General features: G+C 37.9%; 6 protein-coding genes and 1 long non-coding RNA gene across 12 annotated transcripts in view; 3 read left to right on the top strand and 4 right to left on the bottom strand.

Moving 5' to 3' along the window:
- Nucleotides 1-2,817: 2,817 nt before the first annotated feature.
- nherf1b (NHERF family PDZ scaffold protein 1b) lies at nt 2,818-36,667 on the bottom strand. 2 transcript variants are annotated; one of them, XM_051886187.1, is made up of 7 exons: nt 35,948-36,667; nt 21,074-21,214; nt 19,016-19,186; nt 12,268-12,421; nt 6,526-6,569; nt 4,948-5,073; nt 2,818-4,543 (listed from the first exon to the last, which is right to left on the bottom strand). In XM_051886187.1, the coding sequence occupies exons 1-7, from the start codon at nt 36,434-36,436 to the stop codon at nt 4,397-4,399; spliced, it is 1,272 nt and encodes a 423-aa protein (XP_051742147.1). In that variant the 5' UTR covers nt 36,437-36,667; the 3' UTR covers nt 2,818-4,396. The 2 variants fall into 2 exon arrangements, with proteins under 2 accessions (XP_051742147.1, XP_051742148.1); XM_051886188.1 differs by lacking the exon at nt 21,074-21,214 and having other exon boundaries at nt 35,948-36,657.
- Nucleotides 36,668-39,498: 2,831 nt separating this feature from the next.
- Nucleotides 39,499-70,912, bottom strand: LOC127508353 (ras-related protein Rab-37). Of its 3 annotated transcripts, XM_051886190.1 has the most exons (10): nt 70,657-70,911; nt 62,724-62,834; nt 58,235-58,345; nt 49,936-49,977; nt 49,273-49,339; nt 47,051-47,103; nt 46,829-46,894; nt 43,035-43,091; nt 42,851-42,927; nt 39,499-40,627 (listed from the first exon to the last, which is right to left on the bottom strand). In XM_051886190.1, exons 1-10 carry the CDS (start codon nt 70,861-70,863, stop codon nt 40,519-40,521), a joined length of 900 nt encoding a protein of 299 aa, XP_051742150.1. In that variant the 5' UTR covers nt 70,864-70,911; the 3' UTR covers nt 39,499-40,518. The 3 variants fall into 3 exon arrangements, with proteins under 3 accessions (XP_051742150.1, XP_051742152.1, XP_051742153.1); XM_051886192.1 differs by lacking the exon at nt 58,235-58,345 and having other exon boundaries at nt 70,657-70,912; XM_051886193.1 differs by lacking the exons at nt 62,724-62,834; nt 70,657-70,911 and adding an exon at nt 59,838-60,372.
- LOC127508362 (uncharacterized) lies at nt 67,551-68,498 on the bottom strand. Its single transcript, XR_007928776.1, has 3 exons — nt 68,259-68,498; nt 67,829-68,136; nt 67,551-67,615 (listed from the first exon to the last, which is right to left on the bottom strand). It is a non-coding gene; the product is annotated as an uncharacterized LOC127508362 (long non-coding RNA).
- A 360-nt stretch (nt 70,913-71,272) lies between the features above and the next one.
- xylt2 (xylosyltransferase II) lies at nt 71,273-97,641 on the bottom strand. Of its 2 annotated transcripts, none has more exons than XM_051886177.1 (11): nt 97,334-97,641; nt 85,813-86,335; nt 85,541-85,716; nt 83,585-83,787; nt 80,609-80,689; nt 78,753-78,969; nt 78,126-78,302; nt 77,552-77,808; nt 76,909-77,104; nt 76,174-76,507; nt 71,273-75,806 (listed from the first exon to the last, which is right to left on the bottom strand). In XM_051886177.1, the coding sequence occupies exons 1-11, from the start codon at nt 97,463-97,465 to the stop codon at nt 75,487-75,489; spliced, it is 2,616 nt and encodes an 871-aa protein (XP_051742137.1). In that variant the 5' UTR covers nt 97,466-97,641; the 3' UTR covers nt 71,273-75,486. The 2 variants fall into 2 exon arrangements, with proteins under 2 accessions (XP_051742137.1, XP_051742136.1); XM_051886176.1 differs by having other exon boundaries at nt 71,273-75,809.
- A 215-nt stretch (nt 97,642-97,856) lies between these two features.
- On the top strand, nt 97,857-114,190 carry si:ch73-364h19.1 (uncharacterized). 2 transcript variants are annotated; one of them, XM_051886199.1, is made up of 5 exons: nt 97,857-98,636; nt 99,901-100,010; nt 107,496-107,594; nt 107,882-108,052; nt 113,023-114,190. In XM_051886199.1, the coding sequence occupies exons 1-5, from the start codon at nt 98,561-98,563 to the stop codon at nt 113,200-113,202; spliced, it is 636 nt and encodes a 211-aa protein (XP_051742159.1). In that variant the 5' UTR covers nt 97,857-98,560; the 3' UTR covers nt 113,203-114,190. The 2 variants fall into 2 exon arrangements, with proteins under 2 accessions (XP_051742159.1, XP_051742160.1); XM_051886200.1 differs by lacking the exon at nt 107,882-108,052 and having other exon boundaries at nt 98,397-98,636.
- A 15,309-nt stretch (nt 114,191-129,499) lies between these two features.
- Nucleotides 129,500-141,995, top strand: si:ch211-120g10.1 (E3 ubiquitin-protein ligase TRIM21). The gene is made up of 10 exons (XM_051886189.1): nt 129,500-129,688; nt 131,746-131,828; nt 132,421-132,519; nt 133,172-133,273; nt 133,383-133,517; nt 136,801-136,938; nt 137,028-137,079; nt 137,432-137,458; nt 137,589-137,615; nt 139,956-141,995. The coding sequence occupies exons 2-10, from the start codon at nt 131,766-131,768 to the stop codon at nt 140,513-140,515; spliced, it is 1,203 nt and encodes a 400-aa protein (XP_051742149.1). The 5' UTR covers nt 129,500-129,688; nt 131,746-131,765; the 3' UTR covers nt 140,516-141,995.
- A 1,068-nt stretch (nt 141,996-143,063) lies between these two features.
- The window catches only part of recql5 (RecQ helicase-like 5), a 28,523-nt gene continuing 27,407 nt past the window's right edge, over nt 143,064-144,179 (top strand). Inside the window, exons 1-2 of the mRNA XM_051886175.1 lie at nt 143,064-143,239; nt 143,355-143,476. Of these exons, the coding sequence (XP_051742135.1) occupies nt 143,146-143,239; nt 143,355-143,476 (216 nt within the window). The 5' untranslated portion in view covers nt 143,064-143,145. The remainder of the gene's footprint in view (nt 143,240-143,354; nt 143,477-144,179) is intronic.

The raw sequence follows: 144,179 nt of genomic DNA on the forward strand, positions 1-144,179 counted from the left end.
ACATAAATACTCTTGTATTTATGTCTGTTGAATGAAGATTCAACGTCAAATAAATTTTTTAACACTCACTTGTTGCCACCTGGTGGTGAAACAATGTAATCGATAAATGCATCATTTTCAGTGCGTTCAAGTTTCTTTCAAAAGCTGATTTGCTCCATTTTGATCGATAACATAGACATTAGTGTTTTATCTGAACTATACATTTTTATATCGGTACTTCTGTGGTAATATGAACATTTGTAGCACAGAAATAAAGATACTGTGCGGTTGAAAACACTGTTTGTGCAGCTGTTAATTACCGACATGACAACTGCTTTCTCAAGACGAACTTTGAAGTAGATCAACTGTAAGACGTAAGGAAACCATGAAACTGCCACACTGACGAGCTGATATGTCCATTTTTATTCACAATCTCCTCATCGCTGGCAGGTACAGCACTCATTTTCATGTGTTTGTGTGTTCTGATTTCACGTAGCGATTGCGCACCTGAACTCCACAGCAACTTGTTTGCGTGTCACTCGTAGCGTGTCTGTTCGTGACTCAGGGACGGAGCGAGCTTGAGAGTTGTTCATGCAACCGAACTTCATGTCTGTTTACATTTTAATGCATTTAAGTGAAACTATATCGAGAGTTATATCGAACATTTTTTCTATCATTATCGATTAAGACATACCGTTGATAAATATCGATACAGTTTTATCGCCCAGGCCTAGTCTCTTTCTTTACAAATGCACAGATGTTCTCTGAAAACACAATTGCACTTGCTGAAAGAGAATTAAACTAATGAAAGTCAAGGGCTCAACTATATCAAACACTGATTATCATAATAGTGACTTCAAAACTATTATTTTCAATAAAACATCAACATCTAAACCTCTCTGTTAATTCACAGTAAGAACTTCTGTAGACGTATGACAGAAATAAAGTCAAACTGGTTAGTAATAGTTGAAGCTGGGAATGCTGTTTGTGGAGTTGTTTAATCCTCCTCTGCTGAGATCTTGAGAGATTTGTCTTCTTCAGTTGATTTCATTTAAGGCTGTGTAGTTGTAGTTCTTGTGTTTCTGCTCGTCTCTTCTCTTTTTTTCTTTTTTGTTGTTTTTCTTCAGTGATTCTGGTTGTTAACAGCATTTGTTCGAATGTTTCAGGAACATCATACTAACCTTTAAATGATGTTCCATTAACATTAAGGAAACTGGACATTTTTATGTTTTTGCAATGTTACAAATCAACGTTCCTAGAATGTTGAGTTGTAAACAAAAATTAAATTTGAAAGAATGTTTCAGGAACATCATAATAACCTTAAAAAAAAAAAAAAACGTTCCACTAACATCAATAAAACTGAACATTTGGAAAATGTTCTGAGAACAAAAATTTATTAGCTGGGATAACGCACTTATCCCAGCACTTACTTTCAGCTAATAAAAGAAAAATACTGTAATTTTCTGGTGTAATGTTTTTGATTGGTTGGGTCATTTTACAGCCCTTCATCCAACTTCTCAACACACAGCCTGCCTCAGATTGTTATAAGACAATGACCAAATCATAAAAAACAATTAACACAATCTTCTGTGCCTAAATTCTGATTGGGTGGGCAAGACAGATGTTTGGGTGGGCTCAGCCTACCCCAGCCCACCCCTACCCATGCAGAGATCTGGCACCGTTTCTACTCCAATTTGTTGGTAAAATATGAACATTTAAACAATGGCTGTGATCATTTGTTTTTAAGACAGATTTCTCTATGTAATACCCCCTATATGCTGATTTTATACATCCATAATAATGATTGACAGGACTGAATGATTTGGCTCCTCTCAAACCTACGTTTGGAACATTTAAAATTAAGCCTATATAAAAATAGACATGGAGTATACTATTGTCAAAACCCAAAGTGTTGTTACACATTTGGGTCGTCAAATGTTTGTGGATCATATTCATGGTGTAGCGGTTGGACCATTCACACTCAATTATTTATTATATTTAATAAATGATCCATTTGGGAATCGTAAAACTCCCCCTCAAGACAGCAACAAGCAAAGGTCCAAGCAGACCATTCCGTTGATCATTATCAACTTTTATTCCCTCTGCTGACACTAGCCAGGTAATTAGTGACCCTCAGAGACATTCCAGGTGGGGGAAGGTGGCCAAATGTACAGCACAGGCCATTGGAGAAACAGACACACAAGGCCCATAAAACGGCCTTCTTTCCATTAATTCATAGACAAACCTTTCTATCACTGAACATGCATATCCCCAGGACAGTGTGTTATTACAGTCTTGTATATTGTCTTTTGTATTGTATTGTAAACAGTATTGTACATACATATTGTACAGTATTGGCATGATACCAATAAGGTTACATTATCTAATAGTTCTATCATAAGGCATGCATATGATAGAACTATTAGATAATGTAACCTTATTGGTATCATGCTTCATATAAAAAATAATCCTCATTTAGTTCCCTACCCATTAGCGGTTCTTAACCTTTTTGCAAGTGCGACCCCCCTTCATGAACATTTAATCTGATGAATAGTCAGATTAAATGTCAATAAAATGTATCATGAAATTATGAAAAAATGATAAAATGTAAAGATTTCTGATCCCTTTAGGTCAGACATAGCTACCAACTCAAAATTTCTTAAAATTGATGCCCTGTTCTACTTCTGACGTACTCCAATCACTCGCTCTACTTCTGACACGAAGGACAAATTTGTGTCATGCCACATCCAGTTTAGACCATATCACGAATTATAATGGGTGCTATTGTCTTTTGTAGCATTGTGCCGCACATGCATAAAACACTGCAGAAATAATTGGTCCACTATAAAAATTTTATGAACAAAGTGAGCGTGCTCTATAAATGTATTGTTACATAATAAAGATATAACATTTACAAATATGAAATAACATGACAATGCAGTGATCAGAAGTGCAGTATTATGTAAGGGCATGTCAACCCAACATAGGAAAAAAAATCAAATAGCAGGAGTCTCAAAATACCTCACTGATTGGAACAAGGCCATTATACACTAATTTTCATTTGGAGGGCTCCAAATGTCTCAGGCCACTAGTGAAATCATTTTCTGTTTAATGTTGTATTTAATACAAAATTCTTCATTGCTTATCATAGATATCTCAGACTTTTGGACACCACTGTATCTGTTTACAATAGTAATGATGAGATTCCTGTGGTTACAGTGATCGTCAGCACTTCTATCTAGTCTTCATTTGTTCCTTATAAAACAATGAAATAATTCTCAACAGAATTGGTAGAGAAATGAGACATAGGGTGGCTCAAGAAATCATTCATAAATCAAACTACATTGTTTGATTAGAACTCAGACGCTTTTACATCGAAGAAACAACGGTTTTATATAGAACCTTTCAGGGTTCTGTCAGGCACTTCATATATAGAACCTTTTGGCATAAAGGGTTCTATAAATTGATTCAAGAACCCTAGGGTTCTATATAGAACCCTATTGAACAAGGACACACACACACACGTTTGTTTTTGTGAATTGTGGGGACATTCCATAGGCGTAATGGTTTTTATACTGTACAAACCGTATTTTCTATCGCCCTACACCAACTATACCCCTAAACCCATCACAGGAAACTGTGCACATTTTTACTTTCTCAAAAAAACTCATTCTGTATGATTTATAAGCCTTTTGAAAAATGGGGACATGGGGTAATGTCCTCATAAGTGTAATACCTTGTAATACCTATGTCATACCCATGTACGCACACACACACACACACACATACACACCTGCTCAATGTCAAACATACTGAATTAGGCTCTGTTCAGAATAGCATACTAACATAATATCGCATACTAACATAACACAAAATTGAATTAATAAAAAAGTAACTTTATTTTCAAAATGATAACTAGATGCTGCTCATTAAATTAAACATGCAATGTAGTGGTCCTGTGACAACAGTATAGAATACCACTGTATGCATAACATCATAACACTACTACTACTGTTTTACTATATCACTTAAACAGTGAGCAGTATACAATGTGTAATGCACAGTATTCAGTAAGCAGTAATATTACAATAAGTACTCCATTCTGAACACAGCCAGTGATTGTAATACATCACAGTTGTAGAATGTTACATTCCATTTGCCCATAGCTGACGTACTAATATAATCTGTTAGTAATTCAAATACATAATTCTGAATACATATAAATCTCTGTGTGTATTTATAAATATACACACACATACTGTACACACATCATATTGAGCCTACTTTAATGATAACCTCATTATAAGATCTGCTCTGTTTCATCAAGTCTTAAACAGAGCTGATGGATGGATGGATGGATGGATGGATGGATGGATGGATGGACGGACGGATGGACATAGAGACGGCTGGAGGAGGTCTATAGGTTACTGAAGAGTTCATTTTTCTTGTTCCAGTCCATGGCCGGAGCTCTCTTATTGGAGCGTTTCTGGTGAGCGCGCTCTTTCACCTGCTGTAAGGACAGATTGAGCTCTGGGATGGCATCTATGATGGACGGCTCCATAGCCTGCAGAGAGGAAGAGAAACAAACATAAAGTTATGAAATTGCCTAAAATGGTCACCTTCAGGATCTATTACAAGCATGTGAAATTACTTTCTAATGGAAAATGTTTTTGTAAAATTTCATTAGTGTAGTTTTAGACAGTTTGTTATGCTCTTTGAAATGGTACACCAGCTACTTACCACACTGTACACAGTTTATACTGTATACTGCTGACTATTTTTTAAAACATAGTATGCGAAACAGTATGCATAAATGTCACACAGTCCCTTGTGAAAAAAATGTAATTAATTGTATTGAATGTGCATTTCAAAAAATAAAAGTATATATTTTTAAAAAACTGTACGTTCAGATAATATAATATTACCAAAATAAAAGCACTTAAAGAGTATGTTAGTATGCTGTCTTACCTCAGGGGGCGGAGTCCCAGTGGGCGGAGTCATGAGGGAGGCGTTGGAGGATGCGTTAGAAGGGGACGGACTGACTGATAACTTTGAGTCCTTCAGCCCCATCTCTTTGGCCACGTTTCCATTTACCTAAACAGAAGGCAGATTTGAGTCAAATGTCCTGTGATAGATCATCACTGAGGCTCAGTGCTGTGGTTTGTGCACTAGGGGTCAGACTTGAGCCTGTGTTGAACTGTGCAACAGCTGCAGTGTGTGGGCCTCAGGCTGCTGCTGGAGTCTGAGCTTCATTAACTGTACGAGTGGGCAGCATTAGCCAGGCATCAATACTCCTTCTCTGACAGGTGACAGCGCCCCCTTATTTCTTCCTGCCAGCTACATCTAACACATCAGCCATTAGCCAGAAGCTGAAGGATCGCTGTATCCTTCTTACTTTCCCACCACGTCCCCAGTGTCTCTCTCTTCTGGAAACACAGCCTCTAAACTTACAAAATCAAGCAATGACCCGAGAAGACCTGATCCGTTCATGTCAACTCCAGCAGGATGAGCACAAAAATGTTAGGTGAATTCAGAAGGTAGCCATAAATAAGTGTTGTATTGAAAATACAATTTGTATTTTTGCTTCATAATGCTGCCTTATTTTTATTGAAATAAATAAATATATTTTTAGCCTGTATGACAGTGTGTCTTGCATATTAGTGTCAAACAGCACAGGTCTTTGTGTCACTAGCGGCGACATATAAAAGTCTCTGTCTCATAGTCAAAGTGCTCCTGTCACAAAAATGTACAGATATATCACGGTTATGTTCCTTATGCTTCATTGTGGTGGCATAATGTGGGAAATATTAGACATATATGTCACCACATGGAGTCCTGGTGGAAAAGAAACGACTTTAGGCAAGGTGCGACTTGTTAAAAAAACAGAGACAGTGATATTTGAATGACAATGTCATCACTGAACTTTTATTGCGAAAATTTGGACAATGTTGAAATTCATTAAATATATAGGTAACACTTTAGTTTAGGGTCCAGTTCTCACTATTAACTAGTTGCTTATTAGCATGCATATTACTAGGATATTGGCTGTTTATTAGTATTTATAAAGCACATATTAATGCATGACCATATTGTACATCCCTTAACCCTACCCAATAGCTACTTACTATTAATAAGCAGTAATTAGAAGTTTATTAAGGGAAAAGTCATAGTTAATAGTTAGTTAATAGTGAGAATTGATCCCTATAAACTGAAGTGTGACCAATATGTATTTTTTATGTTTTTTTTTTTTGGCCATACAATGGAAGTCAATGATAACCAAAATGGTTTGGTTACAATACCAACATTCTTCAAAATATCTTATTTGAGTATACAACTAGATTACAACAATATGATTTTCTTCTGTATAGCAACTATACTGCGAACTATAATAAAAGTAAACTTCAGGTATACTGTTAGTTTACGAGCTATATACTTCAAGCTCACATTTTAGTTTCTGAAAGTACACTTTGAAGAATACTCTTTTTTGGGTGAATTATGGTCTTAATATGGCCTGCTAGTATTCTGTCATTTGTGCAGTTGTCTTACCTTGTCCTCCATGTCTCCGTTGACCACAGGTTCAGGCAACGGCCCTGTGGGCAGAGAGAAGCAGCACAGGTCAGCCACAGATCAAACAACTGCACCTAGTACATCTGCATCCGTCAGATGGGACACTTTCTCCAACAGTGACACTAATGCTCTTCATCAGCGACAACGATGAAGCAAAGATTAAACAAGACACTTCCAAACACCATGAGAATAGCTAGTATGACATTCACTCCTTCTCAGGTTGCAGTGAGCAGATGTCGACTCTGTTACATACTGTAGCACAGATATGTGCTCCATTTATTATTCAGATGCCGATAATCACCGTGGTGAGATCCGTGATACCTGAATACCTGTCGACCCCCACAAATCCACAGGGAACAAAATCTAGAAGCCTTAGTGGATTACACTTTAATAAATGAACTTGACATGAGAGATGAAGGATGTATGTGAAGATCAGCAGAGACTTTGCTTGTGAAAAAGAAGTACACTGTAGCATACTTTTAAAAGAGTACTTATTACAAAAAAAAAACATACCCTAGTATAATATACTTAAGTGTGAACTGAATGTAATGTTTTTGGGCACTTAACTGCATTTTAATTGCAATTAAATGAAAATGTATTATAGTTTAAATTTATATTAAAAGCAGCTGAACTTCAGAATTAAATTTAAGGCCCGGTTTCACAGACAGGGCTTAGCCTAAGCCAGGATTAGGCCTTAGTTCAATTAGGGCATTTAAGTATCTTTTATAAACATTCTCTAGAAAAAAACAAAAAAAAAAAAAAACATTACTGGTGTGCATATTGAGACAAAACAATGGCACTGACATACAGTCAAACCAAAAATTATTCAGACATTTTTGATATTTTTGCTATATTTTTACTAGTGGGTGCAGGACACTATAGTTCATTTATGTAAGTGAGGATAGCAAAATAAACTAAACTGTGAAATATTAAACCCAAAAATTCTTCATACAGTGGACTACCAGTAAAATTGATAAAACTTTGGAACCAAAAATTATTCAGACACTTTGACCTGACCATGTTTTGCTTAAGTGTTATCTGACATAATTAAGATTCATTTTATCTGACACTGTTTAACTTCTTAGATCTTGTAATATTTTCTTACCATTTTTTTAAACTGTAGTGAATAAACTATATTTAAAGATATGACAGTGCAAGTTACTTTCAGTTAAAACAGCTCAAACATGTATTTTAGTCTAGGACTAGCTTAAGCTCTGTCTATGAAACAGGGGGTAAATGTAATATCAGACAAACAGACAAAAAAAACCAAAAGCAACACAGAGCTTAAATACAAGACCAAACCAATCAACAGAATTAACGACAGGTGCAACTGATAACCAAACTCTAATAACAACAGATGGTAACTGAAATACGGGAAACAGAACTAAACGTGCAAAACCCACCCAAACAGACATGAAACACAGATGACTCTGGATGAGGCCAGTGAATCAGCCAACATAATCTGATCACATTTTCTCTTGCTGAAAACTATTGTTAAAAAGTGAAGAGTCCAACTAAAGCAAACACTGATCACCATAATGGCGACTCCAAAACTATTATTTTCAATAAAATGTCAACAACTAAACCTCTGTTAATTCTCAATAAGAACTTATGTAGATGTATGACAGAAATAAAGTCAAACTAGTTAGTAATAAGTGAAGCTGTTACTGCTGTTTGTGGAGTAGTTTAATCATTCTCTGCTGAGATCTTGAGAGATTTAATGTCTTCTTTTATCTTCAGTTGATTTCATCTAAGGCTGTGCCTGGAAGTCAGTTTTTGTTCTTGTTTGGTCTTGTTGTTCCTCTTTCCTTTAGTGATTCTGCTTGTTATCATCAGGTATCTTCACTAATGTTCAATCATCACTTCTATTTATGTATATTTATACACATCTCAGGTACATTTACCTTTATTTAAGGAAGAAGGCCTGTTTCAGTAGTCTGAATATCTGAATTCTTAGGGGAACTTAGCAGTTTTATATAAAAAAAGTGAAATTGTTATTAAATTTTACTGCATTTTCTCTGTAAAAAATGCATTTATTTACACAACTCTGAAAAAAAAATTACAGATTTTTTTAATGGACGTCTCAGGTTACATTTTTGCACATGAAAATCATTACTAGAAATTAGTTAACTGGAAAAAAATGTAAATTTGGTGTGAATGTATACATTTTTATGGAATTTCACACTTCTGATAAAAATGAGAAATTATTGTTAAATAATACTGCATTTTCTCTGTAAAAATACATTTATTACAGTGTACTTTCCAAACAGTGTGACAGTTGCGAGTTTGAAACATTTATTTGTGGTGCTGCACACTTGCCTGACTTACAGGCCACAACTGTAAGTCTTTTACTGTATACATGTTAGCCGTTTGTTTATACGCTGAAGGAAAAGTCAAAATTATAGTCAGCGAGTATTTAGTTTTGAACGGTCACAACACTCTACTTGTGACTGGAGGACACACAGTGTAACTGTAAATTGTTTGTGGTTACAAAGAAACATCACAATTTGCTAGATTAACAGAATTTAATTGATGTGCAGTCAAAAATGCATTGTGATTATAATGAGTAACTTCCATTTGTAAAGTAATCAAGTGACTGGATTATGAAAAAAAATATACATTACTTCGTACTTAGGTAATATTAAATATGTTTTGGTTTCAGCAAAAAGATGTTCCTACCACCAGCCGGTCTTTCCGAAGAGTTCATAGGAAGAAGTGTAAAGTAGTAAGGCAGATAACAGAATTGGAAAATAATCCCACCACCCTTACCGTCTTCTTGTCTCTGAATTTCTATCTTTCTACAGTCATCTGAAGACTATTTGAGTGGCAGAAAACTTCAGGGAAGAAACGATAACACAGATCCATCTGGCCCCTGATCGGCACAAAACACACACATCACTGGCTGTTTGGACACTTCAAATGCTCTTCAGTCCCAATACGGCAAACTGAGAGCCACTCCAGACCAGCACCTTGGAAACCACACAAATGCTGCTTCCAAATTTGGGTGACAGGCAGCAGAGAAAGACAGAGTGTGTGTGTTTAGACAGAGCAGTGTGACTGTGTGTGAAAGAGAAGAGAAAACAGCTGAATGTACAACTGAGTAGAAAATAGAATCCTACAATCTTAAAAATGATGCAATAGAAGAACCATTTTGAGCTCCACAAAGAATTTTTCAGTGAACAATTCTTAAAAAACACATAGTATTTTAATAATCCGATTAACCTTTTTCCACTTTAAAGAATCTTTGTTGGAATAGAAAGATTACATGGATGTTAAAGGTTCTTCATGGAACTATAAATGCCAATAAACTTTATTTTTAAAAGTGTAGTTTACTACTTACTAAATACTGCAGAGTATAAACTATATACTGCTTACGGTTTTGTAAAAGTAGTAATAGAAACAATAGGGATTATTCTACAAAAAACAGTTGTATGCTAAATTGTTGTCATGTTACTTGACATCCAGTTTGTATCCATGATTCAGTTTTGTATAAGTATATTTATACGCTAGGGCCTGGTTTCACAGACGTTCACTACACTACTATAAACGTTCACTACAAACGTTCATGGGCCAAAATTACTCTTCCAAATCCTCATAAACTTTGCAGTCTTTTTTTCAAGTATGGGGCTGTGTGACATCATATAGGTCAGAAGTCCTTGTACGGGCACTTCTGCCGGAAGAGTGCGCGCACACGTCGACCAGAGCGAAAGAGCAAGAGCACAGCCATCAATGCGCGTTTGGCTTTACGGAAGTCGTCGGCAGCGCTGCACAGGTCACAGGACTTCACTAAATTGAATTCCTCAATACGCTATATTCATTATAGTGATTCAAAAGTTATCCATGGATAATGCGATGGTGTATTGTGTGTGTTTAAATACATTTGTTTAGCTGATCATTGATAGCTTGCAAGACGATCGCTACACAAACGCTGCGCATGCTCGTCACTTTTTAGCTCCGCTCACACGGCACGCCTCCAGGAGCTCGGCTGTTTTCGGAAAGACTTGGTACAGCGTATGTATCTTTTATAAATATGATAAAACTAAAGACTTTTCTGAGATATGAAGGATGCACTACTACTCTATAGGTACTCAAGATTAACATGAGATTGGCAGAAACTGTGATACCCCCCCTTTAAAAAAACATTTAAAAATCGTACTGACTCTATACATTTGAACGGTACATCAAAAATCAACTTTTCATTTTAAGCAATATAACAGAAAGGTAACAAGGTATAGTCAACGTAATATTTACAAACTAAAAATATATGTCAGTATATAATCAGCACTGAAGTTCTGTTATTAATGGCTGTATTGGGCTGGTTAGCTATAACAGGGTTTCAATCAGCATCACCAGCAGCTTCTCCTAGGGGTCGTATTTATCCGACACAGGTTCCTGCCAGAGGCTCACAGCAGCACTGCTCAATAACCTGGACAACGACTGTAAGGAATCCAGCACCTGTTGAGTGTTTGAACCCTGTGGCATTGTGATACGAGACTGATCCCAATTCCCAACAGCCTCTCCCTAAATTCACCTCTGAATACTTTGTTATTGTACCTAATTACAGTTTTTAGGCATGTCTACTTTACTCAACTATAACGTCACTAATACTTAGCTTCAATAAGATGATTCTCAGGGTGACGTCACTGGGCTTGGCTGTGAGAATCTCTTGATGAGCTGGTTACATGGGTACCTGGTTTCACGTGGTTGTAGGGGGACCGAATACTGTAGGGGGCGCTCTAGATCATAACCACCAGTTTTTATTACTGTGTTGTCAAAGATAAACTCACATACACTCTTCAGACTTCACATTATGCATGTCACATAAAACAAAGTACCAGAAAGTACCATGGTGTTTTGGACATGAACCAGAGTACCATGTAAATATCATGGTACATACCATCACTGACTGTACTATGGTACTGCCACAGTATTGCTGAATTAGGAGTTTATGACTGTATGAACAAAGACACAGGCATCATTGTCAGGTATTAATGAATTGGTAAATAGTTCTTTAGTTCTAAGCTCAACATTAGTTTTTAATCATATTTCCATTTTACAAAAGTAGTGTTACATTAAGTTGTGTGTTACCATGAGACCCAATGAAATGGTTTGCTGAAATTAAAGTTTGTTCATAAAAAGCTCATTGTGAGAAATTCAATCTCCACAAGCTCTGATCCCGCTTGGCTCTCTTCGATGGGATGAATCAAATGAGCCTTACTGAGTACAGCAACACCTGAGACGTCTAAAAGCATTCATCTGATCAAGCCTGTCATTTTCACTCAAACAGATGGAGTCTGAGGAACTGATAAAACATGATAGCAGAGATAGCAGCTAAGGAAAGTTTCCACTAGTGCTGACGCCAAAAGCTTGCTCGGTAAATAAAATGAGTAAACATTGTATCTCCACTCACTCATGACTAATCTAGTTGTGTCAAACACAAACACACACACACACACGGTTTCCATGGCTGCAGTTGGCACTGTTGAAGATTGTTGGCACGGGTAACAAAATGATACGGACAAACTAAATTGCTTAATAGGAAACCCAAAACCAGTGCAGCGAGAGAGACACGCTTGCCTGAGCAACCCCTGCCAGACAATGACTCTGTGTGTCAGACGCCACCTAGAGGTAGCAAGGAGAGGGACAGCTGCTGGAAACCTGTTGAAAACTTCTTCCACAAAACAAACAGACAGTTATATACTTTATGTTTTGTGCTTGTACCTGTGAGGTGTTCTGCATTGGGCATCACTCGACACTTCTTGAAGAAAGCATCTGTTTCTGGATCTACGACCAAGAGTGTTGTGTCATCACCCCCGGCTTTAATAGCAGCCACCACCTCTGCATGCTGCTTCCCTTCCACTGAAAGCCCGTTCACCTGAGAACAAACAGTGACACATCAGAAGACATTCACAGAAGCATGCACGAGTCACTGACTCGCACTTAAAGGGATAGTTCACCCAAAAATGTAAATCCTGCCATCATAATTCACCCTCATGTCGTTCCAAACCCATAACACCGTGTCCTAACCAGACACATGATAAAATGCATGGTGTATGGTGATCCATACTCAGAATTTGTGCTCTGCATTTAACCCATCCAAGTGCACACACACAGCAGTGAACACACACCCGGAGCAGTGGGCACTCCCCTCACCGACAATCCATACCGGACCTGAGACTCGAACCCATGACCTTTTGGGTTACAAGTCCGACTCTCTATCCATTAGGCCACGACTGCCCTGTTATGTAATGTTAAAAGATCATTTTGCATGACCTTTACAGCATTACTGAAAGCGACGATGGATAATTCATAGCAGATCTTGAAATTAAGAATGTTAAAACTGTGAACAAATAAGTGTATTCTATGACAAAGATTGTTTCAGTCACTCAGTGTGTATTTTTAATAATGCTAAAATGGTGTAATATTTATGTATTCATCCATTTCGTTGAGAGTACAGTGCGCTTGCAGAGAGACTCCGCCCACATGTTCTTCTGATTGGCTGTGATTTTTGATTTTGTTGTGTTTCGTAGTCACGCCCTTGGCCCACGCCGTTGGCTGAAAGTCTGATGCATATGGCACACTTAACAGGAAACACTTCAGAAGTTTAGAAGTCGTCATCTGGTTGGTTGAATTCTACAGGATGTTCGGGAGACGTGGGTGTCACGTTCTTTAACGGTCTGTCTGGAAACAAATGCCGTGACGCCAAACCCCCTCATGGAAGAAGAATGCCATCATGTTTTGAACTGAGACAACGAACGCTTACCAGGATCAACTTAACGCTGGATTTTCAAACGTATGTGAAGTTCGCGGCTCCATTGTTGCAGTAAACTTGCACAACGTTCTTGAATGAATCATTTATTAGATGCACACCGGTCTGTTATTGTGGAGACATCGACTTTACATTTTTACACCTCTAAACATGACACAGAACAAAGCGAACTGTGATTGGTTGCATTACATGTCAATCAAATGTCCTCTTGGGTGGTCCTTGGCCAATGAATGCTGTGATAGAGTCCAGACCTTCTGCCGTCAGTCTGAAGGTCTCACTATGTGAGACTAGGTTTAACCCAAGCCTCGAACCTGGGTCTCTGGCATGGGAGTCGGACGCTCTAACAAGGAGGCTAAAGGCTGCAACCTCTACCACTAGCTGGCCTCTGTTACATGTGCTTTTGTCTTACTACAGAAATAGGAGTAGTATGGTAGTATGCAACTCTGAAAATAGTCTACTCTACAATAGAGTTTTCATTATTTTAATGAACTGATGATCAGCCGGGATAACTGCTGCTCAAAATAAGACAACACTTACTTCTTGGCGTCACCCTGAAATCTATTTTTAGATGCATTATTCACATCTTCATTGTTCCAACAAAGAAAGTGTTTATCAAAGCAGGATTCATTTTTCAATATTATCAGTCTCCTTTCCTGCTGTCCCAGGGAAGGATATCCTGTGTCTTTAATTCACAAACATTCAGGCATTACACGTTTGCCAAAAAAACCACAAGAGGCGTTTGTGTGAACTGAATGTGGAGGAATGTCAAGGGCAAATCTGACAGGATTCCACTGAGGCATGATTTTGGAAGAAAATCGTGACTTGAAATATTTATTGTTTAATATTTAACAATATAAAATATTCATAAACATTGATTTATTATTCATAAATAAATGAATAAGAGTGAGAAATCAACTTTAGGTGGCATTTAAAGGAAAAGTGCACACAAAAATAGAAATTCTGTCATTCTTTACTCATCGTTCGGTTTTTCTGACCTCACTTTTTTTCCTCTTTGAAACACAAGGAAAGTAGAAGGTGAGTCATACTGCCAAACTTCAAGAAGGACAAGACAGACTTGAAATATACAGGAGCTCACTTTAATAGGACATTTCACTCTTAGAAAAGTTAAACTGGGTTTTATATAGAACCCTAGGGTTCTTCGCTCAAATTTAAAGAACCCTTTATGCCAAAAAGCTTCTACACTCTTAAAAATAAAGGTTCTTTCTTGGCATTGAATGTTTCATAAAGAACCTTTTCATTGCACAAAATGTTTTATTATTCTTCAGATTATTAAAATGTTCTTCACACTATGAAATCAAAGTTCTTGTTTTGGGGACCCAAAAATGGTTTCTCTATGGCATCACTGTCAAAACTCCCTTTATTATTTATAAGCTGTTTAATTAATAAAATTTGCTTAAAATTGAAATGAAATTAAAGGTGCTGTGTGTAATTTTTTTTTTTTTTTTTTGACTGTTCTAAAGCACAAAAAATTCCTTATGTTTGCAGAGATTTAGGAAACATTCTAAGTTCACATACTTGTTTCTCTGAAAACATTCTACAACAGTTATTCTACTTTGAAATCTGCATTCCGTGTCGGAATGTCTGTTTTTGTTTTAGTCTGTTTAATCCCGCCCACTGCCAGTTTACCCAAAAGTATTTCAACACCCTGGGTTGCCAGTTGGTGGAAAACACAACGTATTGCAGCCCTGGAAGCCAGCAAACAAACTAGGTCATAGATCACAGATTCTATCCAACCTAAAATGCCTCAACATCCATCTAAAGAGCTCTATGTCCAGAGTTGTATTAAAATGCGGATAAATCAACTCATAAACTTACAGTGTAAGGCTCGTCACTTTCCATTGTCAATAGAGTACCTCAGAGATGACGTGTTTTTGTAGGTCAACCCGGAAGTTAGCGGCGCACGGGTTCCCTCGATCGAAAGCCTATGCATTTTTCCCATAGACTTTTGGAAAATCGCAAAAAATAAGCTCTGTGTTTAACAAACAGTTATTACACTTACACGTTTTGTCTATCAAGATAATCTTTACAAGTTAACACAACATTTATACATTTTGAAGCCTAAATAAAGTCGTCAGATATAAAAAGCTAACAGTAGGCTATAAACGGACTACAGCACACCATGGTCGCGGATCAACGTCAAGCCTCCTCAAACTTTATTTAAAAACCAACTCTGATTTTGATCTGCGCTGTGTATGAATACTTATCCACTTTTTCATGAGAAATGCTGTCCAGATGTCCTGTTTGTCATGATGATGTCTAAAGTCTCCGCCAAAGGAAGTAGTCCCTTTTAGTAACTTGTTAGCAACCGCCGTTTTTAAGACACAATAAAGGTTTAAAAAATCACAAGCCAGTTATAACTGGTGTGTTTTATGTCATAGATCAAAACGTGAAAATATTTAGAGGCTTTGTTAACCACAGACCTTATTTCAGTCGATTTAGCAAAAACCCATTCAAAAAACCCATAGACTTTAGGGCGATGGAACCGGAAGTCCTAAAATTCTAACTCGCTTCCAGGTTTTGCAATCAAAAACACGTCATCTCTGAGGTACCCTATTGTGCTTGTTACTGTTGCATGTCCTCAATCTGGCAACCGGTGTGAGTCTGAGAAGGAGGGGGCGGAAACAATTCTCTTCAATATTTTGAATTTGGACTGCAGTACCCATATCAACCGCTAGCTGTCAATATTATAATTTATACTAAATCCATAAAATGATCCCATACATAGAAAATGTTCTATATATGAAATGCCTGACAAAACCCTTAAAGGTTCCATATAGAACCTTTTTTCCTAAGAGTGTGGTTTATGGACAGAATTTCTCATTTTGTGTTTGTGTGCAACAACGAAAACAATATCAAAATGATCAATTTTGATAAATAAAGGCCAGCGCTGGCATGTTTTAATGGGTTTAGGTGTGATGCGAGGCGCTCAGGGAACAGATCTGTACACCCGTTCGTCTATATGTGGAATGAGGGTGTGTCTGTTAGTGGAGCTCAGTCCCTGAGAGGAAACAGACAATGTGCGCTCAGCAGGAACAATAGCTGCCTGTCCAACACAAAGAGCCCAGCTCGCAGGAGGAGGCCTGGAGGCATGGAGGCCCCTCTGGGACAACAAAGACCCCTCCATCCCTCTCCTCCCTCTGCTTCCTTCCCTCCCTTCGCTCATTCACCGGTGGCCTTTCTGTGGCACTCGCTCCGGATGGAGCGGCCAAACTCAAGAATTACAGAACCGGACAGAGAAAAACCTACAGAAACATACACCTACTCATTCTTTATTTTTAGTATTATGCACATTGTCTACAGGATTATTATGTATAAGCATTTGAATACAGTCAGGATCGAAACACCATTGTGTATTGCTCGAAGGCATACAACAGTTGGGTTTGTTTGGAGCCATTTTCATTGGCGAAACTGAGCAAGAACAGACAAAAGTGACAATATTGTGACTAAAATGTAACTTTCTTAATATTAATTTCTGTTATATAAAAAATAAATAAAATCAATATTACATTTCCAATCATGCGATACTGCTTAACTATATCATGTGTTATAAATATAAAAACTCAGGGATATTTTATGCCCTCATGCTCTGAATGTTTGGGTGACATTTTTATTAATTTAAGGTAAGACACTATAGTGTTTTTTCTTTCACACACTCTTTAGTTTTGAAATTTGGGCAATTTTTGATTTCATTTTCTCCTTTCAGACATCCAAAATACACATTTGCGTGTTTATATTATTACATGTTGTCTATATGCATCAGTAGGTTTCAATTACAGTATATATCTTTAAAGGCAGTTCAATCATGACAACTCTGTTAATGCATTTGGTCTTGGTGGACTAGATCTGCTGCTGCTGCTGCTTCTGCAGAGCATGTATGGACTTGTTACTGCCAATAAATATACAGACACGCTGCTGTGAGCATGAAAAATATACTGCTGCTTCATAAACAGACATACATAAATCCCGTAGCAGATCTAGGCAGGTGGAGCTGGGGAGGTGGAGGGGTTCAGAGGAACTCTGATAGCACTGCAGGACTAGCCTACAGCAAACAGTAAACTATTTGAATGTTGAGCTAGCAATCTCATTGGCTGCTGAATCAGCAGAGGCCAATCAGCTTGTGCCATGTGTTAATGATGTGATTTCTTGCAGACTGCATGTAAAGAACCAATCAGCCTGTGCCATCTAGAGTTTCATGACCAAACTAGATATTTTTCTGACAGACTGAGCCAGAAATCTGTGTCAGCGCTGTTCATTACGCTGTGACAAGTGTTTTTATGGCAGTGCGTAATCAAAAAGAGTTGGCCAATCCTGAAGTAGCATCAGTGCAGAAATACTTCACATTTTTTTGTATTTAGACACAGTCTGGAGTTCTGACATAAATTCACATGAATTCAGCCAAGTGTGTCCAGACTTTTGACTGGTATGTTGTATCCTACACAGTACACGTACAAGAACATAAGCAGAGTCTCAATTTTCAATAGTAGAGTATGTTATTGCTTCTTGTTTGACTCTCTAATGTTCATGAGGGTGATGTGCTTGATTCTAGGGCTCTTGCCCATGTTCCACTTCTGTCCCATGAGTCTCTGTTTCTCTGTTCTCAAACAGGATAAATGGGGGGAAAAAAGTGGCACAATGTACAAATTTCCCTTCCAGGAACAGTGTTTCCAAGTCATAATAACACTATGCATGGAAAAGTATAAATCTATCATGTTTTATTCTAACACCAAAGACTTTCTCACCAAATACATTTAGTAAAACTGCTCTGGGGTGTGTTAGCCAACTATAGTTGCAAGTTCCGTTGTTACCAAAATAGTTCAAAGATCTGGTGTTTCTTAAAACCATACCCTTGTGAAAAAGAAGTGAGCTTAATTGTATTGAATGTGTACTTTTAGTGCACTTCAAATCTTAAAAGTACACTTTAAAATTATATTTATTATATTTAATTACATATATTATATGTATTTGCAGATAAAATAATATTACTAAAATTAAAGGCCACTTAAGTGGACTTAAACAGAGCACACTTTCATGACTATGTTTCTTAACGCACTTAAGAAATGCACTTTGTAATAATGTCTACTTACATGTAAATTTTAAATCATTATTTTATTGTAGTGCTTTTATTTTGATGTATGGACTAATATGCTAAAGCACATGTAAAATAACTGATTTTAATTCACACTGAAGTGTGTTGTCCAAAATTTGTTAATGTATTTTAAATGTGTTTAGTGTATAATATATACTGTGTAACCTTTTGTAAAAGAAGTGCACTTAATTATATTGAATGTGCACTTGATGTGGACTTTAATCTTAAAAGTATATTTTTAAAAAGCTGTACTTGTAGATAATAAAATATTAATGAAATAAAAGGTCACTTAAGTGCACTTAAAGAGAGACACTTTTATGACTTCTGTTTCTGAACACACTTAAGTACACTTTTAGCAAGTGCAATATTTTTAAATTAGAAGTACAATTAAAAAAACATGCAATTAAGCGCACAGAAATATTATATTCAGTTCACACTCAATTATAATGTACCCTAGGTTTGTCCATATTTGACCGAAACAACCCAGCATTTTTTAGAGTGTATGCTAAAGTGTACTTCTTTTTCACAAGGGTGTCTATATATAAAGTGAGACAGTTCATAGTGTTTGCAACATGTCTTAGTGTGTCTTGTACCTGTATTATCCGGTCTTTGGGCTTCAGGCCGGACCTCTGTGCCGGTGAGTCGTCATCTACAGCTCTGATGTACTGGCCGGGTCTGGACTTCTCGCTGTGCAGGTTAAAGCCAAAGCCATTGGGGCCTTTCTTGATGACACAGAGTCGTGGTCTGAGCTCAGGCTTCAAGTCCTGCAGGACATACACAACACAACAAACACAACATCAGCACAATGAAACACAAGCGGGTGCCACTGGAATGCAGGAACTTCGGCGTCAGAATGTCTGTGCCCTTCATCTTATAGAATATAGTTTTATATAGTATCTTAAAAAGCAGACATACTTAAGAAACCAAGAAGGCCTCATTAAAGCCTGCAGCAAAATCTGCTCAGACTAGTCTTACAAGTTAAGTGATCTCATTTTTTTTTTAAGATTGGTCATAAATAATAATAAAAAAAAAAAACACTGATCTAATTTAAATCCAAAAAGTATGACTGATTATCCCTTGACTAACTGCTAGTTGGTCAGACTAGTTCTTCCACACAGAGTTGGAACATAGAGGCTGTGTTTATGCAACTGCCTTGAACAAATCTAAATGACCGCAATTATATTGCATAAGGCACAAATATAAGCACTTAATACCTAATATTTATGCGACGGTTGAGAACCTTCCCCTTGTGAGATAGAAATACACTTAAGTGTACTTTTAAAAGAGGTGTACTTATTACGGAAATATATCTTTTGAAAGAATACACCTTAATAATAAGTAGAATAAGTAGAAACCGAATGATAATGTTTTCCGACACTTAACTGCATGTTACTTACAATAAAAATAAAATGTATTATAGTTTTAAAACATTTAATACTAATTAATATTAAAGGAAATTAGTTTATTTGAACTAATTACTGTAAGTAGAACTTAAGTACATCTTTATATAAAATTTCATAGTCACTTCTATTGTCTTGTGCAATTCAGTACAATTAAAATATATTAACTTTGAATGTAATATTGAATAACACTACGGTTAAAATTATAATTAAGTACATTACAGGTGTCTTTAGTATGTTAGTCAACGCATCAAAATAAGTGCACTTTAAAGCACGACAAAAGATCATTAAAACATGATTTAAAATGTACTTTACAGTAAAACTGTAATTTGTCATTATTGTGGACACTGAAGTGTATGCTTAAGTGTGTTAAGAATGTGGACTGTTTTTAAATGCACTTAAGTGGCCTTTTATTTCATTAATATTATATTATCTAAAACTACAGTTTAAAAATAAAAAAAAAACTTTTAAAATTGCAATTACACTAAAAGCACACTTCAATTTCACAAGGGTTGTTGTACAGTCCTGTCTTCTGGACAGAAGAATAGCCTGAAAGATGTTTTCCCTTTGTCCTGAATGCGATGGAAGTGGACGGTGCACAGGGTGAGGTCACCTGATTATGAGCCGCCCTTCACTGTTCTCAGACGGCACATGGTTCACTGCATTGTCATCCAGGAAAATAACACCCTTCCGCTACGTTCAGTTAGTTGGGTCTTTTTATAGTTCTTTGGACAGTGATTCAAACTACTATTTGTGTTTAATGCGCTGTTGATTGTATTTAGCCAAGAGAACTGTACACACAGATTTCAACACAATTTTGTCATCACACCCTCAATCATAAGTGAAAACAACTAGGGTTCATCACACCTTAATCAGAGTCGGCGCCATATTTAGTTTGACGCAAATGAAAACGCAAATTACTCTTCATATCTCTAGCACAAACAGTGCTGTTTACGTGTAAAAGTGTAATACTTCAGAGGATTGTTCATATGGCTAACTGCAAATATAAGCAACAGTAACAGTGAAAACATGATTAACAATTATAATTAAGCACATAAAGCACCAGCGCAGAGCCTTCTGCTCCTCCCAGCATTGTCACTCTTACACACAGTGCTACGGCAGCATTTCCTCTCTGTACGTCCTAAGCACAGGAAGAGCTGGACTTCCTGTGGACCACACCTGCTTTCCACTGTCAGAAACAATGCGGAACACCACCCGCCTCCACCCGCCCTGAACCACGGCACAACTCACACGCTCCATCACAGCGCCGTCAGTCAGGCTGCACTCTGAGGATGGGTGGACATCATGTAGACGAATCATTCTGTGAGGGGTGTAACCTGCCCTGATGAATAGTTCTGCTGTTTTTTCGTCATTTCGTCTCAATTCTGCAATCTATAAATAAATTACAACACAACAGGATCTGATCATTCTGCCCACTTGATTAAACCAATCAGACATTTCACAGTGGGTTATGTCATTTTGGATGAAATGCATTGAAACACCAGTGAAATGTTGCTAAATTTGGTTACATAATGTATATCCTGTATGATACTGGAAAAAAAAAACTGGACCTTGACCAATTGGACATGTGTTTTTCTGCAAATTATGTAATATCACATATAGTCTGTCAGCTTTATATAGGCCATCCTGCTCTCTAAGGTATTGTTAGTAATAATAATAATAATAATATTGATTTTATTTTATGGAACAACAGAGAAATTACAGTACCAATAGTTATGGCTGTCTTAATTTCTTCTTTTTTAAACATTAAATCATCAAGCTTTTATTTTGGGGGAAAACCATAAGCTTCTTCTTTGTCGGCAATAGTATTATAAATGCCTCTCAATACAAATCTGGTGAAATGGTTGGTGCACATTGCTTTCCCAAATGCACTTTAAAAGAGACCCAAACTCACAGCACATGCAGCGATGGAGATTGTGTGGAGCAGCATTTACTGTGAAGGAGTGTAACTGGTCCTACTCAACCTGCTCAGAGTGGGATTTGAACTGGCGTCTCCGGCATGGGAGGTGGGCCCTCTAACAAGGACGCTAAAGACCACAGCCTCTAACGTCAGTCACTAGTGCACTTCTTGAGACCAGGGGAGTGAGGTTTACCTACACAGCTCTTTACTAGTTGTAGCTCTTTACTACACTCATCCCCCTAAACCTCACTCCCATCCGGGTCATGGCACCAAAAGTAACAGGTCCTACTCAACCCGCTCAGAGCAGGACTTGAACCAGCGTCTCCGGCACGGGAGGCGGGGGCACTAAAAAGGATGCTAAAGACTCCAGTCTCTAGCGCACCTCTTAAGGCCAGGGGAGTGAGGTTTACATGCACAGCTCTTACGAGCTTGCCTCCATTACACTCACCCCCCTAAACCTCACTCCCATCCGGGTCACGGCACCAAATGTAACTGGTCCTACTCAACCTGCTCAGAGCGGGATTTGAACCGCCGTCTCTGGCACGGGAGGTGGGCCCTCAAACAAGGACTCTAAAGACCACAGCCTCTAACGTCAGTCACTAGCGCATTTCTTGAGACCAGGGGAGTGAGGTTTACCTGCACAGCTCTTTACTAGTTGTAGCTCTTTACTACACTCATCCCCCTACACCTCACTCCCATCGGGGTCATGGCACCAAATGTAACAGGTCCTACTTGACCCAATCCAAGCGGGACTCAAACAGGCATCTCCGGCATGGGAGACAGGCACACTAAAAAGGACACTAAAGACCCCAGTCTTTAGCGTGTCTCTTAAGGCCAGGGTAGTGAGGTTTACAAGCACAGCTCTTACTAGCCTGCCTCCATTACACTCACCCCCCTAAACCTCACTCCTATCCGGGTCATGGCACCAAATGTAACCAGTCCTACTCGACCCGCTCCGAGCGGGATTCGAACAGGCATCTCTGGCGTGGAAGGCATGCGCACTAACAAGGACACTAAAAAGCACAGGCTGCAGTGTCGCACATATATTTAATTGCTTAAGTCACAGCTATTTGACAGTGTCACTAAGCCATATTGCAATTTCTAAATTGTAATGTTGACATGCATTTCCTGTAAAGCTGCTTTGAAACGATATGTATCGTGAAAAGTGCTATGCAAATAAATGTGAACTGAATTGAATTGAATTTCAATTCATTGTTCAGTTCCCTAATCAAAATTAAATGACTGATCCCACTGCTTTTTTTTTTACATTCTCCACTGCTCTATGCCCGATTCACGCCGGCCTACACCGGGCCCGTCAGCAGTGCAACAGAGGATGTGTTGTGCATCTGGTGTGGAGGAATCTCAGAGAGGGCATGGAATCTGAGGAATCTGCTGCAATCACAAAAGCCTGTCCATCTCATGAGGAGGAACCATTGAAATGAAAATGGGAGGAACTAAGGTTTGGCTCCAACAGAACATCCTGTGTACACAACCTCGGCCTTGACCTAAGATCAGCCCTGCCAACCCGACACAATCGCTGCTGCTGCCAACGCCAGAAGATCTTACAAACTCTGAAACATGGACGGAGTAAATATGTATTTTGGGCTGCTTTATACTTGCAGTTACTGGGGGACTAATGAATTGTGTCACAAGCCTAAATGTTTGAAAACACAGCTGAGGTACGGTCAGTCAAAATCCAAAAAAAGATCCAAAACATGGTAGTAAATCTCTGTTCATGCCCAAACAGAAAATTACATATACTGTATATCACAGTGTCCAAATCAGAGTCCTGACCTCAATTCAACAGACATGCTGTGCTGTGATCTGAAACAGGCTGTTCAAGCAAGATATAATGAAAATATACAATGGAAAAATATAATTATGGAGAAATGGATCAGAATATCTTATATATATATATATATATATATATGCAATCATAATACCTACGTAGCAAATAGCTGTCCTGAGGGCATTGATAATCTGACTGCCAAGTTAACCTACTGTATAGTATCTAAATGAAACAACATTTATATATTACAATAAATTAGACAAAGAGCAGATCAGGTTTTGTGCAGCCAAACAAGCCATTTCTGCAGATTCATGAATATGTTCTCATGGTTGTAAAATCCATTACACAGCAAGATAATATTTTGTAAAACTGAGTCAGCTGATTTGATGTTACAGGAAAAGCAGAAGTGTGTTTCTTGTTGCACTGAAAAAATAAATTGGTGTAGAAACAATTTTAAGTCTGAAATTACTAGTAAATTTCACCAATAATTACAAAGAAGTAACACATTGAATTAAACATGACATTTTGACATAGAAAGACTGAAATTGTGTCCTCCAATAATCTTACTTTTATTTAAAACTTCAAAAAAATCATTTATTACAGTGTAGTTGTGTATTAACTCAAAAATACAAAAATGCAGATGAGTGGAAATAAACAAGAAATAAAATGTATAGCTCTTGCTCTGCTATTTTAAATGTGTTAAAAATGTAGCATGTATTACAAATATAATAAATAAACAGCTGAACTGGATTTTTTGATGACTGGTGATTCCCTGATAAAGGTTTGCACGGAACATTACACAACACAGTAAACACGGTGAACCATAAAGCTTGAAACCGGCCTTTATTATAGCTTTACATATTCAAATGACTGTACCCGATACTATGCAGCTTTGACTAGGCAAACATTTAGCAAAGGAGTGCTAGTGTGAAGCTGGCTGTTTACATGGTGATAAGTTTTTTATTCATCCAATTACACTATCATGTCATCAATGAGTGTGAAATACATTGCTTACATACTTAAATAAATTGCTTACATACTTACAGTTCGCATTTTTGTAGTTTACACTAAGTTTACACAGTATCGTTTTCAAAAACTTGAAGTTTGAAACCAGTTTTTAAAAGTTTGCATTTTTAGGCCCCCAAAATGTCATTGTCATGTAAATGAACGGCCAAAACACATAAAACTTTTTAGTCGAAAACGGTGCCATGTAAACGGTCCCTCAGACCACATTTCTAGGACACTAGTTCTTTGTGACAGCGCCATCTAGCCAATTCTACTCCAACAGAGAAGGTCTAAAACAAATAAATGCAAAGACTACACCCACAGAAATTATTACTTTTTTTATTATTTTCCCACCTTATTTTTAATGTAAGAGCGGGCACGGCCATTTTAAATTTGAATGTTCAAGACTCTTCGGTGTCAGGCATCTAAAACTGGTATTTGTTTTCACATTATTTTAATTTATTAACATACTAATAAACATGCTAGTAAACAGTTTTACTATTTACCGCACTTTAAGTCAGTCACACATTAGACGAGAAGTGTCATTGCGTGGAACGAAAAGGAAGTCTCTTGTCGTACATACACAGAAAATATCTTGCTTCCGTGTTGGAAAAAAAAATGGGGTGTTCCTTCCCAGAAAAACTGAATTTAACCCAGAATATAGGGCCTCATATATTGAATCAAATTAGGCAAAATATTTCAAGAGGGTTACCAATGGTTGTGTTTAGGGTTAGACATTGGTTAGGACAATATATCAATTAAATTTAAATAATTTAACATCTAAATCATTCTTGAAAATTCTCTTTTCAAACTCTTCCTAAACAAACACCTGATTCAGCTCATCAGCTGGTTAGGAGAGACTTTAAAACCTGAAATGGATAGGACAGATAAGGGAGACATCCAAAATGTATACTGTTGGTGTGCCTCAGGAACAGGGTTTGAAAACACTGGTGTATAAACTAGACACATATGGTAGATGGGTTGTGATGACTATATTCTCTGTGGGTTCTTTTATACAGCAATCTTGACCAACAGTTTACTAGAATGCACTTCAAAGTAAACCCACTGACGATAAATATTTATACATAGCCCTAATATATAAACAAGTCCCTGGTGAACTTCCTGTCCAGGAATTGCAGATATTGACTGAACATCATATGGAGACTCTATGACACAAGTCAGATATCTGTTCAGAGATATCAAGGCTTGATAGGTCAAATTACAGCTTTCACAGAAATTAAAGATCTCTCTCAACAAGGTGGAACACATTTTCGTTCACAGCTTCATTTCACCCTGTCGGGTCCAAAGTTCACCCATATTAGAATAAATGGCCTGCAAATTATCAACCTCACTGTCAAGCATGCCCAGAGCTAGACTACATGACCACAGATGACGTAAAACAAAAACAAACAGCATGTGTTCTTAAGTCAATAATGATCTTGTACTCTTGTTCTGGTAGCAGGTGGTGTATTTCTGAACTCTCCCAGAATGGTATCAGAACTATTGAATAGACAAACATGGCAGTATTCAAGTTGATGAAGCAAACATACCATGGTTCTGAACCAAATGCACAAAGAGTGAGAAAACAGCCATCAGAAACCCTCTAGGGGTACCTCAGGGTTCGATACACGGCCCTCTTCTCTTCTTTATTTACACTCTCTGGGACCAGTTATTTACTTAAATATCTCTTATATCATAACACTTTGTATTGCAGTGCTTCTTATGTGGCTGCCTTCCCTTGTGAAAAAGAAGTGTGCTTAATTGTAGTGAATGTGTACTTGTAGTGTACTTCTAACTTACTAACAGAAAGGTACCGAAGGTATTTGGTAGTCCAATGGTATTCTTCTAATACCTTTGTGCGCTTAATTGTATTGAATGTGCACTTGTAGTGTACCAATTTTTTTTTTTAAAATCAACTGTACTTGCAGATAATATACTAGTCATGAAATAAAAGGCAGCTTAAATGTACTCAAAGAGAGTACACATTCATGACTGTCTCTTAAGTACACTTTTTTAAGTACTACATTTAATAACCTTTTGTCGTGCTTTGAGGAAGTACAAGTACTTTGGTGTGTTGACTAACAAAGCAAATGTAAAGTACTTCAAATGTAAAGTACTTCATAATCAGTAATAACTGTAATGTGTTATTCAATATTACATTTAAAGTTAAAACATTTTAAATGTTCTAAATTGTAACCATCTAAACAAATGTGTAATTACATATTTAAATACATTACATACATATTTCAACAGAAATAACATTAAAATATATTTTAGTTTACAATAAATGCTTGTCAGTACATTCAACAGTGCACTTTAACCAGATTTTCAATAGACAATAGAAGTAATTATGAAATTACATGTACTTAAGTCCTACTAAAGTGGGTCAAAAAAGCACTCTTAAGTTCAACTAATTGCAATGACGTAATGATATTACATGTAAATGTAATAAAGGGCGATGTCAATAGGAAATGTGTCAGTTTTCCCAAAAGTCAATTGCTCAGGTTAATCAACCTACTAAGATGGGACAGTATGGTGCACAGTATGTCATTACACTGGGTGTTGCAAAATGTGGTAATCTGCATATACATAAATGTGTTAATAATCCTGATCTGAGCTGATCTATACAAGCTCTTTTCATGTTGCTGTGCTTCTAGCAGTGTCACTGGCCAGGGTGTAGATGCTAATCTATTTTAGGTTGATAGACTTCCACTTTCCAGTCAAGCTTTTATAAAAGGAAAAGGTAGTGGCTATTGTCAGAAGAAGTTTGTGAACCCTGCACAGAAGAGGAAATGGAACATAACAGTGTAGTAGCTGCTATCCACAAACCCCAAGAGGCAAAACACCCCTTCATCTGCCCTTCCTCTGACCAGCCACCCAAAACCACTGACCTGCCTATTAGTGTGGGGTGGGTTTGACCCAGTGGCACAATAGAAAGGCCAGAGCTCCACCCCAAGCACTAAAAAGAGAACACACACACACACACACACACACACACACAAGCAATCCTGACTACCTTTAGAGGAACCTGCACCCACCCACCTCTATCTATACACTTTGTGTTTACATGCTAACAATCATCCGTTTCAGGCCATACCACACAGAGACTGGTGTTTGTTTATTAAAGGTACAGTGTAACATGAATCCTTGGCTTTCACAATGACAACAATGTAGCCGGTCAAAAAATAAATCTTCAAATCTTGGACAGAATTTTACTAGATGCTAAATGAAACCAAGATGTACCACTGAGAATAAAATTAATTTTGTTTGAACATTCTGTGTACAGACAAATAAATAAGTCTGAGTTTGATTTCACATTATACTTTTAGGTCCGAACAGCGTCAATCAATGTGAGTACCAGCGTGAGGGTTAGTGTGGTTTGCTGGTGCACACCAGAGTTTGGAAAACTGGTTTCATACAAACCAAACAAAACAATCTCTGATGTCAAACAGATCAAAAGCTTAACTAAGTGGCCAACTAAACCAACCATCAGAAGATGGAACTCACTCAGAGTTCAGTACCTCAGGGTTCGATACATGGCCCCCTCTTGTTCTTTATATACACTCTTTGGGGACCGATTATTTTATTAATTATTTCTTCTATCATAACACTTTGTATTGCAGTGCTTACCCAAAAATGAAAATTATGTCAGTTATTACTCACCCTCATGTCGTTCGTTCACCTTCGGAACACAAATTAAGAACCTCTATTGCCAGAAAGATAATTAACACTTTCAGATGCCCAGAAAGCTACTAAAAACATGTTTATGTGACTACAGTGGTTCAACCTTAATATTATAAAACGACAAGAATACTTTTTGTGCGCCAAAAAAATCCCAAAATAACGAGTTTTCAACAATATCTAGCAATGGGCGATTTCAAAACACTGCTTCATGAAGCTTTACGAATCTTTTGTTTTGAATCAGTGATTTGGATCGCGTATCAAACTGCCAAAGTCACGTGAACTATTGAAATTTCGAAACACTTATGACATAACGAAGCCTCGTTTACTGAAATCACGTGATTCGGCACTCCGAACCACTGATTCAAAACAAAAGATTCGTAAAGCTTCGAAGCTTTGTTTTGAAATCGTTTTGATATTGTTGAAACGTCATTATTTTGGGGGGGGTTTGCCGCACAAAAAGTATTCTCGTCGCTTCATAACATTAAAGTTGAACCACTGTAGTCACATGAAATGTTTTAAACATGTCTTTAGTAGTTTTCTGGGCATCTGAAAGTGCTGATTATCTTGCTGTCAATGCAGGCCTCACCAAGCCATCGGATTTCATCAAAAATATCTTAATTTGTGTTCTGAAGATGAACGAAGGTCTTACGGGTGTGGAACGACATGAGGGTGAGTAATAAATTACAGAATTTTCATTTTCGGGTGAACTAACCCTTTAATTGTAGTCAATGTGCACTTGTAGTGCACTTATAAATGTACCAAAAAGTACTATGGTACTACTAGTATGTTTTTTTTGTTTTGTTTTTTTGTACTTGGCAACTTCATGATATTCTTCTATGGGTTACCATACTTGGCCTTCACATGTCACTTTCACTTCACTTTAATAATCTTTTGTCATGTTTTAAAGAAGTGCACTTATTTTGATGTGTTGAATAACATAATGAAGCACATGTAAATATATTAATATATTATATTAAATATATAGTAATATATTTAAATGTACTAAATTGCAACTTCATGATTATAAATGTGTAATTACATATATATTAAAGAACATGACATACAAAGTGTACAATAGAAATGACATTACAGTATAGCCTATTTTATTTTACCATTCTTCTTGCCGCTACATTTGAAAGTATTCAATCAAACAAAACAATCTCTGATGTCAAACAGATCAAAAGCTCTTTTGTGAAAGTGCCCAACTAAACCAAATATCATGAGATAGAAGAGTTTGTTGCATGAAGTTCTCAAAAACTTTCAAGCTTTGCTGACCACACTATAGCTAACAAATACTTCTGCAGAATTACTGAGACACGGATGCTGCCACAAGACCGAAAGTATTTCCTTTGTCTGGATCCTGAGCTTGTTTTTAATTAATAAGAACAGCTTCAGGATCAGATGTTCTTGTCGTTGTTGATGGCCCAAGGGTGGGAGCACTGCTCCTAGATCAGTGCTTACAGACAGGGGAAGTGTGATATCTGAACATCCATGAAAAACAATCAGAGGAAACCACTCTCAGCTTTCTGGAGTGCCTATTCTGCCAGAGGCTCCAAGAACAGATTCCCACAGACTGACTACAGCCTCTTTGAAGATCTGCTTTCAAAACACACCCCGATCACATGATTGTGCTTACGCTATAAATGTGATTATATTTAAAAGTTCAAAATCAAAATGTATTGAATTTCATGTAATAAAATATTACATTTTAAACAGAATGAAACCTTTAAATCCTACAGGGTTCCCACAACTTTTGAACTTATTACATTCACGTTCCTGTGAACAAACACAACATGTAGTTCAGCCCAGCCTCCAGCATGGTTTTTGACAGGAAACAGCCAAGATCATTTTAAAGCTCAAAGACTCCAAGTCCTTTTTGTGTCAACCTGCTCTTACAGAAAGTTAATATGAGGTGAATCATGGAGCTTCACTGAGATTCCAGAGTAAATGTGCCAGCCACAGGGTGACGTACCCGTGTTTCTTCCTGACAGAGGAGTTACGCAAGAAACAGCAGCTGACCCGGAGAGTCATGGTCGATTTCACCCAACACAAAAGCACTTCCACACAAGTAATTGCCTGAGAGAAAAGGCTTATGTAAGACCAGTCATCTGTGCACGATTGAAAAACAGCCCTGCTATCTTCGCAGATTTCATTCTGACTTCCTCTCGGAGCAGTACAGGAAAGCAACAGGCTTTTAAAAGGAAAACCGTGGGAAGAGTCATGTGGTGGTCATGAAAACATCAGAACACAGACTAGGTTTTCTCAATTATTTTCATTCAAACACTTCTGTTGTAGCACAATAGAGATTTACAACTCTCGTATAATAACAAAAGCCAAAAGATGGAACTTGCAACATCAGCAGGTTTTAAAGGGTTGTTCTTTAACTGAGGATAAACTCCTGTGGAGTCCAGTGTACATTATATGATGTACTTTTGGCCTTTTGCCACTTTAAAGTTAAATGATTTGGAGAATAGGAAGGAACAGTATTATGACTCAATGTGTCAGACAATGTGATTGTATTGTTTTATCTACAGAGACAATGTGTATTGTTAGAGTATTTTCCAGGCCCTGTTTACACCTGGTATTAAGATGCGTTTTGGTCGATCGGCTCACAAGTGGATGACGCTAAATACAGGTGTAAACGGGGTGTAAAATGTTTCATCCACTTCAACCACTTCCAGAGGTAGTCGAAAACACAACCTGGTCTGATGGAAAGACGTACCTGTGGGAACATTTTCGCAAGTCACAAAAATACGTACCAATACGTACATATCACTGCAGTTTCCAACAGAAATGAACACTAGAGGCAGTAAAACAGCAAGAGCTTTTAATCGTTTTCATACACAGTTACGATTACAGGATCAGATTAACCAGCTCTATATGTTTTGCTTTTCTGACATAACAAGCTTGCTTGGTAGCTCAGCTTATATGGAGTTGGACTTAGGATGAGGAAGCCTTGGGTACAAATCCAGGGAAAAATGAGTCTCGGTAAAAGATCTCAAAGATGAGAGATTAAAACAGCATGATTATGGATGCTTTTTACGTCACATTTGCTTTTGTTAACACTATTGGGTAGGTTTAGGTGTAGCATTACACTTTTAGCGCCACTCGCCGGACAAAATTTTAAATCAGAACTGCGGTGATTCGTATAAAAACGTCATAAAAACTTACCATATTCACATTTATCTGTTCCGGCAAAAAATGAACATCCTTTTAGCGCCACTCACTGGACATTTCACATTGAAACTGCAGTGATATGTACGTATTGGTACATATTTTGCGACTCACAAAAACGTTCCCGCAGGTACGTTTTTCTAATGAGACCAGGCTCCGAAAACACATTAGAGCGGATTGCTTTCGTAGTGGAAACGCTCATGTGGTCGAATGTGTTACAAAAGACAGTCCACTCTCCGCCTACTGGCCTAACGCGTAAACATTATGGGAAGCGCGCTAGCCAGATGGGATTTAAACTTTGTCGACTGAAGACCTATGTTTGATTTGAAGAGGAAAAACGTACCAAGTACAATGTTCTCTCACCATTCCTGATTTCTAATTTGCTGGACTGCTTCACAAACAAGGGTCAATTCTGGATTTGCACAAAAGATTAGCATAACGGCACATTCTAGTTGATGAGTTGAATCAACTCCACAGCAACTACATAAATTTATCCACTAACCATTCAGAAACGTCCAGTTGCATTCTAAAAGTTGTAATTTCTTCCTGAGTCTCTCCATCAGACTCCGGTTTGAACAATGTAAGGCTGAACACCGTTACTGACAATCGTCATTTTGGCTGCGTGAGATTGTCCAGCTTTGTTGTTGTTGAGCAACCGTAGCGTGAGCTGTTAGAGCTCCGCCCTCTTCTGGAAATGGGGCTCGGGAGCAGCAGCTCATTTGCATTTAAAGGGACACACACAAAAATTACATGTTTTTCAAATCTGACAAGCAATAATAAAAGATCTGTGCTGTATTTTGAACTGAAACTTCACAGACACATTCTGTGATTCTTATATTACATCTTGTGAAAAGGGGCATAATAGGTCCCCTTTAAAATGCTGTATGTTGCTAAAGTATTGTGAGCAGTTGCTTTGCCGTTTCTGGGTAGTTAGTTACTATTGTTTTTTAAACTGGTTGATTCCTATAGGTGGTTGTTAGGGCATTGATAAACGGTTGCAGATGTCTTCTGAAAGGTTGATAGACAGATAGATTGGATTTGATGGACAAATGCTGTGGTGGGAGGAATAACAGTCCCAAGATTTCAATGGAAATCTATGGGATATTTTGATTATCAGCTACAAAGTACGAAGTTTGATGTAAGCCAAGTTTGCAAACATAACTAGATTGGAGGTTTGTACTGTTTAAAGCAGCAGTATGAACAACATGATCACTCTGTAGTCTCTCTGATGTATCACAAACCTACTTTCTTTTCAGGCTGACCCCAAAATTGTCATTGTGAGAATGTGTCCCTCAGCCCTTGTGCTGCCCTCATAAAAAACCTGCCCTCATCCGAGCAGACAGTTTAGACTAGTGTATGTGCCACACAGTAGATCACTGAGGGCACTTTGCTTACAGGTGGGGAGCAGAACACATCCGCACACTCAGACCACAATACCAAAAGGGCATTCTGGGTGATTTGGTTATGCAGATGACATGAGAATGAATAGGGGGTCTAAGCGGTAAACAGGACAGTCACCATGGGGAGCCCAGCTGTTTTGGAGTCTGGCCTTTTTCCTCCTTGAGTAATGTGCAAATCATTATCATGGCAGCAGTACACACACACAAAAGACATCGTGGTTAGAACCTGTCTGAACAGAAAATAGAGCGACGCGTGAGAAAAACACAGCAAGATCTTTCTCAGACAGCTGCACTTCATCTGAACAACCTTGTGAACACACAGATGATCTGTTCATCAGGTGAACAGCTTTAAATGATGGTAATAATCTGCCTGGAACTGAGTAATTGGTTGTGGTGTGAAACTGTGTGTTAAAGCTGTTTACTCAGCATCAAGGCTGAATGGAGTTGTTTGTCTTCTGTGAGAACTAACTCTTCCTGTGGTGGACGTCGTCCTCAACATGCTAGCCACCCACAGTCAATGACTGAAGCACTAGGTATGCGATCTGCCAAGTGCACTACACTGTGTAGGTGTGTGTTTCACAGTTGTCATAACACTGCCTTATAATTTCTTGAGGAATACAAAGCCATTTTCAATCGCACATATGGACAAAAAACATCAAAGCAATACAAAATTAATTGTACGGTGTATGTAATTAGACTTTACAGAAAATAAAGTATGGCAAATTTAGATTTAAGGGTTAGGTTTAGGGTTCAACTGTGGCAGTACCATGGTAAAGTGATTACTTTAATAGACAATTACCATATTCCATGTATTTGCATGGTGCAAGGTACTTCAAAGACTTTCATGGAACTACCATGGATCAAGATCAAAAGACCATAATATAGTACTTTGATGGTGTATTATACAAAATATTGCATGAATACCAGTACACTTACAAAAGTACTGTGGTAATACCATAATATCACTGTACTTTTACAATGCCACAGATGTGATCAAATGGTTAGATTAGTGTTCAACAAATACATTTTTTCAATGTTTGTTTCTAATTATTACATAACTTCCCTTGTGAAAAAGAAGTACATTTTAGCATACTTTTAAAAAGAGTCCTTTTTATGAATATAATAAGGATATACTTAAGTGTGAACTGGGAACTGAAAGTAATGTTTTCAGACACTTAACTGCATGTTAACTGCAATTAAATGAAAATGTATTACAGTTTAAATTTTTATAAAATACAATTAGTTCAAATGAACAGGTTTGACTCTTTATATAACTTCCTAATTTCTTCTATTGTCTTTGAAATATGGTTACTGTTGAATAAACTAAAATATACTTTTATGTCATTTCCATTGTACGCTTTGCATTTAAATATACTTGTAATTACACATTTGTAACAATGAAGTAAAATATAATAACTTTAAATGTAATATCGAATATTAATTAAGTATAATTAAGTACTTTACATGTGCTTTAGTATGTTAGTCATCACATCAAAATAAGTGCACTTCTTTAAAGCAAGACCAAAGATTATTAAAACAATTATTTAAAACTTTTCATTTGGCATTAAATGTGTTAAAAAATAGTCATGAAAGTGTCTCTCTTTAAGTGGCCTTTTATTTTAGTAATATTATCTGCAAGTAGTTTTTTGAAAAATATAGGCCTACTTTTATGATTTTAAGTACACTACAAGTGAGCTTCAAATCTTCAAATTAAACAATTAAGCCCAATACAAGCATTAAGCACTTCTTTTTCATGAGCGTTTAGATCCTTTTTGTCCATTGTTTACTATGGTAAATGATTACCATAATAATCATACAACATGTATTTGCATGATGCTTTAAAGTACCATGGAACTAGCAAGTACAAAAAAAAACAAAAAAAAAAACATACTAGCCACAGTACTTCCTGGTGCCTTTCTGTTAGTAGGTTAGACAGCTAGTTATTTCAATAAAACTTATAATATAAGTGTGCACTTTATCCTCACAAAAAGCAGGGCTGCCAACTCTCACGCACATTCAGCATGAGACTCACGCAACCGTTCTCACGCGCTCACGCCACACCTTCATTGTGAAAAACATCGCTGAGCAGAAAGGACACTGACAAAGCGCCGACGGACAAGACAGAGCAGGTTACTTCTAATATGACACAAAGTGTCAGCTTTCAAATTCTTTCAATTTTATTACGACATATAAACAATACCGTTTGGCACTCTAATGTGGTGTGACAGATTGCTGTAGCGCCTCAGTTCAAGCGGCAGCTGAACTGATCATCTCTTCTCCTTTACTACTAGTTATAGCACCAAATATACATGAATGAACATCAAACAGGGTATATAAGATACAGTACAACTTACTGAAATGTCTAATGTAATCACTCAATCAGTGTTTCAACCGCGGAAAAGACAATAAAATAGCTTGTAAACAACGTAACATTATTTACCTCAGGCCATTCAATGACCAAACTCGATAATCAGCTAGAAAAATTAACTATAAAGAGGAGTGTTTTGATGAACATATGCACTATAAGCATATTACATATTCATTAGGCTTTACTCGTATATCATTAAAAATATTATAACGTTATTATTATAATAAAAAAAACACCTTATTAACTGTAGCCTATATAATTGTATATAAATCGTGGTTCATTTCAACCTTTAATATTATAGTAATGTACCAGCTGACATGGTTCCCTGTATAGTTTACAGCATTAGTTGAGATTGTATCCAAATGAATCAATATTGAAACGAATTGAATCGAGATCGGAATCGATTCGCAAGCTTATGAATCGAATCGTGAAATTTGTGTCAATCCCCAGCCCTAATAAAAACACCAGTCATTGTAGCCTACCTAAACATTGTAACATGTTGTCAGTAAACTTGATGAAATTCTGTTCAGTTAGGCTACCAAATGTTTTGACAAACACAGAATAGACTACTTTCATGTGATGTAATTAAAAAAATAAAAAATAAAAAAAATCCATAATTCTCACTCCAAGCTGAACTCAAAAGTTGGCATCCCTGCAAAAAGTCTTATGGCAAGTATGGTAATATCATTGTACTTTAAGAGTAGCCTATAATGATTACTGTAGCCTATATTTACTTCTAGTTTGTAATCAAAGCGCGTGAATCGATACTCTTGTGGTCTCTCACCGTCTCTGAGCTCACGGATGTTCTGAGCTTCTCCACCGCGGGAATGTAAACGGGAATGATCTCTCCGTTCCTCTCCGGCACCGGGGGCGGCGGTGGCGTGTCGTCCCGCATCATCTCGTCGCTGATCTCGGGCTCATCATCGCATTCGGGCACAGGAATGCCCTCCGTGACAAACTCCCTCACACACTTCAGCTCGTGTTTCTTCAGCAGCTGGTCGGTGTCCACGTCCACCACTATGAGCTCCAGGCTCCCGGCGCTCGCGCGTATCCTCGCCACGACCTGCTGATGGCTGTCGCTCTCCACGCGCTCTCCGTTCACGAACACCAGCCTGTCGCCCGCGCGCAGACCGGACAGCTCGGCGGGGGAGTCGGGCTCCACCAGGCGGATAAACTGGCCGGTTTTGCCCTTCTCTCCGTGCAGATGGAAACCGTATCCGTTCTCGCCCTTCTCCAGGACGCACAGTCGCGGGCGCAGAGTCTGGCTGGGCATCACGCGAGTCACCTGTTGACTTAATCTGATAAATAAATAGATGAAGAATAACTGAGAGTCCTGCGCTCAGGTGCTCACGGATGAAGCATGTTAACCCGCTCGGTCTCAGGAAATGCAAGGATTTGTTGTTGATAAAGTATGAAGAGAAAGTTCTAGTGTTCGAGTGTTTGATCGGCAGCACATCAACATCCAAATCCAGCCCATGGAGGAGTGACTCCTCTAGAACCTCCTCCTCCCCTCCACACTTCAGCTAAAAGAAGGGTGAACTGGGGTCATCTCATTCTCTGGCACTTTTTCTTTTTTTTTTTTCGCACTTTCGACTTCTGTTATTTACTGTGATGTCATCCGCACACTTCACAAATGACACATATCTCTCTGGAATGACCGATTTTGCTTTAAAAAAAGAAATGATGTAGGCCTGTAATTAACATATAGCCTACATAATGTATAATTAACATACATAAAAATATGATTTAAAATTTTGATTAAAATTATACTGGGTTAAAAAGAAGTTGGGTTAAATATGGAAAAACCCAGCGATTGGGTTAAATGTTTATTCCAACATGCTAGGTAGTTTTATCTAACGTGGTTAAAAAACATCCAAAACAATTTTTGAGCAAGTACATAACCAGCCAGTGTTCAAAACTATCTCCTTACCTTAGCCCGATTCACAACGGTAAGCTTGTAATAATGTTTTATAATTTGAGTGGTACTGGTAGGTTTCTGCGGGAAATTCGAGCATGTCGCCGTTCATCTTTGTGTCATTTCGTCACGTCTGTTTACATAAAGAAGGAGTCCCAGCTAGTAGGCTAAATCACATGTGAGGATGGCAGATCATTTATAGCGTTTCTCACAGCAGCTGCAATAATTAAACATTAATTTATCATTTTGATGGTGGATTGTAATCCAGAAAGATCCAAATGACAATCATCAGTGACAACTGGAGATTCACCCGTAGACAAAAGCAAAAGACTTTGGACAGATACAGTGGATACAGAAATTGAAATCTACAGGTAACTAATACAGACTCAATACACAGTCACACAATGCTGATGTTGTTAACATTAACAATTCGAGAACAAAGTATAACAATAATAATAATTTGCACAGTTTGACGTGATCCAAGCTAAGCGATAGATTAAATCATTGGCAGCGCGATTTATTGTAATGCTTTTTTTCCTCAGTTGGTCAGAAAGTGGCAGATTTGTTACTAGATTTGTTTGTTTTCACCGGAAAATGTCATCTGAACAAGTAATTACTTGTTCAGATGACATTTTCTGGTGAAAATTCTTATTTTGGTCATACTTCCAAGATTATAATCTGTGATTCCGAAGTACCACACCGATGTGGTGACTGACAGCAAACATTAGATTCATCCGTGCTGAGGAGCCGTGCCGATGCACAACCCACATAAAGATGATAATTCCGCAAATTACTGCAATTGACCCTTCGCCGGGAGTTTGATTGACAAGCGATCTAACCAATCATAACGCCGAATCTGCCATTTTGTCCGACAAAGCAGTCAGGAGTTAGAAGATTATCCTCGGTGGACTTGAACTTGAAAAATGGTTTGTACTGACGTCTTTCCACGTTTGAAACAACATTCCTTCTGATGTTCATTCATGTTTATTTGATGTTATAAATTGACTAGTTACGACACATTAAAGAGCCACAAAACGGTTTTTATTGTTCGAATTTCTTTAAAAAATTACATAATTTGAAAGCTGGGACTTTGTTTAATATCATAAGTAATCTGTTCTGTCTTGTCTGTCGAGGTGTTGTCAGTGTCCTCTTTGCTCCGCAATGTATTTTTCACTCTGTGTGGCGTGACAGCGCCATGGCTTGTCGGACAAAGCAACAGTAACTAAGGGGGGCAGGTCTTTGCGAAGGGTCAATTGCAGGTTTCAAACAGAGATGGCGACAAAAAGACAAAACTTACAGACTGTAGCTTTAACTCAAATATTGTTTAAAAATTACTATATGGCCGGCTTAAGATGAACCCAAAATAGTTTGGAAATAAAAAAAATAAATAAAAAAAATCAGACACCTAATTAGGCAACAGTAACAATCAAAAGGTAAATATTTATTAGTAAGCAATTTAATGTTTATTATTTAATTATTATTTATTAAACAGTGATAAATGTTAATTTATTAAACACATTAATACATGTTTATTTCCAGCCTATTTTGGGTACATTTTAAGCATGCAAAATAGTAATTTTTAAACAATATTTGAGTTAAAACTACCCAGCAGGTTGGGTAAAACATTTAACCCAACTGCTGAGTCAAAACCACCCAATTGCTGGGTTTATCCATATTTAACCCAACTTGGGTTTATTTTTAAACCAGCATTTTTTAGAGTGCAAACCAATTTAAATAAAATTAAAATGTAATTATATTAGCTATAAGAAAATGATTTGTCATGTTAAATGGTATAAATAAATGATTTCCTCTGCCAAATCCCAAAATGCAAAAGTTAGTGCACTTCAGAAGAGACAAGTGAGATATATATTAAGGAAGAAAAATCAAGGTAAGCAGAATGTTTTCCTATCAATTTTTTCCAGTTGAATTGAAAAAGTGTAGTTTCACAATTTTAATCCATATTTTGTTGCATAAAAACATCAGATAAAAGTTTTATTTTTCTGGTCTTTTCTTTTACAGGCATGAAATCAGAGGATTTCAATCACATGGCACCCAGCTAGAGTATGGTAATGTGCAAACAGACTTGCAAATTTTGGCTACACATCCCACATTTCCCAGTGATCCATATCATCTGAATTCATCCTATATTACTGTATGGGAAACTGGGGCTAGCTGTCACACAGATTGTTATATCTCAGTAACTAGGGTTGTTACGGTTCTGTTTTCTCTAGCAATGGTTTATTAAAACATGATTTTAATAATTCTGTTTAAAACAGAAAATGGAGTCACAGAGGAAGTCAACAGATATTATCTTTCTTGCTCATTACTCCTTGCCATGAACCAAATATTTAGCAAACAGGTGCAGTGTCACTGTGTGAGTGATAACCAATAGCAGTCCACAGACCAGTGTCTAGCCAAGATCAAATAACATTTACATTTATTCATTTGGCAGATGATTTTATGCAAAACAACTTACATAGTACAGCACAAGCATTTACTCATTTAAATAAGACTTGTTCATCTTCTCTTGACCCAAACCGAGACCCATAGGTCAACCTGACGTTCACGTAATTCACTTTATTTAAAAGTACAGGACACATATAAACTTGAAAGGTAAGGCAACAATTAAATCGATAAGCTCATTATTTATTCGTAATTCTCAGTGTGTAACACCGCCCCCCTGTGGCTTTAAATATTAATGAATGAAACGATGGAAAACACCCAAACAAAGCACTGAAAACAAAAAGTCCTCTCTTACAACACACGTGTACGTGGTTACAATGGACATTCTCATGGCACTTTGTGATCACTGTGAAAATAAAATAATAGTAAAATATTTTACAATACAGCCCATTTTCACATTTCACATTAATCTCTATGTAGGGTATGTCTGACAATCATACTAGTGAGTGTGACATGCGAAACGAAACCCCTATTACATCATGATCAGGCCTGACTCTGTCAAGCTGTGCTATGATTGTTTTCAAGTCAACACACTGATTGTAAACATAATACTTAACAGAAGCTGATATTTTGACTAAAACACTACAGACACAAGCCCACTGCCCAATTAGAGCACATTTGCATGGCGTATAATGTAATTTAATAGCAATATATTTTATACTGTGTGTAGACAGAGGCTATAACCATCAGAGAAACCCGGAAAAACCATGTTACACAGACAAACGTACCTGGAAACTGTACACACCTGGATTAATGCAGTTTATAATGCAGACCTCCAGAAGCTTATTACTCTGATGTACCTCAGCAGTATTTGGCTGTATATTCCTGACTAGAAAGCGAAGAGGGGTCTGGGGGATCATTGGACACATCAAAACAACACACGTTTCATTCTCTCTCTCTCACACACACACACACACACACGTCTTTGTGTAGAAATATCTCAGGTGTTGACCAGATGAAGACGTGGAGGAGGGCCGTCACACGAGGCTGCCGCAACAGCTGGACTTCTGCTTCTGTGACTCAATGTAATCGTGGATCTTGAACTTGGGCTCGTGGGGCTGCTGGAGATTTCTGTGCTTCAGTTCTCTATGTGGAGATTAAAAGAGAAACATTTTAAAAGAACGAAATTTCCAGCGATTTCAGTGTAATAACTAGAAGTAGATAATCAAGGCAAACTTTGAATGTTTGTTTGACAAAGCATTAAAAACACCTTGAAGTTCTTATGTAGTTTGAAGGCCCTTGTGAAAAAGAAGTGCACTATATTGTATTGAATGTGCACTTGTAGTGTACTTCAAATCTTAAAAGTATATACATATGTTTTATAACATTCTACTTGCAAAAATTAAAATATTACTGAAATAAAAGGCCACTTAAGTGCACTTAAAGTAAAGAAAGACACAATTTTTATGACTGTTTCTTAACACACTTAAGTAGACTTTTAAAAAGTATACTTAGTAAAAATGTCAAAAAAAAAAGTTTCATTTTAAAGTAAATTTCAAATCATTTTAAAATAATAAATCATGTTATAATTAATATGAGAATACACTTATTTTGATGTGTAGTATTATTTGATATTACAGTTAATATATTTTAAATTAACTAAAGTGAAACTTCACAAACATGTAGTTAAAAATATATTTAAATACATCACATACAAGTTTCAGTAGAAATTACATTTAAGTATATTTTAGTTTATCATAAATGCTTGTCAGTTCATTCAGCAGCAACTTTAACCATATTTCAAAGACAATAGAAGTAATTAAATTACATATGAAGATGTACTTAAGCTTATTGGCTTCTATATCCATTTAAATCGTTATTTAATTGCATTTAACATGCAGTTAAAGTGTCCAAAAATGACATTCAGTTCACACTTCAAGGGTTAGTTCACCCAAAAATCACCCTCATGTCGTTTCACACCCGTAAGACCCGTTCATCTTCAGAACACAAATTAAGATATTTTTGATAAAATCGTATGGCTCTGTGAGGCCTCCATTGCCAGCAAGTTAATTTAACACTTTCAATGTCCAGAAAGCTACTAAAGACATATTTAAAACAGTTTGTGTGACTGCAGTGGTTCAACCTTAATATTATGAAGTGACGAGAATACTTTTTGTGTGCCAAAAAAACCCCCCAAAATAACGACTTTATTCAACAATATCTAGTGATGGGCGATTTCAAAACACTGCTTCGTGAAGCTTCGAAGCTTTACGAATCTTTTGTTTCAAATCAGTGGTTCAGAGCGTGTATCAAACGATCTCAAGCTGCCAAAGTCACGTAATTTCAGTAAACGAGGCCTTGTTACGTCATAAGTGTTTCAAAACATTTCGAAATTTCAATGGTTCACGTGACATTGGCAGTTACGCTACGGACCACTGATTCGAAACAAAAGATTAGTAAAGCTTCATGAAGCAGTATGTCTTTAGTAGCTTTCTGGGCATTTGAAAGCGTTAATTATCTTGCTGTCAATGCAGGCCTCAATGAGCCATCGGATTTTATCAAAGATATCTTAATTTGTGCTCTGAAGATGAACGAAGGTCTTAAGGGTATGGAACGACATGAGGGTGAGTAATTAATGACAATTTTTATTTCTGGGTGAACTAACCCTTTAAGTGTATATTTTAAAGTATATTATTCCCAAAATCAGTTCTTTTTTAAAAGTATGGTAATATGTTCTTTTTCACAAGAGGAGAGACTTACAGTTTTACACTTATATAAGTGATCTGCATTTGCATTACAAAGCTGTTGCTAATGGGTTTAAAGTGGTTGCTATGGAAAACTAGGGTAGTACTTAGCCTATTACTATGTGGTTGCCAGTTTGTTTAGGTGGTTGCCAGGGCATTTCTAGGCAGTTACTCCAGAAGAGTCTCAAACACATTATCCGAGGTATCATTCATGTCCAAACTGTGAAGGACTTTTCCCCTCCCTCTTGCAGCTCATCTCTTCTCTTCTCTGATGATGTGTTTACTGCCGTGAGGGCGGGGCAACCTGTCACTCACATGAGATCCACTAATAGCAAACCACAACCATCCTATCAATTCCCCATGGACAAAATCAAGCCCCGCCCTACATTTCTTTTTTTCCTTTCACATGAATATATGTCTTAGGGTACATTTACACGACAACGATGTACTAAAATCTGAAAAGTTTTTCCTTAGCATTATTCACAGACAATGTTGTCAGAACAATCAACTTTAGTTTCATGCCGACTTTAATATTTATTTCAATCCCTAACAGAATATATTATCAATGGTGACACTAGTTTGTCTCACATTAATGTATATAATATATAAAAATAAAGTCTCAGACCTTGCTATGGCATGGAAAGCGAGTTCCACATTGACACCAGTCTTGGCACTTGTCTCCATGAAAGGGACTCCATATTGCTTTAGTAAAGAAAAATAAAAAGTACTGAAGTTAAATAACTGTTCACTGGTCATTTGTAAGAGCAGGTATATGGAAGCATGCGTGTTAAATACAGGTCCACTCATACCTTAGCCAGCTTCTCCCCTTCTTCATGTGTGATGACCCTCTCAGCAGTCATGTCTGACTGGAGGAACACAAATACACATGAAAAACATTAATGCATTTGCATTTGTGCTTCTGAAAGACACCTGTCTTACCGAAGTGAAGCTACCCCAAAATACATGTCCTTGTTAACCTACAAAGCCAAATTAACCAACAAGAGTGTGAATAAAAGGTCCAGATTTCAATAAGCTGTTATGATTTTATTAAAGAAACATTCTGGGATGAATACAAGTTTACCCTATAAAGTCTGACATATGAAATAATAGTGAGGGAAAAAAAAAAAAAAATAGCATTTTTTAAATGGAACAGTTTATTGAACCAATTTAAATAAAATTTAGACAATTTAAAAAAAAAAGAAAAAAGAAAAAAAAAAAGTTTACTTCGCATATATTTAATACATCAGGCTTTTATGACTCATATAGTATGATACAGTAATATGAAACTCACACTCGAGGAGGGAAAAAACTCATTTTTATTCAGAGGCCCAAATATGATATTTTGTGCAGATGATAATATTTATATGGTTAGAAAGATGAAATTCTGATGCTTGTAATGTAAATCAATGAGATAAAACAGTATAACAGACTACTTACATCTCCCAATAATGTCTTGTAAGCTTAGTTTTATTATCAAAGCTCTGTAGTTTTAAAACATATAATGCAATACAATGATGATTGAGAGATGAACAGATAAACCTTCCTCAAAAGCCTGATTGATCCTATTTTGTACGATAAAAAAAAAAAAAAAAAAAAAAAAAAAAAAATTATATATATATATATATCTAACAATAGAAAAGCTATTCTTATGTTTACTTCATAAAAATCAGTAAAGATTTCACAGCAGAAATACTGAAAGGCCTTTTACTTGCTAAAACAGCATGAACTATCAATCAGATGACAGAAGGCATGTAGGTTTTTCAGCAAATATTTAATTTTATTGATAATTTGCATATCAAATACAATATAGTAGGCTTTATAGGGTTAAGCCCTATGAGTATTTTTGGCATGCAGTTACCTCAAAACTTCCCTCAGTGTTTATAGTAATGCATTTACAGTGAAAGTAAACTAGGCCAGTATTCCTGAGCAAGGTTCCAAAAGTCCAACACTGGGACATTTCCCTATTTGTATTACTTTGCTTGTCTGTGTTTTTGCATCCCAGACAGACTGTCAGGCTGTGCTTTTAGTGGTGGGGATATTTCACTTACTCTTTTTACTGGTTAAATCATTACACCAATAGATGGCGACAATTAACAAGTCTTTAAGTAAGTCACTGAATAGATCGCTTGACCAGTTCCAGTGATGAATTCAGGAATGGAGTCACTCAATAGTTGATTCTGATTTGGCTTTGTTTGGAACGATTTTGAACTGCTGTATAAAAGCAATGTGCATTGGTCTGAATATCAGCACTCATGTGATGATATTGCTTAAAGGCTGACTTACACTACACAACTTTCACACAAAGCTTTGCCCTAATTTGCAGTCTGGATGAGTCAACGCTAGTAGCAAAAAGTCAGAGACAGCCTGCAGATTTTGGTCAGTCGGAGTTGACATTTCAGAGAAAATGGCATAGTGTGTAATGAGCACATCTCTGATGTTTTAGCTTCAGACTTTGATTCCATCCAGTCAGAGGATAATAAATTGAGCCAATTTTGGAACACATATTGTCGTCATTTGTCATGCGTGTCATAAAAACGAGGTGTATGCTTCTGTGTGAGTTTGTTGTGTTTGGAATGACTTGAAAGTCTGTGTGATTCTCAGTCATTTAGTGTATGATGCTCAGTTTTTCTCTGTAAACATTTATAAAGTTGGCATATGTAGAAACAATTTTCTCTCAGAAATTGCTAGTAAATTTCACAAAAAAATGACTATGAATGGGCAAGTAAAACACTGAATTAAACATACAAGTCTGAAATAGTATTTTGTTGTCAAACACACTCCAGTAATTTTTGTTAATGCATTAAATTAGTTCACCCAAAAATGAAAATTATCCCATGATTTACTCACCCTCAAGCCATCCTAGGTGTAAATGACTTTCTTCTCTCAGTCAAACACAATCAGAGTTATATTAAAAAATATCCTGGCTCTTCCAAGCTTTATACTGGGAGTGAATAGTAACCGAGATTTTGAAGCCCAAAAAAGCACATCCGTCCATTATATAAGTAATCCATACGACACCAGGGGGTTAATAAAGGCCTTCTGAAGCGAAGCGATGGGGTTTCGTAAGAAAAATATCCATAATTGTAACTTTATAAACTGTACTCACTAGCTTCCGGTAAAGTCCGTCCGTCCGTGCGTTCATGAGAGAGTCGAGTTCCGGTGTATGGTGTAGGATGTAGGAGTAGCGTAAGCTTAGGTGAGAGTAGACGCCTCTCGCTGTTCAAACAAACAGGGCTGGGCAACAAACTCAAGGTCCTCTTCTCTTATATCGAAATACTCCAACATTTCTCTTTAAAAATTCTCGCTTTAGACTTCTAATTCATGACGTGTTTTGTTTTTCTCCATCCTCTGCGCTTCCGCATTCATCAATACGTCAGGTCAGAGGTCACTCTTCCGCCGGAATCGACTCGCGTACAACAGAAGCCAGTTATTATTAGTATACAAGCATATAGTAAAGTCATATATATGGATATTTTTCTTACAAAAACACATTGATTCACTTCAGAAGGCCTTTATTAACCCACCAGGAGCCGTATGGATTCCTTTTATGATGGATGCACTTTTTTGGGCTTCAAAATCTCAGTTACTATTCACTCCCATTATAAACCTGGGAAGAGACAGAATATTTATTAAAATAACTCTGATTGTGTTTGTCTGAAAGAAGAAAGTCATATACACCTAGCTTGAGGGTGAGTAAATTATGGGATAATTTTAATTTTAATTCACGTTAACACTTTAACATGAAGAAAGAATGATAAATACATTTTTACAGCATTTTTTAACCTTCGTTAATGCTAGTAAGTTATAAAAAGTCAATGTATAATCTTGGCAATCTAGCCATCATTATTTTAACAACTTTTGTAATGTTATTAATTTAAAAAAAACAGTGTTTCCAATTAGTCAAAAAAGCATAAAATATGCCATTTATATGCTCAGATGTCATCATTTTTGGATTGCCATCTGTTTACAGGTGTCGTGAACCATACTCATACACACAGACACACAGAGCTGAAGCACAACCAAAACAGTGTTTTATTTTATAACCGCTAGAGGGCCAAAAGTTACATAGTGTACCTTTAATTAAACTATCAAACTAGTCTCATGTGGACACATATAATGCCTAAATCTTGTGGACGATCTATTTTGGCTGTGTGCATTTATATATCTCCCTTCCTTTTAGTCCTTTTTTATCCTTTTCTTCTGATTTTTTGCTCGAGGGACAAATTTATTTATTTATTTATTTTTTGTGAAACAGCTCATGTTGAACCCAGGAAGATTCCTCAGCTTTCTGGCTCAATCAGTCCATTAGGGGGCGCTATCTAACCCAGCACAAAACCGGTTAGTGCAGTTACACCAGAACACACCCTAACCGCACATCAAAAGATGTGGTAAAAATGTTTGTGCCTGAAATGAATTACTTGCTAAAATGACACATTAATGCATTAAAGGCAGAAAGGAGATCAAAATATATATATATAAAAGTGTGTGTGTGTGTGTGTGTGTGTGTGTGTGTCTGTCTGTCTGTCTGCATATGCATTAAAACATTATTTGTACCTTTCAAGAGGGTCTGCTTATCTCAGTTCACTCAGGAAGTCCCACTTACCTTGTTGCCAAGCAACATGATGACCACATCCTTCTGTGCGTACTCATAGATTTCAGTCAGCCAGGCCTGCGTAGAAATAGACATGCAACAACAAAAACACTTTGAAGGACAAGAAAGCAGCATCTGCAGCAGAAATGAAGGTCATTTCACAACCCACGCTAACAGCAAGGAAATAAGAACATCAAATAAACATTTTTAAATGTCTTAAAGTGTTTGTCTTACTCTGATGTTGTCGAAGGAGGACTTTCTCGTGATGTCATACAGCAGCAGTAGAGCTGTAATGGAAAGGACAGTATGTTCAAGTCATACAATATGATTCAGAGCTGAGCTTTATTAGCAATTAAACTCTGACTCAAGTCTGCAGTGTTCGTCAGGAACTGTACTGTACACATTTCACTGCAGCGCTGTACGCTTCACCCAGAGACTGAGATTAAAATGAAATGCTCTACTGAGAAACTGACTGTTAGGTAAAGATTTTTTTCAGACCAGTGGTTAACTAATATGGGTTTTTCAATGATCGAAGAAATATCAATAACTAGAGAGCAGACCTAATGGCTAATGATGACTGAATTAATGCCAATATACACTCACCGCCACTTTATTAGGTACAGCTGTTCAACTACTTAACGCAAATATCTAATCAGCCAATCACATGGCAGCAACTCAATTTCATTTAAAGCATGTAGACATGGTCAAGATGATCTGCTGAAGCTCAAACTGAGCATCAGAAGAATGGGGAAGAAAGGTGATTTAAGTGGCTTTTAACATGGCATGGTTGTTGCTGTCAGATGGGCTGGTCTGAGTATTTCAGAAACTGCTGAGCTACTGGGATATTCACGCACAACCATCTCTAGGGTTTACAGAGAATGGTCTGAAAAAGAGAAAATATCCAGTGAGCAGCAGTGCTGTGGGTGAAAATTACTTGTTGATGCCAGAGGTCAGAGGAGAATGGCCAGACTGGTTAAAGCTGATACAAAGGCAACAGTAACTCAAATAACCACTCATTACAACAGAGGTCTGCAGAAGAGCATCTCTGAACGCGCAACATGTTGAACCTTGAAGCAGATGAGCTACAGCAGCAGAAGACCACAGTGGGTGCCAGTCCTGTCAGATAAGAACAGGAAACTGAGGCTGCAATTCACACGGACTCACCAAAATCAGATAACAGAAGATTGGAAAAACATTGCCTGGTCTGTTGAGTGATTTCTGCTGCGACATTCAGATGGTAAGGTCAGAATTTGGCATGAAAGCATGGATCCATCCAGCCTTGTATCAACAGTTCAGGCTTCTGCTGGTGGTGTGATGGTGTGGAGGATATTTACTTGGCACACTTTGGGCCCCTTGGTACCAACTGAGCATCGTTTTAACGCCACAGCCTAACACCGCCAGCAGGATAACACACTATGCCACAAAGCTTAGATAATCTCAAACTGGTTTCTTGTTTCTTGAACATAATGAGTTCACTTTACTCAAATGGCCTTCACAGTCACTAGATCTCAATCCAATAGAGCACTTTTGTGATGTGGTGGAATGGGAGATTCACATCATAGATGTGCAGCCGACAAATCTGCAGCAAGTACGTGATGCTACCACGTCAATATGGACCAAAAATCTCTGAGGAATGTTTCCAGCACCTTGTTGAATATATACCACGAAGAATTAAGGCAGTTCTGAAGGCAAAATGGAGTCCAACCCAGGACTATCAAGGTGTACCTAATAAAGTGGCCAGTGAGTGTATATATGCATATACAGTACAGTAGTTTAATGACACAATTGCATAAATGCAATGAACATGCATTTTTGGCAATATTTACTGAATAAAATAAGAATAAAAAAAAAATTATTTATATATAAATTTATTATATTGTTATAAATTTATTATATTGTTGTTACCACTATTTTATAATAAGCATTAAGGTCACTCGAGGCTCAATATTAGATTTTATCAGTTTACGGTCACACCTAAGAACAGTAATTTTTCTGCGACTGAAAAAATACGAATATGCTGAAATGCAATGAACATTTAAGCAATATTCAATTTACTTAAAGCAAACAAACAAAAACAAAACAAACAAAAAAACCTGCAAAAAAGCAAAGCAAAGCAAAACAAAAAAACAAAACAAAACACAGCAAAACAAAAAAAGCAAAGCAAAAAAAAACAAACAAAAAAAAACAACATTAAAATATTTATTAAATTATTATTAAACATTTTATTATATTGTTGCTACCACTATGTGATTCATAAAAAGGAATGTCACTCGAGGCTGAACATCACAGTGATTTTACCAGTTTACTCCACTTTGTTTCACACATAAGAACACCGTGGTAAAAACATGATAACTCACGGCCTCTTGTGACTCACTGCTTTAATAAGACACGACACCAGTAATGAAGTCTATTAGAAGATGATTTGTCAGATTTCTCAGTGAAGGTGTCATATTTACCCTGAGCGTCTCTGTAGTACGCGTGAGTGACGCTGCGGAACCGCTCCTGACCGGCTGTGTCCCAAATCTGCAGGAGAGGAGCGATAACAGCTCAGGCTTCATTTATATGTCAGGAATACATCAACATAAATCACAAATGAGGCAAAGTGGAAACCCTCAAATGCATTCAGAATATTTTATGTGGTTTTGTCCTGATGTAATAAACCTGATCTTTGAACAGGCAAGGAGGCCAACCAAACTCAATTTTCTGAAATAAATGTGAGCGGTAATGCAAAACACACATCACCACGATGCTAGAGCAGCCTGGCTAGTTGCTAGGGCATTCCCAGGTGGTTGCTAAGGTGTTATGGTCGGTCGCAAGGAGATTTTGTCTGGTCCAAGTCAAGAGTTCACTCCCTGGTCTTTATGATATTCTGGCTCACTCCAAAGCTATGAGATTTTTGTAATCCGCTTTTTTATACGCAAGGTGAAAATCTGACTGCTTAAAGTAACAGCAGACGTCTGTTCAAGTCATATGATTTGAGACACCTTCAAACTGTACTGTACAGGATGAGTTTAGTACAGTACAGTACAGTCACACATACAGATGCTTGTCTCCGCAAAGACCACAAACTAGAGGTATGTAAACAGACAATGACAATGAACCAGACAATGTTTGCTTACCTGGAGTTTGACCTTCATGTTATCCACAGTCACCACCTTATTCTACAGGCAACGGAAAGAAGAAACACTCATTAAAACCACAATACACTGTTTCTGGAAGACAAAATAATGAACAGTGAATAGTTTGTTATTCAAGGAAATCACACACCCACACAACCAAATAGGAAAACAATTTAGCTACTACTAAAGTAAGATCTCTAACTGTGCTATTTTGCTTTTGTGTGGCCAGTCTCTCCACACAGACTTAATTATATAGCGAAGATGAAATAACAGACCAGCTCCCTGTTTAATTTCCTGTTGACGTCAGCTGTTACTTCCTTTGTGAGCAAAACGTTTTAAAAATCGCACCTTCTGCACTGAGAGGACCAGACTTATCAGATGTTTTCATGCACCAAATGGCAGTGCAATCAGAGACGTCAGTCACACAAATGGAAGTGAGATTTTCAGAGATGAGTAATTATCATCCACAGACATTCACATACATCTACAGGAAACCATTTAGGCCCGGCCAATCATTTCAGTGTAGTTAATGCTGACGGATCAAAAAGCGTAGGTGTTTGAAGCTGAAGACTTTCATTTGATTGCCGCTTTCTCCTTGATATGCAGACACAACTGAAACTGTGTTGATTTGTAGGTGCCACCAGTTGCACAGAAATTACACATCTTTAAAACGTGTCTGACTTAATGTTACATCATCCTTTAATGTCCGTTATCAAACGGCTGTAACTCCCAGACCAAACTAATAACAATGTTTGACCACCAATGAAATGCTAGACGTTTCCTCATCTGTTAACTAGAGATGCTACATCCTGCTTTGTTGATTTAGCCTGTCATTTTCTTGAGGTTCAGCAATTTAAAATAGTTCATATTCTGTCATCGTTTATTCACTGTAATGTTGTTCCAAACATGCATTACTTCTTCCATGGAACACAAAAGGAGAAATTTTGAAGCTGCTCTTTTATGTACAAGACTGAAAGGTAAAGGGGATTCTGTCAAATCCCTTAAAAAAAACTAATAAAGTAACTAATCTCTTTTACTTAGTTAATTTTTCAAATAATAAAAAATAAATAAATAAATAAAATACTGTACAGGCATGAATTTGTATTTCCTTCAGCCTGAGGCTTATTCATTTCACTTTTGGCATGAAAGGGCCTTTATATTTGCCAAAAAAACTTTTTTGTTATTAAAAACAAACAAGCAAGCTCAGCCCAGGTTAGAGAAATTAATGCAAAAATAATGCAATGCATAACTTTCCATAAAAAGTAACTAAGTAATGCATTAATTTTAAAAGTAACTTTCCCCAACAATGTTTTTTTTTATAAAAAAAATAAATAAAAAAAATAATAATAATTCCTGCTACGAAGCTTTAAAGGGTTAGTTCACCCCAGAATGAAAATAATGTCATTTATTACTCACCTTCATGTCGTTCCACACCCGTAAGACCTTTGTTCATCTTCAGGACACAAATTAAGATATTTTTGATAAAATCCGATGGCTCAGTGAGGCCTACATTGAGAGCAAGTTATCTTAGACTTTCAAACACCCAGAAAGGTAGTAAAAACATATTTAAAACAGTTCATGTGACTACAGTGGTTCAACCTTAATGTTATGAAGCGACCAGAATACTTTTTGTGTGCCAAAAAAACAAAATAACTTTATTCAACAATATTTAGCACTCGTCACTGAACTAAACACTGCTTCATGAAGCTTCAATGCTTTACAAATCTTTTGTTTTGAATCAGTGGTTCGGAGCGTGTATCAAACGATTTCAAACTGCCAAAGTCATGTGATTTCAGTAAACGAGGCTTCATTGCGCCATAAGCGTTTTGAAATTTCAATGGTTCATGTGACTTTGGCTGTTTGAGATCGTTTGATACACGCTCCGAACCACTGATTCGAAACAAAAGATTAGTTTAAAAAGTTGTTATTTTGATATTTTGGCACACAAAAATTATTCTCGTCGCTCCATAACATTAAGGTTGAACCACTGTAGTCACATGAACTGTTTTAAATGTTTTTTAATACCTTTCTGGGCATTTGAAAGTGTTAATTATCTTGCAGTCAATGAAGGCCTCACTGAGCCATCAGATTTCATCAAAAATATCTTAATTTGCGTTCCAAAGATGAACGAAAGTCTTACGGGTGTGAAACGACATGATGGTGAGTAATTAATGACAGAAATTTCATTTTTGGGTGAACTAACCCTTTAACTTCTCATTAAAACAACACACTTTTAGCATGACCGTCCAAATTAGTCGAATTTAGCGATGACGTTACATTGAAATGATGAGTAGCCACCAATATTGTTACCTAGCTGTTGCTGATACCTAGTTTTACAGAGGTAAGTGTCACAAGAAACAGTCATGAACAAATTTCACAGTTTCACAGACAAGGCTTAAGTCTAATCCCAGACTAAAATGCAAGTTTGAGCTGTTTTAACTGAAAGCAACTTGCACTGACATATCTTAAAATTTGTCAGTGTCACTGTTTTGTCTCAAGATGCACATAAGTAATGTTTTTTCTAAGGCATGTTTATAAAAGCTACTTAAATGTCCTAATTAAACTAAGGCCTAATCCTGGCTTAATCTAAGCCCTGTCTGTGAAACTGGGCCTATATATTCTTTAATTAATAATTCTCATAATAGTCGGGTGATGGCACTAAACCAAATGTATATCTATTGCATCAATATAACTTAAATTAAACTACAAAGCTGGCACAGAGGTATGTATAATTACAAACAAAAGTTACTATGACTTATTTATTTTCAAAGTAAGCTACATGTAGGATAAAAGTAGCCCATGTGACAAAGTAATTTCTGTGACGAACAGTGTAATACGTCAGTGCCTGAATTCCTCGCTACATTTAGTTTCAGTGAAGAACAGACACACACACAAAAAAAAAAAAAAAAAAAAAAAAAAAACTTATTCACTAAAAATACTGCAAAATTTCTGCATATCAAAGCATATTATGTGCATTGTGATTGGTCACAAGATCCATGAGTATCAATGGCACCTGGCATCACTTAAAACAAAACTGGCACAATGAGTCTTGAATAGCTGAATATATAAACAAATGAGAAAGAATTGAAAACTAAAGTGGAGAAGACTTTCAAATTCTGCTAAATTTCTCCTTTTGTGATGTTCATAAGAAAAAAAAAAAGTCACAGGTGTGAAGCAACAGTGGAGTAAATGATGACAAAACTGTTTTCACGGTTGACTAACAATCACAAATGCATGCTTCGACTGCTTAATACACCTTCCAGGAAGTTCTGCATAAAAAAAAAAAAAATGAAATTAGAGCACAGCACGAAGCAATTTGAGAAGAACATTAACTAGTTCAGCAGGCATGTCTCTATTGTTCCTTCAATCACTCTTGCATATCTGACTTGAATGAAAACACAACTCTTTCTTGACAGAACTGCATTCAGCAGAGCTCAGATGTCTCATTCTTCCTCTGAGGGTAAAACCATCAAAAGCTGCAGAATAAGAGAAACTAAAATACACTGACAAAAACAATAGTGATGATTAGGTTTGGGAATTGAGAACTGGTTCTTTTTCAGAACTGTTTAAATTTAAACAAAAATAAATAAAAATAGAGGAAAGTTCTGTTCTAACGGTTCTTCATTGTATGCAGTCTTCCATTCTTTCAGTTATTGGTTTGTATTTTAAACTTAAAGTTATAGTAAAATACTAAAGAGTCTTAATTTATTAATTCTCATGTTGTTCCAAACCCATATGACATTCTTTCTTCCAGAAAACACAAAAGTGGAAGCAAAGTCCCTTTCACGCAAGTCATTCTACTCGGCGGCCATCTTTGAAATGCCTCTATTTCAGTCATGCAATTGCAGATCCTATCTCTTTGAATGGGGAAACATGAAATTCTCCAAAGCTGTTCAACTGTCTCATAAATTGTGTTTCTAAACGATAAAATCATGACAAAAAGAACTGCATTTTCAAGCTGGAAGAGCCAACTTTACCAATCAGCGACTGGCTCTTTTATACAGAGTCTTTGGTAGAAGTAGACTGTCTAAAATAAAACAGAATGGTGACCAATATATTAAGTTAATAACAACTTGGGCCTAAATTTTGGTCTGTTCCTCACACAAAGCTATTATAATTTGTAAGATTTGTAATATAGTGAGTCATTTGGATAATTGTGCTTCTTTTAGAGTGGGTTTTTCCACTGTATTAAAGAGAACAGATACAGTTTTGGAACGATATGAGGGTGAGAAAAAGATGACAATCTCCATTTTTCTGTGAACTATCCCTATAAATCAGTGTCAGTGAGGTGCAAATATTGATGTGCACTTCTTCGAAAGCACTAAAAGAATCAATAATGGAAATGTTAAGAGACTGGGATCAAAGCCAGAATCATTAAATTCTTTACCGTTTCCATTCCTATAGTGATGATGATAAATGACTATAGGATATTCATTGGACAGTTGCTCTAGGAACCTGCTTGATCTATCCATGTCTTAACCTATTATTTGAGAAATGGAAAACCTGTATCAGTTTCAAGGTTCTTTGACACCGGAAAGGCTATCGATTTATGAAAAACAATATATCTTTCATGGCCTCTGCCTATCCAGCATAAATCAACCATAGCCATCAATTTGTTGTAATGGCTTTCCATTTCTCTGGCATCAGACTTGCTCCGCTCTGGCTCCCACACATCCTCATGCTGAGCAAGTGCTACAAGGAAGAGCCCAAAATAGACACAGGCTATAGTGCTGCTGCTGTGCCATTCAAAAAAAATACCAGCACAGAAACGCTTTGCTGTTTCCCTGAGCCACGGCAGATAAGATGCTTCATTTCAGACTAATTTTAGACGCTGTTGGTAGGCAATCAAAGAACGAGGGTTTAAATGGGTCTTTGAACTTCCTAAAGACACCTTCTGTCTCAAACACGCCGCTTTCTACTTGTTTCTGACGTTAGAATCTGGCCCACGCCACATGCAAAACCTTGACCGTTTCAAGGTCTTAAGCTAACCTTCACTTCTTGCAAAAACACATGCTGTGTAACCAAACTGACTGTCTTGGCTTGAGGGCAAAAATCTATTTGTGGTGCATGACAAACTTTATTTTCCTCCAATAAAAACACGTGTCCTTAACGCCACCTGACAACAGCCTCTTGCAATAACATATGTCGGTGTATTTACCATTATGACTCAAAAGACGAACACCGAAAGCCACCAAAATTTCACCACACGACATTGAAATATTTAAAACAGTCTTTCTCTGAGAAGATAAAATAAACAGTATTGTATGACTCATCTTGTACTTAGGGGCGTATATGTTTTTTTTTGTCCAATCAGATGCTCTCTATGATGAAAATGTCCAATAACAACTAGCAAATGATGGTTCCTTGCAGTGACGTAAACAAAATCCAAATGGCTATAATTTGTTAATAATAATAATAATAATAATAATAATTATTATTATTATTATTATTATTATTATTAAATGGGATGGGCTCTTTGATATGTCTCAGTCCAGCTTCCTGATGCATATCCTATTAAAAGTGTCAAAATATTTCATGGGGTCTTTAAGGTCGCAGTGAAATGGAAGTAGCAACAGATCTTTTCTTTTGAACTCTGACGCACATCCGAGTGTAGCTGATTATCGAAAAATGTAGGGCGGGACTTGGTTCTATGCATTTTGAAATGCAGCATTGCTCTCAAAAATGAATGTGAGCTTGTATTTGATTTTAAGAAAGAGGCGGGGTTTAAACAGACTACATGCTAGAAGAAGTCCTGTATACGCCACTAGAGAGAAGTCTGACATTTCACAGGAAGATTAAAATATATATATAAAAAATAAACAGGGTGAATTTTCTTTGAAAACACCCCAGGTAAGTTATAACCAAATAACAGCTTGTTTTCTCCCCAACAAGGGCTGGCAATTGCAGATCAAGACCCAAAGTGCCACGAGGCGACGGGTTAATCATTTAGCCAGACTGAAACGTGAAGGAGCATCAGATCGGCCTGTTATATCCGAACACTCCAAGACGTCTGGAGTGGTACAGAGACTTCACAGATTTATTTGTCAGAGAGGCTACTGGACTGCACCAACAGCACTTCAGAAAACCACAGAGATTTGCACAGTTAAACGCCAATGGACAGTGAATACAGTCTCTCACACACACACACACACACACACACACACACACACACGACCTCTGTATGATGGAGTGTCTGAACAGCTCATTGATTAGATGCTGACTTTAAGTGTTAAACGGGTCATATATTTTTCAAGCATCATATTTTAATAATTTTCTGCCTCGGAGGTCCACTTGTAATATTAGATTTTGATGAATGTTTTCCTCCCTCTCGCTTCCCCTGAAGATTGAAAGAGCCATTTTTGGAACACAAAAGATGATATTTTGAAGAATATTGATAAACTGTTTGGTTTCGTGCCCAATGACTTCCAGTGAACGGACAAAAACAAAGACATTTTTCAAAATATCTTCTTTTACGTTCCACCAATAAAAAAAAAAATATATATACAAGTTTGGAACCTCTCTGGTGCTCTTCGTTTTTTACTTAATCAGAATGGTAGAAAACTTTTGGTAGAAAAAGGTTTTGGCACTTGCTATGTGAACACACACACAAATCATGAACATGATTCAAAAAGGTTAAATATTCCTTAAAAAAAAAAAAAAAGAAAACGAAAAAAAAAAAAAGTGTCACACTTGTGCTCCTCGCGGTCAAAAATGATGGCATTTGAAATGAATGGGAAACAAATTTCATCTTGTGGAAACCTTTGGTACTGCGCCCAAACAAAATCTTACTGAAAGCTCATTTTTTGAGATATCAACCTCAAATTTGCAACACAACTTGTTTAGATTAATGGCTTTGATTTTCTCACTGTTTTAGAGTAAAACATGTTTTGAAAAATATACATTTCATATAAAGATTGAAAATAGTATTTTTGTGAATTTTTCATAACAATAAACGTAAAATTCTATAACCTTTTTTTAATTTCACCTATTTTTTTTTACTTGTTTCCTTTCATCAATAATCTGCCAAGTGTCTTCTTTAAAAAAAAAAAGAGACCAGACTTAAGTCTGTGCTCCAAAGCATTCAAGATTTACAACAGTATAAGTTTGAAATTTCATTTTCAGGTCTACGCTCAAAAAGTGAATATATGGATTTTAACTACTACAGAAATATAAGTCAGTACCATAAAATCCCCTAAAAATACAAAATATTAAACATTATCGGACTAAAATACAATATACTCATTTCACTGAAAAAAAAAAAAATCTGTCACATGAAGAGCACCAGAGGGTTTAGTTTTTGGAATAAACACCCTCCATTCATGAGAAATGATCAACAGTGCATTGCTGTGAGCAGCGGATTTGCTTTTGGGTCTAATATAGTTTGTGCTGTCTCATCCTTCAATAACAGCCTCTTGGCAAAGCTGCATTTTATTATGACATTTGTGTGATTCATATAACAATCTGCACTAAAAATGTTCAACTCAAACTGTTTAGGATCAGACTGAAACAGTTGTGGACCTTGTTAAAAAATAACATTCAGCTGCAATTTCTTAACATCAAGGAAAGGACAGGTTCGTTAAATACAAACCAAAGCAAAGGCCTGTTCATGCCAAGGACGATGACTATAAAATAACAATGTCTATAACCATAAAGTTATAATAACTGTTCTCATTTTTTGAGAACAGGAAACATTCTCAGAACATTGATTGCACATTCTGGCCAAGGTTCTAGAACAAACGTTCTTCCAGTAACGTTAATAGAATGTTTGTTCAGTGTTCTCCATACCACAACTATAACCATAACAACACAGAGGAACAAGTGGAAATCACTTTCAGAACTATTGTTTTCCAGGTGACGAATGCTAAAAACATTGTCAGCCAATCAGAATCCATCCAAAGAGCTTGAGCATTTAAAGCGGCAGACAACAAAACTGCAGCGAGCGCTATAAACAGAATGCTATTGTGCATTGGTGTGGATGCTAATATAATTATCGTTATTGGTGTGAATGGGTTTAAACTGTTTGGTGTAACAGCATATATCCTCCTTCCTCATCACTTCCTAAACAAATTTACGTGAAAATGTGGGCAATTGTTGCGAACACCAGAACATCAGAAATACGGTGATTTTAGAATGTGTTTTCAGCTTCATTTCAATGAATATTCTATTTGGACTAGGGAAGAGCTTTGAGCTCTGACACTTACAATACATCCAATGCTTATTTGAGTTATCAAAACACTGATCATAATATGAACATGGTTGAAAAAGAGAAGCAAACCAGCTCCGTCCACTGCTGGCTCACCCTAAAGTCTATCCCCACTGTGGCTATGAAGTTGCCTCCCAGAAAGGCACCATCTTTAAAGCGCACCAGGACGCAGGTCTTCCCCACTGCCGAGTCTCCCAGCAGCATCACCTAAAGGCATCAGGGTCAGAGACAGCTGTTAGGCCTACAACCCTTTGATTACACACATTCTGGTTTGGTTTAATGAGCTCTAACTGTTCACCAATGTTAAAGTCAACATGAAATGACATTCACAACCCACTTTACTTTCATTAAATAACACATTTCTGAGTAGAACGAGACAAAAATGTAAGGTAGGAATCCATCGAGAATAACTGGAGTGTGAAAAGTGCCTCTAATTAAAGGGTTAGTTCACCCAAAAATGAAAATTCTGTCATTAATTACTCACCTTCATGTCGTTCCACACCTGTAAGACTTTCGTTCATCTTCGTAGCTGTCAATGGAGGAACAGAAAGCTCTCAGATTTCATCAAAAAGATCTTCATTTGTGTTCCGAAGATAAACGGGTTTGGAACGACATGAGTGATTAATGACAGAATTTTCATTTTTGGGTGAACTAACCCTTTAACAGGTGACTGAAGGTAACAAGAGCTTGCTGGGATCAAATGGGAATACAGTGACGCACAATAAAAACCAGGAACAAGTTTTTCAAGTAAATAGGGTCATTTGCCTTTATGTTGACTTTAACACCAGGAAGAAGACAATGCATTGTAATGGACAGGAAACTTTAATTGTGAAATGCATGTTTACCCAATTGTGTTAGTGGTATTGCATAATATTCTTCTCAGAAACTACTATTGCTCAACTCCGACATTGTAAGTTGTTTACCATTTTTCCATCTATGCATTTTACTTAAGACAGAGGCAAAGAACAGCTCCTCTTATTGGACTAAAATACATCATTTTGGAACCCCAGAGACTTGATGTTTTATATCATTGCGTCGCTTCGGAGTACATCAATAGGTCTTTAAATGTGTAGAAATGACTCCCACCTTGGGTCAATATTATACACCAGTGAGGAAAAGTCAAATATACACATTACTCAAATATTAGAGAACATGCATCAAAACAGAAATGGTGTATGTACTGTATATAGCAGTGGTTATTAACTGTTAGGTCGTACCCCAAAACAGGAGTGTCAGATCAATGTAATAAATTGCAACTTAACATGTAATTACGCAATGTTAGAATAAAAAAATCAATAGGCTTAACTTTTAAAAGGAAGAAAAAAAAAATACTGTTTTATGTCAATAATTTTGCGCAGTTGATTGTAATTTTAAGTACATTGTCTTTACTTTGGTACAGTAAATAATTTCAGTAGGCTACTGCGTTTTGGTCACCGCTTTGGTCCAAAATCAAAACCAGTCGAAAGAACCGCTGCTATACTGTACCAACTGAACTAGTTATTCACATATGTTTGCAGCCATTTAAAGTGAATTCTGATAGTTTCATGGCGGTGAACATGCCTTTGCATTGTTGAAAACTAAGTGATTTCAGAGTAAAGACGCACGCGCGCCACAGGTGCCAACTAATACAAGGCATATGTTTCAGACACAACAATCATGATAACAACAATGAACTAGACAATTAAAAAATAACTCACACCTTGAAGGCAACATCAAAATACTCATTGACCGAGGCGCATCGCTCCAGCATATTTCTCGATGTTCCGTTTTTAACCCCATTCTCCATCAATGCTGGTTTTTTGATTGACATCGCGGAAACAAAATAACAAGGATGTTGCTTTCGATGTTCTTCTCAAGACGCGCCGGTGACTAGATCACAAACGCATCACATAGTGCATCTACAACGCGCCCAAACTTCATCAGATGCTGTGGAGGATGTGAACATGAAGAAACAAGAAACATGCAGCTATCCGAAAAGCGTCCTCTTTATAATCATTAACGCGCAAAGACGCAAAATATGAGCGTTATCGTGCAGTTGCGCGCATAATCACGGACAGCAAAGAAGCAGATCGCTCCAAAACACACATGAGCAACAGGCTCCCGTGGGTCACACTCAAACACACAGGTGCTAGATCACATCTGATCACACTGATTGAGAGGAGGAGACCGACAAATGACAGCCTTCAAGCGACGCGACAAAACTAGTACGCGCCCATTTCTGCGAGGTGTCAGTGCCTACCGCGAGCGCGCGGATATGTTGATTATAATAGGAGCGCTGTGGTTTTGTCGCGTCGCGTCTGTTGAGCGGCAACGTGCTTTCTTAAGTGACATAAACCCGTTCTTTCTGCAGGGGGCGCTTTAGGGCCCCGTAAGCCAAATCCTCCGTTCAGCCTCATTCAAATCTCAAGGAACTTTTCGTTTTATTAGAGGCATTTGTACACATTAAATTATAATCATTCAAATTTATTCATTACAGGCATTGAAAACTGACATACTAATGAAAACTCACTCTAGCAAACTCTAAAACATTTTATTATTTATAAAGGCCCCCACAAACGACTGTGATTAGTCCATCATACACAGTGCTGTGAAAAGTAACACGTACCACGTGACAACAGTGTCTTGTATGGATGGCGCTTCAGAAGATCTTGGCATTAGTCATTTATGACTGAATAATGATACTGAGAAATTTTAATAACCACTGAGTTAATATAAAAGAATGATTGTTTAGATACATCGTACCTGAACAATTAAAAACACATTTCGGACCACCAAGCCCCGCCCACTTCGTAATTTTGAATCATCTCAACGGTCATTCTGCCATCGGTTTCTCTGAGAGAGTTTCGCTGAATATTTGTGGTTTGTCGCGACGCTTGCGGCCAATGCAGATGAGGTTTGACAAAATGCAGCCGATGTAAATCAGGAAAGATTAAGCTGTTTGCAAAGCACACTTAGTTTTTAATATCTAATATAACTTACTTGAAATATGAACGTCTCTTAAACACATCTTGCTGTTTCATTCATGTTCAGTGAATTGCTATGTCCGTATGATAACAGGACTTTAAGTAAATATTTATAATTCCGATGGTGTATTTTACAACTTCTGCAATATAGGCCTGGTTTCACAGACATGGTTTAAATTAAGCGACGATTAGGCTTTAGTTTAGCCTAATTAATGTGCCTTAGAAAAAAAACATCACTGGTGTGCATCTTGAGACAAAACAATGGCACTGACATATTTTAAGATATGTCAATGCAAGTTGCTTTCAGTTAAAACAGCATTTTAGTCTGTGACTAAACTTAAAACTTTGTCTGTGAAACCGGGGGTTAATGTTACAAATGAATTGAGCTTTAATGTTCGTTAAAAGTGTGTGTTTAGTGCTCTCCCTACTGACCAACGAGTGTAATGACATCCAATGGCCCATCCATGTATACCTCATTCAAAAACGGAAAATACACAAAACAGCAAAGTTATAGGTCTAATAAAAATACATATTCAGGTAAACTCTTGCTTTTATAATCGATTATGTTTAATACTATGTTTTTTCCTGTTATGATCCCTTATGATCTGCAGTAATATTGTGCCGGAATGGCTATGCACACATATTAAACACCCTGTTTCACACACAAACACACACACACACACTCACAAAACACTGAGACTAATTACAAAATATGAAGAAAAACAACAAACAGTGATGATCCAGCCGAGGCCAGACAGATCCCTCTGTAATTATAATCAGAGCCCACAGTAAAATGATCATTATCATATTATTGTAATCAGACGCTCTGTGCTGAGAAACCCCAGCGGCTCTCTGCAGGGAGTAATGACAGCAGATAGAAAAGCAAATCCAGCAGGCAAAGCCAACATGGAAGCTATTGATATTTGTGTGCTAATCAACATTTTCAGAGAGAAGGGAAAGATGGGGGACACAAACGTGTGTTTATTAAAAGTAACATATTTCTGAGTTCAGCATAGGTCGATTACAAGGGAAAATCATCTGAAACATTTGCTAATTCAGCCTTTATGTTGTATGCCAAAATATTTTTTCCTTGTAAAGATTATAAAACCCTAAATTTATACTTAATATAAAAATAAATGTAACAAAATAATATCATATATTATAATATATACTTGGTGCCCTGCTCCTTTCTTACTTTACCAACAGGTCTGTTATATTTTTCTCTGCTGCTTGTGTGATCTAAAAAAAAAAAAAAAATGTATATTTAACAGTTTAGCTCACTCAAACAAAGAACTAAATCTAAAAGACAAACTTATTACAGGTTCTTTATTGGCATCTGTGGTTCCATTAAGAACTCTTCTTATGGCATCGCACCAAAAAATAAGTACATAAGTACAAAATAAAATAATAATAATAATTAATCAATTTAAAAATCTTATTATTTTTAAGATTGTTCCTAAAATAAATTCCATGAAATTAAAATATATTTTAAATATTATTTCTGAAAATTATGATTAAAGTATTATGTCATATATCTTGATTTCAATCATTTGTGTCTTGTTTAAAGCAATAAAAAAATGTCCTGAAAAGCAGTAGCTGTGACCTTCTGCAGAGAGACTCACCGTGAAGCCAATGCCCACAGTAGCAGAGAAGGATCCAGGGATGAATTTACCCTGGTCAAACTGCACTAACAGAGATGTCTTCCCCACTCCACTGTCTCCAACTAGTATAGTCTGCAACAGACAGACATGAACAGATGGTCAAAATGAAGATAAAGGTATTGTGACACTTTTGTGGTTGTCAAACGGTAGTGGATCATAGTTAATGTGATTCTCCACACCTGTGGCTCCTCTGCTAGGACACCTGTGTGAACTTGAGGAAAACTGACTTCATATAAACATACACTAAATTCACCAAAACACTAGACAATGAGCAAAAATGAAGAAAATTGAAGTTAGTGAAAAGATCCTGCAGCATTTGAGCGCAGATCCCACTGAGAGTATGTTTACACCACAGTGATGTACTAAAAATGGTAAAGTTTTTCATTTGCATATTTCGCATACAGACAACGTTGTCAAAACGATCCCCGTCGCACGGATCCATCAAAACAATCCCCGTCACACGGATCCATGAAAACGAGTAAAAACGCTGTATTATTCATGCCAGGCCAGTAGTTAGCGATGTGACTTTGTAAAGAAACACTACGCGCCTATAGACTGAACATGTAATACACGAGCATGACGCCACCATTTTCACAAATTCACATTTTTGTAGTTTAAACAGAGACAATAGCTGTATAGTTTTCAAAAACATGCACTTTGAAACACGTTTTCAGACCCCCAAAACGCCGTTGTCGTGCAAGTTTTTGAAAACGATACCGTTATCGTCTCTGTGTAAAATACACAAATGTGAATTTATGAAAACGGTGACATCAAGTACATGTGCATTACGTCTTCAGTCTATAGGCATGTAGCGTTTCTTTACAAAGTAACATTGCCATCTACTGGCCTGGCATGAATAATACAGCGTTTTTAGACATTTTCGCAGATCTGAGTGAAAAGGGATCTTTTTGACAACATTGTCATCTGCAAAGGAAAGACTTGTCCATTTTTAGTACATTATTGTCATGTAAACATACCCAATGGCCAATTCACACTGCCACAACAAACTCCAACAAACATGGTTGAGGGTTTTGCTGGATCAGTGTCTTCACCCTATTCATTGGGACAGTGTGAACCGGCCTTAATGCTTGTCTAAATTCTGTTTGAGGCTATTGTATTTTTGTTGTCATATTAATATTACATTATTTCTCTGCTTAGATATGAAAATATAATGGAAAACATTTTAACATAAGATGCAGCAAAATAAGCAAAAGATTTCAGATACTTTTTCACAACCTTCTGCTAAAAATACAGTGCAAAGTACATGTATACCATTAACAAAAAAAAAAAAAAAAAAAAATCAAGCATAATTAAATCAAGTCTTCATTTCCCCTTTGCTGCATTCTCACATCTACGTATTTCTGACATGCAGCTAAAATGTGAAGAATAGACGAGCCTCAGCTTTAGGACTGGACACCTGTGGCGTCAACAAGAATTAGTTGGGGGGAGAGAAAGCAGTTCTACACACTCTCACAGCTTTCTCATCAACAGATCAGTCAGGGTGTTTGTTAATGCTGGTGTTTTCAAAGGCATGCATCACTATTACTGGCCTGTTACTCATATCTGGGGTTTAACTTATGAAATCAGACTTAAGGCTGGATGATTATAAAATAGATAAAAACATACAATAGACTTTTAAAAAGGACCCATGTCATATTTACAGACAAGAATATCATAGACCGTGAGACCTGGGGGTGGGCTCTTTTGACTTGGGCCAGTTAGCAATCACTTCCACAACCCAGAACAATTAAGCACTTGCAACCACTTAGAGACGCCCTAGCAACAACTCAAAACATCTAGAAACAGCATAACAACATGGCAAGAAACAAGACACTCTACACTATAGGAAGTTCCCTGGAAACCAACCAGAATACCCCAGCAACCAACCACATAGCTAAAAATCTACTCAGCTTAGTAACTAGATAGCAATGTTCTAGCAACCATCTAGATATTCCCTAAAAACACCAAGAATACCCTAGAAACCACCTAGAAATGCTCTAGAAAATTTCAGAACAACTTAACATCTGCATAACAACACCTTGGCAACCACCCAGTACATCATAGCAACCACCTAGAAATGCTCTAGAAAATTTCAGAACAACTTAACATCTGCATAACAACACCCTGGCAACCACCCAGTACATCATAGCAACTACAGTGCCCAACACCCAACAAACTACTTAGAAACACCCACATTTCTATCCGGAACACCCTAGCAACCATCTAGAAACTGCTTAAAGGAACACGCCACTATTTTTGAAAACAGGCTAATTTCCCAACTCCCCTAGAGTTAAACAGTTGAGTTTTACCATTTTCGAATCCATTAAGCCAATCTCCGGGTCTGGCGGTACCACTTTTAGCATAGCTTAGCATAGATCATTGAATCTGATTAGACCGTTAGCATCTCGTTCAAAAATGACCAAAGAGTTTCGATATTTTTCCTATTTAAAACTTGACTCTTCTGTAGTTACATTGTGTACTAAGACAGACGGAAAATGAAAAGTTGCGATTTTCTAGGCTGATATGACTAGGAACTATACTCTCATTCTAGCATAATATTCAAGGAACTTTGCTGCCGTACCATGGGTGCAGCAGGCCAAATTCCGTAAAAAAATTCATCACAATAAGTAAAACCAAAGAATATAGTTCTGATGTGCAGCAAAAGATTGTTGAGCTTTACAAAATAGTAAGTGGCTGTAAAAAAAATAGCTAAAGCATTGAAAATCCCCATTTCCACTATCAGGGCAATAATTAAGAAGTTCCAATCAACTAAAGATGTTACAAATCTGCCTGGAAAAGGACATGTCTAAATCATCCTAATGCACGGTGAGGAGGAAAGTTTGAGTGGCCAAAGACTCTCCAAGGATCACAGCTGGAGAATTGCAGAAATTAGTTGAGTCTTGAGTCTCAGAAAACCTAAAAAAAAATGATCAAACAGCACCTACATCACCACAAGTTGTTCGGGAGGGTTTCAAGAAAAATCCTCTGCTCTCATCGAGAAACAATCTCCAGCATATTCAGTTGTCAGAACAAACTGGAACTTCAAACGGGACCAGCTTCTATAGTCAGATGAAACTAAAAAAAGCTTTTTGGCAGCAAACCCACCAGATGGGTTTGGTGCACACATGGATAAAAAGTACCCCATGCCCACGGTTAAATATACTGCTGGATCTTTAATGCTGTGGGCCTATTTGTTTTGCTGGAGGTCCTGGACATCTTGTTCAGATACTTGGTATCATGGATTCTATCAAATACCAACAGATAAAAAATCAAAACCTGACCGTTTCTGCTAGAAATCTAATAATGGGCCGTGGTTGGATCTTCCATCAGGACAATGATCCAAAACAAACATCAAAACCAACACAAAAATGTGTCACTGAGCACAAAATGAAGCTTCTGCCATGGTCATCCCAGTCCCCTGACCTGAACCCTAAAGAAAATGAGTGGAGTGAACTGAAGAGAAGAAGCACCAACATAGAGCTGGGAATCAGAAGGATCTGGAGAGATTCTGCATGAAGGAATGGTCTCTGATCTCTTGTCAGGTGTTCTCCAAACTCATCAGGCATTATAGGTGAAGACTCAGAGCTGTTATCTTGGCAAAAGGAGGTTGCAAAAAGTATTGAATAAAAGGGTTGCAATAATTGTGACCAAAGTGTTTTGGAAAAAAAAAACATTTATTTCATAATGTGATTTTTTTCCCCACTTTCAATTCTTTTCCTTCAATGAAAGGTTAGATTTTTGCTAATTTTATGAATTAAAGATCAAAAGGATAAACAATGCAGATTTATTTTTACAGTCATCTTTGATCATATTTATCAAGGGTGCCAATAATTCTGACCACAACTGTACCTAGAAATTACCGGTATAATGCGGTGTGTGAACAAAAGAGTGAAGATGGACGCTGAAAGCAATATTTTCAAGCGGGGGGCATTGAGGTGTTTGTGGGGGGCATTTGTTTAAGGTGCTTAAACAAGACGAAACTTGTAACTACTTGTAAAAGAAAATGGTCTGCAACATTCTAACACATTGTCTACACCGGTGCATCATTGAACGCATCAAAGGGAACGTTCCAAATGAATTTGTCATTCATTTACTGTCGGCAACTTGCCGCATGTCCAGTGTAAACAGAATCACTGATTATAATAAGTATGTGGTAGTGGTGTTCCAAAGTTACTAGCCACTCAGCATTTTCACTGGCCACAATTTTAACATCAATACCATGGGGAAAAACTATATTAGGCTGTTGTCAATTTAAGACCTGAGGCACGGATCCATTACACATGCGTTCTCTTTCTCAACTGTTTACTTTCACTTAAAACATAACTGTGTTTACATAAATACTCAACAAGACCGGCATTTTGACGTTATTTTGTGTGTATTTGACTGTTCACGCGCAATAAGCAGTGAAATATAACTCAATTTTATGTGTGTGCATTTCAAGTGTGAGCACAAAATCTGCAGGAAAGAGTAAAATTATGCACAATACGCACAATCCCACGCCGAAATTCAAGCCCTGTAACACCAACAATATTCATCTAGAGCAAATAAAACAAGTGAGTGAGGGGAGGCGGGTTTGTGTGTCAACTCACTGTTGGGGAGATGAGAGAGAGAAAAAGCGCAGCTGGTATCGTGCATCTATTCTGCGGAAAATGAGTATTGGAAGCGTTTCAGTATTGATATGAATCGAAAATCTATATTTTGACAACTCTACATTCACTTAGTTTATTATGTCAAAAAATGTATATGTATATATTATATATAATATTCGACTCACCAAAGTGGTTAGTAGGAGTGACTGCGTTACACGCCACTGCCGAAATCCACCCAAATTTGGCGGGTATTAATGTCCAGCCCTGTTGATATCACGGAATTTATCTGTATTTTGCTGCTGATGTGTGAATGGTCTCTTAACAGTAAAAAGCCAGAACGTCATTGCTTGTGTGAACAGCACATTTGTGTATGTACTGGTAAAGTCATTCTGGTAATTTTACTGGAATTACTGTGTGAAAAAGTAACGCACCTCATTAGCTTTGAACAGATTTCAGAATGCACTGTTATGAAATCACCTTCTCTTACACTTGCCCTCCTTTAAAATAGCCATGTCATGTCGCACAGGGCATCGTGCCACATCTCTGTGGGGATTGAGGACGTGGGCGTCATCCAGTACTGGTTGCCATGGTTATCACATCCGGCCAGAGGCAGCAAAAGCACATGCGGCTCGTTCAACAACATTTATCAGCTGGAGGGCAGAAGAGTGGTTGTACTCCGCTCAGATTAATCTAGAGTCTCACTATGTTGCCCTCCTCCAATCCCTGCAGTGAGTACATCATGCCGCAGGTTTAGTCTGGTACAGCATTACATTCGGTGACTCCTTCTGTGTTGAATAGAGATATTTGATGATTGTTTAGATGGTGACATGAATATAGGAAGTTTCATGAAACAATAAAACACATTGAGTCACACAGCATTGTTTTACATGGCTAAACAAACAAATACCTGTGGGATGATTTCAGGAGATGAATCGTGTCGAACACAGAGCCCACAGGCTTTCAAACTATTATTATTTCATACAAATCTCATCCATGTTTGATATTCCTTAAATCCCTCATTACTCATTCAGCTTTGAAATGCTTGATTAAGGAAGAACACAATGGAACAAACCACATGAGGCACGTGATGGGGACACGGAATGCCATTACCATGGCAACACTTGCATTTCCGCAGCCGATAGATATTGTTGAGATATTTCATTTTTCTGTGACACAGCCTAAAAGCTTGAAATATCAATGTAACTGACTTTTCAAAAAACATCACAAAAGCACATTTATTTTATTTTTGCATTTTAGGAAAATGTTCATAAATGTCATTTATGCTCATGCAAAACATAATTCCTAATAATTAATAAATCTATTTTATGTTGAGGTAAAAATGACCAGGACATGTTCTTAACAGGTTTCATGAGATTACATAAGAATAAACAGCAATATTTGCCTAATATATTTGTTTGTAAAACATTGTAATATATGATGAATGGCACATGACGACTGCTATACTGTGAAAATCATCTCAGATAAAAGAATCTCATAACTACACAAAAACGTTTTCTAAACAGTTCTGACCGAGTGTGACTTGACAGAACCCATTTGGGTTATTATAAAGTTTTGCCATGTAGCATTTCAATAATGGAAAACAACAGAGAAACAGAGTCAATGCCCTCACTCTGAGGAACTCAAGTGTTTCACATCTCATGTTTCTTTAATAAACTCATTTCCTGTCATCCTTCCTCACCACATTCATGTATATGCTGAAAAAGGAACAAATCATCTGCAAAATGTGTAGTTGGCTATGTAGTAAACACCGTATGAGGTGTACATTACTAAAATGGTTCTTCAGTGGTTGTTTGCATCACTGTAGGTACAGTAAGGAATCTTCTTCTTAACAAGAACCTGAATTTGGTTCTTGTGTTGAATATGATTCTTTGGAGATCTAAAACATTACTGATGTAACATTATAGGTTCTTCGGGACAGTTTATTGGTTTCTATCTAGAGAGAACCAGAGAATAAAAAGTTATTTAAGTAACTTTAAAAATCTATCACATCAGGCTGTAAAACTGGTTTTAGTTTTCTAAAAGTATAAGTAATTAGAACATTTCTAAGGGTATAAGTAGTAGGCCTGGTTTGTGATCTCAGTATGAATAACAATCCCATAAACCCCCATCACCAATAAATCGATCACACAGATGTATTTAGGTCACATTTGTTGTCGATATACAACAAAACCTCACAATGCCAGTCACCTCTGTGAATGAATACAACACCCCCATGGACCAAAGGTGGGTGTGTAATTCATGCAGTCATGTCCAGCATTGTATTGGTTTATTCCTACAGGTCTCTGGAACTGACTGTGAGACTTCGTGCTCGAGAGCCATAATCACAGCTGATTCAGCATATAATAGAAACTAGCAGAACAGACAGACAGACAGACAGACAGACATGTATATAGGTAGACAGACAGAGATAGATAGATAGATAGATAGATAGATATAGACAAACAGATAGATACAGACAGATAGATACATACAGAAGAGAAGAGTGCGGCATGGCTGTGGCCTGAGTCCAACGCTGTTCAACATTTACATTAATGAATTAGTGGTACAGTTGGAACAGTCTACAGCCCCCGGACTCACTCTACAAGACAAGAACATCAAGCTCTTGCTGTATGCAGATGACCTGCTGGAGAACTACTGCCAGAACTGGGCACTGGCAGTAAACCTCAAGAAGACAAATATTATGGTCTTTCAGAGAAAGCCCAGATGTCAGGAACACAGATACCAGTCCAGTCTAGGCAGCACCACCATAGAACACACGATGCAGTACATTTCCCTCGGCCTGATCATCACTACATCGGGGAGTTTCAGTATGGCAGTGAATGCTCTCAAAGATAAAGCTCGAAGAGCTCTATACCCCATCAAGAAAAAATTCCAAAGTATTGAATTACCAATTCCAATCTGGTGTAAAATCTTTGATAGTGTGATTCAGCCCCTTGCGCTGTATGGAAGTGAGGTTTTGGGGTCCACTCAGTGATCAGAGCTACAATAGATGAGACAGACATCCAACAGAAGCCCTACACAGAATTCTGCAAAATGATTCTAAAACTACAAAGAAGGACACCCAATAATGCATGTCAGGCCAATTCCCATTGATTATTAATATGTAAAAAAGATCCCTCAAATTATGTATACTATGCTTCTGAATTGTATTATTTACAGTCATGCCAATGAAGCAATTTAGACAGACGATAGATAGATACAGACAGATAAATAGACTGATAGATAGATAGAAAGCATTAGATAGATAGAGATAGACAGACAGATAAGAGGATGGTTGTGGTCACCTTATGCATGAGCTCCTCATTGTATGTGAGGGTGAGTGTGCTGGTGAAGAGAGTCTGTCCCTCCTCTGTGTCTGTGTCCACTGGAGAGGAGCCGTATGCACTGTCAGAAGCGGGCTCTCCCTGCTCAACTGTCTCCAGGTCTGAGGTGTTCTCCATCATCAACTCCATGTGTGAGGAGCTTCTCAGCAGCAGATTTTTGACAGTCATTTTCCTCACTCACTCGTCTCAGCAATGACACAGCTTCTCTGATCTTGTCCTGTCTCTGTTGTGTGACTCATGCCAGAGATTCTTATAACCTGACGAAGTTAAGGCTGATAAATATTTAACAGCAGTGCTTCCTGTGGCGTGCAGCACAGGACATGTTCATGACTATTGCGGTGTACACAGCTGTGCTCACTGTGACAAAACATTCCGGGTCATTCCTACCGTGTAGAACCTTTTGAACAAGGAAGCTTTTAAAAATGAATATGCTTGTGCCGTACATGCTCTGCTCAAACTCAGACACTTAAAATTATTCAGTACAATTTGATTATTAACAATGGAAATGCAGGTTACATAAACTTGAATTTCATTGTGACATTAAACTTTGCCAGACAACAAATAAACAAGACTTGACTGACTTGATTTCACATCTTTATTGTGCCATCATGTGTCATCTGTTGCTGCCCATCAGCCCTAAAATAAGGCTCTGGTTCAATGTGTCCCGAACTTTCAGTTTAGGACTGGTTTTTGCACCTCACAGAAACCCAGTGAGACTGATGATGATGATGATGAAGGTAAAACAAAAACTGAAGCAGCATTCTCAAACTCTCACTGACAGGTTAAAATATGACTTTAAATACAAAAATAGCTTTCATTCATTCTTTACATCCTCATTCCACTTGTTTCTTTTGATACCACAAAAGCTTCACACGAAGCATGTACATGAAGAGAAAAAGGACACTTTGAACCTAACACAACAAAGAAAAGAGTTTTTTTTTGATCAGTAAATCAAAACCTGAAACAACCCCTTTGAAACACGGGGCACTTAAAATCCGCCGTCAACGAAGCATGATATTTGTCAAATAAAAGCAGCATGTCGCCCAAGACACATTTGTTTTAACTTAAGTTTCTTAGTGATGTGTCTTCATTGGAAGGCGAGCAAGCAAAATAGCACACATAACAAGAAATGGACAAATGTGTGGTTAAAAAAAAAAAAAAAAAAATGACAACCAGCTATGACACATTTAAATGGAAATGGATCTTTTCCAATCCCAACTGAATTTTGTTATTTAAAGGGACAGATCTCCCAATTCTGCCATCATTTACTCAGCCTCATTTTCCAAACCGAAAGACTTTCTTCTGTGGAGCGCAATAAGGAAGCTGATGTGTTACATCCTGGTGCTGTCAGGCTTCAAAAAAGACAAAGACCCCATACAGTTCATATGACTCGTGCACTGTATTTCAAATCTTCAGAAGTCATAGCTTTGTGCGAGACTGAAATTTAAAGGGATAGTTCATCCAAAAATGAAAATTCAGGCCTCATGTTATTCCAAAGATTTTCATTCATCTTTGAAACACAGAAGAAGATATTTTTAATGAAACCTCCATTAAAAAGTCCATTCATCCAAAATTTGAAAAAGCATGAAAAAGGAGCATGAAAACGGTCTTCAAAGTTACAAAGCAGGAGTTATTCTCTATATTTGTAAACACTGTTTCTGAACTCCCTAAAACACCTCCATTGTAGTCTTGAGTTTTCTTCTGGGAACAAACACGTCACAATATTCCTCATTTACATAATTCCCACCCAAAGCATATGCAAAATAAATGGGCGGGGCCTGGTCGAGTTTGTTAATAGTTTGTTGAAACTCACGGTTATGGTAAGGGGCGGGACATTTCAGAAACACACCTGAAGCAGTTGACCAATCACAGCACACTGATCCAGCCGACCAAATCAGAGCACATTGCTCTTTTCAGAAGGAGGGGCTTCATAGAGACAGAAACTAAACAGAGCAATACTGACAGACTGGGAAGACATGAGCTGCAACAATGTCAAATATCGGAAAAATTGTGGGGTTTTTTTTAACATTCAAGCATGAAATCCTAAGGCATCTTTACACAGAAAAAGCGGCACAGAAACCAACTCTGAAGCAGCATAAAATCACAAAAATGTGCATTTACACAGACTGTTTAATGCTTCTCTGAAGCGGCATAAATGCATTTACACAGGAATTAAAATCGCAGGAAACAATGCTTTGAACATAACTATTTTAAAACTACAGTTTTAACAAAATGAATTTAAAAATAATGAAATAAACTATTAAATAAAATAAAAATTAAATTTAAAAAAATTAGGAAATTTTAAATTAATTTACTCTGCATGCTATAGCTATCTCACGATTTGATGTTTGTCATACTTCTGTGGTACTGATAGTTATTTTCTATTTCTTAATAAAAATCGTTACAAATGGAACAAATGCTACAAAGATATTATTCATTTATTACACGGGGTAGATCACCACAGGATTAAAAGAGGTCGAACCTTTTCTTTTATTTTTTTTCCCAAAGAGCCAAAAACAACGAATGATGCTAGCGTTTGCGTGTGTCAGGCAGGACAGCAGATGTCACCAGACCGTCGTGTGTGGGTGAAATATCGTCCTCAGGGAGATGATTTTTGGAATATAACAATGCACAATCACAGTGACGCCAATTGTGTTAAGCATTTACCTCATCTGAGAGAAATGCAGCAGCGCGTTGATCTGACAGTCTCTTCATAGGAAGATTACAAACGGCGAAAGCCAATTGATGACACACGACGATTCTCTGCTGTTATTTTGGTGGTTTGCTTCACGATGTGAGTACAGGACTCTTTTACTTCACTGCCCCTTGTTGGTAGACATTTTTTTTATTATTTACCCTATATGTTTCGTCTCCTGCTTCTTGAATCTCGCGCCGCCTGAGCTGACTGGAATGTTTTTGGTTGTCATGACAATGACGCAGTTTAGGGCGGCTATATTTCGCGTTCATTTACACTGAACCAGAACAGTACCAGAGTCGCCTTTGATACTAGGGCCTGAGGTGGGTCAGACCCGGCGTATTTGAGGTCTGCTTTAATGCGGCATTGCGTCTTTACACTGAATTTTGAGCAGACACAGACTCGCTTTAGAGCAGCCTTAAATCGGCTGTGTAAAGATGCCTCTATATTCTAGTAGTGTTTCAAAGATGAACGAAGGTCTTATGGGTTTGAAATGACATGAAGGTGAGTAAAATTGACAGAATTTTCATTTTTTGGTGAGTTAACCAGTTTATAAGTCTTCTCCGTCAAAACCAAAATTAAATCTTGCATTTGTGTAGGTTCTCATCACTTAGCACATCAAGATGTTTTGCACCAGGTTTGACATTGACTGTTGGGTTTCCATCCAACCATTTTAATTCAAATTTTGAAAACTTCAATGGAAACGGGTGGTGTGTGGAAAAAAAAACTCAGAGTTTATGGTTATAGTTGCATTTTCAGATATGTGAATTTTGCTGGGTTTCCATCCAGTGACACCAAATGCCATTGGTTCACGCGTCACCTAACTAAACGTAATGCGGTAGTTTTGAATGTGTACAAGTGCAAATGCAATTTTGTAGATATTGAGGAAAGGGAGATTTTCCTCAAGACTTGAAATATAGCACACGAGTCATTTTTTGCTCATTCAACAATGTGAACATTATTTGTAAGGTCTTCTTTTATGATCCACAGAAGAAAGTAGATTGACATTTTCTGGGTACAAAACAGCAGCTAGTGTAACTTAAGTCTCAAGCTCTTTGTCGTTCTACACCAATTGCAGTTCAAGAAATAAAGTGAAAATGTATTCGTAGTTAAGAACCAAACTGGTGGAAGACCAGAATTAAGTGTGAAATACTGTAACAAGACCAGTGAGTGACAGATCACAGACTGATCTTCAGCAGGGTCAGTTCAGGCAGTCTCAAATAATTATATCCACATCCTCGTACTTCGCAATCTGTGTGCCGCTGAGCAAACTTTGCAGTAACGGACGAAGCAAGTCCTCCAGATGAGGTGTTTTTCAACTCAAAGGACATTCACCACGAAGACAAAGTCACAGTATTACAAAACTCAGATTCTTGTTTCCTGAAAGACGGCTTTCGTTAGTGTTTGTTTTGTTGCTGTATATGATGATTCCATGCAATGCTGCATCTCCGAGCAGCATCTAAAACACGTTAAGTGAGTAGATGCATCGATCCGTTGGCAGAAATTCATGACGATTCTACAAGCTCCGCCTCCTCTGTTGAGATTTAGCCAATCAGAAGGGAGCTCCGCCTTACAGTAAAGTGCACTTCTTCAATCTGCTTCTGAAGTTTGGATATTGATGCTTCAAAATAAGCATAGCGATACAGCCAGAGGATTCCAGCAACTTACCTCCAACAGCTTCAAATACGAATTTTGGCCACTGTTTTAAAGAGGAAAATAATGTGCACAGTTTTTTTTCTTCTTGTAAAAAAAAAAAAAAAGAAAAGTAGTAAAATTGTTGAGATTTGGGTCTTTGTATCATAAACCCACAACGTAAACTATGTGCTAATAAGACTCCGAACCTTGTAACAACGTATTTAGGTGACATCTGAACATTGATTTATAAAAGCAAGACTCATACATGTCCACATCTGGCAGTCTTCTTGTGCAAATTTAAACGTTTCTTTCGTAGATTCACCCTTAACCAGTTGCCCTCAACAGAAGGTGCCTCAACTAGTAATGGGATGGTCTCAGAGACCACGACTCGTAAACATCACTCTTGTGGACTGTTCTTCAGGGCCTTCGCCGCTCTGCTCCACTTTTTCGAGTTTGTAAGGCTACCTAATGCGACCGTTACTTTTGACTGGCCCCAGTTCTGATTTGGGGTCAGGAGACAAGGAGCTCCAAGTGGTCTTGGTGCAGAGTCCAATGGAGGGACAGGTGGAGGTCTGCTCAGAACAAATATCTCCAGTGACCCAGAAAGCACCCATGGAGTTGTCAACCCAGGCCTCCAGCGGCTTACCCACCAGGGAGGTCTTCTTCTGGGCCTCCTGCAGGGCGGGCTCGCTGGGCGGCAGCTTCAACACATGGCCGAGCTGCTGGAAGCTTTGCTCCAAGTACACATTACCTGGAGGACCTGCATGTACCCAGCCATGGTCTTCTGAAGGGGAAGGATAAGGTAGGGTAGGGTAAGGTAAGGGATATGGAAGGGAAGGGAAGGGAAGGGAAGAGAAGGGAGGTGAAGGGAAGTACATAGTCAGAGAGACAGATAAAGGTCAGTAGACTATGAATATTTATATTTCAGAATAAAATAGGAAACAATAACCTTGATCATACTCGAGATATATGTAAACGTACCGTTATACCCCTAATATTTATGTATTTATTCTACAACTTCATATATAATTACAGGAACCAACAACAGTCTTTGTTAGCAAGTAGGTTCAAAATATTTGATGCAAGTAGAATACAGTAAAACAGTTGTTTTAAATGGTAATTATATTTCACATTAATGTCTCTCTCACCTGTGCGCAAGGGCTCACGTCCCTTGAAGGCCAGAGGCATGACCAGAAAGCGAGCTTCTGCTACACGTTCCCATAACCGCAGCACACGCACCGTCCACACTCCAGGCCTGAGGGGGCGCTGAAGAGGTGGCTTGTATTGCGTGAACTCTGCCTCAACGTCTATGCTGATGTCATAGGAGGCTGCTACTATGTGTGCTGGATCAATCCACACTATAGTGGCTGTCAGGTTGGGCCCACGAGCCCACTTCTGAACTGCCACCGGCTCGTCTAGAGGTCCCATCACACTACCAAAGTTACGGAAGATTCGCTCCTTTGGGTCCCACTCAGTTCCGACCTAGTACAAAACAGCATGAACAAAAACAGTGAAAAATAAGAACTACAGAATAAATTAAAGAATGCTACAGAAATAGTTGCGAACAGTCTGTCAAATTGACTTTGACAAAGTTAGCATGAAATGGAATTTTTAATCAAAATGTCATAATAAAAATCTTTCATTAAATGACAGACTTCTTTCTGGTGACATAAGCAGGACTTCTCCAATTATTTAGTCCACTTAAACCTGCCCCTTTCTTAGAACTGACCACAAGCTCACATTCAGATCTTCTCGATAATCTGTTTTACTACAGTGTAACAATACAGAAGAAATGATCTGTTGCTACTTCTGTTACATTCCGTTACAATACCGACTTTGAAGTATGACAAATCCTGTACATTGCGTATCCCTGTTCCTCTCACCTCAAGGTGTTTGAGGCGCTCAAACTCATGAAGGTTGTGTTCCAGCTGCAGTGTTGCTTGAGGAACAGCCCACACCTCCAGAATCTCACGGGACCTGGTCACCACATTCTGCACCTCCTGCCTGACCAGGTAACCCTGGAATCGGTCATCATAAAAATACAGGTGCACCGAGACAGGGTAGCCAATGGGTTCAAACCTGTGGGTAAAAAACAATAAATTACTTTTGGATGGATGGATGGAATGGATAAAATGGATGGATGGGGATGGATTACATTGGGATGGATTGAATGGATGGATGGGGATGGATTACACTGGGATGGATTAAATGGATGGGATGGATGGATGGATGGATGAATGGATTGAATGGATGGGATATATTTGATTACATTGGGATGGATGGGGATGGATTGAAGGATTGGGATGGATTGGATTACATTGGGATGAATGGATAGATGGATGGATTGGGACTGACTGCATGGATGGATGGGGATGGATGGATTAGGATTAATTGAATGGATGGGATTACATTGGGATGGCTTGGATTACATTGGGATGGATGGATGGACTGGACGGATTGGATGACTGAACTGGATTAGACTGGATTGGACTGGAATGGATGGACTAAATTGGATTGGACTGTCACCTGCAGGCCTCAGAACTGCTTTGAGTGGTCTCCTGCCTATGGAGGCCCAGTCTAAAGAAGGAGGAGTATGCCGTGAGGGCCACATCATTGAGGGATGAGACCCCATCAGCCTGCTCAAACAGGCTCTCCCAGTATGCTTTTAGCGCCACCGTGCCAGGTGGGTACTGCCCATATAGATGATTGTCCAGGATGTCAATAGCCTCCTGATTCACAGTGGATTCAAACTTACGGGCGAAGAACGTAGGCCGTGTTAGTTGCTGTTGTGGGAGAAAAGAGGGGTTGAGGTGGTGCCAAATGGTGCCAAAGGACAAATTGCTAAGAAAGACACTGGATCTCATTCACTAATAACTGTGGATTATTCGTAACTTCTCACAAAAAAATTCTCCTTAATTCACAACACATGCACACACACAAATTAATTTGTTCTTAAATTTGTTCTAATAATAAATTTAGAGTTTTCAAACACAAGATTGCGCCTACATTCGCTTAGTGAACAAAACCCATTGTGATCCTTTAATAATTGTGTGGCTCCTGACTTAATATATCTGAAGGGATGACTTAACAGTTCACGTACCTGTATTCTGATGAGGTCTGAGGGTTTGAAGTCATTTGGTGAACAGCCACACCAGTCCACTATGTGCTTATACTGGCACTTGCAGCCCAACTTCCGGTTCCAGTTGGTCACACGCAGGTTATTGTCTACCAAAGTATCACACATGTGGCTGTTTCCCAGCACTGTGTGAAAGAAAGACTGAAAACCAGACAGAGAGGAATCATATAATATACCCTCAGGGACACGGCGCTTAATGTTTACTGCTCACTGCTGTGCCAATTAAATAAAATTAACTAACATGGAGTATCACATCAACATACTTATGAATTTATGATTCAGATTTAATACACAACAATAACAGTGGCCAGATGTGCAGGATATGATGCAACCTGCTTCTTTAAAAGGGTCATATCACCATTTTGTGAATAAAAAAGCCTGTTTTTGGTACTGTACCTTTAAGATTTTTTTTTAATGTAAATTACTTTTCATGACAATGTGCATAAAAGTCCTAAAAATAGTCTTCGTTTTCTTTATATTAAGAATTTGTTTTTACTATGTACTGAAAAGTTTGATATCCCCACCCCCCCCCACCCCACCCACTGTGTCACATTTACGACCAGAAGTTGTAAATGTGTCCAAAGGCAGTACCTCAGCAGGCAGAAGAGCGTAGGTGTAAAACTGCTTAAGCCCCGTCACCAGCTCATCCTGCGAGTTTACCACATACTCCACAAACTTCCGTGTGAGGGAGAACCAGTCCGAGCCTCCTGACACCTCCAGCCCCTCAGGGATGCTGCGCTCGCCCAGACGCCACATGTGGTTGTCACATTCGTGGAACAGGCGGTCTAAACCCTGCTTCTTAATGAACCTGCGTGACAGGAGAGAGCAGGATGTTGACTGATGTCATGATAAACACTGTCACGGCTAGTTAGGCTGCATTATTTATGCGAGTAAGGCATGTCAAAAGTGTCATGATGGTATAAATATCCTGAAATCATAATGAATGACAACAGAAGTCTCATTAAAAGTCTAAAATTCATGAGTAAAAGAAAAAAAAAAAAACTTTATAAAGTAGTCTGGCGCAGACTTTTATTACCATTTCTCAGGATATATGATTGCTTCTATTCTGACCTCCAAATCCAAGTCAGTGTCATAAGATCAACACACAAACCCATAAACAGGAAATTAATGTCACAGAGGACCCTTGTAGAATAGTGTGTAAAGGATCAGTAAGTAAGTTATTCTTTTAAGCATAGAAAGGTTTCAGATTTTGAAAGTTTCAAAGTTCACAAAATTTGAAAGTTGAGACTTTATTTTACAGTAGTCAACATTTGAAGTGGATCAAAACCTTTCATCAAAGTTGTCCTAAAACCTTCTTCTTAGGACAACTTAGTTCTTAGGACAACTTTGGTTAACTTTTTTGATCCACTTCAAATGTTAACTACTATATATGAAAAGTAACAAAGCAAAAAGCTTATGGCAGGAGTGTTATGAATGTTTAGTGAAGTTTTGTTCACGTATCAACAGAAAACAGCACAGACAAAAAGATCGATTTTGAGATTTAAGAATCAATCAGTATCAATTAAAATCGAGAAATCAACACTGTCAACCCAGCCCTAGACTCCACACAGCTGACATGTTTAACTGTTGTAGCTCATTCACATTTTGTGCATGAAATAGATGGTAAACAGTCAAAATGGACCATCGGAAATGTCACTGTTTCGGTCAATGATTTCGGCCCTTCAAAGACAAAAAAATAATAAAATAAAAATAATTGTTAGCTAAAATTTTGGCAAAGACTATAGAATAACACAAGATGCATCACTCATATTGTTTTAAATGGGAGGAAGTGCAACGTGCAATATGGCGAAATAAGTCCCGCCTTCTAAATAAGTCATCGCGTCACTGCAGCGGCCGTTAGACGCGCCGGCTCCTATAGAAACAGTCAGACGCGCGCCTCCAAAATAAGGCACAAGAGACACGCCTGAAAAATACCGTTTTTTGTCATGATTCGAGCGTTTAGAAACAATATTTATGAGACAGTTGTTGTCAGATTTCATTGGTGATTTCAAATATGAAATGTAATCGAAAGCTTCGCAAACAGCTTTAGAGAATTTGATGTTTCCCTATTCAAAGAGCTGCACTTGCATTCCCGAGAAGCGTTTCAAAGATGGCCGCTGAGTGAAATGACTTCTCTTAAAGGGACTTTGATTTTGGTGCTTCCCTAATTTTCGACATGATCCTTAAGAAATCATTCTAATATGCTGATTTGCTGCTCAAGAAACATTTCTTAATAAGTACAAGAGTAGGTAAGTTTGATTCATTCTATGAAGCAATTCAAACTGTCCTTGTCAATGAACTCTGATCCCAAAAATTTGAATTCACATAATCCCCACCCACAAACATAGTAGATCATCTGTGGTGCATTCTAGAGCCTCACTAGATATGGACAGTATCAGAACTACCTGGAGGGAGTAACCTCAGAGTTTAATCTAAAATGAGTTTACCTTGCGTTCTCTCTGCCATGAGACTTCAGGAAGTTCTTGTCACGGTTCTGGGAGAGAAAAGCCACAAGCTCATCGTTGGTCCTGTTTTAGACCGATAGTGAGAGAGGAGAAAAGAGATAAAAATGAGGGATTATGTCAGAAGCCCAGCGCTCACTGCAGGGTGGCGTGGGTGAAGTCTTCATCTGCAAGGAATTAGCTGCTGCTGACAGGATTTGCTCAGTATCAACGTCTACATGTACATCAGGCAACGCAACACCGATTTAGCTTATTTAGCTCACTTTAAAAAAACAACAAAAAAAACAGCATCAACAGCTGGAGGGATTGTGAAAGTGTAAAACTCTTGCAGTCCACAAAGCTTAAGCTACTTCCTATGCCTTCCCTTTTCAACTTACGGAAAAAGTGTAACTGACGCGACGCCAGTTTACACTTTCTTCGTAACTTGAATACGAAAGGCGGTATGGCGGAAGCTAGATATTTTACTTCATAACTTAAATATGGATTTTTTTTTTTTTTTTTTTTTTACACAAACGCATCGCTTCATTTCAGAAGGCCTTTATTAACCCCCCCGGAGCCGTGAGGAGTGCACGTTTATGATGGATGGATGTGGATGTATGCACTTTCTTCAGCTCATACTAGTGACCCCCATTCACTGCCATTATAAAGCTCGGATGCGTCAGGATATTTATTAATATATAACAATCTCCGATTGTTTTCATCAGAAAGAAGAAAGTCATATACACCTAGGATGGCTTTTGGGTGAGTAAAGCTTGAGCTAATTTTCATTAGAAAATGAACTAATCCTTTAATATGCATTTGGGAACACAATGCGTGTTAGTTTCTCTTTATTTACACACTCACATAATTCCAAACATTTTTGTGGACAGAAGTTTACAGCACTTCAGCAGTATTCCACCACAGTAAAAGCTTGAGGATTTTAAATGTTTACAGCTTGAGGGTTTGAACTTTTGAAAGGGAAGAATTTAAACGAATAGTTCACCCAAAAATGAAATTTCTGTCATCATTTACTCACCCTCAAGTTGTTCCAAACCAATATGAATTTCTTTGTTCTGCTGTACATTACGGAAGATATTTGGAAAAATGTTCATAACCAAGCAAATCTCAACCCCCATTGACTATCATAGTAATTTTTTTCCTACTATGATAGTCAAAGGGGGTCGAGATTTCATTTCATTTGGGTGAACTATTCCTTTAAATTCTTCCCTTTCAAAAGTTCAAACCCTCAAGCTGTAAACATTTAAAATCCTCAAGCTTTTACTGTGGTGGAATACTGCTAAAGTGCTGTAAATTTCTGTCCACAAAAATGTTTGGAATTATGCGAATGTGTAAATAAAGAGAAACTAGCACACATTGTGTTCCCAAATGCATATTAAAGGATTAGTTCATTTTCTAATGAAAATTAGCTCAAGCTTTACTCACCCAAAAGCCATCCTAGGTGTATATGACTTTCTTCTTTCTGATTAATAATTTATTTAAAATATTTTTTAAATAATAAAAAAACACAAAGAAATATATATTATCTGTTTACTTGCATGTCATGTGACCATAAACCATCATCAGAGAACCATGAACATCCGAACGCATCGTTAAATTATTGAAATCTTAACCTAAAATTTTACTTTCAAGGGGTTCGGCTGACAAAAATGTTTGGGAAATCCTGGACTAGTTGATAAGTGTGGTCAACTAGACCACACTTATCAGCTGTTAATAGGTATTAACAGCTGCACAAACAGTGTTTTCAACCACACAGTATCTTTATTTCTGTGTTAAAAATATTCAAATTGTCACAGAAGTACTGAGATAAAAGTTTATAGTTCAGATATAAACACTAATGTCTATGTTATCGATCAAAATAGAGCATATCAGCTTTTGAAAGAAACTTGAACGCGCTGAAAATGACCCATTAATCGATTACATTGTTTCACCACCAGGTGGCAACAAGTGAGTGTTAAAAAATGTATTTGACGTTGAATCTTCATTCAACAGATTCTTTCAAATAAACTGATTCATCCAGTAATGAAACAAGAGTATGGGCGTGTCATTGAATCATACATCCAAACAGATTTTTTTTTTTTTTTTAAATAATTAATTCAAATATATTTAAAATTTTAAAAAAGACTGCAGCAATTAATATTTTGTCAGAACCTCTAGTAAATTACGTTATTTCATTTAGTTGACATTCAGAATTGTGATCTCGGTTTGAAACAAAAAAAATAATAATAATAATTCTCAATTTATCCAGAATTGTGCAGCTCTAAGTGTCTTTAACACTTATATTTTATATGAAGATTAAATAAATAAGAAAGATTTGTTTACATTTTATTTAGCTTTAATTAAAAATGCATTGATTAAATTCAAACATTTTTTTCTACTAAAATGTTTTCAATAATTATCGATACCGATCAATATGAAACATTATATCGTGATAATTTCTTTAGCTGTATCGCCCAGCCCTAATCCACGTATCTATTTATTACCATTCCCTATCCGGCGATCATTCTGTAACGTGACATGAAAACTCTTGTTTTACCCTCCTCCTCCCCAGCTCCATCTGCATAGATCTGCTAGGAGAATTTCCTAGCAGCAGCATGTTTCCTTATTATGCATGTTGTTTTAATTAAGCTGAACAAATGTATTTGCTCAGCAGTAGCACAGCAGGTCTCATTTGCCAAAATCAAGCATATGTATAATCCACGCCCCAAAAAATGCTGGTTAGAAATCACTCAGAGAGTTGTCAAGACCTAAGGCAGGGCTGCCCAATCCTGTTCCTGGAGATCTATTTACCTGCAGAGTTCAGATCCAACTCTGATCCAACACACCTGTCTCTAATTATTAAGTGTTCCTCAAGATCTTAATTAGCTGCTTCATAAGTGTTTGATCAGGATTGGAGCTGAACTTTGCAGGAAGGTAGATCTCTAAGAACAGGATTGGGCACCCCTGATCTAAGGCAATGCTGACCTGGTGGGGAAGTCGGTGGCACTGAGGTTGATGAAGAAGTCCCACTTCCAGTCCAACATGGACAGCAGGTCATGCATGCTGCGCAGGTAGGCCTTCAGCAGACTGGCCCCGCCCCAGATGGTGACCATGCGCCAGGGCGTGGCTCTCACATTGGGGTAGCGCTCCGCCATCTGCAGAACTTCCCGATGCATGTAGTTTGAACGCTGTAAGGGACAATATAACAGTCTTCAATCATAGTCACTGATCTTGAAGATGAGTATATGATGAACATTTTTGGGTGAACAATTTCTTTAATATTTCAAGCATGTTACTGCAGTAGTGCAGTTTTAGCTGTCATAACTCTTCTGCTGCTAAGAGAGGGATGGTTTCTTGTCAGGAATTTACTTTAGCTCTGAAGAACTTTACTTTTAAGAAGCTAAAACCTAAAATAACTTCAAATGAAACACTAGAATCAAACGAGACAGGCATGTAGAGAGGAAGAGACAGGGCAGATGTTATGCCAAATCGTATCAAGGTGTGAGAGAAGTGTTCCTCCAGTAACAGACCCGGTTTACCACAAGTCCTGACAAACCCCAGCTCTACACACACATCTTTGTTCTCCACCATGTGAGCTGATGGCCTCTGAGTATCTCTAACACTCAAGTTTCAATCCAGAATCAAACCCACAAGGATGTCTTTAAGGACACTAAAGCTTTTGGCTTGGAGACGTCCATTTGATGTTTTTAGGAGGGTCAAAGTGGCTTTCTGAATTCCACCAGAGACTGCTTGAAAAGGCAGTTTGGACTATGGATTGTATGAACTCTGGTGTGGTTTGCTGTTGGTGTGAATCTAGTAATGAAAAATTAAAAATCAAAAATCGTGGACCAGCAGAGCCAATTCTCATTTTAAAAAGCATTTGTGTGAAATACTAATTGTACTATTGTTACATTTTTTTAATAAATGATTACACAACCTCTCTTAAGTTGGTGTTAATTCACAGTAACATACAGGCTCCAATCATTTTAAAATGTTAAAATATTGTTTAAAATTACAGACAGGAAAAAAGTGTAAAAGAAACTCAACAAGAGATCTTGCTTTTCTGACAAAAACGCAAACACAAATATTTATTCTGTGTTTGAACTGTCACAAATTATGTCTGCACAAATAGGAAAAGCAAATGTAAACTCATTTTGCCATTTGAATTTTGACTGCAACATGTTTCCTGGAGTTTTCAGTCTGCTTGTCAAATGTAATCATGTTTTTTTCGGTGAGATATCACCATCAGCCAAAATTAATTACATTTTATTAAATCCAGATAATATATGCACACTGATTTTTCTTCAATTCTCTGCCATTTGATCCAATGAATTTCACATTTTCAGTCAAGATTTTCTTTCAGCAAATGAAATTTTGGAACAGTCCTATATGAAACCCAATCTTCCTAACTTGAGGAAACAAACTGCTATTTGCTTGCATAATAAGTATTTAAACACTCCACAAATTCAATACATCTACTACATTGTACTCACTGATTCTACAAAACAACATACAGCACAAGGCAAGACCAACTCTTATGAGTCAGCTTTTCATTGACTCTTTCAAAAAGATTCATAAACCACTTGAGCTCACAAGTTATTGATTTGAAATGACACAAATTACAGTTGTTCTTGACTTAAAATACAGTCACGTTAGCAAAACCATGTGAACAACTTTAAAACGTTGCAAAATTTGTGTGGGAAAAAACCTTCGCCCTCAAATTCCTAATTTTGTGGATTTCTATGGAAATTTGCTGAACAATGGTAAATGTGACTGCAGCTTTACTCAATGAACCGCAAATCGTTACTTTCGTCATGTTCCACTCAAACCGAAACCCATTTTTTTATATTGTATTTATGGTTCGTGGCTTAATTACACGTACAAATTCTGCGCAAATTTTTGATTTCAATGCCATTTCAATCCTGTTGGGTTCTAACTTACCTTGTCCACATGGATGTAATAAAAGTGGTCTTTGTGATAGATGGCTTTGAGGAGACGTTTCAACTGTCGGACTGCTCGTCCATGAACCACTAGCACAAAAACCACCCTGACTGGGTTCTCCACCTTGGAGAGGTCAGTGTCAGAAAAATCTGCATGCTGGACAGCACTGGAGATCACTAAAGATGGACAGAGAGAAACGAACAAACTCTTCATGTCAATTAACTTTCAAACATGACTGGATGTGGATATGACGGATGAAAGAGAGCAGTTACCATGCTGTGGGCAAAACTGAGGCAGAGACTGAGGCATGAGCTGTCCTGCTTGGTGCTGGCAGACAATGTTGGCGATCTCCTGTCTACACTGCCGTGAACCTGCACGGTGGAGGGCAGACAAGGCGTCCTTGCCTGAGATCTCACATTTGGGCACAAAGTCACTGCTCGGGACTTGAGGAGCACCCTCGACGCTGCCTGGCTCTCCTGGTGCCACTAGATGTATTTTGGCCATTTCCCCTGCCCGAGTCTCGCTGAAGTTACGGCTGCTCGAGGGATCGTAATGGGCAACTTTATCAACTGCCACTCCATCTTCCAGCCTGCCAAGACTCTTGTCCTTCAACGAGGGCTTGCTTCTCCGTCTCGACCCCCTCCTGATGATGGTGGTCACGGCGGGCCGATCCTGACCCTGCCTCCACTGGCCGTGGTTTGCCCCAGACAGGGCGTTTTGCCTGTCAAAGGCCACAGGGTCAATCTTTTGCTCCTGCCCATTGTGGTCGGGCAACTTCGACCGCCTGTGCTTCCGCTGAGAAGGAAACAGAGTAAATAAATCAGAGAAGTGATACTGAATCCCTCCACATCAGCACAAAAGAGAAAACGGGATCAAACTTTATTCTCAAAGGAGCAAATCTGTTTTAGAACAGATGGATGATTCACTCTCCAAGAACAAACTTGCTGACGTTTCGGGGGGCCCAGAGGCACAACATGTTTGCTTTGTTTCTCATTTGTTGTTTCCCTGTCTCTAGTCGTGGCTATTTTTAGCAACGTTTAGTGGCGGGAATCAGAGGAAGCAGAGATTCATAATGAGGATAGTGACTCACAGAAGGAGGTTTGGGTGAGAGCTCGGCCAACGCAGTGCCATTATCTTACAGCACAAACAGCATCTACAGGGGTGCAAAGCTGAATCTGACAAAACCTGCCAAGACCATGTTTTTATATAAAAAAAAACAAAACAAAATTAAAGCTGCAAGCAGCGATGAAAGGGCCCTCGCACCCGGGGCCACCGCCACCTGGTGGCCTTAGGAACAGTGAATAGTGGGTGACATGCATGTAAGCGAGTAAATACAGTTGAAATATGGCAAAGTCATTTCGACTTGCCACACTTCCTGCTGCCAACAGGTGGCACTTTGACAATTACTGAATATTGGCATCTAGATGTCTTCAGGCTAAGACTATTATCAAGTTTGGAGCAGATTGGACATTTTTGCCTGAGTTACAACAACTTCCTGTTTCGTGGCGTTAATCGCAAACATTAGCACTTAGCCAAGTGCTGCATGATTTAACGTGTTTCTAGTATGTTTGGTACTTTATGGCATATTTAAATGTGTTTCTGGGAGTAAATTATTGTGCAAAGCATGCCATTTCTTGTTGTCAGCAGGTGGCGCTATGACTAACTGAATATTGGCATAGAGATGTCTTCAGGCCAGGACTCTTATAAAACATGTGAAGTTTGAGGCAGATCAGACATTGTATGCCTGAGTTACAACAGCTTCCTCCATGGCGAAACATCCGACTTTGTCAGGCCGCCACGGACAAGCCCTTCAACGAAAACTCTAGATCTTTGCAATGTAACATCGCTAAGGCCTTAAGATTAGACTGACCAAATATTATGATGATCTGATTAAATCTCTATGAGGAGTTAATCACAGTGTAAAACATGTCATTTCCTGTTGCCCGCAGGTGGCACTATGACTGTAACTGAATATTGCATTGTAGATGTCTTCAGGTCAGGACTGTAATAAATCATGTGAAGTTTGTGGCAGATCGGACATTGTATGCCGGAGTTACAACAACTTCCTGTTTCATGGCAAAACATCAAATTTTGTCAGGCCGCCACGGACACGCCCTTCAGTGAAAACTCTAGATCTTCGCAAATTTTCAAGATATTTTGAAAATGTTTGCTGCACGGTTAAAAAATATGCTCCACATAAAATTAATATGTAAAACAAAAATTTTGATATTTTTAATGGGTCATAGACACTTATGCATTCTAATTTCATTTAACATTTAACAATCTTGTCAATTAGGAAAAAAAAAAAAAAAAAAAAAAGAAAAGAAATGAACATCCCTAATCCATGCATGAAATAAATGGGTCAATGACGTGAAGGGGCATTTTTTTGTCCAAAGGCCTTAATAATAATAATAAAAAACAAAGATATGACATCTAAAGTATGTAAAGCAGTACAAGTAGATCTCTTTTATTGAAACTAAAAATGTTTAATTATATTTTGCTTCATATAAAAAGGTATTTTAAAGATTTTGAAGTGTCAAAAGGTCATTCGGTTTAACTGTCCAAAGGCCAATACAGCCATTACACGAATTTCATTGATGTCATTTGGAGTAACCAATATAAAGGGACTATTTTGGATCAAGTCATGCGTTCAATATCATGTGACAGGATGTGACATCATTCAGACACCTGCAAAGGACCACATTGTTGTGAAGCAAATTAACTAACTCTGTCTTAACTATTTGAAAAATTCATGTTTTCTCTTGCTCATACGCATGTCCCAAAACATCTGCTATAGATCAAATGCTATAAAACATGGAAAATGTTGTAATATTTTAAAAACTTGTACTAAATATAAAATGTTTTTCTTGTCATTTAGCTAGCTAGTTAACAAGCAAGCCAAGTAGCTAGCTAGCTAGAGATCAGCCTGTTAGCACTGTTTGAAAATATCGTCATTCGGTATAACCAAGAGTGTCGTTTGGTAAAACCGAAATTTTGGTTAAACCGAATGACTTTTTTGGTCACAAATTTTGTCCATCTTGTAAAAAAAAAAAATGACAAAAGCAGTGTTAATTGATTACAAAAACCACAATCACATTGTTAACATTTAATAAAACTTCAAAATTAATTATATCTCCTTTACGTTTTTTTTTACACTTTTAAAAACCTTATTCGTCAATGACCCAAATGTATTAGAAAACGTAACATTTTGCACGTGGGTCATACTTTTCAGGTCGGAAAATACGGAAATCTGTATAAAAAAAAAAAATGAAAACAAAAAACAAAATCACGTCCTTGGTTATACTATTTGTATTAAACATTCTGAAACTAATTGGCTGCAATAGTTTGCATGGTTGCTCGTTCAGAGCAAATACAGAAGACTGCGCTACTAAGATATATTTCAGCACTACTGCCCAGCCCTACTCTCAGACGTAGCAAAAAAGCTCTTGACAGTGTGCTGATGTTTATGTCATTACTATGGCAACAGATGTATACATACTGAACAGATTTCATCACTTACAGAATGACAGTGCGGCCCAATGAGTCCTAAAAGTGTGCAGTGTGAACAAAACCTAAGAGCAGCATGAGAGAATCCTTATCAGCACAGCTGCCGCCAGCACACTTACCTGAGCCACGTGGACAGAGACAGCTCACCCTCTCAATTTGCTCTGACCGCACAAACACAATCCCAAACAATTTCATTATGCTACATGTTTCCTCAGCAATCCCAGATGAACACGTGGCTATACAGATTTGCAATGTTTAACACGAGACAATAAAATAAGATCGGAGCAAGAACGATTTTTACTGCTACAGCCCAAGCGCCATACATCGATTTCGTTTCACTTAAATCCCAGTGGTGCTGGGCGTCTGTCCCAGCACTGATGGAGCTGAAAGCCAAATGAAGAAGCTTTTGACAGAGTTTCTGTAAGATGAACTAAATTTAGCCTCATCATTGGTGGATTCTACATGTCTTCGCTAAATTAAGCTCCTTCAAAATTAAAACAGGCTGGATGCCTACTTTATTCTTATTCAGATAGTGGACTAGTCATAACAACCAAGTCAATTAGGGATGTCAACTGAAACCTAAATGTAAATGTGACAAGCCCTCGATGATAAGAAAAACTGGGCTGCACATAGACAACAGTGGATGAAAAAAGTTACATTGTGCACTTTCCGCAAGAACAACATGGACAAGCGAAATACACTTTGGACTTAAAGGTGCAGTAAGTGATTTATGAGAGAAACTGTTGATATTTGAATTCGACACCCAAACAAACACACCCCTCTCTTCATTGCTCCGCCCCCAAAATAATGAACACGTTATGCAACACAGGCAACGACTAATGGGGCGATTCGCCCGAAACGCTCTATTTGCGCTGCAGGATGTCTATTCGCGTCTTTGCATTGACTTAACATGTAAATCACTCGCGCTTAACACTTCATTCGCATCTGGTGTGAACGCACCATAACAGCTGCCGCATAAGGCAGCTGGAGCACGTATGGATGAATCGGCTGTAATTCAACAGCAACATTTCTTGGTTGTGTTAAACATAGCAAAACGATACGCTTACATAGAGCAGAAACAGAGCAACTTTCGCATCCGTTAAGCTCTTGCCTTATCATAACCCTTCTTTTTCCAGTGATATTCCTCTGACCTTATCCTCTTTAGTAAAATCTCAGCTATCTTTCTTTCTACAGTCTTTCTTCAAATCTCCCTCTTGTTCACTCCCCCTCCTTCCCTTTAATGAGCAGATATGCACACTACTGCTGATTGGCTACAAGAGTGTTGTGGTGCTCAGTCTGATCGGTCCAACTGACCATTTTTTTATTTATTTTTTTTGTCCTATTTACAGACAGGATGTACAAACACAAATTTCTTTTTTCAGCACACACACACATAACATCTAGCAAATATTCACAAAACTGTTATCGGCTTTATGTCAACCATCCAAAAAAATAAATAAATAAATAATCGGTCAACCACTAGCTTCCAATGTTGCAAAAAGAAGAATGTATGTAACAAACAAACTAAAACCATCTAGTCCTGCGTTAAGAATGGCTTGTTAAAAAAAGCTAACCACAACACCGCATGGAATGCCAATGTGGTGCTGGAAGTATGTAATGGGAGAGAGAGAAATAACAACCTATTCCCACCATTTCCTGCTATAGGGTCATTACACAGCAAGTCTGAGTCTATGCCACACATCTGCTGCCCACACAAATAAAAACAATGGATTGTGGGCCAGCATCCCTAGACCAGTGTCAGGCGATACAGCACCAGTGGGCCTCATTATCAGGAACGGTTTGGACTTTCAAGCTCAGTGGTTTCAAAGTGAACCGACAGCTTTGTTTCAAAACATAATGAGTTAGCATAGACTTGTTACCAAAGGTGAAAGCTGTTTCACAAGGACAGCAGCATTGTATGCGTGATCCCAGAATAAACTGCAGTCAGCTCAGTGAAATAAATCCTTAACTGGATGACTGGATGGATGGATGGATGGATGAATTTGACTGACCATTTTACCTATTTTGTAGAGTATTGGGCTGTTAGCTTAAAGGGTTAGTTCACCCAAAAATGAAAATTATGTCATTAATTACTCACCCTCTTGTCGTTTCACACCCGTAAGACCTTTGTTCATCTTCAGAACACAAATTAAGATACTTTTGATAAAATCCGATGGCTCAGTGAGGCCTGCATCGCCAGTAATAACACTCCCTTTTTCATTGCCCATAAAGCTACTAAAAACATATTTAAAACAGTTTATGTGTGTACAGTGGTTCAACTTTAATATTATAAAGCAAGGAGAATACTTTTTGTGCGCCAAAAAAACTAAATAATGAATTTATTCCACAATATCTAGTGATGGGAGATTTCAAAACACTGCTTCATGAAACTTCGAAGCTTTACGAATCATTTGTTTCGAATCAGTGGTTCAGAGCGCCAAAGTCATGTGATTTCAGTAAATGAGGCTTCGTTACGTCATAAGTGTTTTGAAACTTCAATAGTTCACGTGACTCTGGCAGTTTAATACGTGCTCCGAAGATGAACAAAGATGAACAAAGGTCTTACGGAACGATATGAGGGTGAGTAATTAATAACATCATTTTCATTTTTGGGTGAACTAACCCTTTAAGCTTAGCAACAATCTAACATGCTGGAATAGAGAGCTTGTGTTATGTATTTTACACCCAGAAGATTGCACAAGACTTACAGCAGAAAGGGAAACATTAAACAACTTCCTCTCTTAGCTGACAGTCAGATGACAGCTGTCCACACACTGCCTCTCACCAAAGTTTACTTCGTAACCTTAAAAACAACCCACTGGGTGCAACCTACACATGAAGTATAGAGGTTGGAACAAAGAAATGGATCTTATTCAGAGCCTAGAAGCAAATGGCTTGCAAATGACAAATGATCGCATTTTGGTCTGTTAAACAATTCTCAAATGTGCATTCTAATGCCAGTGTGGACAGAACACAAGACTAAAGGCCTGTTTAGACCAAGAATGATAACTATATTAGCGCCCACACCAATGGACAATAATGTTCTGTTTATTATGAGTGCACACTGCAGATTTGTCATCTGCCGCTTTAAATGTTTGAGCTCTTTAAAGGAAGATGGATTCTGATTGCCTGTCAATCAGTGTACTCTGATTCTCAAACAAATGATTCTTATGAGCCGGTGTCATGAGAAATAAATAACTAAAAGAACAGTAAGAACGAGAAATGCTTCATTCCACAACCTATAGCTTTAATTATAAACTAGTATATAAACCATGTCATTTAAAAGACATTAATGGTCATTATAATGCAGTTTAAACAATATAAATCATAACGTGATTTTGCAGGAATTATAATCAGGCGCTAAAAGTACTACCCATTAAAAGTCCGTTGAACTTATGGGATCGCTCCGGGTCCTAAAGGAGACCCGATTCCTGGGGGGACTCGATTTCTCACCACACTGGTTCTTTTTAGCGAATCAAAAGCAGTTATAGAATTAATCTGAATCCCTTACAGAAACGCAAGTAAATATCTTTGTCATATACAGCTGGAAACCCTGTTACTGTGTTATGTTGTATTGTTGTGAGGGTAAGACAGTTAAATCAGTGTAGTTGTTCGAATGACATATAGTTAATTATACATATGAGTTTTGTCAGCAGTATATTTAAAAATGTATTGATGAATGAAATACCACATTTTTATTTGTTTAGCATTTACATTTAATACCCAGAAAAAGCTGTTTGTTGGATTGCATTTCTGTGAAAACTCATTAAAGTCTTTATTTTTGACTGTAATGCCTGTTCTGCTGAAATCTGAAATGATGATCATCATTTGGCAACAGTCTGCTGAGGGTCATAAATGCAATGAAAATGATGAGAAATATTTCTCGAAAGTACTAATAGAGTCATTAAAGGAGCCCTTACGGAACCTGAATTGTTTAAGAGAAATCTGAATCAGAAGCAGAATCGTTAACTTCCTTTAAGCAGCACAGGTCACAGCAACATCACATGACCTGCAGTAATTCATTCTTCCAGTCTTAGAGACCAAAGGCTGCCAAATCAATGGCCTCTTTCATCACACTGAGACTCGCTACAGAGAGAGACAGAGGTCAGAGAAGCCTGTGGATGTGCTGTGGTTGGAATAAGGACAACTTCTTTTGTAGGGATCAGTTAGGACGGTTGACTCGGCATCAAACAATCAGTTAGTCGACTAGTGCGTAAAGGTTCTTCATTACTTTTTAGTGGTGGTGCTATAAAATGGCTGAATATAGAGTCATTCAGAGTGGATTTCAGCATGTTGACGGTCAATAAGTTCACACAAACAGCAATTTGCAAAAACAAAGTGGCAAGAAGTCATTCATTTTTCAGCGACAGTTGAATTTATGTATCAATTTAGGTGATTTATGGCAATTTTAGAGAGCAAAAAAAAAGAAAAGAAAAAAAAGCGTAACATTCTCCAACATTGCCACCAATGTTGATTTTAAAAATTGGTAATTTTACACCTCCGTTTAGAGAAACATGGCAAACGTGCCAACAAAACCAAATTCTACTTGTTTTCATGTATACTAGGTGTACAATGCACATGACAGATTTCATTATCAACATAGGATGCGCATAATTTATGCATTCAACCAGATATTTCTAGCTGTCGTTGCGTTCGAATATGCCTACTATCATACTATATAGTAGAGTTGTAAAGTACCGACTTTTAAATTTTAAAAATGTGATGCTTTGAGCGCTGTTGAGTGGATTCGTAAACACCTCTGATTGGCCACTGTGTTCAGGCACTCATCAGATACGTCTGTGATTGACTACAATGATCAACGCATGGCAGCATTGAAAGCACATGGAAGTGTTTGAATTTGTAAGCGTTTTGAAAGCGGGAGTGTTTGAAAGCAGGCGTCTATCAGAGGACTGGTCCGCGGTAGACGTCTGCTTTTAAATGCTCCCGTGTGTATCTGTGTAAGCACTTGGTGAAGAGCATCATTCTTAACTATTTACAATGTTTTTACAGCGTTGATCATTGTAGCCAATCACAGACATATCCGATGAGCATCACATTTTTAAAATTTTAGTACCAACTAGGTACCGAATTCGGTACTTTTGACAACTCTACTATATAGTATGCGGAAAACAGTACACCAACAGAGTAGTATGTGCGAATTCATAGTGTTCGAAAAGAAAGTGGGCGATACGTACCTGGATGACCTACTACTGATTCTGAAATAAAACATCTGATTGACACTTTACTATCCCATGAGGCAACAGGAGAGGATTTATGAATGGCAGTGAAGCAACGCAAATGGCGCTGGTAGGTCAGGTGACAGTAACAACATGGCGAATGTAGTACGTCTGAAATTCATTTATACTATATAAAACATACTTTTTGTTGCGAAAGTAAGTCTCCAATTAAATGTAGTACCTACTAGTATTGGTCAATACTTTAAAGAAAAAAAAAAAAGGTAACATTACCAGCCATTTTGCAGTACCGGAAATACAGAGTACAGTGTCAAATCTGTAGGCTGATTCCTGCTTAAACAAGGATGACCACTGCCATTAGGACACCTTGGGGCTGAATGGCACATCACACTTGCTGAGCTGTAGACCTTTAAGAGGTTACATTCAAGACTGGCCACCAAAAGGAAAGGCTTCTTTATCAATCAAACATGCACTGTTCCTGAATGAATCAGAAAATATGGACTCGTACTGCAACAGTATGGCTGTAATATCTGCAGTAGTTGTGTCTTGCACCTCCAGGCCCACATGGTAGGTTGCATTCCCATGAGGGCCAATTAGGAGAGAGGCTGCAGGAAAGCATTCACGGCAAAAACATGTGAAACATCCCATGACAGAAACTTTGGGAGCTTCTCAGGGTGGCGGCACTCCATTCATACAGTCCACTATCATCTCAACCACATTTATTTACAATATGGATGCGGACTTGTGAGAATAACTAGTGATAGTCAGTCTTGGGAGAATGAGTTAAAACTGGTAAATTATAAACATTAAGTGTCCTTTACTTTTAACAAATATTAAGTATTACAAATAATCTTTCACATCGAATCTGGTTAAGAGACGGTGTTAAGCAGCACAACTGTTTTCAACATTGCGAATAGTAAAAAAAAAAAAATGTTTCTTGAGCAGCACAACAGCATATTAGAATGATTTCTGCAGGATCATGTAACACTGAAGACTAGAATAATGATGCTGAAAATTCAGCTTTACCACCATATTGAAATAGAAAGACTGTTTTACTTTACTTTTGATCAAATAAATGCAACCTTGGTGAGCGTGAGACTTTCAAAATCATTAAACGGTCTTACTGACCCCAAACATTTGAACGATAGAGTACTTTTTCTGAAAAATACTGAGTTCACTTTAGACTACTGAAGAACTTGTTCACCATTTAGTTTTGCTCAAGACTCTTGATACATTCATTGATCATGTGGGGAATCTATTCGATGCAGGAGGACAGAGAAGTGCAGGTGGAGCAGGAATCCAGACACGACAGCACATTCCTGATACTCGTTACAACTCGTAACCTTTCACAAATGCCTTCACATATTACTCTTGGGCCCCTGAACAGCAGACAGATAATCATTTACTAATTAGTTATTCAGGCTTCTTTTGAGTTTACTTACAGTTACAGTTCATTTATTACAGGATTAGTCATTCTGGACTAACCTGCGTTTAAGTGTTTTGATCAAGAGCACAATGATTATCATTCCTGAATCAACCCTGCTGGGGTTTGATCTGCCTCGGATGTTTAAACACTACACCACATTATTAGCTGCAGTCATCCGAGAACCGCAAAATGCTCACACATGATTCATTTAATTGACAGCAGTTTACCAACCCCGTGTGAAGCAACAGAAATAAAGCACATTGTGATGAAAGAGTAGCGAGAGATGTTTTCTTCCACATTCCAAGTGAAACAGATGATTGAAAAAGAAAAAAAAAAAAGTAAGGCAGGACGTTGGTTCTATGTAGGTCCTATCGGTTGTTGATTGGATTTTGAGATGTGGGCATCGCATTTAAAAGTGGAGACAGGTGTTAACACACTCTCATGCCAATTCATATCCATTTTACGATTTGGCAGCTAATTCATATGAATTCGTACAATCTCATTTGTAGGGTTGTCTAAAGTACTGACTTCGGTACCAAGAGGGGATTCGTAAACACCTCTGATTGGCCATTGAGTTCACGCACTCAACAGATATGTCTCTGATGTCTCCGGCATCTCTTCTCTGATGATGTGTTAACCTGTCACTCACATGAGATCCACCAATAGCAAACCACAGCCATCCAATCAATCCCCCATGGACAAAATCAAGCCCTGCCCTACATTTGTTCTTGTTCGAGAAGCCGTTTCACTTGGACATACGTCACAATAGAGAAGAAAAGACTAAAATTTCCATTTCATGGTGACTTTAAAAATAAAGGTATATTATTGGCATCAATGGGAATCCATGGAATCTTTCCATTCCACAAAATATTCTTTGTGGAAAAAAGTTCTTTAGATTTTCAAAATGTTCTTCAAACTAAGGGGAAAAAAATGGTTCTTTTAAGAACGGTTCACTGAAAGGTTCTTTGGGAAACCAAAAATTGTTCTTCTGTCATCGCTGCAAAACATCCCTTTTGGGACCCTTATTTTTAGGAGCGTAGTCAGCATTTTTGGGCATCATAATCAAAGTCTAGTGAGTGACTTACGGTGCTCAAAAATGCTGTCTAGGTAGGACACTTTCTACTAGTCCTACAAACTACGATGGCCAAAAAGGTTGCAGTTCAATATGTAGGAGGGTCGCTAGATTCTCATACAGTGAAGCCCCAAAATCATGTGTATATGAAGGCAGCTTACTGGAATATAAGACCATGATGCCTAAAATGCGGTCTATGTATGTAGCCCTCTAGGTTTTTAAGACTATGATGACCAAAAATGCTGCCTGCGTAGACAGCTCACTAAGTTTTTACACAGCCATAGAGTTGTTATGGGTGAAGTCAGTCCAGTCATTTAAAACCCGACGCCGGTCAAAACAAACCGCTTTAAATGATCGCATACACAACACTTGATCATAACAACTGCAAATATGTTTCGTATACTACGGGTTTCTCTGGTAATGCAACAAACGTGTTTGTTTACAGAAGACGTCGCTATTATTGGAGTTACAGTTCAGCTAATGGGACTGGACTGACGGCTTTAGCCTAGCTTAGCATGCTATCATAAACCTTCAGATCAAACGGCGTAACTGAGACACGGAGGACAGATTTTCCCGCATTAAACAGCACCTACCTCAGCCTCTCCCTCCTCCAGACTCCGCAGACTCCATACAACCAGCCCCTGGATCAGCAGGATCGTTAAACCGGCCGCGATTGCGAGTTTATAACGTCTAAGAAGCTTCTGCACACGGGTGCTCGCGACCATCTTTCCCCCGTGAATCGTACATAGCAGCGAGTCATGTTAGCCGCGAGTCACGCGCTGGAGGGAGTCGACTCAGTGAATCAGACTTTGAACCGGTCAATGCCCGTTGAGAAAGCGTTGTGGCTCAGAGTCTTTTAACAAAATGATTCTGATTCAACTGAATCAGACTGAGTCTGAATCCATGTTCAGAGAGGACATGACTATGTGGCTGTCTATACTCGTGTGAAAATATAATAATAAAGTATACGATTTACAAATTCACGATGATTGCTTATAAAAATTATTTAACATATACAGTTTTTAATAAATATTTTAATACAGGCCTTTTTCTAATCTTATTCCTAAAATCAGATGTTTAAGTATCAACATGTAGTTATAATAAATGGTCGTTTCCAAAATAAAAATTAATAATGAATACATTCCTATAAGAAAGATGAATTAATGAACGTACAAATACTACTACTACTAATAGCTCTCTCTCTCTGTAAGAGTTTAAAAACATGCAGAAGTAGTATGTTAACGTTAGGCGGCGCTCTATAAAAGCGCAAAGTCCTGCTTATCTCCAAGACAACCAAATGTTCAAGGAATGCTTTAGCTTGTTTATTTGAGCGATACGGTTAGAGAGTATGGCATAGAGTGAGTTATTAATATTATTATAATTTGTATTTTTAAGAGAACGTTCATTTCTGTATTTATGCTAGGACGTAAACAAATTCACAACTTTATTTTTGTCTATTTAACATGCTCCTTATTACCCCGAAATGAACGAATCCTACTACGGAGAAGGCTTATCTAATGAATATTAATTAGTCCTTGCAACCGTTGCTTAGCAACCTTCCTGCAGCGTCCAGTCACGAGCTTCATTAGTATTCATGAGCCAGTCCTTCACCATAGTAGGATTCTCTGTCCATTCATTGATGGCAACAATGTATCCGCTGCTTCGTGAGGACCAGAATGTGAGTCGTGACTGACGTTCAGTTCACTCAGCTGAAGTTCTGGAGACTCTCTGAAATGAAGCTGGGAAGGAAGAAAGAGGACTCTTCTGACTTACTATGAGACAGCTTGGGTCGCTTGTTAGAAGAGTTGTATTTATCAGAGATGTCCACCACTGTGTCCCCAACTGTCCCCTCCATGAGCTTCATAGCGGACCAGCGGACAATCGTCGTGGGTGCATGTAAGTGACAATATTATTTCATCGCTTTAAATATTTTTCAAGGACTCATGTTAAATGTCTTAATTGGGCTGATGATGTAGCAACATTTTTCCTACAATATTATTATTTGTTTAAATTATTTGTTTAAATGTAGTATTATCTATTTTAAAAATGGTTGAGCCCTATATGACAGTACAAGATCTTAAAGGATGTTCTTAATACAGAGATACAGACTTATTTCATCCCCTAGTGAAAAACTTTTACCAAAATGTATTTAAAATACATTTATTTTATACTAAGTATACTACAAATCCATTATCATATTTACTGACATATAGCTTGACACTTACTACAAATATTATAATTAAACTTTTTTTAGAGTACTTCTTTAATGCACAGAACTCTTAATATTAGGCCTAAAATGTGTTTTAATGTCACTATTAATAAGGATTGTATGATCTTTGTATAATATCAGTCTTAAAATGCAAGATATTTAAAGTGTACTGGAAAAGTTCCACTTTAGCACAATCAAAAATCTTTAGTTGGACCTCAGCACTACTTCCAGTTAACTAAAGTGCATTAAGTACAAAATTAGTTGTTCCACTTTACCAGACTCTGAGTATACCAGTTTAGTATAACAAAAGTACAATTGCAGGGTATTTTTATTAAGTACATAAATATGTAAAATGTATTTGTGATATACTTAGCATAAAATAAATAGACCAAAATGTATTCAGACACCTTCAACATTTCACACATTATCACAGTTTATTCGCTCTAGTTTTAGGTCAATTACCAAGCAATGCTTAATTTTGTTCAGTCTGTGGTGTAAAAAGGTCGCATTAGCAATTAAAGAAAAACACTTAAGCAAAACATGGTCAGGTCAAAGTGTCTGAATAATGTTTGGTCCCAAATTTTTATCAATTTTAATGGTAGTCCACTGTATGAAGAATTTTTGGGTATAATATGTGTGTGTGTATGATTAGTCTATTTGATAGCACTAATATATGTGTGTGTGTGTGTGTGTGTGTGTGTGTATACAATAATAATAATAACTTTATGAGTCCTTGAAAAAGATACTTTATTATGCAGAAATTATGTTTGCCAATATTGTAAAGTCGAGATCTAAAGGCTCATGCTTTATGCTTAAACGTTTTAAGTCGCATAAATTGAATCTAAATGTTCTTTACGAATCTAAATGTGTACATTTTAATGGATGAGTTGAAACAGAAAAAGCACAGGTGACAGGCTGATTGATGTGTACGGTGTCTGTTGTCTTTTTCAGTCTGTTGTCTGGTGTTTTTCTTCATGATCGTGGTGCTGTTGTTGATCCTGTACCGGAAGGTTCCTCTCTGCTGCAAAATGAGAGTTTATCAGGAATCTCGTACTGACATGGTGAGGAAAATCTCATTTATCAAAGGTTACACTTTTTATACCTTCTCAGTTAGGTTTCATTAAGTATCAACTGTGCCTCAGGTGTTTCTCCTACAAAACCAAGGCTTCAAAATGAATGTAGCTCATAAGGTTTGGTCTTGGAACAATTTAATGGGAAATGTTCATATTGACATCCTTGACTTTCTCTGAGCACAGTTTGAGACATTGTTGAGATTTCTTCTGAAACATTTGAGGAGACATGTGAGATTACTGAGTTAGAAAACTATAAGAAGCAGAAGACTTCAGCACAATCATTCAAATCTCCATCTCAGTGCTCCCAATAAGGGACAATTTAGATATTAATGAGATGTCATTTGTGATTTACCTTTCCAATGTGACATGAAAGCCATTTACCAAGTAATGCTGGACAGTTTAGGCGAATGAAAGTATCAAATGTAGTTAAAGAGCTACAGCTGACCTAGTTTGATATTTTTGGGAATGAAGAACATCTCCCACCGTTCAGTACACTGACACACAACCAGAGATTACATATTATCTTTTTCTTAACTGTGCTAAACTTTCAAGAGCTTCACCATGTGCTTTGGCAAACACTGTGACTCAACTCACGAGGAGCTTGTATTGTTAGCGTCAGCTACGATATTAAACAAAACAATTTTAAGCAACGTAAGCAAGAAAGCCTCAAAAACTCAAGTCAAAGAGCACAAACTGTCCAGGCCGACGTGAGTCAGATCAGTGAAGCATCTAAACAAGCCGCTCTGTTAGTGAGGAGCACAACACAGCGTGACCGTTCCCTTGACTATCACGGTTACAAGTGCCCTAGAAAAGTTACACAGTAATCAGATATTAAATTGAGTGGAGGAGTAAAGCTCCAGGGTGAAGATGTCTGGCCTCATACGCTTGAATTAAAATAGAAGTTTATCATCAATAAATGCTGGTAGAGCTCCATTAATTTGCTCTTGGAAGAATTTAATTCATTTGTATTGAAATCTCTGACATGATTTGAGCACAGTTTGAGGACTTGTCTAGCAGAGACGTGAGATTACTAGGATATGAATAGATTAAAAAACATGTTAAAGTGTGTCTAACAGGCTTTGAAAGTTCAAAACTATGGCAAAATATGTAATAAACATACGTGCTGAAAATTCAGCGGAGCTCTATAAGTGCAGGAAGACGTACCTGTGAAACCTCAGGTCATGTCAGAGCTTTTCTCCTTTAACGTGTCCAGTCCTCAGGATGTGGGACGTGAGAGCAGATGTTAGATTAGACAGAGAGAGTGCAACCTTTATCTGCTGTGCTCTGGTCACTTAGCCTGAAGTCATGTACCTCATCCTCAGCGTTTCCTTTTCCTGTTCACTTTCAGCCCTAATCGTTCCCCCTGAGAGAACTTTAACCTTATCTTAGTAACACAGGGAAACTGCCTCCGCATTCTTCCTCCCACAAAGAGGAAATGCAAAAACATGCCTGCTAAGTTAAACTGTGGTGAAGATAGACGTGAGGTACAGGTTAAATGAGTAAGAGGCACAACTTGTACACACATATTGACCACGACCACTATATTTAAACCCATTAAATCAGCGATGCCCAAACCCACTCCTGGAGACCCGCCTTCCTCAAGATTTAAGATCCAACCCTGATCAAACACACCTGACGGAGATGAGCATGTTTACATGCAGACAAAAATACTGATAACTACCAAAAATCAGTTTACTAAAATGACGTTTTACCTGCTTTGATGTAAACCAATAACCTGGCAAACGTTTACAAGACTTGAATGTTATTTCCCGTTGTCAGTTTTCATGAGCGCTGCAGTGATGATGTATTTTTGTAGGCCAAACTGTAAGTTAAGCATCACCACAGAGTTGGTGCTTGGATTATTGCAGAAAATAAGCCAACAAAGGTTTATGGATCTTCACAAATGAGCCTGAATATAATCAGCAGAAGTAAAACATAGGCTATAAACGAACTACACCGTGGTCACATGACTTCAACGCCATTGTAAAGCTTGAATATTTGAGTTATAATAGTTTGCAAGAGCGCGATTCTAAACACAACGAGGCTGTGAAAGTGACGTTTAATGTCCTCGACAACCTCTGTAGTCGCATTAGTTGCTTTACAAAAATCACTGAAGTATTTTATATCGTAGAATGAAACATGAAAATATCTTGAGCTTGTGTTATCCACAGACCTTATTTCAGGCATTCCAACAAAAACCTATTCAAAAAACTCAAGAGCGAGAACCGAAGTGCTAAAACTCATTTCTGGGTTTTGGCCTACAGAAATACATCATCCCTGCAGCACTCAACTGCAATCATATGAGGTGTGGTGTTAAACAGCATTAAAAACCCTAGTTTTCCAAAATGTCAGCGGGAAACTTGTAGAGACTCACATTCTCCTGTCATGCATGCATGTCACACATGTGCATGCCAATAAGCCAAAAGAACACTGGTGTTTAAATGTGGGTGAAATTGAGGTAATGGCCAAAAATGTATCTTTGTCAGTCATGACCACATATTGATAAAAGAGAAGGGTGTAACGTGTTTACATGACCTCAGTGAAGGCTTTATGTGCTTCTGTTCAAGGCTGTGGACAAGAAACAGCTGCCAACAGTTTTGCTTAAAGAGGACTTTTTTACATGTTTAACTATCTTTAGTGCGTAATGTTGCTGTTTGAACATGAAAAAGGTCTGGGAAATTACAAAGTTACAAATTTTCTGTAACACTGTTTCTGAACTCCCTGAAATGCCTCCACTGTAGTCTTGAGTTTTCTTCTGGGAACAAACATGTCACAATATTCCTCATTTAAATAATTCCCGCCCAATGCATATGCAAAATAAAGGGGCGGGACCTGGTTGAGTTAGTTAGTAATGTGATGGAACTTGCAGTTATGGTAAGGGGCGTGGCGTTTCCCAAACACGCCCGAAGTGATATTGTTCTGTTTATTCTAAGTGCGTGCTTGTCTGTTGTTACAGCAGGATGGATTCTGATTGGCTGTCAATGTTTTTATCATTCATCAGCTGGATAAAATTATTCTGAAAGTGATTCCAATGATATTGTTTCTCTGTGCGGTTATTGTTAGTTGTGGTGTGGACTCTTTGATATCGAGAATGATTTTTAGAACTATATCATTATCATTATCTTATAGTTATTATTCTTAGTGTGAACGGGCCTTTACTGACAGACTGGGAAGAGAGGAACTGCAACAATGTCAAATATGGGAAAAAAATTATGTGTTTTTTGAACAATAAAGCATGAAAACTTATTCTAGTAGAGCCCAGAATCAAAATCAAGACTTTGAAAATGTGAATAATATGGCCTCTTTAAAGAAATTTTAGCATATGAGTTGTCAGTTTTTAGTAAATTGCTGTCTATAGATGCTTTGTTTACGCACTTTAAAGTCAATGAAACAGTAGCGTCAGTTCTTTTCTTCTGTATTGTGATGTACATCAGAGTGAAATGGATAATTGAAAAACAAAAAAGGGCAGGACTTGATTTAGTCCACCGGTTGTTGATTGGATGAAGGCAGATCAGCTGAATGCAAGTTTGCATTCGATTGTAAGAAAGGGGCGGAGTTTAAGCGGATGAAATGTCAGTTTTGATTTTCACCTTGTGGATAATTAAATGGATGAAATAAAACCATACTTGCACTGAAGAAGAAGAAATCTGGTTTTAACATGGTAAATCTCTAATGCGTGGTGTTTTTCGTGTTTCTTAAACTTTATGACTTTGATGGTTCAAGTCCTGCTGAAAAATCCAGCATAAGGTACATGAGGTAGACCAGCTCAGCTTTGCTTGAAAACAGCATGACTCTGCTGGTCCACCAGCTAGACCAGCATAAACCAGCCTAGACCATCATGGAGTTTTAAGGCCGGAACACACCAAGCCGACGCCGACGAACTAGTGGCGACGAAAGCAGACTGCGGGGTTGGCTCATGTTGGCAGTGTCTGTGTCCAAAGTTGCCCTGACACACCAAACCGACGCTCGATACCCGACGGCCAAGTAGCACGTCATTCTGCGCCTGCGCAAGATGAAATGCATTTCCGTACCAGCGGGTGGCAGTAGCTGAACGGCCAATCAGAATGATCAGATGGCCCGACGGACCGACGAACTCCGACGCCGATTCAACATTTCGAATCGGCCAAAAAAAAAGCCGACAAGGACCAACTGCTGCTGATGGTGTGGAACACACTGAGAAAACTTAGTCGGCCGACGAACAAAAACTGCCCGACGGCCGACCGTCGGCTTGGTGTGTTCCGGCCTTTATGCTGAATTGTAAAAAATTATTTTCATGATCACAACATTTTTTCGTATGTGAAATCAACTTCAATAATTAATGTGGTTCAGATAACATAATATTTTGAGTTTCGCCTTCATTGTATTAACTAAAATTTTTAATTACAATGAACTCAAAATTTTAAGGCAACCAATTACTTTTTTAAGTCAACAATTCTTTTTTACAGTGTGGTTTATGCTGGATTTGTCAGCAAGAAGTTCTTCAAAACAACAGGCCAATGCAAGTGAAACCCTTTTATCATCTCTCCAATAGAAACTTGACTCATTTTGAGACATATATACGTCCTCTTACTGAGGCCACTTCACCATTTGATCGTTAGGTTCGGTGTTTTGGTGGGGGGATCACAGGAGACAAAGCTTTTACTTTAGGTCAGGCACTGAAAAAGGCACACCGCTGAAGAGGTCCTCCCCCGACTTCAGGACTGATTTTACACGCTTTTGCTTTTTCACACTGCCTGAATCAGAGGAGCAAACAAAAGAACGTCTCTCTTATTGGGGGGACTCTGAGACTGTTAAGAGTGAAAACCAGCGAGGGAAGGTGACCCCTGACCTCACATTTACTAAACGTGTCTCTCGGAGTCCCGAATGAGAGGGGTGATGGGAAAGGTCAAAATACGTCACTGTGAGTGATGTCAGAGCTGTCAGGAGCCCTGCCTTGAGTCCAAGGCATCAGCTGTGTCTCAGATTAGGACCCGGTTTCTATTAGGGGACGATATTTGCCTACTGGAATTGATTGACAGGAGCATTTTTTTACCTTTTAGATGGCACTTTTTTCTAACAATATAAAAACACAAAGCATGTTGTCCATTTATCCTTCAACTGGAATAATAAAAACACACCTACAGTATGTCTGATTACCATAAAATTAAATCTGTATCAGATATAAGACTGTCTTTTAAAAATACCATCCTTTGTGAAAAAGAAAGTACACTTTAGCATACTTTTAAAAACAGAAATATATTTTTAAGTGTGAACTGAATGTAATGTTTTCAGACATGTAATTGCATGTTAATTCCAATTAAATGAAAATGTATTATAGTTTAATTTTATATTAAATGCAATTAGCTGAACTTTTGAGTGTTTTTTGCCTACTTAAGTAGGACTTAATACATCTTCATGTGTAATTTCATAATTTCTTCTGTCTATGAAATACAAATATATTAAAATATATTCATTTTAAATGTAATATTTAATAATACACTACAGTTCAAGTTATAATCAGGTACTTTAGTATGTTACCCTGCTTTAGTCAACATGTCAAAATAATTATTAAAACATTATTTAAAATGTACTTTAAAGCAAACATTTTTTTTTTTGTACATTATTATAAAGTGCACTTTTTGGTACAGTAAAAAAAAAAAAAATTATACTTCTTACATAAGGGTGAATCTCATGAACCGCATTAAGAGCATGTCTGTATCATGTTTTGACCCAAATTTACTCATTTTAAATGATATTTTACATTAAGTAAATGAAGCCTATTTTTGAAACCAGTATATTTTTGACATTATTTGATTGGTAAAATATTTATGGTAGAATTTGTTGTACTGCCTTTAAAAATGTATTGTAATATGTATTACAGTAATGTAAGGAAATAACAATAATGTAATAACTGCAATAACTTAATAATGGAATAACTCAAAATATACAGTAATGGTACGAATTTATCACCCCATGTAATTGTAAAGAAAACAATATCTTAAATAAGGTCTTAAAATAGGTTTCATTCTCTTTGTCCAAAATAATAATTTCTTATTTTTTTTCTTTAAATTTTTATGTGGAATTCACCCATATATGAAATGGTGTAAATAACAGATATAATTTTTTTTTTTAAAAAGGGGGCATTCTATCTCTTGCCATTGTATTTAGCCTCAATCTCTGGTTAATTTCTGACTCTTCTCTGCACTTATTGACCAACTAGTGCACTAATGACTGACTTGTCCGGGTGACATATGGGCCTGTAAAACGGAGTGCGCTTGTTTAGTAGTACCTGCCACAGAAACAAGGGCGCAAAACAGAGGCAGACCTTTAAAACACCAGTGTGGGGTTTGTTACTCAGCACCCTGATGACGCAGTAAGACACTGTATTGTCCCGGGACACAAAGGCTTCTATTTAGGTGTGGGGTAATCACAGAGTGTCCGGCTGGGCTGGAGGAATTCCTCGGCCTCACGCGGGGCCCGCCTGCCTAATCTAGCGATGGATGGGAGGGGAGGGAGCCATGGAGGAAGTTGCTTGGTGGTCTTCTCTTTAGCGGCGTAATTTACGACCATCCAGAGGTCTGGCTCCAACATTGCAGAAGTAGGAAGAGGAGGAGAAGAGACATTGAGGAGGACAAAGACCAGGGTGTGAGACTTTAAATCAAGATTGGTGATGGTTTGACTTGCAATCAATATGAAAACATTGTAATTATGCTGGTGGTTGAGCTCTGGAAAGGACAATGAAGCTAAAAATATGAAGCAGCACAACTGTTTTCAACATTGCTAATAATCTTGAGCTTCAAATCATCATATTAGAGTGATTTCTGAAGGATCATGTGACACTAAAGACTGGAGTAATGATGCTGAAAATTCAGTTTTGATCACAGGAATAAATAACATTTTAATATATTCACATAGAAAACAGTTCTTTGAAATTGTGATAATATTTCACCATATTACTGTCTTTGTTTTTGATCAAATAAATGCAGACTTGGTGAGCAGAAGAGAACATAAAAACATAAAAAATAAAATCTCACTCAAACTTTTGAACGGTGGTGACTTTGCCTTTAAATACAAATAGATTAAAATATAACTTTAAATGTCATGTTGAATAACACTCTACAGTTCAAATTATTATCAAGTACTTTAGTATGTTACACTGCTTTAGCATGTAGTAAATAACTAAAATATGATTTAAAATGTACTTTAAAGCTTTTATTTTGACATTATTATAAAGTGCACTTTTTGGTACAGTCAGCCATTTATTATTGCAAAATAAAGACCGTTTATACTTCTTATACATAAGGGTGAATCTCATGAACTGCGTCAAGAACTTGTCTGTATCATGTTTTGACCCAAATTTACAAGAAAAGGTATTTTACATTAAGTAAATTAAGCTTATTTTCATTCACACTTTTGAACAGTGGTGACCGAATAAGCATTGATGATGTCTGAAATGTCATATTAACAGAGGTTTGTCATTTTTTGGTTGAACAGGAAGCTCCTCCTCAGTACTACAACAGCAGACAGACTCTAGTTGCTTCATCTGATGTTGAGCAAACACACGACACGGGTCATGATAACGTCAATGCACAGGTAAGCGCTATGAAAGAACCCGCATCCTTCCACACAGAATGACAACTCTGCAATCATTTCCTCACCTTCATGTTGTTATAAACCTGTATGACCAATAGCACCAAAATACTTTTCCTGAATGGAAAGATATTCACTTTTTCTTGTATGTATTCTCTTGTACAGACGACAGAAATGAATACAGGTTTGGAACAACATTAGGGTGAATGTTTGTCGTCATTACTTTCAGTTCTTCATTTGATAGGTCACATATCATCTGTTTATATGTTGTTTCTGCTTGTGGCTGTCAGTCAGGCTCTTTGTTCCTCATCGGTGTGCCCAGCAGCTACTACCTGTCCTCACTGGAGCCTCCTCTTCCTCGTCTGCCCTCGTACGAGAGTGTGCGCAAGAAAGACAGACAACGGCAGATCCATATGATGATAGCCGACCGCTTCGGCATAGGCGGACCTATTGTGACGGAGGTGACTCATTTAGCCATAGTAATCATATTCAGTGTTGGGGTAACGCATTATAAGTACCCTGGGCTAAGTAATCAGATTACTTTTTTCAAGTAACTAGTAAAGTAGCGCATTACTTTTAAATTTACAACAAAACACTTGAGTTACTTTTTCAAATAAGTAAGGCAAGTTACTTTGCTTCCCATTTGTATCTACTGTACAGGCGTGAATTTGCATTTCCTTCAGCCTGAGGCTTATTCATTTCACTTTTGGCCTTTACATTTGCCACACTGTAAACCCAAATAAGTTGGCAAAACTAAAAAAAAAAAAAAAATGAGGTAATAAGTTACATCGATGCTTTTAAGTTGAGAAATTCAAAGTTTAAGTAAGCAGAACTGACAGATTTCAATTTTGTACTTACACATTTTAATTGCTCTTAACTTGAAATATTTGAGTAAGTTAATTCAAACATTTAACTTAAAATTATCATGTAATCTCAACTTAAATATTTTTAGTTGTGGAAATTTAGCTTGTTATAACTAGCTAATTTAGCAAATGCTAATTGGTAACACAGTGCTTTGATAACATTAGCATAGCATAGCAATTGCTGAATGAGCATGGCAATAGAGAACATTTAACATATATCTGTTCTCAAACCAAGCTCATGCTCCACCATGATGGTAACCCCTCAAAAAACCCATCATAACAGAAACTCTTCTAAATTGGGATGGCAAAGCATTAAACACTATACTAAATCTCCCACTTAGCATTAATCTTGCACACACACACACAAAAACAACATTAAATAACACTTAATTTTAGCATTTACTCTCCCTTTCAAGTGCCATGGCAAAGCATGCTGGGAAATCCCAGCCCAGTTTCAGTTAAATTTAAGTTTGTCTAAATTAAAAGAAACAAGTTCATAAAACTCAAAACAATGAATGAATTCAGATGACTTAAAATGTGTAGCTTTCAGGAGCTCAAAAGAAAAAGAAAGTTCTAAATACTCATAAAAGTTCATTTGATTGAAATAATTTGTTTAATTTGAGTTTGTCCTACTCAAACCAATTCATTATTTTGAGCGTTAGGGTTTACAGTGCAAAAATAGAACCTTTGTTTGTTTAAAAAAAAAAAAAGCAATCCCAGCCCAGGTGAGAAAAAGTAATGCAAAGGTAATGTTACCTATTACTTTCCACGAAAAGTAATCCAAATAGTTACTTTTTTAGTGAGTAATGCAATATGCAAACGCATTACTTTTAAAAGTAACTTTCCTCAACACTAAAATTCACCTACAAATGACCAGTTGACATGACATACCATTACTATCCTCAAAGTAAAAAGCAAAGCATTTTTATTTAAAGATAATAAAAGCAAAAGTTACATTTTTATAATTTGGCTGGATAGTAACAAACAGATTTTTGCCCATAATCATATATTAATTAAAAAAGCCTATATATATTTTTTCAAATGTTCACAGTCTGTTGCAGCAATGAGTGGCTGAGGCAGGATCTATACGCATCAGTTACTTTATTTAACAATAAACCAAAACAATAAACACGCATGAGAAACACAACCAACTAAAAATAAATGAGAACGAACCAAGAATGACTCAAACTGAGGGCTTATATACACCGAGTAACTAAAGAGCTAAACAAGGAGCAGGTGGTTCAAATCAATCAAACAATGAGTCGCCATGACAACAACCAAAACTGAGTGTTACACAGATATGACTGTTCATCACGAATTTACATTTTACTTTAAAATGTGAACAATTATGTACAATTGTACTATTGAGCCTTGTGGATCCCTTGTGAAAATTAATTAATTAGACAGACTAAATGGAAAATTTGGGCTTTTAAAAATTGGACCACAGGACCTTTGAAATAAACTCGGGAAATCAAAGTTAATTAGTTAGTTGTCACAGCACCTAAAAATACACTTTTACAAATGTGTACAGATATACATTTGAACAAAGTTTTGATAATGTCAAAAAAAAAAAAAAAAAAAAAAAAGTTTGGCAACTACCCAGTGCTTACAGAAGTTGCTTTATTGAAGGCCAGCTATAACAGTTTTGTCTATTAGCAGTGTGTGGCTGCAGTATAAGCTTGGTTATCTATGGCAGGTGCAGTCTAACTGAATAAAAACAAACAATAGGTTTTCAATATGAATGACCCTCAATTTTCTGCTCCGTAACATTATCATATATCTGAGAAATGGCCATTCACTGCCGCATAGACAGGCCGAGTACCCCTCACCTGCACTGTTCCCATGACGCATGCATGCTGTCAGCATTTCAAGGCCCTTTGATGTTGACTTTGTGCCAGGAAACACATGAGTACACACACTAATGGGAATTAATGCACATCAAACTTAATAAAGCGGCCTGTCTTGAAAGGTAAACATTGGCGGGGAGAGCGGCTCATTGTCCGTCTGTCCTCTCCTTCACTCAATGGGTGGATCGTTCACTCACGAGGGGCGTCTCTCACCTATTAACCATATTACTGAGCTAAGTGAGCTTGTTCTCCATCTAAAGGCCACAGTTTTGTCTGTTTTTTTAGGAGGCTAAAGGGAAGGCTTGGAGCTTAAAGATTAAACTTGATAAAGAGATAGTGAAGGAGAGACAGATAAAATGAATTTGTTTAAATAAATGTTAAGCACCGTATTATGAATTAGCATAGTGTAAAGGTCTTTATCTTTTGGGAATGTACTAACCTGCTAAGCAGCATCAATCTGAGTGCAACAGTCGGGTTCTCGAAGTAAAAACTCATTCATTTTCTTCATAGGGAAATTGATTCTTAACAATATCTCATGAACCTTTAAAGAGAGCCATACTGTGAGCTACGAGGTTATTAATCGATGGTATTTGCTTCTGTTGAAGCTGACAGTCTGCATTATTTCTTGTCAGGCCTGTCTGTTTTGTGTTTCTGTTCATGTTTCCTTTGTTCTAGTTTTCCTGCTTGCTCGATTACCCTGTTTGTTGCCATTGTTGTTCATTGTTTGGGTTGATATCCTGTTAGTTTTGCACTGTTCAGTTCAGTTTCTTTGGTTTCTGTTCTTCTGTTGCTGTAGCATTTTATCTACCCTCATGTGTCACACCTGTGTTTAATCAATTACCTCATTTAATCCGTAGGGTTTTGTCTTGTCTATATATAGCCCTCAGTTTTAGTTAATTTTGGTCTGTTCTCATCGTATATATGGTTGTTCTGTTTGCGTGTTTATACTGCAGCTTTCAGACGCCATATTTATTTTTTAGCTCAACTGGACTGGAACTGGAACGCACAGGATTGTGGGATAACATAGGCATTGAATGATATATCTATGCTGCCTTCAAAAATCGATCAGATAAAGCTGTCTCAGTAGACAGGATGTGACACTATCACTGGATTCGGTCATGCCTTGTTGCCTTTGTACCTCTGTATGCCACCTGCGGAGGCAGCGTTTTTCATTTTTCAGACACAGATAGAGTTCACAGAATGTAACTGAAGTGCAAGCTTAGAATAAATAGAATGGCTTTGTCCCAAATGGAACCCTAAAGCCCGGAACACACCAAGCCGACAGTCGGCCATCGGGCAGTTTTTGTTCGTCGGCCAACTAAGTTTTCTCAGTGTGTTCTACACCGTCGGCTGAAGTTGGTCCTCGTTGGCTTTTTTCAGCATGTCAACATGTCGAATCGGCATCAGAGCTCGTCGGTCCGTCGGGCCATCTGATCATTCTGATTGGCTGTTCAGCTACTGCCACCTGCTGGTACGGAAAGGCATTTCATCTTGCGCAGGCGCAGAACGGACGTGCTACTTGGCCGTCGGGTGTCGAGCGTCGGTTTGGTGTGTCAGGGCAACTTTGGACCCAGACGCTGCCGACGTGAGCCAACCCCGCAGTCTGCTTTCGTCGCCACTAGTTCATCGGCGTCGGCTTGGTGTGTTCCGGCCTTAAGCATTCACAATCTTCCTCCGAGTCCTCAATGCTCACTTTTGCTGAACCCTCCTCTTTAGTATAGAGGACAGTATCACCACCTGTCAAGCGGAAGACCGGGGTTCAATTCCCCGACGGGGAGACCACATCGTGGCCTAATGGTTAGAGAGTGTCCGAAGGTTGCGGGTTAGAGTCTCAATACTGGCAGGAAATGACTGAGGTGCCCTTGAGCAAGGCACCAAAACCCCCATTTGCTCCCGGGGCGCCACAACAAAAATGGCTGCCCACTGCTCTGGGTCTGTGTGTGTCCACAGTTTGCAGTGTGTGTGTGTGTTCATCACTCCTAATGTGTGTGCACTAACTTGGATGGGTAAAATGCAGAGGACAAATTCTGAGTATGTGTTACCATACTTGGCCTTCACATATCACTTTCACTGGTGCAAGCTCTGCAGCAGACTTATTCCTAAGAGCCAAGGCGGCATTACGTCACGAAAGTGTGGACTCATGTTTAGGGTGTCATTTGGCACAGGGCCTTTGACCGTCGGGTAGAAGTGTGCGGAGCTTGCGGTCTTGGCATAAGTGCGTATCGATGGTGCACCCTAAGGACACCCACACGCGCCGGCCATTGCAAGTGCACATAAAGCCATTTGGGACAGGGCCGATGTTAGCGTCCACTGGTGCAACTCTTTAAAGCAGGATGGATTCTGATTGGCTGTCAATGTTTTTATCACTCATCAACTGTAAAAATCATTCTGAAAGAGATTCCGACAATTTTGTTACTCTGCCATTATCGTTATCGCTGTTGTTTGGACTTCCCTATTCTCGCAAAATTATAATGATTATTAAAGATTTATTGTTAAAGTTATCGTTCAGTGTACATGGACCTGAAGTCTATGAAATTTTTCTCTGGGTTTTCTTTTGGTTTATTTGAAGCACCTTCCAAGTTTTGTACTTTTTTTGTACTTCTTTATTCACTACAAAATGTGTGAGATAAGCAGAATCTCTTTTGAAGAAGTGCTTCACAGGCATTTATCTTGTGTCACACATGTGGTTTACGCCAAGCTTTATCTCTGTTTTTACCACAGCCGCCTCCCACATATGAGGAAAGCATTCGTCAGTCCGTCCAGTCCATTGACGTTCCATTTGACATCCTGGCACCCGAGGAGCATCCGATTACGGTCTCTGAGCCTGGCACAGATTTACCTGCTTATGAAGCTCTACCTCACATCACAGACTCACAAGATCCCAATGACATTGTCCATTAAAGCACACTCACGCAAAGGGAAGAATGCAGTCCATCATCCTCGGCGGGAAATGAACAGCTGTTGAGCTATCGAGGCCCTGACAGCTGATCGTTCACCCGGCACTGTAGCAGACGTGTGCGTGAATCTGCTGTGCTTGCAAAAGACACCAAAATACCATATGACTTGACCTATGCAATAACTTGCACTAGCACACTACGAGAGGAGAAAGATAATGCATTACTACTGGAAAAAAAGGAGAGGAGAACAAGAATATGCTAGAATTTAAGTTCTGTCTCTGTTATACTGACACAGATATTTCCATGACTTTTCCAAGCCTACAAATTTAAAAGTTACATGACATTCCATGATTGATATATATATATATATATATATATATATATATATATATATATATATATATATATATATACACAATAGTGGAAAATCTTATTTCATTTTGATTATAAAAACAAATGCTTCTTTTGGAATAAGAATTGTTCACAATACCACTATAGGGACATTTATTAAGAAAGTAAATAAAGTCTATTTTCCTATTTTCATTTATTTTCAAATTTTTCTCAGAGATGGCCGGTTCATCTCAAACCAAAGTAGCAACTGATGTACTGTACTGAACGTTTATGCTTAAAAAGGGACATGTGAAGCCATGTTTTGGACATTACAGGGAAGATTTCTTGTTTTTGCTTTTCTTTTATTACTGCTTCATCATCATATGTGCTTTTATATGAGATATATGTTCTTTTTGCAAAATTAGCTTATTTAGGTAGAACAGATTGTATCATTATTTTAGGCAGAGAGAATGGAAATTAGTTTTGATTCAGTTTTTAACCAAACTGGTGTCATTTTTTTCCTTTGTAAATATATGTTCCCAACTAAATGACACCTTGTTGAAATTCTGTTTGCTGATTTACCATGTATAAATGTGCTCATTTGTTTTCACTGTGAATAAAGATGGCAAATACAGAGAAAGTATTGCAAGTTTGTAAAAGTATTGCAAGACTTAGAACTGTTTCTTTAGTATGTTCAGGATAAGGTCACACTTGGGGTACGTTTACACGACAACGGTGTACTAAAAACTTTTTTCCATATACAGACAACAACGTTGTCAAAATGATCACCATTCACACGGATTTGTGAAAACGACTAAAATCGCTGTAGTATTCATGCCGGGCCAGTAGGTGGCAGTGTCACTTTGTAAAGAAACACCGCACGCCTATAGACTCAACACGTAATACACATGCGCATGACATTACCATTTTCACAAATTCACATTTTGTAGTTTACACAGAGACAATAAAGGTATTGTTTTCTAAAACTTGCACTTTGAAACCCGTTTTCAAAAGTTTGTGTTTTCAGGTTCCCAAAACACATGAAAATAAATGGCCAAAACACATAAAAAGTTTTCTGCTGTTTTCTGCCCCCACATTTGCATCACACATTTGCATTCACAAACAAAATTCAAATGACTTCAAGGTGTTTCATGTGTAACAAGTTTAGGTCTCAAGCGTCCTTATTTTCCTCTCGACACACATTTGCATCTTTCAAAAGCTAAGTGGCAAATATTGTCTTTAGAGCACAAGATTTAAGAAATTATGAGTGTTAAACAGCCCAGGCTTCGACATTCACTTAATAATTAACCCACATGAGGTTCAGATGTCCATAAAACTGAATGTAGCCTACCATTTAAAAGTTTAGTGGCCGTAAGATTTCATTTGAAAGAAATTAATACTTTAATTCAGCAAGGATGCATTAAACTGATCAAAAGTGTTTTTTAATGAAAGTATTTATACATCATGATATTGCCCATGGACCACTAGTCTTCTGCTGCATACTGAAGCATTTTAGTGAAATAGTGTCTTCTAGTGGTCATTTTAGGAAGTAGCAACTTTACCAACCCTAACAACAGAGGATTCCTTATTCCTTTAGCTACCTGTGACCAAATGAGCTCTGAATGCCTGAAAGCGGTTTAAAGCGTAACTCTTCAGCTCCTATAGTGTCTCTATTGTCTTCAGTGATGTCCTAATGAGAGACACAACAGAGGCTTGTCTTCAGTCCATTAGGCAGCACAGCTGGGGCATGCATCTGCAGAGACACAATACAGAGTGACTGACACATGTCAATCAGATGAAGACACTGTCAGATGCTTTATTAGACCTCAGGTCACCGATCCCGTAAAATAGCTCTTCAAATGAGTGACGTTAATCATACAGAACGAGCTCTTAATGGGGATTTGAACACAACATGTGTGCTTTCTTTGCATTAGGGCTCCTATTAAAACAGAGTCTGGAATAGAAGTGGAAAGTGCTTGATTACATCCTCACCTTTCTTGATTTTGACACTGTCATTGCACACTGAACACAAGAACAAATGTGAATTTGTTGTCCTTTATTTCAGTAATGAACTAATGATTTATCTTAAAATTAACATGCAATCTCTTGTGAAAAAGTGTTAAAACTTAAGTAGGCCTATATATATGATATATAAATTGTACTTGCAGATTAAATAATATTAATATAATAAATTAATGTAATAGTATATATATATATATATATATATATATATATATATATATATAATTTTTTCCAACTGTCATTTCGTTTCTAGCAAGAAATTAGTTTTCTTGTCATTATTAAATATGCTTGGTTTGGGTGAATTAGTCCTTGGCTGCATCCAAAATCGCATACTCCCTTGAGTAGGTACTTATTTTGAATAAATAATTTTCACAGTGGTACGTGGGGCCACAGTGGGCTGCCCGCAATGGCCCCACACAGGACCCTAAAAGAGCATGTTTGCTGAGTAATTACTTCACAACTTCACGAAAAGTACGTTCTATATAGTATGAATGTTAATGTAATCCAGACATACATTCAACATGTTGTCATTATCACATGGCCTAGCAGCGTCAGTTGTGTCGCTTCACTTCCATTTATAAATCCTCTCCCGTGGCCTCACGGCAGGGGCGTTTCCTCTGAGGAGGCAAGGGAGGCAGTGCCTCCTCAAGAAAAATTGGATGAGAAAATAATCCATATTACATATAAAACAACACAAATATTACAAATTATGACATTAAAAAGAGTGCAATTGTCACTCGTATTTCTTAAGGAACACTGCCCAACAGTGACACCCGCAGGTGAAGTAACAGCAGGAGTCATGCCTCCCTTTGCTCTCATAGAAAACCATCAGACCCCCTGCGTGCGGTGGGTTTTGTGGGGGGTAATTGATAATGAATGGGGGAAAGTCACGTGAGAGGAGGCAATGTCTCCATCGCGCTATGATTGGATGTAATTGGATATGATGACTGAAAACACGATGACTGCGGGGGTTTTTAGTGCAATCAGCTTGGTGAAATTAAAAATACAATTCGTGTCTGTGACAGACGGTGTTTACGCAGCATGACTGATGATCCAAAATAGCCTAAGTTGACTATTAAAAAGAAAATCATCAATACACAAATAAAATATATTGTATGGTCCGTGTAACGCTTCACAATTCATATTTAGACCATACAAATGCAAATGCAAAAATGAAAAATTGAAACCAGACTTTCATTTTTATTTATTTTTTTCATGTACTTCATCAATTTTGCTAAATTATGACTTTAGAAACAATCATTTGAATATAGGAAATCTAACCTATTTTCTATTTTTCCATTTTTTTTTGTCTTTTAATTTGCAACGTGGGCTGTACCATTAGCACGGGGGTGTGGCTGAGGACTAGGCTACTATCATTTCATTTAAGCAACTGTTTTATTTACACACTGCATGCGTGCTGGTGAGTAGATTTAAAAAAAAAAAAAAAAAAACCTTGCGAGAAGCAGCGCTTGCCAAGATCACGTCAATCAAACATGAAAGATAAAAAGACTAGGCCTACTAAGTGAAAATATACTAAAATTTAAGCTTTTTTTTTTTTTTTTTTTAATTTTGTTAGGTTTTTAGCTCTTGTTTGTAATACAATATTTGTACAGTAGGCCTAAAGATGCAGTGATATGACTAGGAACTATATTCTCATTCCGGCGTAATAATCAAGGAACTTTGCTGCCGTACCATGGGTGCAGCAGGCGCAATGAGACCCCCTGTTTGCACAGGGAGCGTGCCTTGCAATCATGGAGACATTTGTGAGAGACGCTGCGTAATATCATTGCGCCTGCTGCACCCATGGTACGGCAGCAAAGTTCCTTGATTATTACGCCGGAATGAGAGTATAGTTCCTAGCCATGTCGGCCTAGAAAATCGCAACTTTTCATTTTCCGTCAGTCTTAGTACACGATATAACTACAGAAGAGTCAAGTTATAAATAGGAAAAATATCGAAACTCTTTGGTCATTTTTGAGCGAGATGCTAACGGTCTAATCAGATTCAATGAACTATGCTAAGCTATGCTAAAAGTGGTACCGCCAGACCCGGAGATCGGCTGAATAGATTCGAAAACGGTAAAACTCAACTGTTTAACTCTAGGGGAGTTGGAAAATTAGCCTATTTTCAAAAAAAGTGGAGTGTTCCTTTAATAGTTAAGTTAATAACTGTGCTAGATTTAAGGGGGTTTCAAGCGAACGAGAAGCGTGTGAAGTGCGGAAGCTCAAGCTGATTGCCGTGGTAAAAAACAATGCCCGCTAGCGAAAACATCTATTCTGAAAACATTCAAGCTGCTGGAGAGGACAGCGTCGACATTTCTCCGTGTTTCTAGTCAGTTATAGCAATAAAGTTCATCAACTGCATCAGATTGGTTAAGTGACATTACCCACAGTCTACTTTAAGTACTTTTGTTAATATTTTTACTTCTGTGATTATATGGTATCTTTCCTTGATCGTGTGAAATATATGTTAGCAAAATGTTACGCTAGCATAGTATATGTTTTTAATGATACTGAGTGCAAAACGTCTTGAATGCTTTTATTTTATGTTTCGCTGTAGGCTATATGTTTTTATTTATAGTTTGGGTGTATTTTACTATTTTTATTCATGTTCTGTGTGTTTTTCAAAATAAATGAATTGAATTCATTTTGAGTCTGCGTTCATCGTTCACAGCTGTTGGAATAGCCTTTAAATTAGTTTGGGCAAATGAGGACATAAATTAGGTTAAACTACTGCATGTCCACCCATAGAAAAATAAATAAATCTAAAAATTACCAACTGATTACTAACACACAACTATTGATACACAACGTTGCCACGATGTCGCAATTACTAACTGGCAACGTCACAAAGTTACGTTGTGGCAACGTATCCGGGAATTTCACTTTTCCGGTTGCCACAACGTAACTAGTTACGTCGCCACGACGAAAGTTTGGTCACCAAATTACGTTGCAGTTACGTAACAGTCACGTATTTTGGTTAGCTGGGATTATGTATAGCTCCAGTAAGCACACGTACGTCTCCAAAGTGGATTTACATAAATCATATGCATCTTAAAGACGCTTACTAAATGTTTATTTAACATCTGACAGGAAAATCTTCGATAAGTATTGCAGATAAGCACATCACAACATGAAATAGACATCTGAGTGATGTGTGTGCACTATTATGTAGAATTCACTGTTGTCAACACTGTTTACGTACATGAATGCAGGTAATTCAAATAAACTGATTTAACTAAACATCAGTTATCTATTTTATTTGTCCATTAGTACTGTTGATAAAATGAGCAACATTTGTATTGGATAAAATGTGAGTTAACACATCGGCAACTACCTCAACATGTAAATGTAGTATTGAGCACATGAATCACAGAGGAAACTTGAATCTTGTCTGGATGTTACAGGGACAGACGAGCACATGTGTGTTTATCCGGTGGAGAGAGACTGATAAAGGAATGCTGCCATCAAAGGCTTTGAGTGAGTATACTACAGAAATGAATTGTCATGATCACCAGTTGGAGTGCCCTGGTTACCACCAGAGGGCACTCCACCCCGGACCATTGCCTCACCTTATTGGACTTCACTTCCCATAATCCCTTGTCCCGGACTCATTACTCTCATTACACTCAGCTGTTATCACTCATGTTATTAGTGTCTGTCTACTTATACCCAGCTGTTTCAGTCATTTGTGATGGAGGTTTAATTTACTGTTACATGCTTGTTGGTTTTGTTTTCTTGTTTTTGTGTGGACTGTTTCATGGATTTTGACTCTTGCCTGGCTGTATGACGTTGGTTTTGGTTATCCCTAAATAAAGTTGCACTTGGAGTTACCTCAAGTTTAAGAGCACCTTGAAATGATTTTAAATCTTAAGTTGTAGTTTATTTTAATTATTGTCATTTCAAACAGAGTTTTTGCAGCACTTTTCTGATTCTTGATTTCTGTGCATTTGCTGCACAGCAAGGTGACAATGGCATTTGTGGGAAGAAAATAAAAATACTTGAAATACCTGAAACAAAAATACTACTTTTGTATTGTTTGTGCATATTTGTAGGATGTGAAATGTCCTCAGACTGATGTGAGCACTGAGGATGAGAAGCCCACAGCAGCATCCTGGAAATGGATGAGACCCTCCATAACTCCACCTGCCCTTATTACCTCAGTCAACTCACTCCATCGACTGATATTGTATGAACAGAAACTAGCTGGACAAACATGACAAAAATCATCTTTTGTATTCAGGGGAAACAATGTGAAGGCGAGTAAACTATGACTGAATTTATATAATTGGTTGGACTAACTGCATTTATATTATAGTAGACTTTCCTAACAACATTCCTGTTTGAAAATTTTGTCTTAACCCAGTACCTCTAAACCTAACCCTACCCATAACTTATCCCTAAAATCGGAGGGAAATGATACATAAATAGCACTGATGTAGAAGCACCTAACCCTGGTTGTAAGCCTAAACTTATACATAAACTGTAAACTTGTCCCTCAAATCTGATTGGTTGATTTGAACGTTGTTCCAGGATCAACAAAGATGTTGAACATGTTATTCTTTGTGAAATCACATTCACCTATGTAGCGAATCAGTACAGGTATTTAATTAATTTATGGGTGAAATATATGAATATAATAAATCATAAAGCTTTATGATTAATTATAATACATATACCGACCCGAGAGGGAATTATACATATATTGTGAATTAATTACAACGAATTATAATCAATCACATATACGATTAGTTCTGGTTTGATAATAATTTAGAGAAACTATTAGTTTGTCCAGCAAACCGTTAGCTCCTCATAGCCGATTATAAAAGGAAGGTTTTTCTCTGGCCACGAGAAAGACTTCCTATTCTAGCATCAATGCGTAAAGCAAGGATACTGGATCGAAACGTTAAAGTGACCTGGGTTTGTTGCATGAGCAAAAAAAACAATCGAGCATGAATATAATGTATTTAATATATGAAACTACGGATACAGAGACTATACTACTAGACATACACAAACAATACACATATATGGAAAACGAAAGTAAAGTCAAGAAAATAGAGGTGATCAAAGGAATGGCAACTTACTAACAGTTAAAACCTTTGAGAGCCAGCAAGGAAACTCAGCTTACACATCGAGCTTAAAACGCTTTGGAAAGAATGGTTCTATACTTGCATAGGTTCAGGTGCTGTGGTCGTTTCGTGTTTCTGCAGGAGTTTCGGTGCGTGCGGCTGAAGCGATTGGTCCTTTTCCGAGAAGGTGTTCTTCGGCGGGATTTTCAAACAAGGGTTTAACTTAAGAGTAAGATAACCGGAAAGGAAAGAAAAAGAGTCCGTCTCCTAGGCGATGAAGAGTGAAGACTTAGGGCGACGGATGAAGAGGGTTTGACAAAGAAACTTGTTGCCAAAAGATGGTCGTCCCGAAGAGAGGGGGCGCGTGATGGAAGCGCGGTCGCCGAGACGTCCGGGAGAGACGGGTGTTAAATGGCGAAAGACAATCGAGAGACAATGAGAGATGCGTGTCGTTGTGTTTTAAGGACAACAGGCCAGAACGCCTCCTGGGATACATCAGCCAATGATGAGGGTGCGATTTTGGCGGGCAAACTCTTTCTTTGTCTCCATTTATGACCTAATTTGCATGGTTTACGAAGTGTCCGATCTGAGTACATTTTCTTCAAAGTACCATTAAAAATAGAAGAATGCATTTTACAGTCATGTGACATACATTTTCAATTAGAGCATAACGAAAGCTTTACAATGAGACCAAACTTGTCAGATGGCAAAGACATAAAAGGTGAGATACAGTTTATACTTGAGTTTTATCGTTTAGAAGAAAACTAATACAACTACAGTCGTAGCTAAGCTTATATACTAGGGATAAATACATGCACCTTTAAATACAGCGACGGGTACATATTGGCACAGTCATATTTGGAGGATAAATGTACATTCACAATCTCCATGCGTGTTTGTGAGTGTCTGTATGTGTGTGTGTATTGGGGTTGTGGCCAGTGTCTGTGACCGTATGTCCTTTAGTCCCACCAGGGTGACTCTTTGAAGTCTCTGGGGCTGGTGAGAATGTGTTCTGTTTTTCTTTACTGGGGTAACAAAGGTGCCAATGGGGCAATTGGTCCCGGACTTGCCGGAGCCGATTCGTGATTTACATGCACAGTTCAGGAGGCTAAAAGCATTCTGAAGATTCTAACTTGACGGGCAGATCCAATTTTGAACAGACACTACACCTAAGAAACATAGTCATAAAAGTGTGCTCTCTTTAAGTGCACTTAAGTGGCCTTTTATTTCATTAATAGCCTAATATACAAACCCGATTCCAAAAAAGTTGGGACACTGTACAAATTGTGAATAAAAAAGGAATGCAATAATTTACAAATCTCATAAACTTATATTTTATTTTACAATAGAATATAGATAACATATCAAATGTTGAAAGTGAGACGTTTTGAAATGTCATGCCAAATATTGGCTCATTTTGGATTTCATGAGAGCTACACATTCCAAAAAAGTTGGGACAGGTAGCAATAAGAGGCCGGAAAAGTTAAATGTACATATAAGGAACAGCTGGAGGACCAATTTGCAACTTATTAGGTCAATTGGCAACATGATTGGGTATAAAAAGAGCCTCTCAGAGTGGCAGTGTCTCTCAGAAGTCAAGATGGGCAGAGGATCACCAGTTCCCCCAATGCTGCGGCGAAAAATAATGGAGCAATATCAGAAAGGAGTTTCTCAGAGAAAAATTGCAAAGAGTTTGAAGTTATCATCATCTACAGTGCATAATATCATCCAAAGATTCAGAGAATCTGGAACAATCTCTGTGCGTAAGGGTCAAGGCCGAAAAACCATACTGGATGCCCGTGATCTTCGGGCCCTTAGACGGCACTGCATCACATACAGGAATGCTACTGTGATGGAAATCACAACATGGGCTCAGGAATACTTCCAGAAAACATTGTCGGTGAACACAATCCACCGTGCCATTAGCCGTTGCCGGCTAAATCTCTATAGGTCAAAAAAGAAGCCATATCTAAACATGATCCAGAAGCGCAGGCGTTTTCTCTGGGCCAAGGCTCATTTAAAATGGACTGTGGCAAAGTGGAAAACTGTTCTGTGGTCAGACGAATCAAAATTTGAAGTTCTTTTTGGAAAACTGGGACGCCATGTCATCCGGACTAAAGAGGACAAGGACAACCCAAGTTGTTATCAGCACTCAGTTCAGAAGCCTGCATCTCTGATGGTATGGGGTTGCATGAGTGCGTGTGGCATTGACAGCAGCTTACACATCTGGAAAGGCAACATCAATGCTGAAAGGTATATCTAAGTTCTAGAACAACATATGCTCCCATCCAGACGTCGTCTCTTTCAGGGAAGACCTTGCATTTTCCAACATGACAATGCCAGACCACATACTGCATCAATTACAACATCATGGCTGCGTAGAAGAAGGATCCGGGTACTGAAATGGCCAGCCTGCAATCCAGATCTTTCACCCATAGAAAACATTTGGCGTATCATAAAGAAAAAGATGCGACAAAGAAGACCTAAGACAGTTGAGCAACTAGAAGCCTGTATTAGACAAGAATGGGACAACATTCCTATTCCTAAACTTGAGCAACTTGTCTCCTCAGTCCCCAGATGTTTGCAGACTGTTATAAAAAGAAGAGGGGATGCCACACAGTGGTAAACATGGCCTTGTCCCAACTTTTTTGAGATGTTGATGCCATGAAATTTAAAATCAACTATTTTTCCCTTAAAATGATACATTTTCTCAGTTTAAACATTTGATATTTCATCTATGTTGTATTCTGAATAAAATATTGAAATTTGAAACTTCCACATCATTGCATTCTTTTTTTATTCACAATTTGTACAGTGTCCCAACTTTTTTGGAATCGGGTTTGTATTATCTGAAAGTACAGTTGTCAAAAATATACTTCTAAGACTTGAAGTACCTAAGTGCACATTCACTACAATTAAGCACACTTCTTTTTCAAGAGAATATACATTATAATCCACCATAATATTGGTGACTTTCTTTCAATTGTACCTTTCCATTAACAAGTTCAAGGCAGAAGTCTTTGGCCAAACATGCCTCTTGGATGGTGTTTTTGTATTTGGACAGACACTTGATTTCAGTGCAGCCTTTCCCACAGCAAGTGCACCTCACTATGCCATCAGGGAAAGCTGGATTTATGAAAAACCCACATGTTGACAAGTCCTGGCTGTTGTGTTGTCCCTTAAAAATCACATCCATTAAGCCTGGTGTCACTTAGGCAGTGAGGGGATTTCAAATTTGCAACAGGCTGCACAGGATCCTCACAATAGTGTGGCAGCACACTCAGTATAGCAGATTTGCCACCTGCTTTATGAAGATCCACGTAGAATCGTGTTAAATCTGTATGTGTTGGTGATGGTGTAGTAAGTCCTCAAACCAGGCCTGTCTCAGCATTCAGAAGACAATTTAGTGATTTTAATGTCACAGCAGCAGAAGTATTATCAATCTTGTGGCCCACCTCAGAATGTAAATTACTCGGTAAGATCCAGTATGCAGGTTTGTCTGTAACAGTCCTCATTTCCCTGCACCGGACAGTCACTTCCACTTTAAATAGCAGGGGTCCAGCATGAGCGCATGTCTCTGCAACACCTGCTATGCATGTACAATGAGCTGAGGAAACTTCACCAGTGGAGCTGATGATAATACTGCTTTTTTTAAAAAAAAGAGCAGTTTCCTTCATCTCCGGGTCCGAAGAGGGCTCGGAGAGCAGTGGGAGGGCAAGAACCTCTCCAATCTCATCCCTCTCTTCCTTTGCGAGAGAGCAGCAGCGTGTAGTTCGAAAGGCGGCCAAAGCCTCTCCTGCGCCCCCTACCCGACCTTGGAACCAGGTAAGTGTTTCTCAGCACACTCAGACCCCGCTACGGGCCACCTCGCTAAGAGAGCCTCCCGAGCCGCGTCCCTGCGTTCCACCTCGCTGCCCCACTGCGGGTAGGCCTACGGTTCCTTTGATCTCGCTTGTACAGTCTCTGCGAGCCTGGTTAGTGCTCCCCAGTCCGTCTTGCTGGCTCATTCGGACCATCAGGCTCGGCCATGCGATTCAGTTCGCCCGGCGTCTCCCCAAGTTCAGGGGCGTCCACTTCACTTCAGTGAAAGCTGTCGATGCCCATGTCTTGCGTGTGGAGATCGCGATAGAGCCAGTCCCTCCAGCCGATATGAGGTCAGGGTTCTACAGTCCCTACTTCATTGTAGGTTACGGCCGATCTTGGACCTGCGAGTTTTGAATCGGAGCCTCCACAAGCTGCCGTTCAAAATGCTCACGCAGAAACGCATTTTCGAGTGCATCCGTCCCCAAGATTGGTTTGCAACGATCGACCTGAAGGACGTGTACTTTCATGTCTCGATTCTCCCTCGACACAGGCCGTTCCTGCGCTTTGCATTCGAGGGTTGAGCATATCAGTACAAGGTCCTACTCTTCGGGCTGGCCCTGTCGCGTCTTCACGAAAGTCGTGGAGGGAGCCCTTGTTCCCATGAGAGAACAGGGTGTTCGCATCCTCAACTATCTCGACGACTGGCTTATTCTAGCTCAGTCTCGGGGTCAGTTGTGCGACCACAGGGACCTGGTGCTCAGTCACCTCAGCCAGTTGGGCCTTCAGGTCAACTGGGAAAAGAGCAAACTCTCCCCTGTGCAGAGGAGCTCTTTTCTCGGTATGGAGTTGGATTTGGTCGAACAGACAGCACGCCTCACAGAGGAACATGCTCAGTCTGTGTTAAACTGCTTGAATACGTTCAAAGGCAGGACAGCGGTCCCACTGAAATTCTTTCAGAGGCTACTGGGGCATATGGCAGCCACGGCGGTAGTAACCCCGCTCGGTTTGCTTCATATGAGACCGCTTCAGCACTGGCTTCACGGCCGAGTCCTGAGATGGGCGTGGCAACGCAGCACGTTCCGAGGGGCAATCACTCCCGAATGCCGCCAAGCCTTCAGCCCGTGGTCGGACCCCTTGTTTCTTCGGGCAGGAGTGCCCCTAGAGCAGGTGTCCCGGCATGCTGTGGTGTTCACGGATGCCTCTGCCACCGGCTGGGGTGCCACGTACAACGGGCATGCAGTATCAGGGGTGTGGATGGGCCCCCAACTGCATTGGCACATCAACTGCCTCGAGTTGCTAGCAGTACGCCTTGCCCTGGGCCGCCTGAAAGGGCCGTTACAGGGCAAGCATGTGCTGGTCCGCACGGACAACACTGCGACCGTTGCGTACATCAGCCTTCAAGGTGGTCTCCTTCTTTCTCAGAGATGGGGCACCCTTTGGCACCCGCGTCCAGACCTCTGGAAACTCCATGTCTGGTCCCTGGATGGGACACGGAGGTTCTAGGGGACTTACCCCCCGAGGTGCTTAACACCATCACTTTGGCACGTGCACCGTCCACGAGACGTGCTTACGCCTTGAAGTGGAACCTGTTCGTTGAGTGGTGCTCTTCTCGCTGAGAAGACCCCCGAAGATGTTCGATCAGAGTCGTGCTTTCCTTCTTGCAGCAAGGGTTGGAGCGTAGGCTGTCTCCCTCCACCCTCAAGGTTCATGCTGCCGCAATTTCCGCATACCACGACCACATCGATGGCAAGTCTGTTGGTAAGCACGACCTGGTCGTCAGGTTCCTTAGGGGGGCGAGACGATTAAATCCTCCTCGACCCCCCTCCATACCCTCTTGGGACCTTGCTCTGGTGCTTCGAGCTCTCCAGAATGCTCCCTTTGAGCCCTTGCAGTCAGCAGACTTAAGGATTCTGTCTATGAAGACTTTGCTGCTGGTTGCATTGGCCTCCATCAAGAGGGTAGGGGACCTGCAGGCATTTTCAGTCAACGAATCGTGCCTCGAGTTCGGGCCGGGCGACAGAAACGTGGTACTGAGACCCCGGCCTGGCTATGTGCCCAAGGTTCCTACCACTCCTTTCAGGGACCAGGTAGTGAGCCTGCAAGCGCTGCCCCCGGAGGAGGCAGACCCAGCCCTGGATTTGCTCTGTCCAGTTCGCGCCTTGCGACTGTACATAGACAGAACTCAAAGCTTCAGGACCTCAGACCAGCTCTTTGTCTGTTACGGAGGCCAGCAGAAGGGAAAGGTTGTCTCCAAGCAGAGGATGGCCCACTGGATAGTGGACGCCATCGCCTTGGCTTACCATCTGGTGCCAGGCCTATACTCCGTTGTATCCTTGAGAACCGAGTTTAGGCTGGGTACCATATGTGTGACCCTACAGGGATCCCATATGTCTAGTTCCACGGCTGCTCCTAAACGAAGCCCGTGTCTTTCCCTCTGGGAGTACCCACCTCTCATCAGGTTGGAGTCACCCCAGTACTTCCATATGTAGCACAGCCCTACGGGGTTAGTCCATATGTACTTCTCCACATAACTCTTTCGGGGAAGGATGTGGCTTCCGCAGCGTTCCTTTCCCAGCGAAAGGGTACGCTTTCCCAGTGTTATCCAATAGTCTCACTGTATGGGTTTTTGGGGAACTGCAGTGTTCGACACTCTCTGTGTTAGCCCTGTCCCACCGACCTTAGGCAAGGGGGTTCAGGTGGCTTGCAACAGAGTGCTGGAAGATTACACATTTTTGGTAATGTAATCTACTTTTTGGCTACTTTTGGATTACATTTAGATTACTTTTGTGCTAACCCTTATTTGATGTCACATATATTGTAGGATAATCTTGTACTGTTTTGACAGATACAAAGAAAAAATATAGTCCAAAAAATATATTCTATTCACCAACAAGAGCCTCAACAGTTAATACTTCAAAATACTAACACTAATGTACTTGTTAGTGTTTGCTGATAGTTTTAGAAAACAGCAACATTACAAAAACAAATATTCTTGTTGTTGATGATTTCTGTGCACGATTCCACACCCCTCCCCCTCACCGCCGGAAAAACTCAAAGAATCACAAACGTATATAAGCGGCAGGTTTATTATGAAAAAAATATAAACTTTAAAAAAAAAAAAAAAAATAGCAGAATCAATGAATTGTAAACAACTTACTGCCATTGTGTAAATAATATGTAATCATGTAATCCATAAAAAAGTAACTAGTCTGATTACGAGTATTTTAAAAAAGTAGTTTACTCTAAATGAAAGCACTTGATTTTTGGAATCTGATTACGTAATACAGATTACATGTAATCCGTTACTACCCAGCTCTGATTATAATATTGCGTTACTCCCTAAAAAAGTAACTAATTGCGTTACTTTTTATTAAAAGTAATGTGTTACATTACTTTTGCGTTACTTTTTCTCACCTGGGCAGTGCTTGCTTGTTTGTTTTTTAATAACAACAAAAAAAGTTCTATTTTTGGCAAATGTAAAGGCCCTTTCATGCCAAAAGTTAAATGAATAAGCCTCAGGCTGAAGGAAATGCATATTTACACCTGTACAGTAGAGGGCGCAGCCAAACAAACCTTTCAACTGTGTTGCCATTCTGGATTAAAGAAGAATTGGATACAGGAGAAGTTCAACACTTTTATTTCTAAATCTAATCTAGAGTAATTTTTGCTTATTAGTATGGTTGAATTAGATCATTGAAGGTCAGCAGCAAAGACATCGGTTATTAAAGTGAGATTAAATACATGAAGTATATTTGTGTAATTTAATATAGTTAATTATTACAGGTTTGTGTAGCATTCTGAGTCTGCATTTCACTGTTTTTATTCGTTTTCAGGATTACTGAATATTTTCGTGCAAGTGAGATGAGTAAATGCATGTTCACTTTTAGTCTAGAACTACAATAACCATCATGTTCACACAGCGCACACAACACCTCTGCACTTTATTTCTCTCAACATGGGGACAGGAGAGCTGTCAGTCAATAAATGTTAAAAAGTAACTTGCATTACTTATTTGAAAAAGTAACTTAGATATTTTGTTATAACTTGAAAAAGTAATCTGTTACTTTACTAGTTACTTGAAAAAGTAATCTGATTATGTAACTCACGTTACTTGTAATGCGTTACCCCAACACTGCCTATTTGTAACAACTTTCAGTCCTACTTCATGAATTCCTTTAAAAAAAAAAAAAAGGACGGTTTGAGACACAATCATCTATGTGTTTCAGATGAAGAAAATAACACATTTATATTACATTATACACATTTACAGTATACATACACGTTTATAAAATATTGTACTATTCTCTGTCAGTTGTTATATAATTTATTATAATTATGTATAGTTATATAATTAATTATAAAACATAATTGTTTTTTGTTTTGAGTTGTTGCTAGAGCATTAGGCTGTATACAGGCTTGTGTCATTTGTTTTATGTTTGTAAAAAAATATATATATATTTCATATTATATCACTCTGCAATGAGGTGAAATTGAATGTCCTTTTAACTTTAAAATTACCTTGGACATTTATGAATTACATTTGAGTCATTTAATGATTTATGTGTTTTTTTATGTTTCATTTGAGTGAGGCAACTACTCTGTTTATCCTTTCATAAAATGATGTGTGATGTATGAACTATATGCAGTGTGTTTTAGGCTTTCAGTTTTGTTGGTGTAACTCACAGGATTGTATTGGGTTTATATGATGCTGGTGAGCAACGTACGTTGAATACAGAAGATGGTCCTGCAGAAGCTAGATATTTTACTTCATAACTTGTAAAATATGGATATGTTTTTTACACAAACGCATCACTTCTATTCAGAAGGCCTTTATTAACCCCCCCTGAGCCGTAGATAAATGTGGATGGAGGCACTTTCTTCAGCTTATACTTGTGACCCCTGTTCACTGCCATTATAAAGCTCGGATGCGTTAGGATATTTATTAAAATATCTCCCATCGTGTTTATCAGAAAGAAGAAAGTCATATACACCTAGGATGCCTTGAGGGTGAGTAAAGCTTGGGGTAATTTTCATTTAAAATCATAGTACTCACTTACATTGGGCCACAATAAACATGGAGTCGCTTTCATTCCACATCTGTTTTCCGGAAACCCCCGAATGAAGTTCGGCTCGTGTTCGGCTCTGCGAAGTCACTGTATGTAAACAAGGTCAAGTATTCGCTGCAGTCTTCATTCTCCACTGACTCACCAGACGACTTTCTCTTGCAAAGGGACCATCCAGCGACACAGCACACCTCCCGCAGGTACAGCGATGAATGCATAGAGACATATGCAGCTACGCATGTTGAATTATTTACTGTATGTCTATTTCTTGCAAACCCTTTGCAGCATGTTGTTTTCTCATATACGCTCCGTCATGAAAAGACAGCATGGCGTTGTTTACATACTCTCGCACTGTGAAGATCATGCAAACGATGTTGTGTCGGATTGATTTGAGAATCTCATTCAAGGGCATTACCTCATCAGTATACATGAATGATCTTGTGCAGTGCAGCAAAGTCATGTGTCTCTTCCTGTATTTACTCAGCAGGTCTAGACTGCCTGTCAGCATTACAGTGCAGTCATAACATTTCACAGATTTTCATTATATTTATTCATTATATCCTTCTGAACTCTAGTATTGCTGCAGATATTTGAGACTATTATGTGGAGCTAATACAATCCTAAATGTGTTGTGAAATATGACTAAATACCAATTATAATTATTTGTAGTATCATTCCTGAGGACAGACAGGTGAGCCCTAAAAAAAGGATCATCTAGCATCCTATATAAATGAGATATAAATTCCTCAATCTATGCTATTTTTAATGGCTCATTTAGTTTACAATACGACATACTGTAAATTAACAGTCTTTCAAAGCAGTATATACTTCCTCTTTGTCTATGTTTGTTAGCTCTTCTACCTTGCTAACAGGAGTTTCATTGGATAATCCTCCACCAGACTGAATTACAGACTGCTTTACGTCACGTTTGCGTTCATCCCCAGATACTTATAGGCTATTCAAATGATGGACATGTAGCTTTTGCATAGATAGTTATTTTTCACAATGATCTTAATGTCTAAAATATGTTTGTTATGCGTTGTACTGTTTTTAGTGGCATTTGCTGATAACTCAATTTTCACTTGACAGATGATAAAATGGGTGGAAAAAACAGCAAACTGCTCTGCAAACACCCACAGCACTCATAGTGGAGAATTTTGCATAGACAAGCACCACTTACTATCTTCAGAAAATGATAAAATCTAGTTTTGTTGTCATAGAAGAAGTAGGATACTTTTAAAAAATAGCATTATGGAAATAATGTACTTTAAAAGAAAATACTTAAGTGTGAACTGAATGTAATGTTTTCAAACACTTAATTGCAATTAAATAAAAATGTAGTATAGTTAAATTTATATCAAATGCAATTATTAAATGCAACTTATCAGTTTTTGACCCACTTAAGTAGGATCTTAAGTTCATCTTTATATGTAAGTTCATAATTACTTCTGTTGTCTTTGAAATATGGTTAAAGTTACTGATGAATAAACTGACAAACATTTATAGTCAACTAAAGTATATACTTTAATGTCATTTCTATTGAAATTTGCATGTCATGAATTTAAATATTTGAAATGATAAATTTACAATAGAGTACATTTAAAATATATTAACTTTAAATAGTTAAATAATATTCGATAACACACTAGAGTTAAAATTATAATAAAGTACTTTACATGTGATTTATTATGTTAGTAAACACATCAAAATAAGTGCACTTCTTTAAAGCATGACAAGCAAAACAATGATTTAAAACATACTTTACAGTAAAACTTTTAATTTGATGTTCTTACAAAGTGCACTTTTTAAAAGTCTACTTAAGTGTGTTAAGAAACAGTCATGAAAGTGTCTCTTTAAGTACACTTAAGCGGCCTTTTATTTCAAATTAAATTTCATAATATTATATTATATATCTGCAAGTACAGTATTTTTAAACAGTATACTTTTAGGATTTGAAGTACACTACAAGTGCACATTCAATACAATTACTTTTTCACAATGGTTTAGATCATGTGGTCATATGTTGTATCAACATTGAACTCCTGAAGCTTTGCTTTATTTAGGTCAAGGGCAAGGTGTGACTGTTTTGGTCATTAAAATCAGTCATATAAATCTTAGTGTTTAATCATTGATCTGTTGTGAAAGTCAACATGCTGTCTGCTATGTTTTTCAGTGGTATAAAGTAGGCTTGTGTATCACTGAGGCAGAAAGCTTTTGTCATTTCCTGTTTTCTCTGTTGTTATTTTCTCTCATGAAGGATTTCTGTAAGCACCAGCCATGATGATGCAGTGTCTTCAGTTTCTGGTTGAACCAACCAAGAATGTTGCAGAGAAGTTTAAGGTACAGTACTTTTCATATCTTGATAGTCTGAATGGCTTAAAAACATTGATGTAAAAAGAGGCACATGAATCTGTTTATATGAAAAGCTTTGACATCAGTTGGCATAATAAAGTTTGTCCTTCTTTTCTATCCTGTAGTCCAAAAGTGAGATAAACTTTTTGTAACTGATTTCATTAGTTGTGAGTCTTTTAACAGGAGACAAAGACAGAGAAAGTAGATCACACATGAGCTGCATTTTAATCAAACACTGTCCTTGTTTGTTTGCCGTAGCCTTCATGAACAAACTTAACTGCCTGATCTGACAACAGCCTTGAAATAAAGTCTCAAGTAGTCAAACTTTTGACTGTCGGCATAATGTCTGGTCCACATTACACCTTACTGTAGCCAAAAACCGTCTACACGACAGGAAGAGAAAGTATTACTGACATGAAAAGAAGCAAATCACAGTTTGTTTTGTTGTAATGTGTCGTTTAGGGACAGGGGATTTCTGTCCATCATAAGTAAACTGCACAGATTGATTAATCAGATGAATTTGTTTTTTTTGTGTTTAATAAATAAGAAATATCTTTAATAATGATTTTTTTGCGTACAGGATTTTCGTAAGAAGGTGAAGAATGAGAAGAGAGAACCGCTGGACGAGAGCCAGCAGTTCATTGTGGACCTCGCCAAGGATCTGGGACGCGTCTGTCAGGTACAGCCACAGATACAGGACTAATACACTGATGAATCAGATCTGATGGATGAATAATCACATGCAGAAAAAATTAGGCAATTTCAGAATTTAAAGGAGTCATGACATGAGAAATCAAATTTGCCTTGATCTTTTGACATATAAGAGTGTACCATTAAAACATCCTGCAAGTTTCAGAGCTTAAAACATCCTCTTCATTATAAACAAAGCATTCAATCAAGCTCCAAAAATGGATCGTTTTGATATTGCGGGATTTGTGATGCCACACGGGCAAATACATTTGCATATTCCTGCCTCCAGAGCAAGACATCAAGGCCATCAGGCCCCACCCACTGGTGTTCAGTCACTTAACGGCTGACATTTACCTACACCAGATGTGGGCGTCACATCGCATAAAAAACCATTATAATCACTGATGCTGTCTACACTTATACAGTTTACAGATGTGCGTTCATTTTCTGACATAATCCAACATGCTTGAGTCTGTGGACGACAAGACAAATGGAAGAGTGAAAGAATGTTCGCTTTGACGCGTCTAGTTTAAACAGCTTGTTTGGATGGTTTTCACTGTGGTTTCAGTGTGATGTTGGTCATGCAGAGATGAGCTCATGAGTGTCACATGTGTGTGTGTCTTCTCTCCTGGTGGTCACAGAGGTCAGAGGTTTTGGAGCACGTCTCAAAGAGTGAGGATGTTTGGCCCACTCTCTCCTGCAGGGCCTTCATTCTGGAGTGGGCATCACTGCTAGAGAGCAAGGTGAGATGTGCATTTATACCTTTTCACCAAAATGCTGCAATTAAATGTGATTTTTGACACCTTAAAAAGCTGTCTGTGTAGATTTAGTCACAAAATATTGTTGTAACAGAAAAGACCAATGCAGACTGACGGCTGGCCAGAGAGCAGCGACTGGAAGGACCTGGCTCTGAGCAGTGAGCAGGACATGGAGAGCGCCAAGAGACTCATCCTCACCTGGACCAAAGACCTGAGGGCCCAACCTGAGGTACTCACACATCAGACTGGATCTACCACTGCCTCTATTGTTTTCTGTTTGACCCTATAAAGCCTACTGAATCATTTCTAACAGGGTTCAGATACTATAAAATGAAATTCCAGGAGATCAAGGACTTTAAGCACTACTTTTTTTTGGGGTTTGAAGGACTACAATCAGAGATCTCACCTATCAAACAATTAAAGTTTGAATCTCAATGTTTCATACAACTTAAAACTTATTTAATAATATGTATTAAATACAAAGTTTATAATGGCTATTATTGTTCAGTAAATAATCATTTATGTTGTTGGTGTACTTCGTTGCACTTTATTTTACAGTATGTGTACTTGTACTTACAGTCATGCTACAGAATCCATCTGAAATTGGAAAAGAAAGCATCTCTTACTCAAAAACAATTGTATTAGCCTACTTATATATATATATATATATATATATATATAAAATGAAAGATATTTGTATTTTGTATTTTTAATTATAGGCCTAAACCCAGCAAACACAGAGCGTTCCCTATTTGGTTCCTGTTTTGTTATATTTTGGGAACCGAAAAATGTTCTAGGAACATTCTTTTTTCCCCCCAACCATAAAATAATGTTCCCAGAACATTGCAGGGTATTTTTAAATAACCTAAAAAATTTAGGTTATTATTCAATTTCCGGATAACCAAAAACCAACCATAAAAAAGAACGTTCTGGGAACCAAAAATTGTTAGCTGGTACTGTGGGTAAATCTTCGATTTAGGGGCAATTCATAACTAATGAATAATAATAACTAAATGTATAGTAAGAAATAGCAATGCTTTCCTTGCAAACACCACCACCAACAAATAAATAAAATGACAAAAACATTCGAACATTTCTAACAGTGTTTAAGAGTATCATATCTTCATTTATTTTCATTTTACTGGCAGGAAATTGATGTGGTTGGTAGGCCTAATTTGCATTTGAATTAAAGGTCATGTTAAATGTCATCTTCCAAAGCAAAACTACCTACCTAATTAACTACTTTAAAAAAAAAATTCACTTTTATGTGCACTTATTTTTATTTTATTCACATTATTTAGAGAACCATATGTTCTGCTTGTCATAAAATTCGAAGAAAAGAAAAATGAAATATATAATAATTTTTTTTCCATTTGCTGCCATCACTTTTTTTAAAATTAAATGCTTGGGAGGAAAAACAATGGAAATTTAAATTCATAGTACTCACTTACATTTGGCCACAATAAACATGGAGTCGCTTTCATTCCGCATCTGTTTTCCGGAAACCCCCGAATGACGTTCGGCTCTGCGAAGTCACTGTATGTATCTAACAGGGTTCAGATACTGTAAAATGAAATTCCAGGAGATCAAGGACTTTAAGCACTACTTTTTTGGGGTTTGAAGGACTACAATCAGAGATCTCACTTATCAAACAACTAAAGTTTGAATCTTAATGTTTCATACAACTTAAAACTTATTTAATAATATGTATTAAATACAAAGTTTATAATGGTTATTATTGTTCAGTAAATAATCATTTATATTGTTGGCGTACTTGGTATTGAGAAACAGCCTGATGGGGGTTTATCAATGACTTCAGGTTATATAGTTAGGCCAGTAGGTGGTGGTGACAAGGTACTGACTAAGACCATTCTTAGGCCCTGTCCCTAATGGCACACTGCATGTGCACTTTCAGTCTTGTGGACTTACAATGGCCGCTGCGTGCGCGTGTCCATTAAGTCCACAAGACCGTAGGGTGTCCCATTCGTCATTTAAGCTTAAAGAAGGGTGCTCGTGAGCACGCCCTTTGCGGCTGCTATGCGCCCTCGATGCGCACTTCTGCTGAGCCAGCAAGACTGTGAGCTACGCAGAGGACTTTACCCGGCAGTCAAAGCGGCATTACGTTGTGAAAATGCGGACTCAGAGTAAGACCGTGAGGGTTTAGGGTGCCATTTGGGACAGGGCCTAATTTAGTAGACCACTAAGTTAGTAGGCCATTCATTAAAAAAAGCTTGCTCATTTGAACTGATTTTTTTTCCCATGAATATGTGACCCTGGACCACAAAACCAGTCATAAGGGTAAATTTTTTGATTTATACATTATCTGAAAGCTGAATAAATAAGCTTTCTATTGATGTATGGTTTGTTAGGATAGAACAATATTTGAAAATCTGGAATCTGAGGGTGCAAAAAAATCAAAATATTGAGAAAATCGACTTTAAAGTTGTCCAGATGAAGTCCCTAGCAATGCATATCCACTCACAAAAATACACTTTTGATATATTTACAGGTAGGAAATTTACAAAATATCTTCATGGAACACAATCTTTACTTAATATCCTAATGATTTTTGGCATAAAAGAAAAATCGATAATTTTGACGAATACAATGCTACAAATATACCCGTGCGACTTATGACTGGTTTTGTGGTCCAGGGTCACATATATGATTGACCTAAAGAATGAAAGCTGTATCATATACTTGGAAATATATGAGCAATATCACGCTGATACCCATGCGAAATGGCATAGCTTTATCAGACGGACTGCAGTTATAAAGGGTTAGTTCACCCAAAAATGAAAATTCTGTCATTTATTACTCACCCTCATGTCGTTCCACACCCGTAAGACCTTCGTTAATCTTCGGAACGCAAATTAAGATATTTTTGTTGAAATTCGATGGCTCAGTGAGGCCTCCATAGCCAGCAATGACATTTCCTCTCTCAAGATCCATTAATGTACTAAAAACATATTTAAATCAGTTCATGTGAGTACAGTGGTTCAATATTAGTGTTATAAAGCGACGAGAATATTTTTGGTGCGCCAAAAAAACAAAATAATGACTTATTGGATCTTGAGAGAGGAAATGTCATTGCTGGCTATGCAGGCCTCTCTGAATATTTTTTTTTTTTAAATATGAGCTCCATATTCTCACTATATCACACATACTATATGAGCCATAAAAGCCTGATGTATCAAATATGATACTCAACAAAAAAACACATTTGCAAACTTTCATGTTTTTTTTAAAGGTTGACATATTAAAAATGGACAGATTTCATATATGTCAGTCTTTACAGGGTTAAAGGAATGGTTGAAAAAATGTCAAAACTTTTAAAATGTGTGGAAAAGGGTGAGCTTCCTTTGTATTCAGTGGAGAAAAGTATCAGCATACAGTTTTTAAATGACATCTTCAGATCTATATGCTGTTAGTTTTTGAATATTATATTTTTTCACGAATAGTTGCATGTCAGTTGCACTGAGTGGCAACATTTGCGTCATTTCTGTGTGCAGCAAAGTGTCTGGCCTGGAGAGCAGGTGGTGGCGGTTTTGGATGACTTTGAGAATCACTGGAAAAGAGGTCGGATGGCCACCCTGCAGTCGGCCGTGGAGCTGGTGTTCTGGACACTCATCAACAAAGAACTAGACAAGGTATGAAGAAAGTGACATTACAGGAACTTCAGAGGGGACAATTTGCTTTATAGTAACACAAAACCTTTCTGATTTATCTGTGTATTCAGGAGAACATTCCCCAAAAGTGGCTCATGTGGAAGCAGAGGAGCCAAAAAATAGGTTAGATCATCTCTTCAGCGTCTTGAATATCATGAATCTAAAAAGTTATCAAAGGTGCTATAAACTACTTTAGCCATTGTCAGAAAACCTGAATATGTTAAAGGCAGAGAGTGTTTCTGATTGGCTAAAAATGTGTGTGCTGCTCCCCTGACATGTGATGCGCATGTAAACACGGTATTTTAACGTCCATATAAACATTACAGTTGAATTGTATTTATTTAGATATAGAAATATGTTTGTGTGTCTGTCAGGTGGTATATATTATGCATGGTATTAAAAAATCTTCCTGACAGCATCTTTATTTTTAATATTTTTAGCTCAATTCTATTTCTTGTTGTTGTTTTTCACTTAGGTGCCACCCCATATATTCCTCACATAGGTGAGTGACTTTGTTAGTGCTTCTCTTCGGATCATCTGAATATATTCCAGACAGCTTTGCAGTTATAGGATGGATTGAATATTAAAACTCACTATGAACTTGAGCTAATTATTGCTTTTGTTGTTTTTAGTGTGGGACTGGATCTGTGATGCAGGAGGTAAGACGTGTAAGACATGTGCTCTGATCCAAAACCTAGTGACTACAAAGACAGCTGCCTTTGAAAGCATCATCCTAACTGTAACAGAACCTCATAAATGTGCAGCACCTATATTTGCATCATACAAGTAGCATTTCTCCTATAAAGCATGCAGGAGACTCAACTCACATTTGATAAGATTGTGAGTTGAATAGACACACTACCGTTCAAAAGTTTGGGGTCGTTAAGATTTTTTAATGTTTTTAAAAGAAGTCTCTTATGTTCACTGCATTTATTTGATCAAAAATACAGTTAAATTATTTAAATATATATTTTAAAATGTCATTTATTGCTTTGATGGGAAAGCTGAATTTTTAGCAGCCATACCAGCTAACAAAAAAAACTTACTAAAAACATTTTGCAAACATTCCCACGAAGTTATGAAAACTTTATTCTCAATTTTCAAAATGTCCAGTTTTTATTTATTTATTTATTTATTTTTTTTTATGTTTTTGGTTATGGGAACATTCAGTTTCATCATTTTGCAAACATTATGCAAACATTATTGCAAACATTACTTTGAATGTTCTCTAAAAATTCTAAAACAAGTAACATTTAAAAAATGTTAGATGAACCTCTAAAACATTTTGAAAAAAAAAAAAAAAAAAGTTTCATTTAGATGTATAAGTAATGTTTTTGTTACACATCACACACAAAAGCTGAGTAAAACTGATGTTTTCTAGAACTATTTACTTGTATTATACCAAAAGATATCAAAATACTATTTGAAACCAAAAAGTAATCTGCCATCTTGTCACAGTGTGTTATTACATACAAATATACATACTGGTATATGTGTGATGCTGATAGAATTTGGCCTACATTCTAAATAGAGTCTGAAAAGAATTATAGAATTAGAATTTAGATCTAATTTTGTCTAAAGGCCCTGATACACCAAGCCGACTGGCCCAGTTTTTTTGGTGTGTTCCTAGTTTGACCCCGTCGGGCATTTTTTGGCCAATTCAGCATGTTGAATCGGCATCTGTCAGTGAGAGAGATCACTCTGATTGGCTGTTCAGCTTAGCGAACGAGTCCGTGCATGAGAATACAAAGCATAAGAAAGTGATGAAAGCGACCAAAGAAGTCAAGACAGAACAGACAGAATTTTACATCATTTTACCTGAGCATTCGAATCCGAAAATATTTTCATAATAACATGAGCTGACTGGAATGAAGAGAGTGATCAGCATGATTATCCTTCTGGGGTCTGAGGGTTTTTGGGGCCCTGGAGAAGTTTTGACATGCCCTGACATTTGTGCTTTTTTCAGTTGCTTATAAACATTAATGGCAAAAGTATTCAGCACAAACTAGGCTACCAAAATATGTGAGCAACATGTATGCACATGTTTGTATTTTGGAGATAATAACATTTATGTGTGGTTATTGAAAAAAAAAAGTCACTGAAATAAGGCCACAAGGCTTCTGAGTATTGGATGTTGAAGCTTAGAGTTCTTGCTTCAAAATGATGTGAAAATCATCCTGCCTACTTATTCACATAAAACAATGTATTGATTTAAAGTTTGTAAGACACTTTTTGTTTAAAAAGGCAATATGCATTGGGGTGTGAATGATCATGAATAATTCTGTGATTCACACCCGAGGAGACAATGATCGGCATAATGAGCCGCATAATGAGTGGCATAATGTGCCTTTCAGTCAGGTATGTGAGAGGGAACTACTGTTGTATTATTGTTAATATAATGTCCATGAGAAAGTGATGAAAGCATGCAAAGAATTCAAGACGGAACAGACAGAATTTTACCTAATTTTACCTGAGCATTCGAATCCACGAACATTTTCATAGTAACATGAGCTGACTGGAATGAAGAGAGTGATCAGCATGATTAATATATAATATGATAAGCATGCGCTGCTTTGTTTATGATTTGTAGCTATATCTGCAGTTCTAGTTTTGGTTTATTTTTTTGAAAGACAAATATAGACTATTGATATAGGCAGTTATTATTTCCTTACACTCAGGCGCAGAACACATGTGTTAGTTGACAGTCAACTTTAGTCCTTTTAGTGTGTTCAAGCGCAGCTTTTAGGCCTAGATGCAGTAGACGTGGGGTGACAACACAGTCAGCTTTCGTCGCCACTAGTTCTTTGACATCAACTTGGTGTGTCACGGCCTTAAAGATGGTATCTTTCAAACTTATGTATGCTTTGTATTGAAAGCATGGCATTGATGACTTAAAATGCTGCCTACATTGAAAACAAAGCCATTTTGTTTGATTCATAGTTTATAAATTGTTTCATTGATAACACATTAGTCTTAACCCTCCATTCATTCCATCATAGTGGAGGTGACCCTTGACCTGGACACGGCCAATCCTGACCTGCTGATCTCCGAGGATGAGAGGCGCATGCGTTGTGGTTTCAAGCGCAAAGACGTGCCCAATTATCACCAGCGCTTCGACGGTTGGTGGTGTGCGGTCGGATCCGAAGGCTTCGCCTCTGGCCGCCAGTACTGGGAGGTGGATGTTGGAGAAATGGACTGGCGTATCGGCGTGGCGAAAGAGTCAGCCTTACGAAAGGGCTTCAAGTCCCTGAACACCGACACTGGATACCTGACCCTGCGACTGGAGCGCGGCACGGAGCTGAAGGCCCTCACCGTCCCCTTCACCGCCCTGCCGGCCACCTTGATTCCTCGAAAGGTCGGCGTCTACCTTGACTTCGGCAACGGCCAGCTGTCCTTCTACGACGTGGAGAACCGCTCTCACATCTACACCTACAACGAGACATTTGGCGAAAAGCTCTTCCCGCTGTTCGGAACGGTGGAGATCGTGAAGGACCTGGTGATCAGATCACCTGGGAACAGGAGCCACTGCCTGTGTCCCGGCATGTGCCTGTGGGGTTGAGACCACAGCACCTCCAACCAGAGCCCAGTGCTTAATCTCTAAAACAGTGGTTCTCAACCGGTCGCAGCCTAAAAATGTTACCTTTGTTCAGAGAGAGCAGGGGGAAAAAAACATGCAACAAATACATCTTTATATACAACAATTGTATATCCAACTTATTTTGCAATGCGAATATAGGGTTGGGGTAAAAAAAACAACTTGGGATTCGTTTTTTTCCATGCGCGATAGCACTTGTGTGCGCTAGAGACAGGTGTATGGACCCTTTTCAGAGACTGTGATGACAGGTTTCCACTGTAATCAACATCGCAAATCTAATTTTCATATTTTCGTTTTAAAAATATAGTATATTTAAGCAATATCACACGTGTAGCAGTGCAATATGGCTGTATATTAGCACGGCTATGACTCGGCCGTAGGTAATCACAGCCATGCTGATATACAGCCATATCACACAACTAAGAGTGTGATATTGCATTTATACAACAGTTCAATGGCACAAGTGTGTAAGTAAATAAGAAATAACAATGGAGTGTCTTTAAAAACCCTATTTTGTGCAGAACTACTCCAGGGCTGAAACTGGTAGAATATCGCACGGCTGGAAAAGGCTGTCAGCCAATCAGATTCGAGAACCAGAACAAACTGATGTATTTATATTTATAACATTATAGTTTGTGTTATATTACCTTGGCAGTAAATTACAGAAAACAAATAAACGCTGCTGCGAGGGTGTTTCTAATACAACAGCTGAGGGAATGATGGAAAATTTGACACCTTTTGCTCTTCTGACTGCTTTAATCAATCTCTCTATATTTTTCCCTTTTTGGAAAGCTGTGGAAACTCTATCACAGGTTTTTTCTTTTGTTATTGGAGCAAATGGGAATACAAAAATTATATTTGCTGTCGTCTCCCGTTCACTATAGAAGTTTACCCAAGTATGACAACTTCCACTTCTGACAGCCCCGGAAATGTGAAAAGGGTCCATATATTGAAGTTCAAAAGACAATTAGAATCCACTCAAGCTTTGAAGACAGTTTTCTTCTTCGATCAATACATGTTAATCATTTTGTGTATTGTTAAGCATTAGCATTTCATAGCAAGATTAAGTCTTTGATTCTAAGGACTACTTTTTGGCAGTAAACACATACTGTGTTGGGTCGTTTCATGTAAAAATGTATAGTCTTGAAGCAAAACCAGTTGAGAACCAGTGTTGTAGACTTCATTAGCATTAGATAAACCACTGGGCCATATTAGTCGGTCAGTTCTTAGTGACTGACAGCGATCCATGGCGGTCAAGACCAATAATTTCATCAAGGTAGTGTACGATGTCTTTCAGCTACTGCTTCTGTGGTACTTTTGAACCTGCGTCTGTCTGCACCTTATTATAATAGTGTTCACCTGCTCTGTCTGCACTTTCACATTCATCTGACAAACTGAAATCACGAAAACGCACTTATGTGAATAATAAATGGAAATAATTCAACCCTGTGTGTTCACCCTTATTTATCTGTCAGATGTTACTCATTTGTACTTTATGTAAAGATTACATAAACATGCATTGTGAGATAAATTTACTACAGTAAATTTTATAGTTAAAATTGTCTTCAGAGTTTATTACTATTTAGGCATTGGTAAAAAACAAAGCATAATTAAATTGAGTGAATTAATTAAAATTAAAATGTATTTAAACAAAATTTTAATGTATTATACCACAAAAATGCACAAATACATCTTCATATTAATTATTTATTAATTTTATATAAATGTATAATTTCCAACGGAAAAGATGCACAACCAATATGCAATAGGCAGGATAAATGGAAAATTATTAAACTGTTTTTAACAAAAACAAGCAGCAAGTACAATAATACAAAACAAATGTTAAGTATATATAATGCATTAAAAAAACTATACACCTTTTGTATTCCCGGACCCGGTGGAAACTAGTAAGATTATAAAACAGTCACAACTTAATATTTTTCAAATAAAACCATATTGTATATAATCAGTAACTTCTCATTGTTACCATGTTTTTACCATGCTATCACTTCATTCACCCCCTTTTTATGAATTAAAAAAAATGAGAAATTCTTTGAAATGTCAAATTTTTCAAGAACTACAGCAAAAACTAGCATGATGCAAGAAAAAAAATGCAAGAGAAAACCGTTGAGAAAAACCTTAAAGGGATAGTTCACCCAAAGTCATCCTTTACTCACACTTGTATAACCTGTATAAACACAAAGGAAGATATTTTGAAGAAAGTTTGTAACTAGGCCTCTTTGGGCACCATTGAGTTCCATAGTAGGGGAAAAATTACTATGGGGCCTCAGAACTGTTCAGTTTCCCACATTCTTCAAAATATCTTCCTTTGTGTTCAACAGAACAAAGAAATTTATACATGTTTGGAACAACCTGAGGGTGAGTAAATGATGACAGAATTTTCATTTTTGGGTGAACTATCCCTTTAAAATGTGATTTATGATAGCAAAACTTGCATTTATGTATGTAAAAAAAAAAGTGCAAAATGAAACTCAAACGAACGCAGTATATTTGCGTCACAGCGCGCTGCACGACGTCATCTGTGCGCGACTCAGAGCTAAATGAAAGTTGAGTGAAAGATTGTTGATGTAGTTATGAGTGCCGTTCATCGGGCGCTAAAGAATCACTTTGGATTCGACAAGTTTCGCTCTCAGCAGCAGGAAGATGCCGTGAAAGCAGTGCTGAAGGGTGACAATGACACATTTACTCTGGATTATAATGGGAAAATGGCAGGAGTTCTCTGAATGCTAGTGCAGTGTTGTTGTTTTCTGATGTGTGTGTATGTGTGTGTGCTCGCTCGCAGGTGACAGGGATGTGTTTGTATGTATGCCCACCGGAGCAGGCAAGTCTCTGTGTTATCAGCTCCCAGCTCTTCTGGCCAGCGGCATCACTCTGGTCATTTCTCCTCTCATCGCGCTCATCCAGGTGAATGAATATTGACAAAACTCATCCCATGATCCACATATAAGCCATCTGTCAGCATGGATAAGGCGCAGGCACACAATAGCCTTTGAGAGGGGGCTGGTTGAAATGTAAACTATGGTTTGCATTTGTGTTGAACTGATCTATTGGCCAAAACCGAGTAATCAGACAAGTTTTGAGATCACTGGCATCAGCTGACAAACAGTAATATAAAGGAATAATTATCACAAAAGTAAATTCTGTCATCATCTACTCACCCTTGTGTGAGTCCAAACCTGTATGTCTGGCCACTGTTTTCAGTATAATGACAGAAGGAGGGGATCCTGGATAGTGAGTTCTAAAATGACAAAGCAAAGCAGCACAACAGTAATTTTGCTAGTAGCTCATATGGGGACATTATAAATGAATAATAACATATTTACAGATAAGTTTAGGACAGCAATTCTCAACCAAGGGCCACTAGAAGATTAATAAGGTATTATATATATTATATATACTTTGTGATGGTTGTTCATGAGTTCCTTGTTTGTTCTGAACAGTTAAACTGCCCAACGTTCTTCAGAAAAATTCTTCAGGTCCTGCAGATTCTTCAGTTTTCAAGGATTTTTTTTTTTTTTTTTTTTTTTTTTACATATTTGAACCCTTTCCAGCAGTGACTATATGATTTTGAGATCCATCTTTTCACACTGAGGACAATTGAGGAACT

Source organism: Ctenopharyngodon idella, chromosome 3 (assembly GCF_019924925.1).
Source record: "Ctenopharyngodon idella isolate HZGC_01 chromosome 3, HZGC01, whole genome shotgun sequence".
In the NCBI taxonomy this organism is placed as follows: Eukaryota; Metazoa; Chordata; class Actinopteri; order Cypriniformes; family Xenocyprididae; genus Ctenopharyngodon; species Ctenopharyngodon idella.

Excerpts from the sequence above, each read along its gene's own strand:
- si:ch73-364h19.1 (XM_051886199.1), top strand. The coding sequence starts at position 98,561 with ATGTCCACCACTGTGTCCCCAACTGTCCCCTCCATGAGCTTCATAGCG. Across the intron at positions 98,637-99,900 it reads GACAATCGTCGTGGGTGCAT|TCTGTTGTCTGGTGTTTTTC; the intron begins GTAAGTGACAAT and ends TGTCTTTTTCAG. Across the intron at positions 100,011-107,495 it reads AGGAATCTCGTACTGACATG|GAAGCTCCTCCTCAGTACTA; the intron begins GTGAGGAAAATC and ends TTGGTTGAACAG.
- xylt2 (XM_051886176.1), bottom strand. The coding sequence starts at position 97,465 with ATGGTCGCGAGCACCCGTGTGCAGAAGCTTCTTAGACGTTATAAACTC. Across the intron at positions 77,105-77,551 it reads AGCAGTTCTGAGGCCTGCAG|GTTTGAACCCATTGGCTACC; the intron begins GTGACAGTCCAA and ends TTTTACCCACAG. Across the intron at positions 75,810-76,173 it reads ACGTGAGCCCTTGCGCACAG|AAGACCATGGCTGGGTACAT; the intron begins GTGAGAGAGACA and ends CTTCCCCTTCAG.
- nherf1b (XM_051886187.1), bottom strand. The coding sequence starts at position 36,436 with ATGCCCAGCCAGACTCTGCGCCCGCGACTGTGCGTCCTGGAGAAGGGC. Across the intron at positions 5,074-6,525 it reads ACGGAGACATGGAGGACAAG|GTAAATGGAAACGTGGCCAA; the intron begins GTAAGACAACTG and ends CCTTCTGTTTAG. Across the intron at positions 4,544-4,947 it reads CTGGGACTCCGCCCCCTGAG|GCTATGGAGCCGTCCATCAT; the intron begins GTAAGACAGCAT and ends TCCTCTCTGCAG.
- LOC127508353 (XM_051886190.1), bottom strand. The coding sequence starts at position 70,863 with ATGACTGTCAAAAATCTGCTGCTGAGAAGCTCCTCACACATGGAGTTG. Across the intron at positions 43,092-46,828 it reads TCATGTTGCTTGGCAACAAG|TCAGACATGACTGCTGAGAG; the intron begins GTAAGTGGGACT and ends GTGTTCCTCCAG. Across the intron at positions 42,928-43,034 it reads AAGGGGAGAAGCTGGCTAAG|CAATATGGAGTCCCTTTCAT; the intron begins GTATGAGTGGAC and ends TCTTTACTAAAG.
- si:ch211-120g10.1 (XM_051886189.1), top strand. The coding sequence starts at position 131,766 with ATGATGATGCAGTGTCTTCAGTTTCTGGTTGAACCAACCAAGAATGTT. Across the intron at positions 133,274-133,382 it reads CATCACTGCTAGAGAGCAAG|AAAAGACCAATGCAGACTGA; the intron begins GTGAGATGTGCA and ends TTGTTGTAACAG. Across the intron at positions 133,518-136,800 it reads ACCTGAGGGCCCAACCTGAG|CAAAGTGTCTGGCCTGGAGA; the intron begins GTACTCACACAT and ends TTCTGTGTGCAG.